Here is a 144179-nt window from a genome sequence, read left to right as displayed (position 1 = left end):
ATTGAGAATATTTTGTTATTGACCAAATACTTATTTTCCACCATAATTTGCAAATAAATTCATAAAAAAATCCTACAATGTGATTTTCAGGATTTTTTTTTCTCATTTTGTCTGTCATAGTTGACGTGTACCTATGATAAATTACAGGCCTCTCATCTTTTTAAGTGGGAGTACTTGCACAATTGGTGGCTGACTAAATACATTTTTTCCCCACTGTAAATGTTTTAAACTTATATGGTAGCTAGCTGTTTTATATTGTAACTAGCTGTTGTGTACTGTTGTATATGGTAACTAGCTGTTTTGTACTGTTGTATATGGTAACTAGCTGTTTTGTACTGTTTTATATGGTAACTAGCTGTTTTAAACTGTTTTGTATGGTAACTAGCTGTTTTAAACTGTTTTGGGGAAGTTGCCAGGAGAGGTTCTCTTTTATCCATCTAGGTTTTGTTTCCCTCTGAGGGAAAATGCAGTGGTTCTTTTATTTTGGTGTGTCTGGGAATTAAGCTATAACATGTAATGTGTAATTACAACTGCCAGGCTTACTTACCTGCCTTTTTTTAATTCACTCACGCCTATACTTGCGTATTGTAATTGGTTTATCTTGATCTGATTACATTTTATATCCCAGCCCACCTGGGGAAAGGTGAGCTTCATTGAACCGCAAGTTTCCACATGGGTGGAGACACTATATGGAGCTGATGAGTGCCTCCCGAGTGGCGCAGTGGTCTAAGGCTCTGCATCGCTGTGCCACTAGAGATCCTGGTTCGAATCCAGGCTCTGTTGTAGCCGGCCGCGACCGGGAGACCCACGGGACGGCGCACAATTGGCCCACAATTGGCCCAGTACCGTCCAGGGTAGGGGAGGGAATGGCCGGCAGGGATGTAGCTCAGTTGGTAGAGCATGGCGTTTGCAACGCCAGGGTTGCGGGTTCGATTCCCACGGGGGGCCAGTATGAAAAATAAAAAAAGTATGTATGCACTCACTAACTGTAAGTCGCTCTGGATAAGAGCGTCTGCTAAATGACTTAAATGTAAAATGTAATGATTATATATACACTGAGTGTACAAAACATTAGGAACACCTTCCTAATATTGAGTTTCACGCTCTTTTGCCCTCAGAACAGCCTCAATTCGTTGGCATGGACTCTACAAGGTGTTAAAAGCGTTCCACAGGGATGGTGGCCCATGTTGACTCCAATGCCTCCCACAGTTGTCAAGTTGGCTTGATGTGGATCTCTACTCCAAGTATCTCGTTCCATCTCGTCCAACAGATGCACAATTGGATTGAGATCTGGTGACTGGGCAGGCCACTGCAGTAAGCTGAATTCACTGTCATGTTTGTGGAACCATTCCTGGACAATCCTAGCCTTGTGCCGTGGTGCATTATCCTGCTGAAAAAATCAATTTGCAGATGGATATGCTACTGCCATGAAGGGATGCACCAGATTGGCAACGGTGTTCAGATAGCCTGTGGCATTCAAATGTTGCTCCATTTTATCAAGGGGCCCAATGTGTGCCATTAAAACACACCCCACACCACAATCCTGCAATGTCGACACGCGGATGGATGCATTTACTCGTGGTTTTCTCCATACCCTAGTCCTCCTTTCAGCGTGAAACAGCAGGAACCAGGATTCATCAGACCAGGCATTGTTTTTCCAATTCTCCGGTGTCCAGTGTTTTCGTTCCTTGGCCCACTGCAACCGCAGTTTCTTGTTTTTTGCTGAAAGAACGTGTGCATTCTTTTATGGGTCTTTGGGCACCAATGTTGTACTGGACTGTCAGTTGACTAACTGTAGCCCGTCTGTTGCTCTGCACAATTCGTGTCAACCTCTTTTCCTCTTTCATCAATGTCCCATTTTCGACCACTGGCCTGCCGCTGGCTGGATGTCCTTTGGGTGGTGGGCCATTCTTGATACACACGGGAAACTGTTGAGCATGAAAACACAGCAGCGTTGCAGTTCTTGACACTCAAACCGGTGCGCCTGGCACCTACTAGCATACCTCGTTCAAAGGCACTTCAATCTTTTGTCTTTCCCATTCACCCTCTGAATGGCACACATACACAATCCATGTCTCAATTGTCTCAAGGCTTAAAAATCCTTCTTTAACCTGTCTCCTCCCCTTCATCTGGATTTCACCTGGATTCACCTGGTCAGTCTTTCATGGAAAGAGCAATGTTTTGTACACTCAGTGTGTGTGTGTGTGTGTATATTTATATATACACACTGAGTACACACAACATTAAGAACTCTTTCCATGGCACAGACTGACCAGGTGAATCCAGGTGAAAGCTATGATCCCTTATTGATGTCACTTGTTAAATCCACAATCCGGGATTCATCCTTGAAGAGCACACTGTTCCAGCATGCCATTGGCCATCGAAGGTGAGCATTTGCCCACTGCAAACTGCAGTCAGGTCAAGACCCTGGTGATGACGACGAGCACACAGATGAGCTTCCCTGACACTGTTTCTTACAGTTTGTGCAGAAATTCTTCGTTTGTGCAAACCCACAGTTTCATCAGCTGTCCAGTTGGCTGGTCTCAGACGATCCCGCAGGTGAAGAAGCCAGATGTGGAGGTCCTGGGCTGGCGTGGTTACACGTGGTCTGCGGTTGTGAGGCCGGTTGGACGTACTGCCAAATTCTCTCAAAGGACATTGGAGGTGGCTTATGGTAGAGAATTTAACATTGAATTCTCTGGCGACAGCTCTGGTGAACATTCCTGCAGTCAGCATTCCAATTGCATGTGTTTGTATTTATTAGGGGATCCCCATTAGCTGCTACCAAGGCTACTCTTCCTGGGGTCCAAACGTATATTAAAGCACTTACATTACATATAAAACACAATATAAAACAGTACATCATATGACATTATTACACCACTACCTATCTACAATTCAAAATGTTTAATACCACCATACAACAATATAACAATGTGTGCGTATGCATGTGTCTATACCCTTGTGTGTGTGTGTGTGTCTGTCTGTCTCTTCACAGTCCTAGTTGTTCCATAAGGTGTATTTTCTACCCGTTTTTTAAAAATTTGATTCTACTGCTTGCATCAGTTACCTGATGTGGAATAGAGTTCCATGTAGTCATGGCTCTATGTAGTACTGTGCGCCTCCCATAGTCTGTTCTGGACTTGTGGACTGTGAAGAGACCTCTGGTGGCATGTCTTGTGGGGTATGCATGGGTGTCCAAGCTGTGTGCCAGTATTCCAAATAGACAGCTCGGTACATTCAGCTTGTCAACACCTCTTACAAAAACAAGCAGTGATGAAGTCAATCTCTCTTCCACTCTGAGCCAGGAGAGACTGACATGCATGTCATTGATGTTAGCTCTTTGTGTACTTTTAAGGGCCAGCCGTGCTGCCCTGTTCTGAGCCAACTGCAATTTTCCCAAGTCCCTCTTTGTGGTACTTGACCACACTACTGAACAGTAGTCTAGGTGCGACAAAACTAGGGCCTGTAGGACCTGCCTTGTTGATAGTGTTGTTAAGAAGGCAGAGCAGTACTTAATTATGGACATACTTCTCCCCATCGTAGCTACTGTTGTATCAATATGCTTTGACCATGACAGTCTACAATCCAGGGTTACTCCAAGCAGTTTAGTCAACTCAACTTGCTAAATTTCCACATTATTCATTACGAGATGTGGTTGAGGTTTAGGGTTTAGTGAATGATTTGACCCAAATACAATGCTTTTAGTTTTGGAAATATTTAGGACTAACTTATTCTGAAATTAACTGCAACTCTTTAAGTGTTCCAGTTATTTCAGTTGCTGTAGTAGCTGACGTGTATAGTGTTGAGTCATCTGCATACATAAACACTGGCTTTACTCAGAGCCAGTGGCATGTCATTAGTAAAGATTGAAAAAAGCAAGGGGCCTAGACCGCTGCCCTGGGGAATTCCTGATTCTACCTGGATTATGTTTGAGAGGCTTCCATTAAAGAACACCCTCTGTGTTCTGTTAGACAAGTATCTCTTTATCCACAATATAGCAGGGGGTGTAAAGCCATAACACATACGTTTTTCCAGCTGCAGACATTTTACATTTACATTTTAGTAATTTAGCAGACGCTCTTATCCAGAGCGACTTACAGTTAGTGAGTGCATACATTGTCATACTGGCCCCCCGTGGGAATCGAATCGAACCCACAACCCTATGATCGATAATGTCAAAAGCTGCACTGAAGTCTAACAAAGCAGCCCCCACAATCTTTTTATCATCAATTTCTCTCAGCCAATCATCAGGCATTTGTGTAAGTGCTTGTTGAATGTCCTTCTCTGTAAGCATGCTGAAAGTTTGGTCAATTTGTTTACAGTAAAATAGCATTGTATCTGGTCAAACACAATTTTTTCAAATAGTTTACTAAGGTTTGGTAACAGGCTAATTGGTTGGCTATTTGAGCCAGTAAAGGGGGCTTTACTATTCTTAGGTAGTGGAATGACTTGCTTCCTTCCAAGCCTGGGGGCACACACATTCTAGTAGGCTTAAATTGAAAATATGGCAAATAGGAGTGCCAATATCGATTTGGGTGGATCCCGTCCTCCTTATAAAACGTGTTTTGTTTCCAAAGGGTATCGAAAATTTTAACAAAAGTTACACCCATTGAGCTGCAATAATCACGTAGCCAGTTGTGAAGAGCAAGAATCCTGCTAAAGCGTTCAATGCCATGATTCAGAGAGGGCACTGGGCCAGATATGATAGTTTTTTTGTTAGTGTCTAGCAGAGAGTCAATCGGCTCTTTAAAATCCAGTTTCAACTGTTCAGAGCTGCCCTTCATAATGTCATTAAAACCCATATGGACTATGATAGAATCGATTTCCATGTCCTGACGTAGTACATTTGGGAGCAGCTTAGTAATGTCATTTACTCGAGCTCCGGGATAGGACATTGTTTTTGCACCAGGAACGGTCACATTTCTTACCATGGAGCTGCCCAAAATCACGGTTGGCGAGAAGGACGTGGAAATCCGCCCACTCCCACACTTCACAGGATGCAGGCCTGACAGATGGAGAAGCCCCGCTCGATCCAGAGCAGAGACGGAAGATTGACGACTTCGAAATCGTAGTAGTAGGCACTGCGGACGCAGACACCCCCAACGATGAAGGTGCAGGAAGATCAGGCTCCAGGACGGCGAAACTATTCGTTGTTTGTATCCACTCTGGGCCTCTCGTTGGGAGTGTGTGACAAAACTGCACATTTTAGAGTGGGCTTTTGTTGTCCCCAGCACAAGCCACACCTGTCAGTCAGGTGGATGGATTATCTTGGCAAAGGAAACGTGCTCACGAACAGTGATGTAAAAGAATGTGTGCACAACATTAGAAATACGCTTTTTGTGGTATGGAACATTTCTGGGATCTTTTATTTCAGTTAATGAAACATTAGACCAACACTTTACATGTTGCGTTTTATATTTTTGTTCTGAATGTGTATGTGTACACACACCACACACACACACACACACACCCATGAAGAGGATCACGGCGTGAAATGCTGGAAACTGTCTGGCTCATCCTCCATGTTCCCAGTTCTATCAGCACTAACAGCTGCTAAAGGATAGAGGCGGCCGCGGCTCACAACTGTGCTCCTATTAAGCTTTTGCTGAAAAGATGATTGCGTTTAACGAATTAGATTTTTTTCACAAAGACGTTTTGTTATAGCGGAACAGAATTAAGCTAATGCCTTGCCATGACCAAAAAAAAAATGGTAATTATCATAATAACAACATTCTTGTGTTTGTGGGGAAATTACAGAAACAATGAAATCACATGACGATCCAAAAGGCTACAGAAAAAGAGAACTGAAGGCAAAATGACTTGCATTTTACAATGGTATTCATACCACAATTAGAATTTGTACTCCAGTCAACGTTGCGTTCTTCATGAGCCATTGTCATGGTCACGAAATGTCATGAAATTATTGCCCTGTCCCGTGTTGAGTTCTGTGGAAAACTCTAGGGGGCTTTCACACCAAATTGGTTTTGGAGCGGTTTTTCCGAACTCTGGTGTGTCAGTTCGGTTTGTTTGGACTGGTGTGAAGTGTGAACACTACTCACGTGGTTTGCTAAAAAATGGGGGTCTCGGTCAGATTCAATTTGTACCAATTCGTACCGCGGTGTGGTTTGCTGCATGTGAGAAAGTAGTCGGACCAAACAAAGGAAAATAAACAGAATCTCGCAGTATTATTGGTTGTTTGACAGCAGCACATCTGATGCAGATCAGGCGGGACGGGGGCTGTACCGGGGATATAGGCTATTGAATATAGGCTGGTCACGTAGCAGTTCGAGCGGCTATTGTGCTGTTTCCTCCCACAAGTTATGCTTCTTGATAATCATAGATGGATTTAACATGAGCAATTTTTGTTTGTTTGGCATTTGGCAATGTGAAAGCAACCGGACCAAATGGAGAAAAAAAATATACATTGTAACAAATAATCAAAACCTGATTCGAACTTTAGCTCAGAACTATGTGTGAAAACGACCTTTGTGTGCGTTGAGGACTGGCATGTGAGATGAGGTCAGAGCACATTTGTGGAGCAGCCAGCCAGTTCAGTGTTGGGGATGAGCCTGAGACCGAACCTTGGAGTGGCTCTATCAGTATCAGAATCACCTTTATTCCTAAAGGACAGTTTCACAACTTGACTTGGTGAGGTGGTGCTGCTAGCAATAGAGAAAATATACAGACAGAATATAGAGGAATTTACACAATCTACGTACAAACTGTATATACAATAATTTTGTCGCAAATCACGAGCTGCCTCACTAGACACCACAAATGCATAGCTAAGTACATTAGCATGGATGGATTTTCAGGACGATATGCTCCTTGGCAGTTACACACAGCAGTGAAATCCTTTCTCCAGTTCCTGCCGTTCTTAAGTGCATTTATTTCATCTGGTTTAGGATGATCTCTTTTGCAAAGATCGTGTGAGCAAGAGACAAAGCGAGGGAGGAAAATTAAATGAGTAGCCTATTGAATTATGATTCCTTCCACCTTCTTTCCTTCCACAAACGTGATTGCATTTCTGTGCATGCATATTGGATAGGCTTTTCATGTCTGGAATTGTCATGCAGATCGTATTATCTTGCCGTGTTTGTCAATATGCCTTTCTCTCTCTCCTCCACAGCTGTCCTAAACTACATGCTTTCTTGGTGGTAATAGTGAGCCCACATGTTTTTCCGTATGTGCTGAATGATTTAGGTTACCTCATAGAACTGAGTAGTCCTCTATAGAACTGAGTAGTCCTCTATAGAATCCTCTATAGAACTGAGTAGGCCTCTATAGAATCCTCTATAGAACTGAGTAGGCCTCTATAGAACTGAGTAGTCCTCTATAGAATCCTCTATAGAACTGAGTAGGCCTCTATAGAATCCTCTATAGAACTGAGTAGGCCTCTATAGAATCCTCTATAGAACTGAGTAGGCCTCTATAGAATCCTCTATAGAACTGAGTAGGCCTCTATAGAATCCTCTATAGAACTGAGTAGGCCTCTATAGAATCCTCTATAGAAGTGAGTAGGCCTCTATAGAATCCTCTATAGAACTGAGTAGGCCTCTATAGAATCCTCTATAGAACTGAGTAGGCCTCTATAGAATCCTCTATAGAACTGAGTAGGCCTCTATAGAATCCTCTATAGAACTGAGTAGGCCTCTATAGAACTGAGTAGTTTGTGTCTGACTATTGTTCTAATCTGCTCCCCATATGTCCCATTCAGAGAGAACAAACCCTCAGTCTAGTGTATCTGGAAATGAAATGCTCAACATTATCGAAAAGGGATTTTCTTTCTCCCTGGGTTGTCGTGGGAAGAATGTGGAGGAGTAACCACTCATTTCTGTACTGTTAACTAGTCAATTCTTCTGACAGTGGGTTGCGTTCAGGGTCAGTGTTTTGGATTGCTGTTTATTTGCCAACTACATTTTGAAAAATCTGATAGCTGTAATCGGCAGCCTATATTTGTAGGGAAAGAGAGAATTTGGGATCGTATATCAAATATCATTTTTTTCATAGATTTATACTCCTCATATCCTGAAACCAAGGACAAAACAATCAGACTACTTGACCGACCGTTAGCAGAGCTGTTGACAGATAGCATCAGCTGTGAGCTCTGACATGACTGTCCTAGAGTGGTTTTGTTATTGTTGGCCGTGTGAGCCTGTCCCCTTCTCTCACCTACAAGGGGTTACGCCAACCCAGAATAAAGGGGTCCTAGGCTTGAACAGCTGAAACAACCCTCCGCATGCCACTCAAAGCTACCTGTATCCCCCTCTCTCTCTCCCCATGGAATTATACATATATATTTTTTAATCTGCTCTGTGCTCACTGTCCGGGCTGACATGATGTGCAATTGAAAGTTGTCACCGTGGGAGGCATGCTGGCTGGCTGTCAGGCAGATGAGACCTTGTGGTCTCAGGAAACTGCCAGGGAGTGACTGGACATTGACATGGGGAGAATCGCAATTGCATTTCTTTGATTCCCCTCTCCTCATCACCACCTCAGAACCTATTGGATGAGAAGATCAGTGGTCCCTCCCCTTTTGACCTTCTCATCCAATGGGTTTTGGGAAGGTGAGGAGAGAGAACGTGAGGAATCAAGGAAATGCAATTGAGATTCTCCCAAAGACATGTCCCCTAACTGACCTTCTCCCATAGACATAGACTTGCTGTCCCCTGACTGACTTTCTCCCTGGTACAACAGTGCTCATTGGCAAAATCACTTCTGTTATTCCAACCAGGACTGGGGTTATGAAGTGATGGATGTTATCAATGTGGCTTTTTAGTAGTTCCAATTAGGAAACATTGAGATTAGAACCCCATATGGATTTCCTACATGGGCTTCTATCATAACAGGGAAATGGCACATTCAAAATCAGTTTTACAGATTGGGGTTTTTGGTAACCAGTTAGATGTAAGACCCTGTATTGCCCAGTAATCATATACCACAAGCGTAACACCGTGTGTGTTGGTAGCGTTATGTAAAAGAGCTCCAGAGTTGTTCTTGCTCCCATGCCAGACGATGGAAGAGGAGCAGAGCAGCACAGAGAGCAAGCGAGAGAGATTACCTCCCCCCCCCCCCCCCCCCTCCCCAGTGGGCAGGAGCTGTGCGCTCCTCAGTAACCCTGGTCAACACCCAACTGGTTGGAGTTGGAGTGCTTTTTGAACAGTCCTCAAGTCAGATAATCTATATTTATCAAGATGAATAAGTAAGATTTTATGTTTCGTTTTATAGTTCCGCTTTCGTTCTCACTACTGCGCTAGTATGCACATTCCACAGGAGATAGGCTTAGGTAGTGAGTTGACCCAATTGTAATCTGATGACTGCTGGAAGTGCTCTTTTTAAAGTATTAACCTTTCCTTTATCTTAGGGGTTTACATAGTTAAACATAAGTCTTGTTGCTGTAATGTTGATTCACAGTTGGCTGTACTGTGTGAATATTGACAATCACTTTAAAATATCACAGTGCAATCAAATGTGTAATTCAATGGTATTGAATGTAGATTTAACAGTTTTAGTAAGTATTTTCATGAAAGTGACATTGTTCAATCTGATACAAGCTATGCCATGTCGTCTGAACCCCCATTAGCATGACTGGTGGTGTGTAGGCTAACCCCTCCAGCTTCATAATGATCTGCAATGGAGCTTTACTCTTAAACAAATGTTGCTCTGTATGCTCTAGACTCTTGTAATATAATATGCCAATTAGCAGACGATTTTATCCAAAGCAACATACAGTAATGCGTGCATACAGTTTTTCCGTATGGGTGGTCCCAGAAATCGAACCCACTATCCTGGCTTTGCAAGCTCCAAACTCTACCCACTGAGCTACAGAGGACCTCTTCTCATGCATACATTTCATTAATACATGTATTTTCCTTGGGTGTTTTGCTAGGAGTGCCTGACTGTGGTGTGTCCGTGAGGAACATTAGTCCATATCACCAAATACACCAGGGTCCTCTGACATGACCTGAAGCCTGTTCATATCTGATGCTCTTCCAGAAGAGAAAGTACCACCGCACTGTGGCTGGAGACTTTTTAAGGAAGAAACCCCTACACACCCCCCACTGTTTGGAAAAGGGTAAGAACTTGTCTTTTCATCCTGACTAGCGTCTTGTTCAGGGGATGTAGTTAGGCTACATCAAGCTCCCTCATGCTCCAGAAACAGGAGTGGGGTTACATCCTGCCCCATTCTGGCTCGGACAAGGCTTACTGTCATCCTGGAGGAGCATTCAGCACTGAAACAGGAGTGGGGTTACATCCTGCCCCATTCTGGCTCGGACAAGGCTTACTGTCATCCTGGGGGGGCAGGTCTCCTGGAGGAGCATTCAGCACTGAAACAGGAGTGGGGTTACATCCTGCCCCATTCTGGCTCGGACAAGGCTTACTGTCATCCTGGGGGGGCAGGTCTCCTGGAGGAGCATTCAGCACTGAAACAGGGCGGCAGGTAGCTTAGTGGGTAAGAGCGTTGTGCCAGTAACCGAAAGGTCGCTGGTTCTAATCCCCGAGCCGACTAGGTGAAAAATCTGTCGATGTGCCCTTGAGCAAGGCACTTAACCCTAATTGCTCCTGTAAGTCGCTCTGGATAAGAGCGTCTGCTAAATGACAAAAAAAAAAAAACAGGAGGCACAGAGAGAACACTAGGCCTCCCTCCCATAATTAGACAAAGCACCCAGTGCTTAAGTGAGAGGTGGAAGTGCCTGTACCCATCACTTGCCATTTGGGCTGGGGTTGTGCACCAGTGGTATGCTAGTCGTAGCTTGTTCAGCAGGCATTCTAACCTTGGGGGCTTGAGATCTTGGTAAGTTCACACACAAGATCCCCTGTAAAAACTTGGGTTCGCAGTTCACACTGATATTGGATCATATCAAATGCAGGAAGTACAATATTGGGTTTCCAGCACAAATTGAATATTGACTTTGGCAAAATGAGAAACTAAAATAGAGTAGTAGGAGGAACTTGCCCATTTGGGCCGTTGCCCCGGTACTTGATCTGTCTAGCTGCTCAAGATGGATTTGCTTTGAGTTTATTAGTTCTCAAAGATATGTTATTTGTGAACAAATACAAAGTTATAGTACTTTTTGTACTACACCACAGGTCAGATCTTTGACTATTCATGTGCACTGCATTACTGAAAGAAATTGCATTTGGCTCATAGGCATTTTGTGTATTTCAACAACTTTACATTTTCTTCACCTTCTGTATGTTAGGGAAGAAGTGGAGGAGGATGAATTATGAACTTTCATGAATAATTGAAAGCATTTCGCAGAATTTAATAATGAATGTGAGAGAAAGGCATCTCCTAGAGCCAGTTACTGTGCTGGGACTAACTCACAACACCACCTAGTCCAGCAAGGCTGCTTCAGCCTGGAGAATGATTAGCCAGTCAGGGCAGATAGAACTTTGTCAAATTATGCGTATTTAAGACCTCATGAGACATCGTTTTACGTCAGATGGCTTTACTCCTATGCAACGCTCGTCCCTCAACCGATCTGTCTTTTAGGACGTGGAACTCAAATTAAATATTTGAATACTCCCGAGTATCTACCATTCAACAATGAAAACACAATTCCTAATGTTTTATATCACTGCGCTCTCGTATGACTCTCCATGAAATAGGCAGAATAACTAGCTAAATGATTACAATTGTGACTGATTTAATAGTTTGCCATTGTGAAAAAAATAAAAAACAAAGCGGTGGCTTTCTCTTGCATAAATTATGTGCAAGGACGTCAGTCTGCAGTGACTTCAACTTGATCATCTGCTTAGTTTACTGTATTAACGTTAGTTAACGTTAGCTAGCTACACTGAACAAAAATATAAATGCAACATGCAACAATTTCAAAGATTTTACTGAGTTACAGTTCATATAAGGAAATCAGTCAATTGAAATGAATTCATTATGTCCTAATCTATGGATTTCACATGACTGGGAATACAGATATGCATCTGTCACAGATACCTTAAAAAAATATGTAGGGGCATGGATCAGAAAAGCAGTCAGTATCTAGTGTGACCACCATTTGCTTCATGCAGCGCGACACATCTCCTTCGGATAGAGTTGATCAGGCTGTTTGTTGTGGCCTGTGGAATGTTGTCCCACTCCTCTTCAATGGCTGTGCAAAATTGCTGGATATGGGCGGGAACTGAAACACGCTGTCGTACATGTCGATCCAGAGCATCCCAAACATGCTCAACTGGTGACATGTCTGGTAAGTATGCAGGCCATGGAAGAACTGGGACATTTTCAGCTTCCAGGAATTGTGTACAGATCCTTGCAACATGGGGCCGTGCATTATCATGCTGAAACATGAGGTGATGGCGGCGGATAAATGGCACGACAATGGTCCTCAAGATCTCGTCACGGTATCTCTGTGCATTCAAATTGCCATAGATAAAAATGAAATTGTGTTTGTTGTCCGTAGCTTATACCTGCCCATACCATAACCCCACCACCAACATGGGGCACTCTGTTCACAACGTGACATCAGCAAACCGCTCGCCCACACGACGCCATACACGCTGTCTGCTATCTGCCCGGTACTGTTGAAACTGGGATTCATCCATGAAGAGCACACTTCTCCAGTGTGCTAGTGGCCATCGAAGGTGAGCATTTGCCCACTGAAGTCAGTTACAACGCTGAACTGCAGTCAGGTCAAGACCCTGGTGAGGACGACAAGCACGCAGATGAGCATCCCTGAGACTGTTTCTGAAAGTTTGTGCAATTCCACAGTTTCATCAGCTGTCCAGGTGGCTGGTCTCAGATGATCCCGCAGGTGAAGAAGCCAGATGTGGAGGTCGTGGGCTGCGGTTGTGAGGCCGGTTGGACGTACTGCCAAATTCTCTAAAACCACGTTTGAGGTGGCTTATGGTAGAGAAATTCTCTGGCAACAGCTCTGGTGGACATTCCTGCATGCCAATTGCACGCTCCCTCAACTTGAGACATCTGTGGCATTGTGTTTTGGACAAAACTGCACATTTTAGTGGCCTTTTTATTGTCTCCAACAGAAGTTGCACCTGTGTAATGATCCTGCTGTTTAATCAACTTCTTGATATGCCACACCTGTCAGGTGGATGGATTATCTTAGCAAATGATAAATTGTCACTAACAGGGATGTAAACATTATTTCACAAAATTTGAGAGAAATAAGCTTTTTGTGTGTAAGGAACATTTCTGGGATCTTTTATTTCAGCTCATTAAACATTTTTACATTTTAGTCATTTAGCAGACGCTCTTATCCAGAGCGACTTAGTGCATACATAATTTTTGTAGGTGCATATGTAGGGGCATGGATTTAATTTTTTTATACTGGCTCCCCGTGGGAATCGAACCCACAACCCTGGCGTTGCAAGCGCCATGCTCTACCAACTGAGCTACACGGGGCCCATGGGACCAACACTTTACATGTTGACTGTCTTTTTTTTCATTATAGTTTACTGACATACTGTAAAACTTCAAATAAACAGCTGTTTGAAAAAAACACTGGGTCTAAATTAATTGTTTGAGGTTACCATGAATTACCATAAATTGTTTACAAGGTTTAATTCAGTAATGACTCGAAAAAATGATGGCTTCCATCAGTTTTTATCGGCAGTAAGAAACTGCTAGCCATTGGCTGCTAACAGCTGAGAACTGCTAGCTAACTGGCAAGCACAAAAACAGTCGTCAAATTTGGGAGTACAGAACCCTAGAAATTGTCCGATCTCCCTCTAGTGACGAAAGTAAAAACTGACAAATGCACTGTCAAGAGGACAATTTTTTTTATATATTTTTTTTTGTAACACCATACTAAGACAAATGTGACACTGTGTGTAAATGATAACACATTAGTGCAGGAAATGATTTTTTAAAATTATAATGCTGAACGTGAACGCTGGAATTAAACAATTAAATGAGCAAAGCTGTGTGCATTAAGGGTATAGACGCCTGGCTCAAATAGAAGCCCGTCTCTAATAAGCCCCTGTTAAGTGATTTTTAAGCAAATAAACACTCTGGCTATTAATGTAACTTTTACTGGACAGTTGAAGTCGGAAGTTTACATAAACTTAGGTTGGAGTCATTAAAACTAATTTTTCAACCACTCCACAAATTTCTTGTAAACAAACTATAGTTTTGGCAAGTCGGTTAGGACATCTACTTTGTGCATGACGCAAGTAATTTTTCCAACAATTGTTTACAGACAGATTATTTCACTTATAATTCACTGTATCACAATTCCAGTGGGTCAGAAGTTTACATACACTAAGTTGACTGTGCCTTTAAACAGCTTGGAAAATTCTAGAAAATGATGTCATGGCTTTAGAAGCTTGTGATAGGCTAATTGACATAATTTGAGTCAATTGGAGGTGTACATGTGGATGTATTTCAAGGCCTACCTTCAAACTCAGTGCCTCTGCTTGACATCATGGGAAAATCAAAAGAAATCAGCCAAGACCTCAGAACAAAATTGTAGATATCCACAAGTCTGGTTCATCCTTGGGAGCAATTTCCAAACGCCTGAAGGTACCACGTTCATCTGTACAAACAATAGTACGCAAGTATAAACACCATGGGACCACGCAGCTGTCATACCACTCAGGAAGGAGACACGTTCTGTCTCCTAGAAATTAAAGTACTTTGGTGCGAAAAGTGCAAATCAATCCCAGAACAACAGCAAAGGACCTTGTGAAGATGCTGGAGGAAACGGGTACAAAAGGATCCATATCCAAGGTAAAACATGTCCTATATCGACATAACCTGAAAGGCCGCTAAGCAAGGAAGAAGCCACTGCTCCAAAACCGCGATTAAAAAAGCCAGACTACGGTTTGCAACTGCACATGGTTGTACTTTTTGCAAAAATGTCCTCTGGTCTGATGAAACAAAAATAGAACTGTTTGGCCATAATGACCATCGTTATGTTTGGAGGAAAAAGGGGGTGCTTGCAAGCCGAAGAACACCATCCCAACCGTGAAGCACGAGGGTGGCAGCATCATGCTGTGGGGGTGCTTTACTGCAGGAGGGACTGGTGCACTTCACAAAATAGATGGCATCATGAGGAAGGAAAACTATGTGGATATATTGAAGCAACATCTCAAGACATCAGTCAGGAAGTTAAAGCTTGGTCGCAAATGGGTCTTCCAAATGGACAATGACCCCAAGCAATGACCCCTGCTCGGTCTGCCCTCAGAAAGAAAAATCACTCCCGGTCCAGACGAGGTCAGAGCAGGGCACCTGACGTCTGTCTGTCTGGCCGTGGCTTGGGCGCCTAGCCTCTCTCCCTGTCCCTGACTCAGTACCTGTGGCTCTCAAGGGCCTCGTTCCAAACCGCCAGCTCAGAGCTTTTACAACCCTCAGAGGGGACTTTAAAACACAAATGCTCATGCAGGAGAAAAGATGCAGAGGACGTCCACTAAACTGATGGGACCCAGGTGGCACTAAACTGCAGAGGCCAGTGTGATAGTTCATAGTGACAGGCCAGTCAGAAGGTTGGCATTTGCATGAAGAAAGGGTTGATAGAGCTGAGTAGACAGTCAGTGCTCAAGTGGGTTTTACTTGCCTTTGGCTTTACCCCTGAAAATGGGCCTCCGCTCACACAGACTACATAAAAGTTTTAAGTTATAGTGGGGGCACAGCATGGTAACCAACAGTGTTGCTATGTTCATGTGTCATATAGAATCATTAAACTGTCTTACACACTCAATCTGCCGTAGCTCATCAGGATGTTATGGGAAATGGGCATGCAGCACTCACTTATCATCGCTCTGCTTAATACTGGATGGAGCCGTGTCAGTTGAAGTAGTAGGCCTGAATCACAGCCACACAGCTTTGACACACAATTACAGAGGAGGACGTTAATAGGCTCTCAAGATATTAGTGTCTTTGACACTGGACCCAATGACACTTGGCAAGGTTTTTTTGAGGGATCAGTGGGGAGGCGAACGATCCACAAAACCCAACACTTTTAAGCGGGTTATTCTGAGCGTCGGCAGCGCAGCAGTCTGCTGTGGCGTTCTTTCCATCCATGCTCCCTGGACAGACAGCGAGCTGGCAGATGGTCTGTGTGTGTGTGTGAACGTTGCTCTACTGTGCCCTCTACCCCTCCCCAGCTGGCCAGCCTTGCTATGTCTTCCCTGTCCTCCTTTGTTTGCCCTGATTGATGTTGTGAGCTGATCTAGTTCTTCTGCTGCAGCACCTGGTTCAATAGGACAGCATGTCGTCCCCACCAGCCGTCTCTACATTTGACTGGAATGTGTTCCGGAAGAGCGGTTGCTTTGCTGACCCAGACATCAGAACTGGTCTGACTGTGTCTCTTGTTAATGAGAGAACAGCAGAGCTCCCAAGTGGACAGTGGTTGAAGCCTGGTGATGAAAGGTCAGGCTACCTATCGGGACCAGATGAAGGAATGGGAGAGAATGGGCGAATGGCCCACTATCTGAGTGAGATGTTACTGCTGATTTTAGCTGCTTGATCCTGGAATGTAATCTCTCAAACACACAGATTATCATACTGTACTAACTCTTTGGGTTCCATCTCTGCTCCCTGAGCATTAAGGCAGTCTTCACAACATGAATATTTTACTGTACGATCAGAGCCAAATTCTGACGCGTGGGAGGTTGGTTCCGTATCCATAGGAAAATGAAAAAAGCAGGAACATAAGACTTTGAACTTCGATGGTTATGCTGGGAAAGTGGGAGGGAGAGTGTGAATGTTTCCACCCCCCCCCCCCCCCCCCCCACACACGGCACTGCTCAAACAAGACCCCATCGCAACTTTCTTCAGCTGCAGTTCAACTCAATTATCTGAATGGCTGAGTCGCCTGTACCCTTTTCATAATGGCTTGTTTTGTTTAGGAATTCTCGGGCATACTGACAATTACAATGGCACATTAAACCACCCCTGCCTCACCTGTCTCCCTCAGCACCAAGCCAAATGAAATACTAAGGGTGACTCTTTTATTTACTCTTTCACTCTCCTCACTCCTTCTCCCTTTATATTTCTCCTTTTCCCTTTATATTTCTCCTTTTCCCTTTATATTTCTCCTTTTCCCTTTCTATCTCTGTCTCCTTTTCCCTTTCTATCTCTCCTCTCTCCTTTTCCCTTTATCTCTCCTCTCTCCTTTTCCCTTTCTATCTCTCCTCACTCCTTCTCCCTTTATATTTCTCCTTTTCCCTTTATATTTCTCCTTTTCCCTTTCTATCTCTCCTCTCTCCTTTTCCCTTTCTATCTCTCCTCTCTCCTTTTCCCTTTCTATCTCTCCTCAATCCTTTTCCCTTTCTATCTCTCCTCAATCCTTTTCCATTTCTATCTCTCCTCAATCCTTTTCCCTTTCTATCTCTCCTCACTCCTTTTCCCTTTCTATCTCTCCTCACTCCTTTTTCCTTCCTATCTCTCCTTCTCCTTTCCCCTGTCTCATGCTCCCTCTGTACTCCATGCCAAACCTCATGCCAGTCTTCTATTCTCTAAATGCGTTTTTATTTATTTTTGGGAACTACTATGCTGCTGCAGGTTGTATTTAATAGAACTGTTATTCTGTTTACAGAATGATGTGTGATTATGGTAGTTATGTAAGGATATTTTATCTGGTAATCCTGCTTTAGTCACATATGCTCAAATTGGTGTCTCGAGCTGTCTGAACTGGACAATTGCCTATTTTCCTGTTCCCGTTTTATTTTTTTTATATATTTTTTCAATGTTATAGTTCTTTCAGGGTAAAAAGAGCAGTCGTGTTATTTGTCTGGTTTTCTTATATTCCTGTAATGCCAACTGATTGTGTTGTCGTGAGAACGTTGTTCGCGTTCATTGACTTATAAAAATAGGAATGTTCATTTAATCAGGGCCATGTATCAAGGGATAAAGACTTATTTTCCTCCATTTTGTTAAATGGCTTCTTCTATGCGTTTTGCCTCCATCTTCATGTGTTTTTTAATAACACATGGGTTGTTTAGGATTTAAAGCTCACGGCAGAGTTTTTTTCCTTTCCTTTTCAACTCAGGCTCCCAGGACACTGGAGCACTCTGGAGCTAAGGGGATGTGGAAGGAGCACTGAAAGGGGACTGAGTGGTGGAAAAAACAGTATTTCTCTGTTCTGAGGAAATCCATGGTCCTCTTCCACTTAATCACCTTCTCCCCGCGGTGTGCTCCAGTAAGCTCCCTCTGAACATGCCTCATCCTCCAGCGTGTTATTGCAGCCTCCTCCCAACCAGACAGCACTCCCCGTGCGTTTTGAGTCCATTTACCCACCCCTCGTCTCCTCTGTTCCCCAACTGTGACACCATTGGAGCAGGGAAGTGTAATGGCCTAAATTGGATGTACTTCAGGGTGAGACGACACCATTTAAGTGAGGGATGCTGCTGCCATGATGCCAGTCCTGCTCCCTTCTCCAGTCCTCACGCCTTGTCGTCTTAACCTCCAAGCTCTGGGCAGTGGTATAACTTTGTATCACTGTGTAACTCTATAGTGAGGCAACACTGAAGACTCTAATCGCTGGGAATATTCAACTCCACAGATAATATTATGTACGGAATGCCCTCTCCCACTCTCTCCCTTTATATCCTGTGGATTGCAATGGGAGCTGACGTTTTTATTTTCATCAGAATGTAGTCAACGTACGTAGTTGGAAATGCCTTTTATATCTTATCACGGTGGACACAGAATAGACGGAGAGGAAATTGACATTAGTAGTATTCAGTATAACAGCACAGTGCTCGCTTCTAGGTGTCTACAAGTAGCTCTCTGAAACATCCATTCACTGTGTGCCTACTGACAAAGAAAGGTTTGCACATTCTGAATTACTGATGAGATAATCATTGTATTCTTCAAGGTCAAAATATAAATATATAGCTATTGAGTTTAATCTGATCTAAGTGTAAGCCAATCTCAGTCATGACGATAAGGGACCCAGCAAGGCTATTGGCTGTTTGCTGTTTGCTCAGGGTATGAGAGGAATTATAGAGAGGAAGCGTGAAGGTGGGGCAGTCTCCCTGCGTTGTGATTGGAGGAGCCAAAAGTGAGTGTCATTGATCTAGATGTTTTGAGATGCGCGCTGCAGCCCGAGGTCATCCTTAGTGTTTCAGAACTGAATTGACGATTTCTAGAAAACGAGCGGTCATAAATCTCACTGCGCTCTCTCTCTTTCTGGGAAAGGGCTGGCATTAATCAACACGTTTCCGAGACCTTCAATCCTGAAATCGACTTTTGAATGCAGCCCTATTTTTTCCTCCTCTGTTCTTATTCGCGCTCCGTTAAAGTGAGAGCGTAGTTCTTTTATCCTCGGTTTGCTACAAAACAGTCTAGACTTGTAGCCGTTTTACTGAGCCAAAAGTCATAGCCAGCAGTGTAAAGATTATAGGCCTAATGGATCGTTTTTAAGGAACCCCTCTACCCCATGAGGCTTTGCCAGAGAGGGTTGTATGTGAAAACAGAGTTATGGGAGAGACGACCCCCTCACCACAGCCTTAAGAATGTATGGTATCTGGGATTTAATGGATATCATAAAGGGTTTGTGGAGCAGCCCATGCCAGTGGTTCCAGCATTTACTCCATTTCTATATCAATCAAATTCAATCAATCAAATATATTTATATAGCCCTTTTTACAGCAGATGTCACAAAGTGCTTATACAGAAACCAGCCTAAAATCCCAAAGATCAAGCAATGAAGATGTAGCAGCAGGGTGGCTAGGAAAAACTCCCTAGAAAGGCAGAAACCTAGAGAGGAACCAGGCTCTGAGGGGTGGCCAGTCTTCTGGCTGTGCCGGGTGGGTATTATAACAGTACATGGCGATTTAAGACTAGATAATTCTTCAAGATGTTCAAACGGTCATAGATGACCAGCAGGGTCAAATAATAATCACAGTGGAAAGCAGGTAGATATTCTATCTGTTAGCTGGTGATAATGGAATCATTTCTTAAGTCTGTGTTTGTTAAACCGATGCCACAGATTGGACAATTCTGAGAACCCCTCAACTCTTCCTAATTCCTCTGTTGCTGTGCTTGTCAGCACAAATTGGTTTTCCACTGTTTCAAATGTACGGTCGCTGTTGGCAAGACTCAATGTGCCACTTTTTTGGGGGGTGGCGGGGTGTGTGTGTGTGATGGTATGCTCAGTGGACTGAGGTTTCCAGGAGGCCAAGCTACCATGTATTTGTTAGCTCCATACAACGGTAGTATAATAGTTGTCGGTTTCCCCCAGCTGCACTACTTTGTAAACGTACAGTATATACACATCAATGAAGGTGTAACAAAAAAGGTTTCTCCTGGAAAGATCAATGGCTGCGAGAGCTCCTGCCGTTTTTAATTGGTAGTGCTCGAGTCGTGATGAATCTCTGGGAAGGCCAAGCCTATTGGTTTCCTTTACCATCCACTAGAGTAAACTCTGCCTCCCCCCACGCTTGGACCATGACAGGCTGATGTATCTCTCTCGGCTTGCTTTAGCGTTTCCCCCTCTCTCCTAAACCTTTCCCAACTCCTCCTCCTCACCATGGGTTTAGGATACTATACCCTTCTATACTACACACGCTCCTCTTTCCATTCACTGCCTGTTTATTTTCTACAGCTAGATATAGAAGCTGACAACACTAGTGCTGCTGTTTTCCTCACCTGGCCCCTCGATAGAGGCGCACACCCCCTCTTTTCATTTTAAGATGGAATGATTATGAATCTCCTGCCGCGGGTTAAGGAATGCACACATTCTTCTAGAATGAATTGAGTGTCATCTTGGAACTTTTTTAAATTTTTATTCAGTTGTCGTTTTTCATGGTGGTTGTAACAAGGTTACCATTATAAGGTGCTGTCTGTTCCCCCACCTCTCCCAAATGAAGATTAATGAGGAAGTGTGTGTGTGTCTGTACGGGTGCCAGCAGGGACCAAAATAGATTTAGTAAATTGGCTCTCCGCTGAACGTTAGAGGGGGTGAACAGTAGGATACACAACATGTTCTCCATAATTTTCACCTTGTAGTCTTACAATGGACACACATCCAAGCCACACACATCCAAGCTAGTATGGATTAATTTATGATCCAGTAAGGGCATTTTTGAACTCTCAAAGGACTGTATGCATTCCTAGTCCTCTACAGAAATCTGTTCCTTATCGCTGAACTCCGACAGAGGGTGGGTTCTCACGCTGGAAAGCCTGTTATGAGGAAATGAAAGCTCAATTACAGAATTAATAAAAAATGAAAAGCTGAAATGTCTTGAGTCAATAAGTATTCAACCCCTTTTATGGCAACATTTGTTTAACAAGTGACATAAGTTGCATGGAGTCAATCTGTGTGCAATAATAGTGTTTAACATTATTTTTTTAATGACTACCTCTGTACCCCACACATACAATTATCTGTAAGGGCCCTCAGTAGAGCAGTGAATTTCAAACACAGATTCAACCACAAAGACCAGGGAGGTTTTCCAATGCCTCGCAAAGAGGGGCACCTATTGGTAGAAAAAAAAATCCCTTTGAGCATGAAGTTATTAATTACACTTTGGATGTTGTATCAATAAACCCAGTCACTACAAAGATATAGGCGTCCTAACTCAGTTTCCGGAGAGGAAGGAAACCGCTCAAGGATTTCACAATGAGACTTTAAAACAGTTACAGGGTGTAATGGCTGTGATTGGAGAAAACTGAGGATGAATCAACAGCATTGTAGTTACTCCACAATACTAACCTAAATGACTGAGTGAAAAGGAAGCATGTACAGAATAAAAATATTCCAAAACAGAAAATGTGGCAAAGCAATTAACTTTTTGTCCTGAATACAAAGTGTTATGTTTGAGGCAAATGCAACACATTACTGAGTACCACTCTTCATATTTTCAAGCATGGTGGTGGCTGCATCATGTTATGGATATGCTTGTCATTGGCAAGGACTAGGGAGCTTTTTTTTGGATAAAAATAAAAAGAATAGTTCTAAGCACATGCAAAATACTAGAAGAAAATCTGGTTGTTTTCCAACGGACACTGGGAGACAAATTCACCCTTCAGCAGGACAATAACCTAAACACAAGGCCAAATATACACTGGAGTTGCTTACCGAAACAACATTGAATGTTCCTGAGTGGCCTAGTTAGTTTTGACTTAAATCGGCTTGAAAATCTATGGCAATACTTAAAAATGGCTGTCTAGCTATAATCAACAACCAATTTGACAGAGCTAAATATATATATATATATATATATATATATACACAGTGGGGGAAAAAAGTATTTAGTCAGCCACCAATTGTGCAAGTTCTCCCACTTAAAAAGATGAGAGAGGCCTGTAATTTTCATCATAGGTACACGTCAACTATGACAGACAAAATGAGGATTTTTTTCCCCAGAAAATCACATTGTAGGATTTTTTATGAATTTATTTGCAGATTATGGTGGAAAATAAGTATTTGGTCAATAACAAAAGTTTCTCAATACTTTGTTATATACCCTTTGTTGGCAATGACACAGGTCAAACGTTTTCTGTAAGTCTTCACAAGGTTTTCACACACTGTTGCTGGTATTTTGGCCCATTCCTCCATGCAGATCTCCTCTAGAGCTGTGACGTTTTGGGGCTGTCGCTGGGCAACACGGACTTTCAACTCCCTCCAAAGATTTTCTATGGGGTTGAGATCTGGAGACTGGCTAGGCCACTCCAGGACCTTGAAATGCTTCTTACGAAGCCACTCCTTCGTTGCCCGGGCGGTGTGTTTGGGATCATTGTCATGCTGAAAGACCCAGCCACGTTTCATCTTCAATGCCCTTGCTAATGGAAGGAGGTTTTCACTCAAAATCTCACGATACATGGCCCCATTCATTCTTTCCTTTACACGGATCAGTCGTCCTGGTCCCTTTGCAGAAAAAAAGCCTCAAAGCATGATGTTTCCACCCCCATGCTTCACAGTAGGTATGGTGTTCTTTGGATGCAACTCAGCATTCTTTGTCCTCCAAACACGACGAGTTGAGTTTTTACCAAAAAGTTATATTTTGGTTTCATCTGACCATATGACATTCTCCCAATCCTCCTCTGGATCATCCAAATGCACTCTAGCAAACTTCAGACGGGCCTGGACATGTACTGGCTTAAGCAGGGGGACACGTCTTGCACTACAGGATTTGAGTCCCTGGCGGCGTAGTGTGTTACTGATGGTAGACTTTGTTACTTTGGTCCCAGCTCTCTGCAGGTCATTCACTAGGTCCCTTGTGATCATTTTGACCCCACGGGGTGAGATCTTGCGTGGAGCCCCAGATCGAGGGAGATTATCAGTGGTCTTCCATTTCATAATAATTGCTCCCACAGTTGATTTCTTCAAACCAAGCTGCTTACCTATTGCAGATTCAGTCTTCCCAGCCTGGTGCAGGTCTACAATTTTGTTTCTGGTGTCCTTTGACAGCTCTTTGGTCTTGGCCATAGTGGAGTTTGGAGTGTGACTGTTTTGAGGTTGTGGACAGGTGTCTTTTATACTGATAATAAGTTCAAACAGGTGCCATTAATACAGGTAACGAGTGGAGGACAGAGGAGCCTCTTAAAGAAGAAGTTACAGGTCTGTGAGAGCCAGAAATCTTGCTTGTTTGTAGGTGACCAAATACTTATTTTCCACCATAATTTGCAAATAAATTCATAAAAAATCCTACAATGTGATTTTCTGGATTTTTTTTCCTCAATTTGTCTGTCATAGTTGACGTGTACCTATGATGAAAATTACAGGCCTCTCTCATCTTTTTAAGTGGGAGAACTTGCACAATTGGTGGCTGACTAAATACTTTTTCCCCCCACTATATATATATATATATACTGCTCAAAAAAATTAAGGGAACACTTAAACAACACAATGTAACTCCAAGTCAATCACACTTCTGTGAAATCAAACTGTCCACTTAGGAAGCAACACTGACAATAAATTTCACATGCTGTTGTGCAAATGGAATAGACAACAGGTGGAAATTATAGGCAATTAGCAAGACACCCCCAATAAAGGACTGGTTTTACAGGTGGTGATTACAGACCACTTCTCAGTTCCTATGCTTCCTGGCTGATGTTTTGGTCACTTTTGAATGCTGCCGGTGCTTTCACTCTAGTGGTAGCATGAGACGGAGTCTACAACCCACACAAGGGGCTCAGGTAGTGCAGCTCATCCAGGATGGCACATCAATGCGAGCTGTGGCAAGAAGGTTTGCTGTGTCTGTCAGCGTAGTGTCCAGAGCATGGAGGCGCTACCAGAAGACAGGCCAGTACATCAGGAGACGTGGAGGAGGCCGTAGGAGGGCAACAACCCAGCAGCAGGACTGCTACCTCCGCCTTTGTGCAAGGAGGAGCAGGAGGAGCACTGCCAGAGCCCTGCAAAATGACCTCCAGCAGGCCACAAATGTGCATGTGTCTGCTCAAACGGTCAGAAACAGACTCCATGAGGGTGGTATGAGGGCCCGACGTCCACAGGTGGGGGTTGTGCTTACAGCCCAGCACCGTGCAGGACGTTTGGCATTTGCCAGAGAACACCAAGATTGGCAAATTCGCCACTGGCACCCTGTGCTCTTCACAGATGAAAGCAGGTTCACACTGAGCACATGTGACAGACGTGACAGTCTGGAGACGCCGTGGAGAACGTTCTGCTGCCTGCAACATCCTCCAGCATGACCGGTTTGGCGGTGGGTCAGTCATGGTGTGGGGTGGCATTTCTTTGGGGGGCCGCACAGCCCTCCATGTGCTCGCCAGAGGTAGCCTGACTGCCATTAGGTACCGAGATGAGATCCTCAGACCCCTTGTGAGACCATATGCTGGTGCGGTTGGCCCTGGGTTCCTCCTAATGCAAGACAATGCTAGACCTCATGTGGCTGGAGTGTGTCAGCAGTTCCTGCAAGAGGAAGGCATTGATGCTATGGACTGGCCCGCCCGTTCCCCAGACCTGAATCCAATTGAGCACATCTGGGACATCATGTCTCGCTCCATCCACCAACGCCACGTTGCACCACAGACTGTCCAGGAGTTGGCGGATGCTTTAGTCCAGGTCTTGGAGGAGATCCCTCAGGAGACCATCAGGAGCATGCCCAGGCATTGTAGGGAGGTCATACAGGCACGTGGAGGCCACACACACTACTGAGCCTCATTTTGACTTTTTAAGGACATTACATCAAAGTTGGATCAGCCTGTAGTGTGGTTTTCCACTTTAATTTTGAGGGTGACTCCAAATCCAGACCTCCATGGGTTGATACATTTGATTTCCATTGATTTTGTTGTCAGCACATTCAACTATGTAAAGAAAAAAGTATTTAATAAGATTATTTCATTAATTCAGATCTAGGATGTGTTCTTTCAGTGTTCCCTTTATTTTTTTGAGCAGTGTGTGTGTGTATATATATATATATATGATCATAATATTGCATATATTGTACAATCCAGTTGTGCAAAGCTCTTAGACTAACCCAGAAAGACTCACAGCTGTAATCCCTGCCAAAGGTGGTTCTACAAAGTATTGACTCAGGGGTGTGAATACTTATGTAAATTAGATTTCTGTATTTCGTTTTCAAAGTTACCAAAAATGTTTTGACTTAGTCATTCTGGGATATTGGGTTTAGATGGGTGAGAATGGAAGCGGAATGAATTCTTTCTGAAGGTACTGTAAGACATGCCTCATAATATGAAATAGAACATTCAGGTTTCAAACAATTTAAGTATGTTTTCAAAATGCATATTGCCTCCAGCTCACATTGTAAAGTGGTGGGTGACGCGCTGATAGCAGGTTGCCTTCACGTTTATGGTGAATGGGAGTCGCACTTCAATTACCAGTTGAGAAAATGTTTTTAAAACTATTTAATCGTGCACCAAAACTGTTTTAAACACGCAATTGTGTATAGAATTGCTGCACAATGAATGGGCTCGTTTTACTCAAGCAGCAACCAGCTGACATCCCGCTCAAAATAGGCTCTGTATGTTGTGCGCGTGTGATAGTTGTTTTGGAAAAATAAGATACATGATGACTAATGAAAATACACACAGGCCAATTTAATTCCACTAAATTATGCAAATTAACCTTGGCGTTCAAATGTATTTACACCGACTGGTATTTCCGTCAATGAATAAAAAGCATTATTTTGCGATGGGATTTTTATTTATCTGCTTTTCATTATTTTATTTTGTATTTATCGTCTTTTCATTGTTTAATTTTTTGCCAAAAGCCGAAAATTGCCGGCTAATAGAAAGCATGTAACTGAGGTAGTGGGTCCTTTCACGAAGAAACATGATTAACTGAGGTAGTGGGCTAATGAACAGGGGGAGGTTTTGAGTTTCTTAACAGGGTTTAGGTAGACATCATTATGTCTCACACAATGGACAACGGACAGATCTGCACACCCGCCCGTGCAATCCAGTTAGTCTCAATCATGTTAGCCCTAATCTAATCACCGGCCATGGAACAGATAACTCCCCTTGGTTTATTTAAACAAAACAAATGCGAAGGAAAGACATGTACGCATGTGCAGCTGGTTCCAATCAAAAGAGCTGGACGTAAAGCTGTGGTGGGATCAGGGTAAGTTTACTTTTGTCTGTCTGTGTGTGTGTGTGTGTGTGTGTATATATCTTCCTCTGGGGGCACTACCTGGCATCACTCAGCTAGTGCTGATTGGCTTGTCAGATGGAAGCTGTGTAATGAATTGTTGTGCGTTATACTCCAGACAGGTCAAGGGCACAGCAATGTCTAGGATGTCATCACAATACCAGGGATTATTTATTAACCATGTAAAGACCTTGTATCACTACATACAGCATAGTACAGTCTTGTGTCATTACGTTAACAATTGCAGGTAGGCTTTGTGCCCTGCCAACCTCTCTGAAAATATTATTTTAGGTGCGACTTGCCACAATTCCAACGACTGTAGCCTACATCTCACTCAAATTCAGAGGCGGTCATAGCAAAAAAGCAGCAGTGTCCTCTGTAATAAAGGGGACATTTGTGTGTTTTCCCAGCCTGCATCTATCTTTGGGTACTGTCTGTCATTAATTAAAGCAGCTATAAATATCCGTGCCTATGCCATTTTGTGCAGCATAATTAAAGGAAAGATTCACCTATTTGGAATGTTATGCAGTGCCTTCGGAAAGTATTCAGACCCCTTCACTTTTTCCACATTTTGTTACGTTACAGCCTTATTCTAAAATGGATTAAATAAAAAATGTTCCTCTATCTACACACACTACCCCATAATGACAAAGCGAAAACAGGTTTTTAGAAATTTTTGCAATGTATTACAAACAAAATAAAAAATACCTTATTTACATAAGTATTCAGACCCTTTGCTATGAGACTCGAAATTGAGCTCAGGTGCATCCTGTTTCCATTGATCATCCTTGATGTTTCTATAACTTGATTTGGAGTCCACCTATGGTAAATTCAATTGATTGGACCTGATTTGGAAAGGCACACACCTGTCTATATAAGGTCCCACAGTTGACAGTGCATGTCAGAGCAAAAACCAAGCGATGAGGTCGAAGGAATTGTCCATAGAGTTCCGAGACAGGATTGTGTTGAGGCACAGATCTGGGGAAAGGCACCAAAAAATTCTGCTGCATTGAAGGTCCCCAAGAACACAGTGACCTCCATCATTCTTAAGTGGAAGAAGTTTGGAACCACCAAGACTCTTCCTAGAACTGGCCGCCTGGCCAAACTGAGCAATCGGGGGAGAAGGGCCTTGTTCAGGGAGGTGACCAAGAACCCAGTGGTTACTCTGACAGAGCTCCAGTGTTCCTTTGTGGAGATAGGAGAACCTTCCAGAAAGACAACCATCTCTGCAGCACTCCACCAATCAGGCCTTTATGGTAGAGTGGCCAGACGGAAGCCACTCCTCAGTAAAAGGCACATGATAGCCCGCTTGGAGTTTGCCAAAAGGCACCTAAAGGACTCTCAGACCATGAGAAACAAGATTCTCTGGTCTGATAAAACCAAGATTGAACTCTTTGGCCTGAATGCCAAGCGTCACGTCTGGAGGAAACCTGGCACCATCCCTACGGTGAAGCATGGTGGTGGCAGCATCATGCTGTGGGGAGGTTTTTCAGCGGCAGGGACTGGGAGACTAGTCAGCATCGAGGGGAAAGGTGAACGGAGCAAAGTACAGAGAGATCCTTAATGAAAACCTGCTCCAGAGCGCTCAGGACCTCAGACTGGGTGAAGGTTCACCTTCCAGATTTCCACAATGATTTTAACATGTTGCTACTACCATAACGACAAAATTAAACATTTGTTTACAAAAAATATTGTTCTCACATATTAGTGTTATTTAACACTGGTAATTGTAGGAATTAGTGGTTTTGGGTGGATTTTTCATGTAAGAGGAGAGGGACGAAGGTGCTCCCAGCATCTGGGCTTGGTGCGGAATGGCTGCCCCGTTCATACGCACTAGTAATTACACACCACTTCCAAATATCCCCAGTAACGTGATATGCATCCTTCTCCAACATCCAAGGGTACTCTGACAGGAATCACAGACTGAAGTTAGACCTAACACTTCCTGATTTATTTTATTTTACTTTACATAAAAAAAGGATGTAATACAGATCGCCTCCCCAGATTCTGACGAAGGTTAGTGAAATATACATCCTGCCTATGGTAAACAGAAGTGAGCAATGTAGATTTGTATCTCTGTCTGAGACAAATAAACAAGTCTTCTTCCAATCCTTTCTCTCGCCCCTGGATTTATGGGAGTAGCTCTGTCGTTGTGTTCTCCAGAATGAATTTAGCCAGTTAAAAAAGTGGACACAGGACGGCAAAATTGCAGTTCCCTAAGTAATTGCCTCGGTCTCTGCTTTCAGGGGAATACTTGTGAGAGGGATGGAGATTAGGGTCAGCATGTTTTACCTGCGGATGAGGGAAGTGGCATTGTCTGGCTAGAGAAGACCTGGGTAAATTGATTTAGACTAGACTAACAAATCGGTCTCCAAATAAAACAGCGAGGGTCCTCCTGTTGAATTTCGAAATCCCGATGTTGCCCTCGAGCCAAAATGATTGCCCACTCCGGACTAGTGCCACTTTGTCACTTTAAATCAGCAAAACAAGGAAAATGTAAACCCATTTAGGACCAATTTATGGTCTTGTAAGGTTCTGACAGGATGAGCTGAAGGTGAGGAAAAAGGAGTGCTAATGCTTGCTGTTCTCTGCTATGACTTTGCCTTTAATTGAAGTGACAGACAGTAAAGTACCTTTCTCAAGTTCACATCGACAAATCTTTCACCTTGTTGGTTCGTGTATTCGAACAAGCAACCTTTCAGTTACTGGCCCAACGCTTTAACCACTAGGCTACCTGCCGCCAGGTGTAGTGGTTGAGATAAGGAGTGTGTTGAATGGACGTCACATCAATAGTCCTCTTCTTAGCGTGACTGGAGATCTGAGAGCTTTAGTGGCAGGCTCCGTTCTATCCGCTGGAGCTGATTTTAGCCTTCTACCTTGGTTTCTGCATAGTGATTTATTGGAGTGTGACTGCATGATGCAATCACATTACTACACCCATCGCTAGCCACAACAGCAGTTGTTGGGAGTGGTCTCTCTGTCTCTTAGGGCTGCACAATTAATCGAATTCTCATCGAAATCGCAATATTGACATGTGCAATATCCATATCGCAAGAGATCAATATCGCTTGCAATATTTTTGAAATGCCACAGAGCTGTGTGTAATGTCTGTTTACATAGTTTACTCTGTCTTCTCTCTGTTTGTCTTCTCTGTTTGTCATCTCTCTGTCATCTCTCTGTTTGTCATCTCTCTGTTTGTCATCTCTCTCTCCCTCTAGTCTTGTGGCTGCTTCAATGCTGTCAACAGATTGTTCCAAACAAGAAAGATGCTGCTTTCCTCTTTGCTTCTTAATATAATCATTCTCTTTCTATGATTTCAACAGTTCACCCAAGTGTTTTAATGTACAGGGAACCGCCAAAGTAAAGGAAACACCAACATAAAGTGTCTTAATAGGGCGTTGGGCCACCATGAGCCAGAACAGCTTCAACGCGCCTTGGCATAGATTCTACAAGTGTCTGGAACTCTATTGGAGGGATGTGACACCATTCTTCCACAATAAATTCCATCATTTCTTGTTTTGTTGATGGTGGTGGAAAACGCTGTCTCATGGGAGATTCTGGCGCGGTGCCTAAGTGTTCAGTTGGGTTGAGATCTGGTGACTGAGATGGCCATGGCATATGGTTTACATGGTTTTCATGCTCATCAAACCATTCAGTGACATCTCGTGTCCTGTGGATGGGGGCATTGTCATTCTATGGGGGCATAGCCATTGTAGCAAAAATTAGTGGCTAAAATAATGGCCTGCCCAGCATTTTATACATGACCCTAAGCATGACGGGATGTTAATTGCTTAATTAACTCAGGAACCACACCAGTATCCCTCATTTACTCAAGTGTTTCCTTTGTTTTGACAGTTACCTGTATATTATATCGAAAGTTTATGTTTTGCTGGTATCGGGCGGCCCACGGTCTCTCTACCTACAGTGGGGAGAACAAGTATTTGATACACTGCCGATTTTGCAGGTTTTCCTACTTACAAAGCATGTAGAGGTCTGTAATTTTTATCATAGGTACAATTCAACTGTGAGAGACGTGAAAGATTTTTGTTTTAGATTCCGTCTCTCACAGTTGAAGTGTACCTATGATAAAAATTACAGACCTCTACATGCTTTGTAAGTAGGAAAACCTACAAAATCCCCACTGTATCAGGCCATCTGTGGGCGCAAAATGTAATGTACAGTAATCACAGATGGATTGAGTGAAACCCAATTAAAGTATGCATTTTATGACAGCTAAGTGGTTGTTGGACGCTACTGGAAGTCTGACCAGAACTTTGCAATTATGGAGAGACTGTGGTTTCAGTTTGCTGGCCTTTTCATGTTTCATATCTGTGCTGCTTCAGAAGAGCATTGGAAGTAAACTACATTGCAGCGTGCAGTGGTGTATCATATTGGATTTAGACCCACAGCTTCCCTCAGTCTTTATCTCTGAAAACACAGACTTTTCCCCTGTCCCCTGCCCTCCTTCCCTTTAATTTCAAGAGACAAACACCTCCAAACGGGCAGTAATCCCCTTACCCTCATGCCGGAGTCAGTCCATGGGGGGGATTATGTCAGGGGTACAGCTCATGGGGTTAGCGCCGTCCCAGTGAAACAGGAGATTAGCACGCGGACAAAAACGCACATTAGATAAGCAGCGTGGTGGGCTCGCAGCTCACCCCAAACACTGGTCATGCTGTGTGTGGGTGCGTGGGTGGGTGGGGGGTGGGTGGACGGACCCGCTCTCGCCAAGTAAGTACTCTCTAGGGGCTGGCAGAGGGACTGGAGTGACAGAGCAGGTGTGGTTGTGATGGTACCGTTTGGGCTGGCGCAGAGGGCTGGCTAGTGGACTGTGTGCGTTCATCACCAGACGTAAGCAACTGTGTGTGTGTGTGTGTGTGTGAGAGCTCAGACGGAGCTGAGTGTGTGTGTGTATGTGTGTGTATATATATATATATATATATATATATATATATATATATATATATATATATATATATATATAACACACACACACACAGAGGCTGCTGGAGGACCCTGGAGGTACAGAGACAGCCATGGGAGGATGGATCTCTTCACAGGATGGACACTTCACAAGGTACTGTGGCTGATGCTTTCCTGCAGACTGGCTCCATCGACAAGAAAAGTGATTGTATGGTTTTATAGGATAGGCTCTTGTGTTTTGTAGGCGGAGGCTATATTGACATTACATTTACATTTTAGTCATTTAGCAGACGCTCTTATCCAGAGCGACTTACAGGAGCAATTAGGGTTAAGTGCCTTGCTCAAGGGCACATTAACGTCATTTAGCAGACGCTCTTAGCCAGAGCGACTCACAAATTGGTGCGTTCACCCTATAGCCAGTGGGATAACCACTTTACAATTGGGGGGGGGGGGGGGTAGAAGGATTCCTTTATCCTATCCCAGGTATTCCTTAAAGAGGTGGGGTTTCAAATGTCTCCGGAAGGTGGTGAGTGACTCCGCTGTCCTGGCGTCGTGAGGGAGCTTGTTCCACCATTGGGGTGCCAGAGCAGCGAACAGTTTTGACTGGGCTGAGCGGGAACTATGCTTCCGCAGAGGAAGGGGAGCCAGCAGGCCAGAGGTGGATGAGCGCAATGCCCTCGTTTGGGTGTAGGGACTGATCAGAGCCTGAAGGTACAGAGGTGCCGTTCCCCTCACTGCTCCATAGGCAAGCACCATGGTCTTGTAGCGGATGCGAGCTTCAACTGGAAGCCAGTGGAGTGTGCGGAGGAGGGGGGTGACGTGAGAGAACTTGGGAAGGTTGAACACCAGACGGGCTGCGGCATTCTGGATGAGTTGTAGGGGTTTAATGGCACAGGCAGGGAGGCCAGCCAACAGCGAGTTGCAGTAGTCCAGACGGGAGATGACAAGTGCCTGGATTAGGACCTGTGCCGCTTCCTGTGTAAGGCAGGGTCGTACTCTCCGAATGTTGTAGAGCATGAACCTGCAGGAGCGGGTCACCGCCTTGATGTTGGCGGAGAACGACAGGGTGTTGTCCAGGGTCACGCCTAGGCTCTTCGCACTCTGGGAGGAGGACACAGCGGAGTTGTCAACCGTGATGGCGAGATCATGGAACGGGCAGTCCTTCCCCGGGAGGAAGAGCAGCTCCGTCTTGCCAGGGTTCAGCTTGAGGTGGTGATCCGTCATCCATACTGATATGTCTGCCAGACATGCAGAGATGCGATTCGCCACCTGGTTATCAGAAGGGGGAAAGGAGAAGATTAGTTGTGTATCGTCAGCGTAGCAATGATAGGAGAGACCATGTGAGGATATGACAGAGCCAAGTGACTTGGTGTATAGGGAGAAAAGGAGAGGGCCTAGAACTGAGCCTTGGGGGACACCAGTGGTGAGAGCACGTGGTGCGGAGACAGCTTCTCGCCACGCCACTTGGTAGGAGCGACCGGTCAGGTAGGACGCAATCCAGGAGTGAGCCGCGCCGGAGATGCCCAGCTCGGAGAGGGTGGAGAGGAGGATCTGATGGTTCACAGTATCAAAGGCAGCAGACAGGTCTAGAAGGACAAGAGCAGAGGAGAGAGAGTTAGCTTTAGCAGTGCGGAGAGTCTCCGTGACACAGAGAAGAGCAGTCTCAGTTGAATGACCAGTCCTGAAACCTGATTGGTTTGGATCAAGAAGGTCATTCTGAGAGAGATAGCAAGAGAGTTGGCTAAAGACGGCACACTCAATAGTTTTGGAAAGAAATGAAAGAAGGGATACTGGGTCACATTGATGTCTTGGACAGATTCATTTGGTTTACTGAAAATGGTTTCCGTATCCATCGATGCAGCAGTCCATGTTGGACACCAAGTTGTGGTCACTGCTCTGTATGTCTGTACATTCATCTGCCACTTGTTTGCGCATTTGGAACAGTCTAGATAAACAGGATTAGAGATTTAGGATTACACTTCCCTGACCCTCCCCAGATTGTGCTGGTTTAGCCCCTTCCGATTGCTAATGCTTTGTATTAACTTTGTATCAACCATCCCAGTGCCCCCTTGGTATGCTGTGCAATTAATCCCGTGTGGTTCAATTGGTAGAGCATGACGCTTGCAACGCCAGGGTTGTGGGTTCGATTCCCATGGGGGAAAAAGTATGAAAATGTATGCGCTCACTTCTGTAAGTCGCTCTGGATAAGAGCGTCTGCTAAATAACTAAAATAATAAAACCTGGTGGCCTGAAAAATGCCTCTGATATGATTCTCTCTCACAGCATTTAAATATATATTGGTTGTATATTCAGTGGTCTTGCTTGTTGGTTTTGAAAATTGCTTCTCCATGTACCATTTCATGGTACCCCTTAGTACAGCCTTAATCTGTGCATTAAAATAACAAATTGCAGTTTTAGCAAGCAAGAATTATGACTGTATTAAACTAATGGCAGTGAACTGAACAGCATTTGGGTTCTGACTGACCCTTTTATTGCCTACTGAGAAGAGAGAAGAGGACAACGGTGTTAGAAGTATGGATTTCATCTTATTTTCATTTTATTTTTCGGTCTTACCATAGTAAAGTTGACACACCTCTAGTGTTTGTGGTGCTCTACATTCATGGTATATTACATTTCACAGACAAATGCTCCTGTGTGATGGATCTCAGGCTCCTCAGTCACACAGATTCAGAGGCTGTCACAAAGTAGTAACCTTAAACAGTTTTTTACTTCTCAGTCTCATGTTACATCCGCCTCTGATTGCATTTCTCTGAACGATCTCCGTCAGAAGTTTTGTAGTGTCTGTTTTCACGGATGGCAGTTGCCAGCTCTCCAACAGTAATTCAAATTCAAACGTAGAAGGGGAACTTGGTGGTGCTGTCTGATAGGACGCAGTTTGACTTCTGCTTTCTGAAAAAGCCTGTGGTTGTACTTTTCCTTAGAAAAGGTGACTGAAACAGTTGAACCAACCAAAGCTTGTTTTTTTCATGAATGTTGTTTGTCCTCCCCTTATTTACTTAACAGAGAGGCTACTGCTTTTGGGTTAGTGTTGTCTTTCATATGTACAGTAATGATACTGTCCCACAGACAGCAATATTTATGTCCTTCATGTTTGTGTTGGCAGAAACAGATTTCTTGCCCATGTGGAGGATTCTCTTAGTCAAATCTCTCCCTCTGTGATAGACACTTTTCTCCGTGTATATCAATGATGTCGCTCTTGCTGCTGGTGACTCTCAGATCCACCTCTACGCAGACGACACCATTTTGTATACATCTGGCCCTTCATTGGACACTGTGTTAACAAACCTCCAAACGAGCTTCAATGCCATACAACAATCCTTCAGTAGCCTCCAACTGCTCTTAAACACTAGTAAAACTAAATGCATGCTTTTCAATCGAACGCTGCTGGCACCCGCCCACCCGACTAGAATCACCACTCTCGATGGGTCTGACCTAGAGTATGTGGACAACTACAAATACCTAGGTGTCTGGTTAGACTGTAAACGCAACTTCCAGACTCACATAAAGAATCTCCAATCCAAAGTTAAATCTAGAATCGGCTTCCTATTTCGCAACAAAGCCTCCTTCACTCATGCTGCCAAACATGCCCTCGTAAAACTGACTATCCTACCGATCCTTGACTTCGGCGATGTCATTTACAAAATAGCCTCCAACACTCTACTCAGCAAATTGGATGTAGTCTATCACAGTGCCATCCGTTTTGTCTCCAAAGCCCCATACACTACCCACCACTGTGACCTGTACGCTCTTGTTGGCTGGTCCTCACTACATGTTCGTCGTCAAACCCACTGGCTCCAGGCCATCTATAAATCACTGCTAGGCAAATCCCCGCCTTATCTTAGCTCATTGGTCACCATAGCAGCACCCACCCGTAGTCTGCGCTCCAGCAGGTATATCTCACTGGTCATTCCCAAAGCCAACACCTCCTTTGGCCGCCATTCCTTCCAGTTCTCTGCTGCCAATGACTGGAACGAATTGCAAAAATCTCTGAAGCTGGAGACTCTTATCTCCCTCAATAACTTTAAGCATCAGTTGTCAGAGCACCTTACCGATCACTGCACCTGTACACAGCCCATCTGAAATTAGCCCACCCAACTACCTCATCCCTATATTGTTATTTATTTTGCTCTTTTGCACCCCAGTATCTCTATTTGCACATAATCTCTTGCACATCTAGCATTCCAGTGTTAATACTATTGTAATTATTCTGCACTATAGCCTATTTACTGCCTTGCCTCCATAACTTGCTACATTTGCACACACTGTATATATATTTTCTGTTGTATTTCTGACTTTATGTTTTTTTACCCCATATGTAACTCTGTGTTTTTTTTGTTTTTTTGTTATTGCACTACTATGCTTTATCTTGGCCAGGTCGCAGTTGTAAATGAGAACCTGTTCTCAACTGGCTTACCTGGTTAAATAAAGGTGAAATAAAATAAAAATAAATAAAATACAGTGCATTTGGAAAGTATTCAGACCCCTTGACTTTTTCCACATTTTGTTACGTTACAGCATTATTCTAAAATTGATTAAATTGTTTTCCCCCTCATCAATCTACACGCAATACCCCATAATGACAAAGCGAAAACAGGTTTTTAGAAATGTTTGCTAATTTATAAATAAAAATGTAAACTAGCCTATGTTATCCAGTTAGCATGGTTCCCTTTTATAATGGCTATTATCACCTGGGTTGTGATCAGCTTTTGCCTCCTATCTAATGCTAATTAAACTAATCAACCTGTAAACCTAAACTGTAGTCTATATACCCATACCCCAGACAGTCCAACGCTATGGTGATTCAGAAACATTTACGACTTCTAGTGAAATGAGACAGACCTCAGTGATAGTAGTTAGTCTGAAGACTCCCACCAGTTGGTTAATGCGCAGTAACTATCCCAGTACCTTAGATACAGAGGCTGGCTAATTGAACATAATCAGTGTCTAGCAGATGCATTTCAGAAAGTACAAGCGTACCATAATGAGCATATTTCTCGCTCTACACCAACTCTCCAGTTTAAAGATGGCTTGATTGCATGTAGGGCCTACTGCAATAAGGCAACATATGAACTGCTGGAACAGGAAACAACTTCGGTGTCCTCCACATCTGGTCTTTAAAGAGGTATTTCATATTGTGTCTGTCTTCCTCTGAGCTTTAACACAAAATGCTGCTCCTCCATCTTACTGCCAACAGACCCCATGAGCCAAACACTCCTCTGCTTCCATTGACTAGCTCCACCCTGACTTCTTTTTAGGTATACAGTGGAGACCAGTAGAGGCGGGAAGGGAAGGCCATGAAAACCTGCATTAGTCTCAGTCTGCTAACCTCTCATGCCTGAGCAAGGACCAGATTCTCAGGCAGTCATCATCTGCTCCAAACAATGTCTGCCTGGAATTGTCTTGTAGCCCAAGCCCCTGGCGTATGTATGTAGTTCTGTCCTTGAGCTGTTCTTGTCTATTAATGTTCTGTATTATGTCATGTTTCATGTTTTGTGTGGACCCCAGGAAGAGTAGCTGCTGCTTTTACAACAGCTAATGTGGGGATCCTAATAAAATACCAAATACCCACGGTGCTCATTGCAAGAAGTGTTACTGGGACTATGCTCAGTGGCTCATTAATATTCCCAGTTGTTGAGGCACTCCTTTTTTTTCAGTAGCCAATCTCCTCTGTCCAAAAGTGCTTTGAAAAGACAAGGCAAGAAAGAAAAAGGTTTGAGAAGTGACCGAGATGAATAGGAACGAGAGAAGCTTTGAAGATTTACTTGACATTCTAGCCTCTTCTCTTGTCTCTATTCTCCAATAAAATCCCACTGATTGGTTGAATTGGATGACCAGTAATTCCAGCACATTAAGTGCTTTGTCCATCATGTATTACAGTCTGATAACACGTTTGATTAGGTGCAGCGGCATTACAATTTTAACCGCTTTAATAAGGGTAGTTGATGGGATTCCTCCCATACCTGGGGCTACGATGACATGATATAATTAAAATAGGCCTATATTAAAATATGATTTCTTGTCCACATTTTGATAGCCACATTTAAGACTACATTCCTTGTTTGTTGAACATGAATCGACTAGGTCATGCTTAATGGTTAAGCTTGTAGCTAATGTGTTGTAAGGGCTTTTCCCTGCACTGTACTGTATGTTGCTGGGTCAGGGGAGGGCTAGGAGCATATTGCTGTCTCTAGGTAGGAACACTTGATGCATTAAGTACAGAGCCTTCAGAAAGTATTCATACCCCTTGACTTATACCACATTTTGTTGTTAGAGCCTGAATTCAAAATGGATTAAATTGATTGTCATTATGGGTTAGAAATGTTTGCTAATTTATTGAAAGTGAAATACAGATATCTCATTTACATAAGTATCCACACCCCTGAGTCAATACTTTGTAGAAACACTTTTTTCCGGCTATTACAGCTTTGAGTCGTCTTCGGTATGTCTGTATCAGCTTTGCACATCTGGATTTGGGGATTTTCTTCCTTGCAGATATTCTCAATCTCTTGGATTGAGAGCGGCGGTGAACAGCAATCTTCAAGTCTTTCCAGACTTTCAATGAGATTCAAGTCTGGGCTTTGGCTGGGCCACTCAAAGACTTTCACATTCTTGTTCTGAAGCCATTCCAGTGTTGATTTAGCTGTGTCTTTGGGGTCATTGTCCTGTTGGAACATAAGTCTTTGCCCCAGCCTAAGGTCGTTTGCACTATGAAGCAGGCTCTCATCAAGGATTTGCCTGTATTTGACATTCATTGTTCCCTCTTTCCTTACCAGTCTCCCAGTCCCTGCCGCTGAAAAGCATCTCCATAGCATGATGCTTCCATCACCATGCTTCACGGTAGGGATGGTGTTAAACTGGTGATGAGCTGTGCCTGGTTTTCTCCAGACATAGTGCTTTGCATTTAGGCCAAAGAGTTACATTTTTGTCTCATCAGACTGCAGAATCTTTTGCCTTTATGATCTGTATTTCACATGCCTTTTTGAAAACTCCTGGTGTGCTATCAAGTGCCTTTTTCTCAGGAGTGGCTTCCATCTGGCCACTCTCCCATAAAGCCCAGATTGGTGAAGTGCTGTAAAGACAGTTTTCTTTCTGGCAGGTTCTCCCATCTCAGCCAAGGAACTCTGTAGTTCTGTCAGAGTGGTCATTGGGTTCTTGGTCACCCCCCTGACCAAGGTCATTCTTGCCCGGTTGCTCAGTTTGGTCGGACGGCCAGCTCTATGCAGAGTCTGGGTAGTTTAATATTTTTTCAATTTCCCAATGATGGAGACCGCAGTGCTCTTGGAAACTTTCAACAATCTAGATTGTTTTATACCCTTCCCCAGATATATGCCTCATCACAATTCTATTTCAGAGGTCTACGGGCACTTCCTTGGTATAGTTTCTGCTCTGACATGCACTGTCAACTGTGGGACCTTAAATAGACAGGTGTGTTTCTTTCTAAATCACGTCCAAGCAATTGAATTGGCCACAGGTGGACTCCAATCAAGTTGTAGTGAAATCTCAAGGATGCTCAAAGGAAATTGGATGCATATGAGCTCAATTTGGAGTGTCATAGCAAAGGGGTTTGAATACTTATGTAAATTAAATATCTGTATTTCATTTTCAATACATTTGCTAACATTTCTAAAAACATGTTTTTGCTTTGTCATTATGGGGTATTGTGTGTAGATGGACCATGTTAAATTCAGGCTTTAACAACAAAATGTGGAATAAGTCAAGGAGTATGAATACTTTCTGAAGCCACTGTATGTGATGCCCTGAGAGAAATGACCTTGTGTGTTTGTTCCCAGATGCCCACAGCTCCTTTTCACACGTCTGTCAGAACCCCCTGACTGCGACAAAATAGTGGGACTGTCTGGCATGGGAGTTGGTGATGTATTCTTAAATGTCAAGGTCCTCAATTTTCCACTTTTTTTTCAGTCCTGGACTGCTATTTCTTCTTATTTTATTTTTTACCACCTCCCGCATGTTTGGTGTGTCATTGCAGAAGCTTTCGAAAGTTGTGACACAAAAGCAATTTGTTAGCTTAAATAGGATAAAGTAATCCTTCTACCCCCCCCCCCCCAAAAAAAAATTGTAAAGTGGTTATCCCACTGGCTATAGGGTGAACGCACCAATTTGTGAGTCGCTCTGGATAAGAGCGTCTGCTAAATGACGTAAATGTGCCCTTGAGCAAGGCACCTAACCCTAATTGCTCCTGTAAGTCGCTCTGGATAAGAGCGTCTGCTAAATGACTAAAATGTAATAATGTAAATGAAGTGAGCGGTGTGTTGGTGACCCAGAAAGCCAATCTCTACTGGAACTCATTAATGTTGCTCAGGATGTTTTTACTAAAATGTTCATTTCTTGAAGTTGGGATCGACTTTCTGCAGATACACACAAGAATCAAATGCCAGCCAGGAAGACAACTTTTCTCCCCCCCCCCCCCTTCCTGTTTTTGTCTGGTACGTTGAACAAAAAAAAAACTCCTCAAAGCCTTTGGCACTGTTGTCTTGTAAGACTATGTGCTGTCATCTCAGCCTGGTATTCAGTTCCTCAGATGAGACACATGATGTCAGGGAAAAGCTGGGTTTATTGATCTGGAGGAACGGTGAATATGATCTGTTCTTTTGCCTGCTATGAGGCCCTTCCGACTCGTCCTCATCTCTACTGTCATAGACGAGCAAGACACAGATATTCTGGCGTTTATACTTTATAAGTATTTTCAAGTTATCTTTATTGTCCCAATTGGGAAATGTGTTGTGCTGTCAGGGTTCAACAATAAAACCATTAAAAACGGTGACAACCATACAACAGATAATGAGATTGGTTACAGTCTTAAAATCAATAAAAAGGAGCGGTCATTGTGCAAAAGTGCAGCAGTAGACATTATTTCATTTAATGTGAAGATTCAGAAAGTGTATGGCCTGTGGGATAAAATAGTTCTTGCATCTGTTGCTCTTGAGTTTGGGAAGTCTAAAACGACCTGAGGGGAGGAGCTCAAAATCGTCAAGAAGGGGGTGGTCATGATAGCCTAGGATACGGTTAGCTCTCCTCACCACTTGCTTCCTGAATGTCTCTGAGAGCTGTGCCTGTTGTACCCAGATGAGCTTGCGTTGGCCACCTTTACCACCTGGTCTTGCCTGTTTTTGTTGCCTACGTTAAACCAGGCCACCGTCAAAAACATCATCACAGATTTAATAGAACTCCTGTTTTACCTAGCTAACCGTCTGTGAAACCTTATATAGCCCAGACCTGTCCTATAGACAGTAGAATCATACTGTCTATGACCCAGCAGCTTTAGTGCTCCATGTTTATTGGGTGTTTCCCCTCTTTCACTTGACAAATGCATTGCCATTTGAATTATACTGGGTTTTCATAATCCTTTACACATGTAAAAGGGTGGGCTAAATACCCTGTGGAGGAATAGCGGAGCCCCAGTCCCTCTAATCCTGGCCCAGATGACATGGTGACAGGTCTTCACCTCCCTCTCACGGCCGCAATGGGTTCTAAGTGACGGGTATTGTGGTTGGAGCTTAGACTCTGGGTGTGGGGACTGGGGAGGGGGAAGGGAGTGGGGTTAAGGACTCTAATGCCTCTGGCTTTCTTGCTTCCTAAAGCTAGCCCCCCCCCCCCCCCCGCCCGCCTCAAAAATTCCTGATGGGGATATTGGATCACGCTAAGGGTTCACACACCAGTGGCGTTTGCTTGCTGAGAATACTTAGCAACTCTGAATGTAATTTGCAAACCAAGTGCGCACCGATTTTACATGTAGAAATACATGGAAAAACGTCAACAGCCAGACGTCTACAGCGGGTGGTCCCTAAAACCCAGCGCGCTGGACTATCGTCAGACGAACGCTTGGTCCACATTCAGTGCGACGTGTGCAAGCCTTAACGGACTAGAACATGAACAGCTGTGTCTCACCAAAGGGAGGGCGACTTTCACATGCTCTGCTTCCAACACCCATTTGAAGTGATAAAATGGCCCCCCTCCTCTCCATTCCCTTGCCTGGGTTTTCATCTTTATAAATGTACTTTTGTGATGTTGCTTTGCTTTGGTATTCATGTGTTTTTTTGTTTTGTTCTGCTTTCTCTTTACACATATGCCCTCCCACCGTCCGTATATTAATGGATCTGTGGTGCCTGACTGGATCCCACCCCAGGCACGCTGGATCTTGTCACCCTGTTGCTTCAGCCCTTTCCTACGGTTGAACAAGCTCTTGTTTTTAAGCTTCATCCTCTGAAATGTGGTGCTTTGTAGAAGAAGAAAAAAACCAAGGTGCAGCCATTCTAACCAGCAGCAGCACTCCTCTAGAGCTCCATGGTTTATTCTGGGTGAACGGCGGTAAAGATGTTTTAGTGTATTCAAAATGGATGTCATTATTAAACCACATTAGAAACCAATTAATCAAAGTTGAAATCAGGAAATGCTGAACAGTCCTGTTCTAATCTACAGTGCATTTGCATAAGTATTCAGACCCTTTACTAAGTACTTTGTTGAAGCACTTTTGATAGCGATTACAGCCTTGAGTCGTCTTGGGTATGACACTCACAAGCTTGGCACACCTGTATTTGGAGAGTTTCTCCCATTCTTCCCTGCAGATCCTCTCAAGCTCTGTCAGGTTGGATGGGGAGCGTTGCTGCACAGCTATTTTCAGGTCTCTCCAGAGATGTTTGATTGGGTTCAAGTCCGGGCTCTGGCTGGGCCACTCAAGCACATTCAGAGACTTATCCCGAAGCCACTCCTGCGTTGTCTTGGCTGTGTGCTTAGGGTCGTTGTCCTGTTGGAAGGTGACCCTTCGCCCCAGTCTGAGGTCCTGAGCGCTCTGGAGCAGGTTTTCATCAAGGATCTCTCTCTGTACTTTGCTCCGTTCACCTTTCCCTCGATCCTGACTAGTCTCTCAGGTGCCTTTTGGCAAACTCCAAGCGGAGTCTGGCCACTCTACTATAAAGGCCTGATTGGTGGAGTGCTGCAGAGATGGTTCTTCTGGAAGGTTCTCCCATCTCCACAAAGGACGTCTGGAGCTCTGTCAGTGACCATCAGGTTCTTGGTCACCTCCCTGACCAAGGCCCTTCTCCCCCGATTGCTCAGTTTGGCCGGGCAGCCAGCTCTAGGAAGAGTCTTGGTGGTTCCAAACTTCTTCCATTTAAGAATGATGGAGGCCACTGTGTTCTTGGGGACCTTCAATGCTGCAGAAATGTTTTTGTACCCTTCCCCAGATCTGTGCCTCGACACAATCCTGTCTCGGAGCTCTACGGACAATTCCTTCGACCTCATGGCTTTGTTTTTGCTCTGACATGCACTGTCAACTGCGGGACCTTGTATAGACAGGTGTGTGCCTTTCCAAATCATGTCCAATCATTTACATTTTTACATTTTTAGTCATTTAGCAGACGCTCTTATCCAGAGCGACTTACAATCAATTGAAGTTAACACAGGTGGACTCCAATCAAGTTGTAGAAACATCTCAAGGATGACCAATGAGAACAGGATGCACCTGAGCTCAGTTTCGAGTCTCATAGCAAAGGGTCTGAATACTTATGTAAATAAGGTATTTCTGTTTTATTTTTTATAAAAAAATGTAAAGAAAAAATCTAAACCTGTTTTCGCTTTGTCATTATGGGATATTGTGTGTAGATTGCTGAGTATTTAAAAAACATTTTTTAAATCCATTTTAGAATAAGGCTGGAACGTAACAAAGTGTGGAAAAATTCAATGGGTCTGAACTTTCCGAAGGCACTGTATGTGTATATCTGGAACACTGAACAGACCTGTTCTAATCTCCTGTGTATATCTGGAACACTGAACAGTCATTTTCTTATCTCTGTGTATATCTGGAACACTGAACAGTCCTGTTCTTATCTCTGTGTATATCTGGAACACTGAACAGTCCTGTTCTTATCTCTGTGTATATCTGGAACACTGAACAGTCCTGTTCTAATCTCTGTGTATACAGTGCCTTCAGAAAGTTTTCTTACCCTTTGATTTTGTTGTTGTTTCAGCCAGAATTCACCCATCTACACACAATACCCCATAATGACAGTGAACATGTTTTTAGAAATGTTAGCAAATGTATTGAAAATGTAATACAGAAATCTAATTTATATATGGTACCAAATCAAAATGTTATATTTGAGATTCTTCAAATAGCCACCCTTTGCCTTGATGACAGCTTTGCACACTCTTGGCATTCTCTCAACCAGCTTCACCTGGAATGCTTTTCCAACAGTCTTGAAGGAGTTCCCACATATGCTGAGCACTTGTTGGCTGCTTTTCCTTCACTCTGCGGTCCGACTCATCCCTAACCATCTCAATCTTCCCAGCTCTGCAGATTTTGCTGCGAAGAGACAGAATCATTAGATCATTTGTTTTGGTACTGTCCATGTGTAGCTTGTTTTTGGACACAGGTCCAGGAATGGCTAAAGGATTGCAATATTTACCTGGAGCTAACCCTGCAGATAGCATTACTGTGTGATCTGAAAAGTAATAGTCAATCGATCAATAATATAATACTTTTAGCAAAAATGTTTATTTTCAATTTACAATCTGTAGAAACAATGAGAATAGAAATGTTCAGAACTTTTGTAAAACAACAGTACAGTTGAAAAATATATGGCAAATAGAAATGGTGTTGAGATAGATGGGTGGTGTTGAATGGAGTTGAAGGATGGGACTAATAACAACTAACAACAACTAATAACAACAAGATAACTTATAATGTAAGCATACTGTGTCCATAATAAGTATATAGGTTATAGGTTGAGAGCTTTTGTGAAAGAGCACAGTTAGAAAGATATGGCATATAGAAGCAAACCGGATGGACATCATGAAAATGAGGTTGAGGGTAGAGGAAGTTCAGGAGTAAAATCAAACAAATTGAATTATTGTCAAATTGACTGTGTCCATAAAATGTATATAGTATATATACGCTGGAAGTAGAGGCCTAAGCATTGTTGTTCACTAGTTTACTCCAAAAGGTAATGTATATGCGTGTGTGTGTGTATATATGTGTGATATCTGTATATGTGTGTGTGTGTGTGTGTGTGTGTGTGTGTATATATATAATTTTTATATATATATATATATATATATATATATGTATATGTGTGTGTATTTGTGAGAAAATAAAAACATATGGGGGATTGGAAGTGATGCAGACAATTACATTGATGGAAGTTGCAATCTATCTGCAATATTAAAGCTGATCTACCCCCTAAAAAAAAAAAAAAAAAAAATATATATATATATATATATATATATATATGTTCTTCTTATTGATGTCCTTTAGTAGTGGTTTCTTTGCAGCAATTCGACCATGAAGGCCTGATTCACGCAGTCTCCTCTGAACAGTTGATGTTGAGATGTGTCTGTTACTTGAACTCTGTGAAGCATTTATTTGGGCTGCAATCTGAGGCTGGTAACTAATGAACTTATCCACTGCAGCAGAGCTAACTCTGGGTCTTCCTTTCCTGTGGCGGTCCTCATGAGAGCCAGTTTCATCATAGTGCTTGATGGTTTTTACGACTGCACTTGAAGAAACTTTCAAAGTTCTTGAAATTTTCCGGATTGACTGACCTTCATGTCTTAAAGTAATGATGGACTGTTGTTTCTCTTTGCTTATTTGAGCTGTTCTTGACATAATATGGACTTGGTCTTTTACCAAATAGGGCTATCTTCTGTGTACCCCCCCTACCTTGTCACAACACAACTGATTGGCTCAAATGCATTAAGAAGGAAAGAAATTCCACATATTAACTTTTAACAAGGCACACCTGTTAATTGAAATGCATTCCAGGTGACTACCTCATGAAACTGGTTGAGAGAATGCCAAGAGTGTGCAAAGCTGTCATCAAGGCAAAGGGTGGCTACTTTGACGAATCTCAAATATTACATATATTTTGATTTGTTTAACACTTTTTGATTAATAGCTATGTGTTATTTTATAGTTTTGATGTCTTCACTATTATTCTACAATTTCGAAAATAGTAAAAAATAAAGAAAAACCCTTGAATGAGTAGGTGTTCTAAAACTTTTGACCGGTAGTGTAAGTAAGACATTTAAGCGTGTTAACCCTCGCAAGGCTGCCGGCCCAGACGGCATCCCTAGTCGCGTCATCAGAGCTTGCACAGACCAGCTGGCTGGAGTGTTTACGGACATATTCAAACTCTCCCTATCCCAGTCTGCTGTCCCCACTTGCTTCAAGATGTCCACCATCGTTCCTGTACCCAAGAAAGCAAAGGTAACTGAACTAAATGACTATTGCCCCGTAGCAGTCACTTCTGTCATCATGAAGTGCTTTGAGGCTAGTTAAGGATAATTTCACCTCCACCTTACCACACACCCTAGCCCCACTTCAATTTGCATACCGCCCTAATAGATCCACAGATACACTGCCCTATCCCATCTGGACAAGAGGAATACCTATGTAAGAATGCTGTTCATTGACTACAGCTCAGCCTTCAACACCATAGTACCTTCCAAGCTCAAATAGCTCGGGGCCCTGGGTCTGAACCCCACCCTGTGCAACTGGGTCCTGGACTTCCTGGTGGGCCGCTCCCAGGTGGTGAAGGTAAGAAACAACATCTCCACTACGCTGATCCTCAACACAGGGGCCCCACAAGGGTGCACGCACGCCTCCAACTCAATCATCAACTTTGCAAACGACACAACAGTAGTAGGCCTGATTCCCAACAATGACAAGACCGTTTACAGGGAGGAGGTGAGGGGCCCTGGCGGAGTGGTGCCAGAAAAATAACCTCTCCCTCAACGTCAACAAAACGAAGGAGCTGATTTTGGACTTCAGGACATAGCAGATGGATCACGCCCCCATCCACATCGACAGGGCCGCAATGGAAAAGGTGAAAAGCTTCAAGTTCCTCGGCGTACACATCACTGACCGTGTGGTGAAGATGGCACAACAGCGCCTCTTCAACCTCAGGAGGCTTAAGAAATTGGGCTTGGCCCCTAAGACCCTCACAAACTTTTACAGATGCACCGTTGAGAGCATCCTGTCGGGCTGTATCACCGCCTGGTACCTCAACTGCACCGCCCGTAACTGCAGGGCTCTCCAGAGGGTGGTGCGGTCTGCTGATGAAACAAAAATAGAACTGTTTGGCCATAATGACCATCGTTATGTTTGGAGGAAAAGGGGGAAGGCTTAAAAGCCGAAGAACACCATTCCAACCGTGAAGCACGGGGGTGGCAGTATCATGCTGTGGGGGTGCTTTGCTGCAGGAGGGACTGGTGCACTTCACAAAATAGATGTTATCATGAGGAAGGAAAATGATGTGGATATATTGAAGCAACATCTCAAGACATCAGTCAGGAAGTTGACCCCAAGCATACTTCAAAAGTTGTGGCAAAATGGCTTAAGGACAACAAAGTCAAGGTATTGGAGTGGCCATCACAAAGCCCTGACCTCAATCCTATAGAACATTTGTGGGCAGAACTGAAAAGGCATGTGCGAGCAAGGAGGCCTACAAACTTGACTCATTTACACCAGCTCTGTCAGGAGGAATGGGCCAAAATTCACCCAACTTATTGTGGGAAGCTTGTGGAAGGCTACCTGAAACGTTTGACCCAAGTAAAACAATTTAAAGGCAATGCTACCAATATCTAATTGAGTGTATGTAAACTTCTGACCCACTGGGAATGTGATGAAATAAATAAAAGCTGAAATAAATAATTCTCTCTACTATTATTCTGACATTTCACATTCTTAAAATAAAGTGGTGATCCTAACTGACCTAAGACAGGGAATTTTTTGTAGGATTATATGTCAGGAATTGTGAAAAACTGAGTTTAAATGTATTTGGCTAAGGTGTATGTAAACTTCCGACTTCAACTGTACACTATTCTATCCTACAGATATACTTAATATTCTATCCACATACTGAACATAATGTCATACATCCCGTCACATACAGTGCATTGGGAAAGTATTCAGACCTCTTGACTTTTTCCCAAAACATTTTTACGTTACAGCCTTATTCTAAAATGGATTAAATTGTTTCTCCCCCCATCAATCTACACACAATACCCCATAATGACAAAGCAAAAACTGGTTTTCAGAAACAAAAAACCCCCCTCCAGAAATATCACATTACATAAGTATTCAGACCCTTTACTCAGTACTTTGTTGAAATGTAAGTCGCTCTGGATAAGAGCGTCTGCTAAATGACTAAAAAATAACAAATAAAATAAATAAGCAGCGATTACAGCTTCGAGTCTTCTTGGGTATGGCGCTACAAGCTTGGCACACCTGTATCTGGGTAGAGTCTCCCATTCTTCTCTGCAGATCATTTCCTGTTCTAATCTATGTGTGTATCTGGAACACTGAACAGTCCTGTTCTGATCTCGCTGTGTATATCTGGAACAATGAACAGTCCTGTTCTGATCTCGCTGTGTATATCTGGAACAATGAACAGTCCTGTTCTGATCTCGCTGTGTGTGTATATCTGGAACAATGAACAGTCCTGTTCTAATCTCTGTGTATTTGTCTTTGTCCTCCAGGTCTCCAGGATAATGTTTTGGGGATGACCTACTGGAAGAGCAGCACCTTGCTGGAACACCCGTGTGACCCCAGAGAACCATCTTCCGTCACCACCTTTTGTCTCTCTGCAGAGAGCCCCAGGACTTCGAGCAGGAGGGGGGTGGGGGGGTGGGGAGGGCAGGGGGGCTGGTGGATGGGGTGAAGGCACACATCCATGTCTGCCAGAGAGCCACCCACCCACACTGATGGTGTCCCCTGCCTATGTTGCTCCCACCACCCCTCGGCAATGGTGACATGAGTATGTGATGTGGAGGAGCCTGTTGTATTTTTAAAGAAGAATCTCTGCCACCTCTTAAACTACCGTTACATTCTGATTGTTTTCGCCGTGCACTCTGGCACTGAGTCTGCGTGGGATGATGTTGCTGCCGTCATGCGGTCGCCTCCGGCGGCTCTTCCGTCAGTCTCACTCCTTCAGTCTCCAGACCAGCCTGCTGCTCCTCTTCCTCTTCTGTATGGTGAGCGTCCTGGTTTCCGCCTACTTCCTCTACGGAGTCAAGCGGGAGCTGGAGCCGGCGGCGGGGGGGGGCATGGGAAGGCCGGAGGAGGGCACTGCCGACTGGGACGACCCCCGGGCCGCCACGCCCCCCACCTCCTCCCGGGCGCTTCCTCCACGCACAGCCAGGCCCTCAGACGTGTTGCGCACCGACCCTGTGGTGCTGGTGTTTGTTGAGAGCCTGTACTCCCAGCTGGGACAGGACGTTGTGGCCATCCTGGAGTCTGGACGCTTCCTCTACCGAACCGAGATGGCCCCGGGGAAGGGGGACATGCCCACCCTGACAGACAAGGACCGAGGCCGTTTCACGCTGGTCATCTACGAGAACATCCTGAAATACGTCAACCTGGACGCTTGGAACAGAGACCTGCTGGACAAGTACTGTGTGGAGTATGGAGTGGGCATCATAGGCTTCTTTAAGGTTAGTATGAAGTGGGTACTCTAGACTTCTTTTTAAGATGAGAGCCAGTCACTGATTGCAACCCAGGCTGGTAAGGTTGGTGTACATTGCTTATCACTCTTAAGTATCTTTAATCAGCTGTGTAAACCCCTGTAGCTCAGTTGGTAGAGCATGGCGCTTGCAACGCCAGAGTTGTGGATTCGTTTCCCACGGGGGGCCAGTATGAAAATGTATGCACTCACTAACTGTAAGTCGCTCTGGATAAGAGCTAAATGACTAAAATGTAAATGTAAAATGTAAACAAACAATAGGTCCTAAGAAACGGTAGTAAAATAAAGATGCCTGTGAAGCTATAGAAATTATACAACTAGATTGGTTTGTCTAAGCACATAGTCAAATGACTAGAAAAACCTTCATTTTTTTCCTAATGTGAACAGCCCTGAAGCCGAGGGGGAATTCTGTGGTTTGCGATAAAAGCTTCTGATTGAAATATGCGCTCGTTAATTTTAAATGACTTCATTTTAAATGACACCATCAAGGCGGGCAGGTTCCGCCTTGATGGTGTCGTCTAACCTGGAAGTCTACCTCCAAGATCAGCGAGTACAGTATAATACAATACACACACACACACACACACACACACACACACACACACACACACACACACACAGAGGCTTATCAACAGAGTCTGTGCCTGTGGTTGTTTGCCATGCTGTGGTTGGCTACTACCCTGCCGTTCCTTAAGTACGGTGGTCCTTTCATGGCTCATTGCTCAGCTGATAATGGCCCCACTGGAACATGGCTCAGCAAATTCGGCAGGAGTGGGAGTGGGATTTAGCTGCTTGGCTGCTACAGTACCTTCAGCCTGATTCTCCATGGTCGGGACTGAAGTGAACACCCACCTGTTAGAACCACTACACTGGGACCAAATGGCCTCGCCCAGCCTGGTCCCAGAGCACTCGAGCAGGGCAGTTATAACTACAGAGTAGATCCCAGAGCACTAGAACAGGGCTGTAATAACTACAGGGTAGATCCCAGAGCACTAGAACAGGGCTGTTATAACTACAGGGTAGATCCCAGAGCACTGGAACAGGGCTGTAATAACTACAGGGTAGATCCCAGAGCACTGGAACAGGGCTGTAATAACTACAGGGTAGATCCCAGAGCACTGGAACAGGGCTGTAATAACTACAGGGTAGATCCCAGAGCACTGGAACAGGGCTGTAATAACTACAGGGTAGATCCCAGAGCACTAGAACAGGGCTGTAATAACTACAGGGTAGATCCCAGAGCACTGGAACAGGGCTGTAATAACTACAGGGTAGATCCCAGAGCACTAGAACAGGGCTGTTATAACTACAGGGTAGATCCCAGAGCACTAGAACAGGGTAATTACACTGAGGCAGGGGATAGGGGCTGCTTTAAGCCACTCTCATCCTCCCATTAGTCATTGAGCTTAATCCCATATCCATGTTGTTGCTGTATAATTGGAATAGATCCTCCCCTCCTAAACTAGCACTAGAGTCAGTATCCTCATTCACCCAGGGTTAGGCTATATCAAGAACTGCCCCTTTTCCTGCTGTTTTGTGGCCATTTGGTCAATCACCTCCTTAGTATCCCTGAGCTAGTAGCCATGTTGCCATGACACACCAAGGTATAATAGGTGTTAACCACCCTGGTCCCTAGATCTATCTGACTGAGAGGTATACCTACTAGCTATAGGTGATAACCATCCTAGTCCCTATATCTATCTGACTGAGAGGTATACCTACTAGCTATAGGTGAAAACCACCCTGGTCCCTATATCTATCTGACTGAGAGGTATACCTACTAGCTATAGGTGATAACCACCCTGGTCCCTATATCTATCTGACTGAGAGGTATACCTACTAGCTATAGGTGATAACCACCCTGGTCCCTATATCTATCTGACTGAGAGGTATACCTACTAGCTATAGGTGATAACCACCCTGGTCCCTATATCTATCTGACAGAGAGGTATACCTACTAGCTATAGGCCAATATTGCTTGTGATGTTGAATTCCTTAAGTCAATATCCAGACGGATAGATGCATAGTAAGTCCTATTCTCTAAAGTCCGATATTGCCAGTGGGTCTGAGCACCAAGTAGCATCTGCTAAACCACTGAATGATGGTTTGCTTGTTTGGTTTGCATGGGAGTCTGACAGGGTCAGGATGACTCGCTGTCTGGGGCTGCTGTGACTGTGATTGATTGTTGAGAATCGCCAAATGCTGTTAATCACCAATCAATACAGCAGTTATGGGTCCACATCATCGGCATCCGGGGACCAGCTGTTGTTGGGGGTTAACTGCCTTGCCGTCTTGGGCATTCGAACCAGCAACCTTTCGGCGCTTAACCGCTAGGCTGCCTGCACACAAACACAGAGATTTACACACATACCACGACCCATGCATAGCCACACTTATGGGAATTACAGAGCCTTTACCTCTTTGGTAATGAATCTCTGAATCAGTGTCTATTGTGTGTTGGAGAATTGGAAGTAACATTGGCAGTTTTATATAATCATCTCAAGGATAAAGTGTGCGAATGTTTTCAGCAGGAAACTAACTGTAAACTGAAATGCAGCTGACTTGACCTAGCTCCATCTCTCCCCTGTCCTCTCTCCCAGGCCAATGAGAACAGCCTACTCAGTGCCCAGTTGAAGGGCTTCCCTCTCTTCCTCCATTCCAACCTGGGCCTGAAGGACTGCAGCGTCAACCCCAAGTCCCCCCTGCTCCTCATCACTAAGGCCCGGGAGGTGGAGCGAGGCCCCCTACCCGGAGACGACTGGACCGTCTTCCAGTCCAACCACTCCACCTACGAGCCTGTTCTCCTAGCGAGGACCCGGGTGCCTGACCTGGGCCTGTCCGGTGCGGGGACAGGGATGGGCAGCAGCCCCCTCCATGCCTCTGTGGTCCAGGACCTTGGGCTCCACGACGGCATCCAGCGGGTGCTCTTCGGCAACAACCTCAACTTCTGGCTGCACAAGCTTGTGTTTGTTGACGCTGTGTCCTTCCTTACTGGCAAGAGGCTGTCTCTGTCTCTAGATCGCTACCTGCTGGTGGACATCGATGACATCTTCGTGGGCAAGGAGGGCACCCGCATGAAGGTCTCAGATGTCAAGGTAAGCATCCGCAGTGGATTGGGAAAGGTCTTTGTAAGGGGGGTTAGTGTGTGTAATCGCTCATTATCTGTTGCATCGCAATCTGCCCTATTCTATTGCTGGTGCATACATACTTCCCAGAGAGCCATACTGTGTAATGGTGAGTAACAGTGAGTCGTGCAGGTGTCAGTGCCAGAGCTGACTGTGATGGAAGGAGATGGAGAGTGAGACAGCCAGGTGACATTACTATGTAGGACTGAGCCCATGCCAGAGCTGTGCAGATGTGACGGTGACACAGGGGCACAGGTGCAGTCACCAACATGTCTGTCCCCAGGGGGGCCTGACTTGAGGACATGGGGACACAGCTGGCCTGACTGTCATGGCAGTCTCACCCTGCCTTTGTCACTGTCTATCCTGTCACAGACAGAGAGAGAGAAGGATGGAGGGGGAGAGGAAGGATTAGAGTGCAGCGGAGTGGAACAGAATATATTTTCCTGTATTTCCATCCAATGCCTCTTTTGAAAGTAGAATAAGACTCTGTGTTACTGGATTCCCACCACATAGCCTCCTCAGCTCAGACAAACACTTATTACAAACTAAAGGTCAGGAGCCGTCCTCCAGCGTTCTTCCACATCGTTCTCTTTCTCCCTCCAACCCAGAGGACGGTCTTTTTCCATACAGCAGTAGGGTATGAAGCTCAGCTTAACCACTATCTTCTCCAGCTTTGCTTTGTGTGATGAGTCGCTGTTCAAAGGGCGTCCGCAGACTCGCCTGCAGCATGAATATTTGATACAGCGTCTTCTTCTTCTTCTTGTTCTTGTTCTTGGCGAGGGAGTGACGTTCAGTGAAGGGGGGGAATGAAACATAAACCCAATCAATGCGCTCTTATTGAGTTGTCTTGTATGTCGGCGGGCCGCAACAGTGTTAAATATGAATCAGGCGCTGATGGAGCTGTGGCATGGGGGGAGGGGGGAGGGGGGCGCGAGAGATAGACTAAACCTAAAAACAAATAGACCCAGATGCAACGTGAATATGGACAGGGTAATGAAGCATAGAGGGATGAGGACGGTTTGTCAGAGGGGGAGAGAGTGCACTTTTATGTCTATGCAGGAGGGAAATGTGTGGCCTGAATACTACTGCTAACTAAGGTGCTTCTTAGAGTAAATGAAGCACATTTCAGACATGGAATGCAACGCAATGTGCTTCACAGGAAAAAACTAATAAACAATGAAAATAAAAGCTGAAATATTTACTACGAAAGTAAAGGAAAGGAATGAAAATAAAGGAACGACTACAAAGCACTTTCTACACAGGGACACTCCAAGTCAATCTTAAATGAATCATTGTTTATTAACAGTTAACTGGAGAGGTTCCAACAAACTTTTTTAGGCCAAAATACCAGCAACCGTGTGTGAAAACCTTGTGAAGACTTACAGAAAACATTTGACCTGTGTCATTGCCAACAAAGGGTATATAACAAAGTATTGAGAAACTTTTGTTATTGACCAAATACTTATTTTCCACCATAATTTGCAAATAAATTCATAAAAAATCCTACAATGTGATTTTCTGGAGAAAAAAATTCTCAATTTGTCTGTCATAGTTGACGTGTACCAATGATGAAAATTACAGGCCTCTCTCATCTTTTTAAGTGGGAGAACTTGCACAATATGTGGCTGACTAAATACTTTTTTCCCCCACTATATATATATATATATATATATATATATATATATATATATATATATATATATATATATATATATATATATACATACATACAGTGGGGAAAAAAAGTATTTAGTCAGCCACCAATTGTGCAAGTTCTCCCACTTAAAAAGATGAGAGAGGCCTGTAATTTTCATCATAGGTACACGTCAACTATGACAGACAAATTGAGATTTTTTTTTCCAGAAAATCACATTGTAGGATTTTTAATGAATTTATTTGCAAATTATGGTGGAAAATAAGTATTTGGTCACCTACAAACAAGCAAGATTTCTGGCTCTCACAGACCTGTAACTTCTTCTTTAAGAGGCTCCTCTGTCCTCCACTCGTTACCTGTATTAATGGCACCTGTTTGAACTTGTTATCCGTATAAAATACACCTGTCCACAACCTCAAACAGTCACACTCCAAACTCCACTATGGCCAAGACCAAAGAGCTGTCAAAGGACACCAGAAACAAAATTGTAGACCTGCACCAGGCTGGGAAGACTGAATCTGCAATAGGTAAGCAGCTTGGTTTGAAGAAATCAACTGTGGGAGCAATTATTAGGAAATGGAAGACATACAAGACCACTGATAATCTCCCTCGATCTGGGGCTCCACGCAAGATCTCACCCCGTGGGGTCAAAATGATCACAAGAATGGTGAGCAAAAATCCCAGAACCACATGGGGGGACCTAGTGAATGACCTGCAGAGAGCTGGGACCAAAGTAACAAAGCCTACCATAAGTAACACACTACGCCGCCAGGGACTCAAATCCTGCAGTCCCCCTGCTTAAGCCAGTACATGTCCAGGCCCGTCTGAAGTTTGCTAGAGTGCCTTTGGATTATCCAGAAGAGGATTGGGAGAATGTCATATGGTCAGATGAAACCAAAATAGAACTTTTTGGTAAAAACTCAACTCGTCGTGTTTGGAGGACAAAGAATGCTGAGTTGCATCCAAAGAACACCATACCTACTGTGAAGCATGGGGGTGGAAACATCATGCTTTGGGGCTGTTTTTCTGCAAAGGGACCAGGACGACTGATCCGTGTAAAGGAAAGAATGAATGGGGCCATGTATCGTGAGATTTTGAGTGAAAACCTCCTTCCATCAGCAAGGGCATTGAAGATGAAACGTGGCTGGGTCTTTCAGCATGACAATGATCCCAAACACACCGCCCGGGCAACGAAGGAGTGGCTTCGTAAGAAGCATTTCAAGGTCCTGGAGTGGCCTAGCCAGTCTCCAGATCTCAACCCCATAGAAAATCTTTGGAGGGAGTTGAAAGTCTGTGTTGCCCAGCAACAGCCCCAAAACATCACTGCTCTAGAGGAGATCTGCATGGAGGAATGGGCCAAAATACCAGCAACAGTGTGTGAAAACCTTGTGAAGACTTACAGAAAACGTTTGACCTGTGTCATTGCCAACAAAGGGTATATAACAAAGTATTGAGAAACTTTTGTTATTGACCAAATACTTATTTTCCACCATAATTTGCAAATAAATTCATTAAAAATCCTACAATGTGATTTTCTTGATTTTTTTTCCTCATTTTGTCTGTCATAGTTGACGTGTACCTATGATGAAAATTACAGGCCTCTCTCATCTTTTTAAGTGGGAGAACTTGCACAATTGGTGGCTGACTAAATACTTTTTTTCCCCACTGTATATATATATATATATATATATATATACAGTTGAAGTCAGAAGTTTACATACACTTAGGTTGGAGTCATTAAAACTAGTTTTTCAACCACTCCACAAATTTCTTGTTAACAAACTATCGTTTTGGCAAGTCGGTTAGGACATCTACTTTGTGCATGACACAAGTAATTTATCCAACAATTGTTTACAGACAGATTATTTCACTTATAATTCACTGTATCACAATTCCAGTGGGTCAGAAGTTTACATACACTAAGTTGACTGTGTCTTTAAACAGCTTGGAAAATTCCAGAAAATGATGTCATGGCTTTAGAAGCTTCTGATAGGCTAATTGACATCATTTGAGTCAATTGGAGGTGTACCTGTGGCTGTATTTCAAGGCCTACCTTCAAACTCAGTGCCTCTTTGCTTGACATCATGGGAAAATCAAAAGAAATCAGCCAAGACCTCAGAAAATAAATTGTAGACCTCCACAAGTCTGGTTCATCCTTGGGAGCAATTTCCAAATGCCTGAAGGTACCACGTTCATCTGTACAAACAATAGTAGGCAAGTATAAACACCATGGGACCAAGCAGCCGTCATACCGCTCAGGAAGGAGACGCGTTCTGTCTCCTAGAGATGAACGTACTTTGGTGCGAAAAGTGCAAATCAATCCCAGAACAACAGCAAAGGACCTTGTGAAGATGCTGGAGGAAACAGGTACAAAAGTATCTATATCCACAGTAAAACGAGTCCTATATCGAAATAACCTGAAAGGCCGCTCAGCGAGAAAGAAGCCACTGCTCCAAAACCGCCATAAAAAAGCCGGACTACGGTTTTCAACTGCACATGGGGACAAAGGGGCGGCACACAAAAGCGTCGTCGGGGTTTGGCCGGTGTAGGCCGTCATTGTAAATAAAAATGTGTTCTTAAATGACTTGCCTAGTTAAATAAAGGTACAATATTTTTTAATTTTAAAGATCGTACTTTTTGTATAAATGTCCTCTGTTCTGATGAAACAAAAATAGAACTGTTTGGCCATAATGACCATCGCTATGTTTGGAGGAAAAAGGGGGTGCTTGCAAGCCGAAGAACATCATCCCAACCGTGAAGCACGGGGGCGGCAGCATCATGCTGTGGGGGTGTTTGCTGCAGGAGGGGCTGCTGCACTTCATAAAATAGATGGCATCATGAGGAAGGAAACGTATGTGGATATATTGAAGCAACATCTCAAGACATCAGTCAGGAAGTTAAAGCTTGGTCTCAAACGGGTCTTCCAAATGGACAATGACCCCAAGCATACTTCCAAAGTTGTGGCAAAGTGGCTTAAGGACAACAAAGTCAAGGTATTGGAGTGGCCATCACAAAGCCCTGACCTCAATCCTATAGAAAATCTGTGGGCAGAACTGAAAAAGCGTGTGCGAGCAAGGAGGCCTACAAACCTGACTTAGTTACACCAACTCTGTCAGGAGGAATGGGCCAAAATTCACCCAACTTATTGTGGGAAGCTTGTGGAAGGCTACCTGAAACGTTTCACCCAAGTAAAACAATTTAAAGGCAATGCTACCAAATAGTAATTGAGTGTATGTAGCTTCTGACCCACTGGGAATGTGATGAAAGAAATAAAAGCTGAAATAACTAATTCTCTCTACTATTATTCTGACATTTCACATTCTTAAAATAAAGTGGTGATCCTAACTGACCTAAGACAGGGAATTTTTAGTAGGATTAAATGTCAGGAATTGTGAAAAACTGAGTTTAAATGTATTTGGCTAAGGTGTATGTAAACTTCCGACTTCAACTGCATATATATATTTTTTAAATTATAAATTAGCCAACATTTCTAAAAACCTGTTTTTGCTTTGTCGTTATTGTGTGTAGATTGATGAGGGGGGGGGGGGGGGGGGGGGGGGGGGGGGGGGGGGGGGGGGGGGGGGGGACAATTTAATCAATTTTAGAATAAGGCTGTAACGTAACAACATGTGGAAGAAGTCAAGGGGTCTGAATACTTTCTGAAGGCACTGTATATGTATTTAACAGCCTCTCCCTTCTTCTGTTCAGGCCCTACTGGAGACCCAGAATGACCTGCGAACCTCTGTCCCCAACTTCACCTTCAACCTGGGTTTCTCTGGGAAGTTCTTCCATACTGGTGGGTGGACTGGAACAAACCCACTGCATGACTATAACACCCAGGGGGATCAAATACAATGTCTCGTGACCAACAATCTGAGTCCAGATAATAATAATAATAATAATATGCCATTTAGCAGACGCTTTTATCCAAAGCGACTTAGTCATGTGCGCATAAATTTTTACGTATGGGTGGTCCCGGGGATCGAACCCACTACCCTGGCGTTACAAGCGCCGTGCTCTACCACTTGAGCTACACAGGACCACAGATAATACTCTTGGTCATCAGTAATCTCTTGTGGACAGACTACATAAACATCTGACCAAATTACGCGTGATTTTAGTTCTGGGTTAACTGAGATTAGATCATCAGTTACTTCACCAAGAAAATGCATCGATCAAATGTCCAAATCAATTATTGCATGAATATAATTAACTTGCTTTAGATTTTCCCAGCACATATATCTATAGGTTTTCAACACCACCACACACCTATGCCCATGCCATGTGTAGACGAGGCTCAACCCCATCCATGTCTCTATTTTCCAGGTACGGATGAGGAGGACCTGGGGGACGACCTGCTCCTCTCCTATGGGAAGGTGTTCTGGTGGTTCCCCCACATGTGGAGTCACATGCAGCCCCACCTCTTCCACAACCAATCAGTGCTGGCTGAACAGATGCTCCTCAACAGGAGGTTTGCACAGGTAGGTTGGGGGGGTCCTGCTCTACACTGACTAGGGGTCAGGTCCTGCTGGTACTAGTAGCTGGGTGGTTGTAAAAAAAATTGTACATTCCTGTTTGAATGTTAGAATTATGGTTGATTTAAAAAAAGAAACATTATAAAAATATATGTTGGTGAAGTGAAATGAAAAATAACTTGTTTCAAAAAATTCTAAAAAAAAAAATAACGGAAAAGTGGTGCGTGCATATGTATTCACCCCCTTTGCTATGAAACACCTAAATAAGATCTGGTGCAACCAATTACCTTCATAAATCACGTAGTTAGTTAAATAAAGGCCATCTGTGTGCAATCTAAGTGTCACATGATCTCAGTGTATATATACACCTGTTCTGAAAGGCCCCACGAGTCTGCAACACCACTAAGCAAGGGGTACCACCAAGCAAGCGGCACCATGAAGACCAAGGAGCTCTCCAAACAGGTCAGGGACAAAGTTGTGGAGAACTACAGATCGGGGTTGAACATCCCACGGAGCACCATTAAATCCATTATTAAAAAATTGAAAGAATATGGCACCACAACAAACCTGCCAAGAGAGGGCCACCCACCAAAACTCACGGACCAGGCAAGGAGGGCATTAATCAGAGAGGCAACAAAGAGACCAAAGATAACCCTGAAGGAGCTGCAAAGCTCCACAGCGGAGATTGGAGTATCTGTCCATAGGACCACTTTAAGCCGTACACTCTACAGAACTGGGCTTTACGGAAGAGTGGCCAGAAAAAAGCCATTGCTTAAAGAAAAGAATAGGCAAACACGTTTGGTGTTCGCTAAAAGGCATGTGGGAGACTCCCCAAACATATGGAAGAAGGTACTCTGGTCAGATGAGACTAAAATTGAGCTTTTTGGCCATCAAGGAAAACGCTATGTCTGGCGCAAACCCAACACCTCTTATCACCCCGAGAACACCATCCCCACAGTGAAGCATGGAGCATGGTGGTGGCAGCATGCTGTGGGGATGTTTTTCATCGGCAGTGACTGGGAAACTGGTCAGAATTGAAGGAATGATGGATGGCACTAAATACATGGAAATTCTTGAGGGAAACCTGTTTCAGTCTTCCAGAGATTTGAGACTGGGACGGAGGTTCACCTTCCAGCAGGACAATGACCCTAAGCATACTGCTAAAGCATACTGCTAAAGAAACATTTAAATGTCTTGGAATGGCCTAGTCAAATCCCAGACCTCAATCCAATTGAGAATCTGTGGTATGACTGTACACCAGCGGAACCCATCCAACTTGAAGGAGCTGGAGCAGTTTTGCCTTGAAGAATGGGCAAGAATCTCAGTGGCTTGATGTGCCAAGCTTATAGAGACACCCCAAGAGACTTGCAACTGTAATTGCTGCAAAAGGTGGCTCTACAAAGTATTGTCTTTGGGGGGGGTGAATAGTTATGCACGCTCAAGTTTTCCGTTTTTTTGTTTGTTTCACAATAACAAATATTTTGCATCTTCAAAGTGGTAGGCATGTTGTTTAAATCAAATCATACAAACCCCCCAAAAATCAATTTTAATTCCAGGTTGTAAAGCAACAAAATAGGAAAAATGCCAAGGGGGGTGAATACTTAAGCAAGCCACTGTATGTATGTGTGTGTGTGTGTGTGTGTGTGTGTGTGTGTGTGTGTGTGTATATATATATATATATATATATATATATATACACACACACACACAGTACCAGTCAAAGGTTTGGACACACCTACTCATTCCAGGGTTTTTCTTTATTTTTACTATTTTCTACATTGTAGAATAATAGTGAAGACATCAAAACTATGAAAACCACATGGAGTCATGTAGTAACCAAACAAGTGTTAAACAAATCAAAATATATTTTATATTTGAGATTCTTCAAAGTAGCCACCCTTTGCCTTGATGGCAGCTCTGCACACTCTTGGCAGTCTCTCAACCAGCTTCATGAGGAATGCTTTTCCAACAGTCTTGAAGGAGTTTCCACATATGCTGAGCACTTGTTGGCTGCTTTTCCTTCACTCTGCGGTCCAACTCATCCCAAACCATCTCAATTGGGTTGAGGTCGGGTGATTGTGGAGGCCAGGTCATCTGATGCAGCACTCCATCACTCTCCTTGGTCAAATAGCCCTTACACAGCCTGGATGTGTTTTTTGGGTCGTTGTCCTGTTGAAAAACAAATGATAGTCACACTAAGCGCAAACCAGATGGGATGGTGTATCGCTGCAGAATGCTGTGATAGTCATGCTGGTTAAGTGTGCCTTGAATTCTAAATAAATCACCAACAGTGTCACCATCAAACCTCCATGCTTCACGGTAGGAACCACACATGCGGAGATCATTCGTTCATCTCCTCTGCGTCTCACAAAGACACAGCGGTTGGAACCAAAAATCTCAAATATGGACTCATCAGACCAAAGGACAGATTTCCACCGGTCTAATGTCCATTGCTCGTGTTTCTTGGCCCAAGCAAGTCTCTTCTTCTTATTGGTGTCCTTTAGTAGTGGTTTCTTTGCAGAAATTTCACACAGTCTCTTATGATCAGTTGATGTTGAGATGTGTCTATTACTTGAACTCTGTGAAGCATTTATTTGGGCTCCAATCTGAGGTGCAGTTAACTCTAATGAACTTATCCTCTGCAGCAGAGGTAACTCTGGGTCTTCCTTTCCTGTGGCGGTCCTCATGAGAGCCAGTTTAATCGTAGCGCTTGATGGTTTTTGCAACTGCACTTGAAGAAACTTTAAAAGTTCTTAAAGTTTTCTGGATTGACTGACCTTCATGTCTTAAAGTAATGATGGACTGTCGTTTCTCTTTGCTTATTTGAGCTGTTCTTGCCATAATAGGGCTATCTTCTGTATAACCCCCCCCCCCCCCCCCCCCCCCCCTCATGAAGAGTGTGCACAAAGGGTGGCTACTTTGAAGAATCTCAAATCTTACTACATGATTCCATGTGTGTTATTTCATAATTTTGATGTCTTCACTATTATTCTACAATGTAGAAAATAGTAAAAATAAAGAAAAACCCTGGAATGAGCAGGTGTGTCCAAACTTTTGACTGGTGCTGTATATATTAATAGCAAGGGTGATTTAAATCCTAACAATGTGTTGAATCCACTGGTTGTCTCCCCCCCCAGGAGCATGGCATCCCCACCAACATGGGCTACGCGGTGGCTCCCCACCACTCTGGGGTGTACCCCGTCCACGTCCAGCTGTACGACGCCTGGAAGAAGGTGTGGGGCATCAAGGTGACCAGCACGGAGGAGTACCCCCACCTCAAACCTGCCCGCTTCAGACGAGGCTTCTACCACAGTGGCATCAGTGTAAGGAATCACCCTGATCACCCCCTATCCTCACACACACACACACTAGGTTCTACTGTACGTATAAATGAGCAATTCTTGAAACTAAATCTTAGTTGATATTTTCAGTCCTGGTTTTGTGCTCAATAATTTAAGTAGAAGTATTCAATTAGGCTGTTTGATGTATTTACTCTGGTTAGAGTGTAAACATATACGTTTTTAACACCTTTGGCTTCTGGGAAGTGCTTGGTGTTACAATCCTTGTGTGTGCCTTTGAATGGACAAATCTTTTGTTTTTTGGTGTGCTTTTAACATGTTAGTTTATCTCTTGGGAACAACGCGCTGAGTAGAGTGAAGGAAATCATCAGTAGTGCTGAAGTAGCCGTGCTGCCGTGCCCTGATGGTGTGGTCTTTTCACTGCCCCTCTCAGCCAGTGTCTTTCGCTCTCTATCCTCCCCCCCCCCACCCTCCAGGGAATAAAGCAAGCTGACAGACCGATGGAGTAGTGTGAATGATCATTATGGAAATTGCTATGTTTAGCACTCTAAACAAGACAATCTCACCGCCGATGACAACCCTGGCAAAATCGACAAAGACAACTGCTGGCTTGTGATGTGAGGAGGAGAACATTCACATTTTGAGACGAATGTTAATCAGTCTGTCAATGCTGATTTATGTACAGTATCTTTACCAAGTGTAATTTTAAGTCTGTTTGCTTGGCCTGGACATAAACAACAGCTTGCCTGGACGTAAACAACAGCTTGCCTCTGTAAGAAATGTATGCTAAAATGTCTCGTACGTTTTAGAGCTTAAAGACATTTATATTTTATTCATGTACAAACTATGTTGTGATTTTGCCCCATAATCCTGGTTGAATGCTCCTTTTCTAGACCCAACAGTTTTCAGTTATGTATTTATTTTCTGGTGGAGGAGTGTGATATTGTCACTGAGATGTTAATTCCGATCTCAACACGTCCCTGTGAAATATTCACTGGGAACAGAGACTCTCTTGGGGGTTTTTCTCTCTTCTTCCACTCCCTCTTTTCCCCTTAATCAGCAGTCTGTGACGCCCGTTAGCCATGACCCGCTCGGGGGTTTAAAAAGCGGAGAGAGAAAAGCCTGGGAGCTTCAGTCTGTATCCAGCCTTCCCTTACCTTCTCTTCCTAAGCATCTCAGTACTTAGCTGGTATTTCTACCCCCAGCCCTAGCTAGCTAACATCACAGCCTGATGGATACACCGTGTAGCTAGCTAACATCACAGCCTGATGGATACACCGTGTAGCTAGCTAACATCACAGCCTGATGGATACACCGTGTAGCTAGCTAACATCACAGCCTGATGGATACACCGTGTAGCTAGCTAACATCACAGCCTGATGGATACACCGTGTAGCTAGCTAACATCACAGCCTGATATACAGTAAAGTAAAGTATTATAAAGAGATTACAGCCTCGGGTCTTCTTGGGTATGACGCTACAAGCTTGGCACACCTGTATTTGGGGAGTTTCTCCCATTCTTCTCTGCCGATCCTCTCAAGCTCTGTCAGGTCGGAAGGGGAGTGTCGCTGCACAGCTATTTTCAGGTCTCTCCAGAGATGTTCGATCGGGTTCAAGTCCGGGCTCTGGCTGGGCCACTCAAGGACATTCAGAGACTTGTCCCGAAGCCACTCCTGCGTTGTCTTGGCTGTGTACTTAGGGTCGTTGTCCTGTTGGAAGGTAAACCTTTGCCCCAGTGTGAGGTCCTGAGCGCTCTGGAGCAGGTTTTCATCAATGATCTCTCTTTACTTTGCTCCGTTCATCTTTCCCTCGATCCTGACTAGTCTCCCAGTCCCTGAAAAACTCCCACTCCCAGTCCCTGAAAAACATCCCCGCAACATGCTGCTGCCACCACCATGCTTCACCGTAGGGATGGTGCCAGTTTTTCTCCAGATGTGACGATTGGCATTCAGGCCAAAGAGTTCAATCTTGGTTTCATCAGACCAGAGAATCTTGTTTCTCATGGTCTGAGAGTCCTTTAGGTGCCTTTTGGCAAACTCGAAGCGGGCTGTCATGTGCCTTTTACTCAGGAGTGATGTCCTTCTGGCCACTCTACCATAAAGGACTGATTGGTGGAGTGCTGCAGAGATGGTTGTCCTTCTGGAAGGTTCTCCCATCTCATTTTTAACATTTTTAGATATTAGTCATTTAGCAGACACTCTTATCCAGAGCGACTTACAAGAGCAATTAGGGTTAAGTGCCTTGCTTAAGGGCACATCGACAGATTTTTTACCTAGTCGGCTCGGAGGGGAGGTGACCAAGAACCCGATGGTCACTCTGACAGAGCTCCAGACTTCCTCTGTGGAGGGGGCGGCTCGGGGATTAGAACCAGCAACCTTTCGGTTACTGGCACAACGCTCTTACCCACTAAGCTACCTGCCGCCCCCTCCACAGAGGAAGTCTGGAGCTCTGTCAGAGTGACCATCGGGTTCTTGGTCACCTCCCTGCCAAGGCCCTTCTCCCCCGATTTCTCCATTTGGGCGAGCGGCCGGCCAGCTTTAGGAAGAGTCTTGGTGGTTCCAAACTTCTTCCATTTAAGAATGATGGAGGCCACTGTCTTCTTGGGGACCTTCAATGATGCAGAAATGTTTTTGTACCATTCCCCAGATCTCAACACAATCCTTTCTTGGAGCTCTACAGACAATTCCTTCAACCTCATGTCTTGGTTTTTGCTCTGACATGCACTGTCAACTGTGGGACCTTATATAGACAGGTGTGTGCCTTTCCAAATCATGTCCAATCAATTTAATTTACCACAGGTGGACTGCAAGTTTTAGAAACATCTCAAGGATGAATTTCGAGTCTCAAAGCAAAGGGTCTGAATACTTATGTAAATAAGGTATTTCTGGTTGTTATTTTTAATACGTTTGCAAACATTTCTACAAACCTGTTTTTGCTTTGTCATTATGGGGTATTCTGTGTAAATTGATGTGGAAAAACATTTATTTAATCCATTTTAGAATAAGGCTGTAACGTAACAAAATGTGGAAAAAGTCAAGGGGTCTGAATATTTTCCAAAGGCACTGTAAGCTAAACAGACAGTGTGATGTTTTCCAGGTCTTTCTGCTCCTGTGATTGTGTGCTCAGATGCAAATCGATTGTGTGTTGTTGTATTGTGTTTCAACTATGTTAGGACAGAGGCTTTATGTTTGGCTCGAGCAATGGGTTCGCTGACAGACTAAAGAGAGTTGTGTCACATTTTATTCTCCACAGTGTGATCTCTAGTTTACTGGGATAATTATATTTAATCGCCTGAGCTGTCAGTGAAGTGGAAACAGCGCATCGGAATAAAGAGTGTTCATCATAGAGTGTCACCGAGCATTTATGACCGAGTGACCGTGTTTGGACGTTTGTGTATTTGATGAGTTGTTTACTGGGAATCAGCAGGGTGTGGTTATATTAGTACACTCCCCACTGTGCAGATGTGTTGATATGTAATATGAATTGTGTTATGTACTGTAGGTGCTGCCCAGGCAGACGTGTGGCCTGTTTACTCACACCATCTTCTACAACGAGTATCCTGGAGGACCCAAGGAGCTGGACAAACTCATTAACGGAGGGGAGCTCTTCCTCACGGTGCTCCTCAACCCGGTGAGACCTGACACATCTCCAGGACTAGCATCAGGAGAGGAATGCTATATGGTTGCTTTAACCTTTTTTCCCCCCCTGAAATTAATTTTTTGCAACAGTTGTTGGAAGTGACATTTCAGACAGTGCATTGCATTGTGTTTTTTCTCTGAACATTTTTCTGTGTTCATTCCTTTCTCACAGATCAGCATCTTCATGACCCACCTGTCCAACTACGGGAACGACCGTCTGGGTCTGTACACCTTTAAGAACCTGGTGAAGTTCCTCCAGAGGTGGACCAACCTGCGGCTGCAGACCCTGGCGCCTGTGCAGCTGGCTCAGCGCTACTTCCAGATCTTCCCAGAGGAGAGGGACCCCATCTGGCAGGTGCATGCGTGTGTGTGTGTGTGAGAGGCCATGGGAGCTGTGGGTCACTGGGTGTGTGGAACTCAGGGACTATCATAAACCATTGGGTGTGTGGAACTCGGGGACTATCATAAACCATTGGGTGTGTGGAACTCGGGGACTATCATGAACTCAGGGACTATCATAAACCATTGGGTGTGTGGAACTCGGGGACTATCATGAACTCAGGGACTATCATAAACCATTGGGTGTGTGGAACTCGGGGACTATCATGAACTCGGGGACTATCATAAACCATTGGGTGTGTGGAACTCGGGGACTATCATAAACCATTGGGTGTGTGGAACTCGGGGACTATCATGAACTCAGGGACTATCATAAACCATTGGGTGTGTGGAACTCGGGGACTATCATGAACTCGGGGACTATCATAAACCATTGGGTGTGTGGAACTCAGGGACTATCATAAACCATTGGGTGTGTGGAACTCGGGGACTATCATAAACCATTGGGTGTGTGGAACTCGGGGACTATCATAAACCATTGGGTGTGTGGAACTCGGGGACTATCATAAACCATTGGGTGTGTGGAACTCGGGGACTATCATAAACCATTGGGTGTGTGGAACTCGGGGACTATCATAAACCATTGGGTGTGTGGAACTCGGGGACTATCATAAACCATTGGGTGTGTGGAACTCGGGGACTATCATAAACCATTGGGTGTGTGGAACTCGGGGACTATCATAAACCATTGGGTGTGTGGAACTCGGGGACTATCATAAACCATTGGGTGTGTGGAACTCGGGGACTATCATAAACCATTGGGTGTGTGGAACTCGGGGACTAATATAACTGTGGTCCTCTGTAGCTCAATTGGTAGAGCATGGCGCTTGTAACGCCAGGATAGTGGGTTCGATCCCCGGGACTACCCATACGTAAAAATGTATGCACACAAGACTGTAAGTCGCTTTGGATAAAAGTGTCTGCTAAATGGCATATTATTATTATTATTAGAAACCATTGGGTGTGTGGAACTCGGGGACTATCATAAACCAGGCTGTCATTTTAGAGAAGGCTAGACGGGAGCTAGAGACTTTGCATTTTGACTCCATTTCTTCCTACAGTGCAAGTCCTTTTGACTCAGACTCCATTGCTTCCCACAGTGCAAGTCTTATTTGGGTAACAGCTATGAGAGGCTGGCTCTTTGAACTGTGGTTTTGTGGTGCTTCTGCTGCCACTCTAACACTGTTTCCCATCAACACAGAAAGAAGACCGGTTTCTTTCCCTAAGACGTCCAACTGCCATCTTGGCAGTTCCTCACACTGTCAATATTGAGTTGTCACAGAGTGTATGAGTTAATATAGAGTTGTCACAGAGTGTAGAAGTTAATATGGAGTTGTCACAGAGTGGATAAGTTAATGTGTGCCAGCCGGCTCCCTTTGATGATCAGAGTAAACTGGTGCCTGCCTGGTCCAGAGGTCTCATCATCACAGCACTGTGTTATATGTATTGGGATTAGTATGATCGCTTGGTCGCCTCATTACCCATGAGGCAGATGGCAGTGGGGAGGGAAGGAGACAGATTGATTTAGGGCAGTTGGCAGATGCTGGACTTGCAGGGCTGCTCTGAACACTCTTCCACATGGTGACACTGAAGGCTTTTACCACTCAGGAAGAGCAATGGGCAGCCTGCCTGATGCTGATTACGGGTTCTTTCCTTAGTCCCTTCTTGTACAAGCATAACTGAGCAAGGGGTGAATTAGAAACCAAATGTTTGAGTCTGCTCCCCCAAAGCTCTGTTAGACTAGACTGGTTGGGTTAATTTGAGCTGAATTAAAAGCACCCCTCCCCTTGGCACATTGTTGGTCCCACAGGGTGGATACGGTTGCCTGTAACCGTTGTGCCACATGTTAGTACACTGGCCTCACTGCCCCCACAGGCCTCACTGCCCCCCACAGGCCTCACTGCTTTACCACAGTAACAAGTCCCCTGGCCAAGTCAGTGGTAGACTTTAATTACAAACAGACTGCCGCTAGATATGATACTGAAGTGTGTTGTGTGGAAGGGAGAGAATAATGCTATATATTCTGAACTGGTGGGGCAAGTCGTACCTATGGCAGCTCATCCTGAGGCATACGTTCCTTCCATGTTTACTGAACGGAACTTCCAGGTGAACTAATTCTGCCCACCATGTCCCTACAGGACCCCTGTGAGGACAAAAGGCACAAAGACATCTGGTCCAAAGAGAAGACATGCGACCGATTCCCTAAGCTACTCATCATTGGACCACAGAAGACAGGTGAGCCGTAAACAAATATCATATTGTACAAAAAAACTAACATTTCATAAACAAGATTACCTCAGTTCAGTGATGCAACTACACTCACAGCAATGGCAAGTTTGAACCTAGCGACAGAGACATGACCTGAGCTCATCCCAGGTGCTAGGGCAGTGGTATTCAAAGTTGGAGGAACTGCAGTGGGGTCGGCAAAATTCAAAATAAAACAAATGTAACGTGGGGGGGGGGGGGGATAAAAATTAAGTGTATTCAAACTGTATATTGTATGTGAAAATATACAGTACAAATGTTTTTGAGAAGGCTAATTTGAAAAATAAAATGTTATTGAGTAAATGTATTTCTTTGTTTCTTTTCATTTTGATAAGAGATGAAAATGTATTAAATTTAAGGTTTAATACATTTAAGGTGTTGATGTAAAAATGTACCAATTTTAAGATTGTGTCATATTTTGGGTGTGGTCGTGAGAAATTCTTGTGAAAAAATTGGGTGTCTAGAAATTCTGCCGAAAAAAAAGGGTGTCCCCCCTACTGAAAAATGTTGAACACCACTGTGCTAGGGGGTTATAGATACTGTATGTCTGTGTCCCAAATGGTACCCTATTCCCTTTATAGTGTACTACTTTTCCTAAATAGGGAATAGTGTCCCATTTGGGACGCAACTTATGCCCCAGTTAAGGCGTCAGCATGCTTCGGTTCGGCAAGCGCCTAGCCTACTCCCTTAGAAGACCTACGCTTAAAAAAAACGAGAAAAAAAGTGTCAATAGTACTTTTTGTCCATCTAGAGATGCCTTAGCCAGTATACACTTCCTCCAAATAGTCAGAAATAATCTGTCATAAATTGACGTTTTTTGCAGAGTCGCGCAATTCTATATCTAACTAAGATGTTTGGTGCCGTGTTTCTCAAGTGAAAAAAACGTGCATGAAAATGAGCCGTCTCTTGTTGAATGACAACAAACACTTCATTGAAGAATCCCTACTGTTGACCAATCACAGACAAAGGGGCGTAGACTTCGGCTACCAACTTTGGCTTGCCTCGAGAATAAATGTTGTGTGCACGAACAGCTGGGGAAAAAAACCTTGCCAAAATCTAAATGAACGAAAACGTCACAAAATGTTGTTATAATATATGCACAAACTGTTCCGAACTGCCCCGGCTCTCTCGGACACGGACACCAGGGTGTGGCTCACAGTACTAGATCCACTGCACCAGGAGGAGAAGTTATTCTCTGCCTGGCATGGAGCAGCCTTGAACCTCTGTTTATTGACAGCCTGGAGAGAAGGGATGGGTTATTGGCAGCTGAGCAGCCATTTACAGAGTGTCACACACTTTATTTCATTTATAGGTTCACCGTAGGCAGGCAGGCAGTCAGTCACTGGCTTTTATTGTAACCTTGACTGCTCCCAAGTAAATGGGAATTCCAGGTTTACTGCGTAGCCTAATTAAACTTCTTGAATAGGTCTTAAGGGAGTGATAGCCCTCCTTCTGAGAGTGCTGTAAAATGGCCCTGTTAATCGTTTCAATAAAAATGGATTAGGGGGTTGGGGCTGAGAGTAAATTTACACACTTCCACATTTTAATGACCTAATTGCACCAACATTCACTATAGTCACGTCAGCCATCTTGTCTGTCAACTAGTGACAGACAAGATTTTGGCGGGTCATGGAGGCCGATGGCCAATAGTTTAGGCTGATATTCAATATCATAAAATTTGACATTTTTTATGACAAATTTCCCAATTTTTGTATCAATTTTAAAATGAAACAATGCATTGACTTTTGTTTTTATCAATCTAACTACGTAACACATTGGTGGTAATGTTATTTGAATGGTAAATCTCTTGATAAACTAAGTCAATTAAGATGGCATAGCCTACTCACAATACAGGTGAATGCATATTCAATAGGAGTGTGTGTATATATTGAGTTGAGCTTGTTTTGGCTGATCAGTGGAGTCTATGGTGCAACAGATGACAAATATCTGATTGCCTTCAATTTGGGACTTACACTACATGGCCAAAAGTATATGCTCGTCGAACATCACATTCCAAAATCATGGCCATTAATATGGAGTTGGTCCCCCCTTTGCTGCTATAACAGCCTCCACTCTTCTGGGAAGGCTTTCCACTAGATGTTGGAACATTGCTGCGGGGACTTGCTTCCATTCAGCCACAAGCATTAGTGAGGTCTGGCATGGATGTTGTGCGATTAGGCCTGGCTCGCAGCCAGCGTTCAAATTCATCCCAAAGGTGTTCGATGGGATTGAGGTCAGGGCTCTGTACAGGCCAGTCAAGTTAAAAATGTCAAATAGACATTTCTTGATTTTACATTTTAGTCATTTAGCAGACGCTCTTATCCAGAGCGACTTACAGTTAGTGAATACATATTTTTTTATACTGGCCCCCCGTGGGAATCAAACCCACAACCCTGGCATTGCAAACGCCATGCTCTATCAACTGAGCTACATCCCTGCCAGCCATTCCCTCCCCTACCCTGGACGACGCTGGGCCAATTGTGCGCCGCCCATGAGTCTCCCGGTCGCGACAGAGCCTGGATTCGAACCAGGATCTCTAGTGGCACAGTTAGCACTGCGATGCAGTGCCTTAGACCACTGCGCCACTCAGGAGTTATCTCCATATGCCAGTGTGTGCCATTACCCAGAGCATCAAGCATACATGTCCTATTATTTTACCATGACAGTGAGTATTTAGATCAGGACATTATTGGTAAGGAATTGAATGAAGCACAGAATAACAGACAAAGGACAGATACCCATATGAAAAGAAGACTGAATTGGCTTTGAAAAAACACATCATTTACCAAAAACATTATGGATGTGATGGATTCCTTCATGAAACCATGCATTTCCAAGAGAATAAAGTGAGTGCTGTGCTGTCTCTCAGTAGGAGTTTGCTGCTTCAGGCTTTTAGGGGTTGGCTGAGCTGGTGGTCTGGTCCTGCTGGTCAATGGACTGGTACGCATCTCAGTTTTGTGTTACACTGGGGACGCCTGCAAAGTTGACATTGTAATCTCCTCCGCGCTCTCTGTACATTTGGTAGATGAAGAAGCAGGAGACAGGTTTGAGTAGCAGGCCCAGGATGGCCATGCCCGCACTGAAGTGGAATGTGTCCCGGTTCCTCTCAGATAGACCCTCAATGAGCGGGTAGTTGATCCCAAAATGGATAATGTCTGTCAGTATCGTCACTGCAATCCCAATCAGAAACATAAGTACAGCATCAATGGAGTCCCTCTGAGCGATGGCCCACACGCCCACAGCCAGGACACTGATATGAAACTTTTAAGTTGCATGTATTTGAAAATATTGGTCAGTCCAAAATTGCTTTATAATTCTGTCACGGAAATAAATGTATTTCCTGTTACCAAGTAATTTACAGTTTCTATGCCTTTAGTTTTCCATGTGGACCAATTTATCTGTGAATTCTGAAAAGCTATCCAAGGATTGTTCCATAGGGTTGTGTTTTTAGGGAGTGAAATTGGTTCTTGTAGAATCCGTTTCATTTACTTCCATGTAGTTATAGTGTTCTTAACTATGAAGTTAATGTTCTCAGCTTCATCTTTAGACATGTGAAAAGATTCTGGGGATGAGAATTTGCATCTTCAATATGTACCAATTGTTCTGCTTTAGTGCATTTAACTACACTGAGTGTACAAAACATTATGACACAGACTGACCAGGTGAATCCAGGTGAAGGCTATGATCCCTTATTGATGTCACTTGTTAAATCTACTTCAATCAGTGTAGATGAAGGGGAGGAGACAGGTTAGAGAAGGATTTTAAAGCCTTGAAACAATTGAGACATGGATTGTGTGTGTGTGCCATTCAGAGGGTGAATGGGCAAGACAAAAGATTGAAGTGCCTTTCAACGGGGTATGGGTAGTAGGGGCTAGGCGCACCGGTTGGGTCATGAACTGCAACGTTGCAGAGTTTTTCAAGCTCAACCGTTTCTTGTGTGTAGCAAGAATGGTCCACCACCCAAAGGACATTCAGCCAACTTGACACAACTGTGGGAAGCATTGGAGTCAACATGGGCCAGCATCCCTGTGGAATGCTTTCAACACCTTGTAGCATCCATGCCCTGACAAATTGAGTCTGTTCTGAGGGCAAAGGGGGGGAGGAGGGAGTGACTCAAGGTGTTCTTAATATTTTGGTTACTCCGTGTATGTCGCAAGTAAAAGCCCTGGTTGGCGAGTTGAAACAATTCCTAGTCTGGAAGGTTAAAACCACCCTCTGGAAGATTTGTATTCTATCAGTTTTATTTGCCCATATAAAGTCTGTTATGACCGAGTATACTTTCTTAAAACAATGTCTTCGGTGGGGTAGTTGGTATTACTGAGAAATAAATAAGTAACATTTGGAGCCATGCCATTTTGAAAAGGTTTATTCTACTTGTAAGATTTATGGGAAAATTGTTGTATTTAATTAGATCTGCTTTCATATTGTTGATAATGGGATTATGTTATCTTTATAAACTTGTTATTTGTTGTTACTTATTAAGCATCCTAAGTATTTTATATTTGTTGTGGTCCACTTAAAGAATTGCTGTAGATCATGAGTTATTATTTGTCCTATTGCCATTATTTTGTTTTTTTCCATGTTCATTTTATATCCTGAGATTATAGGGCATTCTGAAAATATTTTTAGCAAGGCGGGCATTGGGTTTTCAATATTGATCAGGTATATCAGGAGATCATTTGCAAATAAGTTTAGTTTATATTCATGTTTACCAATATTTAGGCATTTTAAAATCATCTAATCCGACTATCAACTGTCAATTTACGGAAATCATCTAATCCGACTATCAACTGTCAATTTACGGATATGATTGTGGCTGGTCAGATCAGCACACCAGTAAATAGCTAACGTTACACCGCAAGTCAGATGGCTCGTAGCCGAAAATGGTGCATGTTCAAAATGATGACTAGCTAACGTTAGCTAGCTACATGGGCTATTAGCTCTTATCTGATATCTTAGCATCATGTTTATCTAGCCAGCTAGCTAGCATAGTAGCTAATATAGCTAGCTAGCTAGCTAACACCAACAGATGAAAGGGTTAGTTATCCTTATATTTGCTAACGGGTCACATAGCTATCTGCATAGCTAACTAGCTTATTGCATGCACGTCGACACAAGCCTTATTATTAGTGAATTAAACTAAACTAATATTTACAACAGGAGTTAAATTTTGGTCTCTGTGTCAATTCAACCGTTTCTCAATACTACACCTTTCTGTTGGAGAATGAGCTGACTTTCTGCTTGCTGGGCATTGTACAGTGCTCGTGGCTCAGGCGGTGAGTGGGGGCTGGCATAGCAGCAGTTTTGATACGTGGACGGTGTATCGGCAAAGCAGTTAGAGAAGGGCCGATAGGCGATAGACTAGAAAAGGCCAATAACGGCCCAATATATCAGCTCGGCCGATCAACGGTCGTTCTCGGTCAACTTTACATCCACCACCCCTCTTTAACTGTCACTTCATCTCTAACTTAGTTGAGTGTTTTGGTCTTTATTGCTATTTAAAGCTTTGGCACATTTGACAAAGGAGCATATAATTTGAGATCGGTAATAAATTGCTGTTCTAATTACCCAGAAATATGCACGTTTAGCATTTACATCAAATTGTATATTTATATTAAATCTATATTTGCATCACCTAATAGTAGCTATCTACATTTTGATATTAGTATGAGCAATACTAATGAAGACGTGTGTTCTCTGTGCAGGCACCACAGCCCTGTATCTGTTCCTGGGGATGCATCCTGATCTGACCAGTAACTACCCCAGCAAGGAGACCTTTGAGGAGATCCAATTCTTCAATGGCCACAACTACCACAGAGGCATCGACTGGTATGTGATTCCCCTTGTCCTACCCTAACATATTCATCGCCACCAGTCAGTTGGGCACTAATTCCTCTTCTCCAACACGTTTACAACATTCCTGGTTGTATTTTGGGGGCAGCATGAATGAATGGAGACACATTGCTCCTGTAAACCACCTTGCATTTTCATAGTATATTAAACCAACTGAGTTGCCCAGTTTTAAAACATATTCCAGTTAGTATTATTGGCTTTAGGGGAACATTTCATCCTTCAAAAGGAGAGGCTTTAGTTCAACCCCCTCTGAGCTCAATCATTGATTAACAGAAAGCAGACAATTTGGATTTATGAATCAGACATGAATGTGTGTGGTGGGCTCAGTTGTGGAAGATCTTTCTTGTCTGCCAAGTCTGTGTGTCTCTTACACCTGCTCAGCTAGTGACTGGTTTATGCTGGTGCAATCATATGTTTTATCCATTAAATTGCATAGTTATTGATGAAAAATGAAAGTAGTTTTGTGTTTAGGTAGGACTAGGCTGTTACGGTGACCGTATTACCGCCACACCGGCGGTCACGAGTCATGACAGCAGTCAAATTCCACATGACCGTTTAGTCACGGTAATTAGGCTTCTCCAAGCTCTGATGCTGCTGATGGTCATTAGTAGTCTACCAAACTTGCTAACTGCCTGGTACTCAGCACTCTATTGTCCCTCTAATCACTCTGACATCAATGCAAATGTTATCGAAAATCTAATCAAACACTTCATGAGAGCCCATAAACTCATGTTGCGCAACATTTCTATAGGCTATGCAATTGTGTGAGAAAACAGAGTGATGGCCTCTACTAAAAAGAGGAGGATCCCATCAGCTTACTATAAGCTAGGCCTACTATACAGTGCATTGGGAATGTATTCAGACCCCTTGACTTTTTCCACATTTTGTTACGTTACAGCCTTATTCTAAAATGGATTAAATATGACAGCCCGCTTTGAGTTTGCCAAAAGGCACCTAAAGGACTCTCAGACCATGAGAAACAAGATTCTCTGGTCTGATGAAACCAAGATTGAACTCTTTGGCCTGAATGCCAAGCGTCACATCTGGAGGAAACCTGCCACCATCCCTACGGTGAAGCATGATGGTGGCAGCATCATTCTATGGGGATGTCTTTCAGCGGCAGGGACTGGGAGACTAGTCAGGATCAGAGCATATGAGCGGAGTGGAGCGAGCGTGGAGCGTGAGCGGACGGATTTTGAACAGAGCGCAGAGCGGCATTTTTAAAAGGACGGAGCGTCGCCCTATGTCCCGCTCCAATTTCGCTCGCTCACACCACGAGTCTAAAGCATGCTCAACCTTACCCAGAATCCCCCCCCCCCCCCCCCCCCCCAAGAAACCATGATAAATCAGTACTTTACTTTGTCAAATTTACATCTGAGATGCCCCATTCACATGCTTCAGCTGGCGATCAAAAACGCTGTTAACGAGCACAACAACGTTAATAGGCTGTTAGTGAAAGTCGGGCACCTGGTGAAAAGTGTACGCAAGAGCACAGAGGAAACCGACCAATTAGGTGTCCGCCCCACAAATGCCTGCGCCATTCGATGGAGCAGCCAGCTGCTGATGATTCAGTTGTTCATCCGGTTGTTCCAAAAAGACCCGTTATGGCAAAACAAACTCAAGTCTAATGTTGCTAACATCACCCTGAATCAAGTACGCCAGCTGACGCACCTTGTCAGTGTGCTGACACCACTAGCAGACCTCACAGACAAAATGCAGAAGGAGCTGGGGAACCTGGGGATGATCCTCCCTGCTGTCACAGAAATCAAATCCCTGCTCACCGATTACACTCACTCTGCACTTCCAATGGGCATCGCTGCTTTTGCAGAAACATTGGCAAACAACGTGTCAATTCGCTATGGAATATACTATACTGATTAACATCTCATTTTAGCGTCAGTGTCCCCGTTTCAAGACAGAATGGATAATCCGAGATGAGTCTGTATGCAACAAATTCGGGGAGATAAAGTAAGGCTGTGGTTTAAGCTAAAAGTGAAATATATGCAGATTTTGTTCCTTTTTTGGAGCGAGCGGGGGGCGATTTGAGTGGAGCGCGATGCAAACTGCGTTGAGCGCTGAGCGATAATGAGCGGACTGGCCTGATGTGGCTTTGAGCGGGTGGAGCGGAGGGGTGAACAGCTCCGTGAGCGAGGAGCTGAGATTCTCACCGCTCCACTCCGCTCATATGCTCTGGTCAGGATCGAGGGAAAGATGAACGGAGCAAAGTACAGAGAGATCATTGATGAAAACCTGCTCCATAGCGCTCAGGACCTCAGACTTGGAAGGTGAACCTTCGCCCCACAAGACAACGACCCTAAGCACACAGCCAAGAGAATGCAGGAGTGGCTTCGGGACAAGTCTCTCCCTGACAGTCTGTAATACCTACATGTTTCAAGCAGACCACCATAGTCCCTGTGCCCAAGAAAGCGAAGGTAACCTGCCTAAATGACTACCGCCCCGTAGCACTCACGTCGGTAGCCATGAAGTGCTTTGAAACGCTGGTCATGGCTCACATCAACACCATCATCCCGGAAACCCTAGACCCACTCCAATTCGCATACCGCCCCAACAGATCCACAGATGACGCAATCTCAATCACACTCCACACTGCCCTTTCCCACTAGGACAAAAGGAACACCTATGTGAGAATGCTGTTAATTTACTGCAGCTCAGCGTTCAACACCATAGTGCCCACAAAGCTCATCACTAAGCTAAGGACCCTGAGACTAAAGACCTCCCTCTGCAACTGGATCCTGGTCTTCCTGACGGGCCGCCCCCAGGTGGTAAGGGTAGGCAACAACACATTTGCTACGCTGATCCTCAACACCGGGGCCCCTCGGGTGCGTGCTTAGTCCCCTCCTGTACTCCCTGTTCACCCACGACTGCGTGTCCAAGCACTACTCCAACACCATCATTTAAGTTTGCTGACGACACAATAGTGGTAGGCAACGATGAGACAGCCTATAGGGAGGAGGTCAGAGACCTGGCAGTGTGGTGCCAGGACAACAACTTCTCCCTCAATGTGAGCAAGACAAAGGAGCTGATTTGTGGACTACAGGAAAGGGAGGGCTGAACAGGCCCCATTAACATCAACGAGGCTGTAGTCGAGCGGGTCGAGAGTTTCAAGTTCCTTGGTGTCCACATCACCAACAAACTATAATGGTCCAAACACACCAAGACAGTCGTGAAGAGGGCACGACAACACCTTTTCCCCCTCAGGAGACTGAAAAGATTTGGCATGGGTCACCAGATCCTCAAAAAGTTCTACAGCTGCACCATCGAGGGCATCCTGACCGGTTACATCACCGCCTGGTATGACAACTGCTTGGCATCCGACCGTAAGGCGCTACAGGGTAGTGCGTACGGCCCAGTACATCACTGGGGCCAAGCTTCCTGCCATCCAGGACCTATATACTAGACAGTGTCAGAGGAAGGACCAAAAAATTGTCAGACTCCAGTCACCCAAGTCATAAACTGTTCTGTCTGCTACCGCATGGCAAGCGGAACCGGAGCGCCAAGTCTAGATCCAAAAGGCTCCTTAACAGCTTCTACCCCCAAGCCATAAGACTGCTGAACAATTAATCAAATGGTCACCCAGGCTATTTACATAGCTGTTTATTATATATGCATAGTCACTTTACCCCTGCCTACATGTACAAATTACCTCGACTAACCTGTACCCCCGCACATTGACTCGGAACCGGTACCCCCTGTATATAGCCTTGTTATTGTTATTTTGTGTTAGTTTTATTTTATTTTTTACTCTAGTTTATTTAGTAAATATTTTCTTAACTCTATTTCTTGAACTGCATTGTTGGTGAAGGGTTTGTAACTAAGCATTTAAGTATTTGGCGCATGTGACAAATACAATTTGATTTGATTTGAATGTCCTTGAGTGGCCCAGCCAGAGCCCGGACAAGAAACCAATCGAACATCTCTGGAGAGACCTGAAAATAGCTGTGCAGCGATGCTCCCCATTCAATCTGACAGAGCTTGAGGGGATCTGCAGAGAATAATGGGAGAAACTCCCCAAATACAGGTGTGCCAAGCTTGTAGCGTCATACCCAAGAGGACTCGAGGCTGTAATCGCTGCCAAAGGTGCTTCAACAAAGTACTGAGTAAAGGGTCTGAATACTTATGTAAATGTGATATGTAATTTTTAATACATTTGCAAAAATGTCTAAACTTGTTTTTACTTTGTCATTATGGGGTATTGTGTGTAGATTGAGGAAAAAATACAATTTTATCCATTTTAGAATAAGGCTGTAACATAAGAAAATGTGGAAAAATTCAAGTGGTCTGAATACTTTCCGAATGCACTGTATTTATTTCTCAACTTTCCTAATATTAAGCACATTGCTTCTCTTTACAACAGGAGTATGGCTTACCTGGCTGGCATGAAAATGAACCACGGGAAAACTTTTTTTTTTCCGCTGCCCCTGTTTGGAGATAAGTGCATGATAATAGTCCATTCTAAATCGAAACAAATTTCACACACGTATTATTTAGTATACAAGATTAAATCAAGAATAGTGTGATGGGTGACAATATTAGTCACTTGTGAATGATGCCCAGCTTAAGGAAAGAAACAGTGCATGCTTTTTCCCCCAGACTTTTTCAAATCATAGTCTCACACCTCATGTAGCCTAGCCCATAGGCCTATATGTTTTGATAAGGTTTGTATCACAACTAAAGTTACATAAATAACTCAAAATTAAGCATATAGGATGACCTGTTTCTTTGTTAACCGCTCAACACAGAATAGCTGCATGTGCGCACTCCCTCAAATCGTTTGGCGAAAATAGCCATTCTATTTTATTCAGCTGTGTTCAATTGTATTCTTCATACTATAAAATAATGCCACACAATTTTAAGCAAATCTTGTCTGCTAAATTAACTAGTGTAGCCCACAGCCATGTGGCATAGCCAGATCAGGACCTACCATAAGGACAACTCAGAGTATGCTATTCTGTTCTTCTGAAATAGACTACATTTTCTTCATATCATGTTTCTTTAGACCTGTCTAAAATAAATAATGGATTTATTGTGATGGGGTAGGCTATATTACATTGATTTATTCGACTTTTTCAAATGTACAGTACCAGTCAAAAGTTTGGACACACATTTTTTACATTTACATTTTAGTCATTTAGCAGACGCTCTTATCCAGAGCGACTTACAGTTAGTGAGTGCATACATTATTTTTATTTATTTTTATACTGGCCCCCCGTGGGAAATGAACCCACAACCCTGGCGTTGCAAGCGCCATGCTCTACCAACTGAGCTACACGGGACACACCTACTCATTCCAGGGTTTTTCTTTATTTTTACTATTTTCTACATTGTAGAATAAGAGTGAAGACATCAAAACTATGAAATAACACATATGGAATCATGTAGTAACCAAAAAAGTGTTAATCAAATCAAAATATATTTGAGATTTGAGATTTTTCAAAAAGCTACCCTTTGCCTTGATGACAGCTTTGCACACTTTTGGCATTCTCTCAACCAACTTGACCTGGCATGCTTTTCCAACAGTCTTGAAGGAGTTCCCACATATGCTGAGCACTTGTTGGCTGCTTTTCCTTCACTCTGCGGACCGACTCATCCCAAACCATCTCAATTTGGTTGAGGTCAGAGGATTGTGGAGGCAAGGTCATCTGATGCAGCACTCCATCACTCTCCTTCTTGGTGAAGTAGCCCTTACACAGCCTGGAGGTGTGTTGGGTCATTGTCCTGTTGAAAAACAAATGATAGTCCCACTAAGCCCAAACCAGATGGGATGGCGTATCGCTGCAGAATGCTGTGGTAGCCATGCTGGTTAAGTGTGCCTTGAGTTCTAAATAAATCACAGACAGTGTCACCAGCAAAGCACCTCCACACCATCACACCTCCTCCATGCTTCATGGTAGGAACCACACATGCGAAGATCATCCGTTCATCTCCTCTGCGTCTCACAAAGACACACCGGTTGGAACCAAAAATCTCAAATTTGGACTCATCAGACCAAAGGACAGATTTCCACCGGTCTAATGTCCATTGCTCGTGTTTCTTGGCCCAAGCAAGTCTCTTCTTCTTATTGGTGTCCTTTAGTAGTGGTTTCTTTGCAGTAATTCGACCATGAAGGCCTTATTCACAGTCTCCTCTGAACAGTTGATGTTGAGATGTGTCTGTTACTTGAACTCTGTGAAGCATTTATTTGGGCTGCAAGTTCTGAGGCTGGTAACTAATGAACGTATCCTCTGCAGCAGAGGTAACTCTGGATCTTCCATTCCTGTGGCAGTCCTCATGAGAGCCAGTTTCATCAAACCGCTGGATGGTTTTTGCAACTGCACTTGAAGACATTTTCAAAGTTATTGAAATGTTCCGTATTGACTGACCTTCATGTCTTAAAGTAATGATGGACTGTTGTTTTTCTTTGCTTATTTGAGCTGTTCTTGCCATAATATGGACTTGGTCTTTTACCAAATAGGGCTATCTTCTGTAGGTGTGTTGGGTAGTCACCACAACTGATTGGCTCAAACGCGTAAAGAAGGAAAGAAATTCCCCAAATTAACTTTTAATAAGGCACACCTCTTAATTGAAATGCATTTCAGGTGACTACCTCATGAAGCTGATTGAGAGAATGCCAAGAGTGTGCATAGCTGTCAAGGCAAAGGGTGGTTATTTGAAGAATCTCAAATATAAAATATATTTTGATTTGTTTAACACTTTTTTGGTTACTACATGATTCCATGTGTTATTTCATAGTTTTGATGTCTTCACTATTATTCTACAATGTAAAAATAAAGAAAAACCCTGGAATGAGTAGGTGTGTCCAAACTTTTAAATGGTAGTGTAGATGTTCCAAAAGTCTGCATCAGTGGTTTGTAGGCTATGCATCGAAGCCAGGAGATGCTAATTGTTTATGTTAATTAACGGACAATTACCATGAGACCGGCAGTTATTTCCTTGACAATCACCGGCTGACAAATTTTCATGACCGCCACAGCCCTCGGTAGGACATTGGTATTTGTGATGTATTCATAGACTTAGATAGACAGCTCTCATGCCCCAAATACTTTTTTAACATGGACAGCGCCATTGGGGACTTTCACCCTTTTGAAGTAGTCAACTGTGTGGGACTTCCTATGAGTTAAGGAAGGATCACATAATTCCGTCCAGGTCATCAGAAGAGATCAGTCGATTAATTATACTCCTGAGCAAACATTCCATTAACTGCATGTGGCAGTAAATCACTAACCTTGGCTTTTAGCTGTTAAGACAACACACTCCTGGTGGCAGTATGTGCACCCTTTCATAGAAGTAGTAGATGAACTTGACCCCTACCCCGTTCAAAGGCACTTAAATCTTTTGTCTTGCCCATTCATCCTCTGAATGGCACACATACGCAATCCTTGTCTCAATTGTCTCAAGGCTTAAAAATCCTTCTTTAACCCATCTCCTCCCCTTCATCTACACTGATTGAAGTGGATTTAACATGTGACATCAATAAGGGATCGTAGCTTTCACCTGGATTCACCTGGTCAGTCTGCGTCCTAATGTTTTGTACACTCGGTGTATGTATCGAGTCCAGTGGCCTTGTTTAAACCCCTGTCTGTGTGTCTGTCTGTCTCTGTCTGTGTGTCATGATTGACAGGTACATGGAGTACTTTCCCCTACCCTCCAACACAAGCTCAGACTTTTACTATGAGAAGAGTGCCAACTACTTTGACTCAGAGGTGGCTGCACGGCGGGCAGCTGCCCTCCTGCCCAAGGCCAAAATAATCACCATCCTCATCAACCCTGCAGACAGGGCCTACTCATGGTACCAGGTGAGCCTCCTTCCCTCCGAGTAAAACCTCTTCCCACTGTTCCATTTCCAACACCAGACTATATTATAGGGATAGCAATTGGGTGAAATGCTGTGGGTGGCTTGAGGGTAGCATCACTCCTTTTCCAGGTCAGATGTACTGCTGATTTCCCTTGAGCTTGGAAATAAAGTAGCGAATAACCTGGTGCAGAAGTAGGTGATGTACCGGTTTGTACAAGTGAGAAATTAGTTGGAATGCCCTTTGCAAGGACACAGAGCTCTGGATTAAACTGACAAGGTGGACTTATTGTGATGTCATATCTGTCTGCTCTGCCCCCAGCACCAACGTGCACATGACGACTCAGTCGCCCTGAAGTATACTTTCCATGATGTCATCACTGCTGGCCGCGACGCCCCCATCAAGCTGCGGGTGCTCCAGAACCGCTGTCTGGTGCCGGGCTTGTACGCCACCCATCTGGACCGCTGGCTTAGCCACTACCACCTCAGCCAGGTCGGTTTGTCCATCTGGGTCCCATGCTCATGTGTGTTTGCAGATTGTTCATAAGCATGTGGTTAAATGTGAACAAACATTGATTTATTCAGTCTGTGTCTATATGTACATGGTTATTAGTACAGTGGGTGTATAAGTTGTTGTTGGTATTTGAATTTGAGACCGCTCAGCTAGTCTATCTGACATACTGTTGTTTTGTAAATGTTGTTCCTCAGATCCTGGTTCTGGATGGTCAAGTGCTGAGGACGGAGCCTGCTGCAGTGATGGACAAGATCCAGAAGTTCCTTGAGCTGACAAACACACTGAACTACCACAAGATTCTAGCGTGAGTGTCTTATTAGGCATTGAAAACATTATATACCCCTGGCTTTGCTAGAGCCAACATCACTATTGTAGAAAACTCATGGCAAATGAAGGTTTTTGTTTCGGCCTGGTAAAGTTGTCAGTTGGACTACTGTCATCACCGCTATCGATGGCAAGCAAATCAAACTATATTTGCATATAGCCATCTAGTTTATCCCCTGAAAGTTAGCTTGTTAACTAGCCATATTGATGTGGTCTGTTATTAGCTAGCTAGCCAATTTGATGTGGTCCATCAATCAATCAATGTAGCCTATCTTGTCTGTCAGCAGCAATCATGATTGAAGTCTAGGCCTACATTGGTTGGAGAAAAAAGCACGTTAGGTCTACTTACCACTATACAGTTGAAGTCGGAAGTTTACATACACCTTAGCCAAATACATTTAAACTCAGTTTTTCACAATTCCTGACATTTAATCCTAGTAAAAATCCCTGTCTTAGGTCAGTTAGGATCACCACTTTATTTTAAGAATGTGAAATGTCAGAATAATAGTAGAGTGATGTATTTCAGCTTTTATTTCTTTCATCACATTCCCAGTGGGTCAGAAGTTTACATACACTCAATTAGTATTTGGTAGCATTGCCTTTAAATTGTTTAACTTGGGTCAAACGTTTTGGGTAGCCTTCCACAAGCTTCCCACAATAAGTTGGGTGAATTTTGGCCCATTCCTCCTGACAGAGCTGGTGTAACTGAGTCAGGTTTGTAGGCCTCCTTGCTCGCACACGCTTTTTCAGTTCTGCCCACATATTTTCTATAGGATTGAGGTCAGGGCTTTGTGATGGCCACTCCAATACCTTGACTTTGTTGTCCTGAAGCCATTTTGCCACAACTTTGGAAGTATTCTTGGGGTCATTGTCCATTTAGAAGACCCATTTGCGACCAAGCTTTAACCTCCTGACTGATGTCTTGAGATGTTGCTTCAATATATCCACATAATTGTCCTTCCTCATGATGCCATCCATTTTGTGAAGTGCACCAGTCCCTCCTGCAGCAAAGCACCCCCACAGCATGATGCTGCCACCCCTGTGCTTCACGGTTGGGATGGTGTTCTTCGGCTTGCAAGTCACCCCCTTTTTCCTCCAAAAATAACGATGGTCATTATGGCCAAACAGTTCTATTTTTGTTTCATCAGGCCAGAGGACATTTCTCCAAAAAGTACAATCTTTGTCCCCATGTGCAGTTGCAAACCGTAGTCTGGTTTTTTTATGGCGGTTTTGGAGCAGTGGTTTCTTCCTTGTTGAGCGGCCTTTCAGGTTATGTCGATATAGGACTCATTTTACTGTGGATTTAGATACTTTTGTACCTGTTTCTTCCAGCATCTTCACAAGGTCCTTTGCTGCTGTTCTGGGATTGATTTGCACTTTTCGCACCAAAGTACGTTAATCTCTAGGAGACAGAACGCGTCTCCTTCCTGAGCGGTATGACGGCTGCGTGGTCCCAAGGTGTTTATACTTGCGTACTATTGTTTGTACAGATAAACGTGGTACCTTCAGGCGTTTGGAAATTGCTCCCAAGGATGAACCAGACTTGTGGAGGTCAACAATTTATTTTCTGAGGTCTTGGCTGATTTCTTTTGATTTTCCCATGATGTCAAGCAAAGAGGCACTGAGTTTGAAGGTAGGCCATGAATACATCCACAGGTACACCTCCAATTGACTCAAATGATGTCAATTAGACTATCAGAAGCTTCTAAAGCCATGACATCATTTTCTGGAATTCTCCAAGCTCTTTAAAAGCACAGTCAACTTAGTGTATGTAAACTTCTGACCCACTGGAATTGGGATACAGTGAAATATAAGTGAAATAATCTGTCTGTAAACAATTGTTGGAAAAATTACTTGTGTCATGCACAAAGTAGATGTCCTAACCGACTTGCCAAAACTATAGTTTGTTAACAAGACATTTGTGGAGTGGTTGAAAAACTAGTTTTAATGACTCCAAGTGTTTGTAAACTTCCGACTTCAACTGTATGTTTAGCCAACTGTACAAAGTTTCTACCGGTAGCTTGCAAAGTAAATATTATCAGCTAACAGTACATTGGCAAATGCCCCCGTTCTACTGCTTGAGCCCACAAAGGATGGGAAATTAAGCTAAACCACTCATACTTGTCAGGTATAGTTCACTTTTATTCTATATCACTCAAATATCCAATTAATGGTGGCCAATACTGAGAGATTTCAAGGCTACCCTCACAAATCTGAAATTACATAAATGATATATTTATTTTTACTGATCATGAAAAGCATGCAGTTCCTTGCTGTATAACTCTGATAATGTGTGCAATTGTTTGGCGTTGAATAATCAGAAATTAGTAGTTCTGACTATGGTCTTCAAGAGGTGATGATATAACCAAATAATTAATATTCATTTAACAATCCCGGCACGCCGTTATTAATGGTTTTAGTGGAGCTGGGGATCTCCTTGCCCCCCAACAGGCAAATCGAACGCTCTGCACCTTATTGTGACGTTTGATTGATAATGACCTAGTAGTCTATTAACTATACTGAACAAAAATGTAAAGTGTTGGTCCCATGTTTCATGAGCTGAAATAAAAGATCCCTGATATTTTCCATACACACAAAAAGCGTATTTCTCTAAAATGTTGTGCACAAATTTGGTTACATCCCTGTTAATAAGCATTTCTCCTTTGCCAAGATAATCCATCTACCTGACAGGTGTGACATATCAAGGAGCTGATTAAACAGCATGATCATTACACAGGTGCACCTTGTGCTGGGGACAATAAAAGGCCACTCTAAAATGTGCACTTTTGTCACACAGCACAATGCCACAGATGTCTCAAGTTTTGAGGGAGTGTGCAATTGGCATGCTGACTGCAGGAATGTCCACCAGAGCTGTTGCCAGATAATTGAATGGTAATTTCTCTACCATAAACTGCCTCCAATGTCGTTTTAGAGAATTTGGCAGTACTTGCAACTGGCCTCACAACCGCAGACCACGTGTAACCACGGCAGCCCAGGACCTCCACATCCGGCTACTTCACCTGTGGGATCATCTGAGACCAGCCACCCAGACAGCTGATGAAACTGTGGGTTTGCGCAAACTGTCAGAAACCGTCTCAGGGAAGCTCATCTGCGTGCTCGCCAGAGTCTTGACCTGACTGCAGTTCGACGTCGTAACCGACTTTAGTGGGCAAATGCTCACCTTCGATGGCCACTGGCACGCTGGAGAAGTGTGCTCTTCACAGATGAATCCTGGTTTCAACAGTACCGGGCAGACAGCGTGTATGATGTTGTGTGGGCGAACGGTTTGCTGATGTCAACGTTGTGAACAGAGTGCCCCATGTTGGTGGGGTTATGGTATGGGCAGGTATAAGCTACGGACAACGAACACAATTGCATTTTATTTATACAATTTGAATGCACAGAGATACTGTGACGAGATCCTGAGGCCCATTGTCTTGCCATTCATCCGCCGCCATCACCTCATTTTTCAGCATGACAATGCACGGCCCCATGTTGCAAGGATCTGTACACAATTCCTGGAAGTTGAAAATGTCCCAGTTCTTCCATGGCCTGCATACTCACCAGACATGTCACCCATTGAGCATGTTTGGGCTGCTCTGGATAGTCGTGTACGACTGCGTGTTCCAGTTCCCGCCAATATCCAGCAACTTCGCACTGCCATTGAAGCGGAATGGGACATTCCACAGGCCACAATCAACAGCCTGATCAACTCTGTGAAGGAGCTGTCGTGCTGCATGAGGCAAATGGTGGTCACACCAGATACTGACTGGTCTTCTGATCCACGCCCCTAAAATCTTTTTAAGGTATCTGTGACCAACAGATGCATATCTGTATTCCCAGTCATGTGAAATCCTTAGATTAGGGTCCAATGAATTTATTTCAATTGACTGATTTCCTTTTATATGAACTGTAACTCAGTAAAATCTTTGAAATTGTTGCATTTATATTTTTTGTTCAATGTAATTTACTGCATACCGCATGGCCAAAACTCCATCCCACCAAAACAGGCTGAAATTTCTGGTCGTTTTTTTCAACCAGCTCTTACACTAAAAGGTCATTATCGTCATTTTCCAACCTCTGTGTGGAAGTGTATATATAAACACAGGAAAATCAAGTTTTTGACTGCACTGGGCCTTTAAAGCAGGGATGGGCAACTTTGATGGGGGCCACAAAAAAATCTGAACTCATGAGGGGCTGCGGTTGCTCGTGGGTCTGTGTACCCACATCCATCTCCCGCCACATTGTGAGCAAAAACAAATGAGTGGCCCCTCTTGACAACGGAGAGTATGTTTTTGCCATGGGGTGTAGAGAAAATGTTGCAATTTTAGAACTCATTTCATGCAATTCTACTCATTTTGCCATGGGGCAGAGAGGAAAATGGGCTGTTTTACAGCTGATTTCCTACAATTCTAAACATTTTGACATAGGGTGGAGAGAAAGGTTTGCAGTTTTTACTATGATGTCTGAGTGAGACTAACTAACAAAATCAATTTGGGCCCAACAGCAGGTAATTTTACCATTTTAGTTTAGATAGTTTAGCGGCCAGCTAACTTAGCAATCAAAAAATGTTTTGCTGATATGGGCTAATTGACTGACTATCAGTGACTGACATAAGAGAAAAACTGTTGATGCTCAACCAAATTTCGAAATTGCACCTTGTGTATTCTACTCTTCTAACTTGCAACAGTAAGTTGAGACGCCGTCTGAGTTGCTTAAAACATTTAAATTAAATAAAAAATGTTGGGGAAATTCATCCGAAAGCCTTCAAAATGGTGCGGGCCTCCAGTTGCCAATCCCTCCTTTAAAGCATTGAGCTGGCCAACACCACCGTGATTGTGAAGGAACCTATCTTTTCAGTCGGAGCGGAGGTGCCTGGTTTGTGAACAGCTTTGATGTGATTTTCAGAATGCGCTCTTCTGGAGGGATTACCATCACTTTGACATCACCATGCCAACCTATACCCTTTCTTCTGCCTCCCCCTGTTCACCAGCCCCCCTATCTATATCTGTTTCTGCCTCTTGATGCTTGACCACATAATTACCCAGCCAAACTGCAGTGAACAGCCACATCCTCCTGTGGACAATGGATATGGTTTGTCCCGCGTCTCTTCTGTAAACACCAAGAGCTGCAAACATCCGTTCAGGATGTTCCCTTTTGATTAGGTCGATGAGAATTCATTTTCAACATTTTGACTGGCCCACCTCCATTGTATGGTTCTTCTGTGTTCCTCTGTCACCAGGTTTGATCCCAAAAAAGGGTTCTGGTGCCAGTTGTTAGACGGAGGGAAGACCAAATGTCTGGGCAAGAGTAAAGGACGGAGATACCCCGACATGGACACGGATGTAAGTTATTATGGAACATGTACACAAACATAACAAAAACAACCGTCTGCCTTTCCCTCAACTTAAAAACATACAATTATTCAACATAAAAATGTCACCTTGACAAGCAAGTATTTTTTTATATAGTTGAATTATCTCTCCTAGAGTAGATTTTATAGAATAAAAATATTTCTTTCCTATACAGTCAGTGGTGCTTTATGGTCTCATTGCCTGCCTGTCTGTGACAGCCTCCGCTCAACTTGTCTCAAGCCTCCGCTCAACTTGTCTCAGGCTGGGCATGGAAAGCCACCGGATCTGTCAGTGTCTAATGAGCAGCCATAGAGAGGAGAGGGGTGTTGAGGGGGACAGGGTGGGCACTGAGCTCAGGTCCTTGAAGTTACCTTGACTGCGTTGGCACAGACACCTCGGGGGTAATTAGCTGGGATGACAGGGCTCATGAGACACACAGAGCAGAGCTGCAGTGCCCGCTGCCTGAGTTACTCAGTAGTCTGGACAAAAACTCTCTCTGAAAACTAAGTTAACTAAAGGTCATTAAATGTGATGTTGTTCCATGGGCATAAGAGTTAGATACACATCATAACATTGAAGATTGTCATATAATTTCGATACCAAAAATAGCTGCAAGCAGCCATATACATTTACCTTTTAGTTATTTAGCAGACACTCTTATCCAGAGCGATTTACAGGAGCAATTGGGGTTAAGTGTCTTGCTCAAGGGCACATCGACAGATTTTTCACCTAGTCGGCTCGGGGATTCGAACCAGCGACCTTTCGGTTACTGGCCCAACTCTCTTAACTGCTAGGCTACCTGCCGCCCCATATATAGGGGTTCAAGCTTTGGCCGCCCAGCGCCACCATCAGGAGAAATTGGACACATCACCCTTGGATCAGCTTCTTCTGTACTTACCACATTTGCCAAATATCAGAACTCAAAATCAAACATCCCGCAGTATGCTTTTGATGGATTTTGTACCGTTTTAATGTTGACTACTTTAAACGTCTTCTACTCCAGAACCGCTTGACCGATCGGCACCAACTTTGGTATGTAGCATCTATAAACCCATGTCTTTAAATATTTTCCAACACTCTAGTTCAAACAACATAAGCCAATGAGCTTGCATTCATGTTTTTTCCTGTCCAACAGCACCCTCATGAGGCCAAACTGAACCATACTCTACAGGTTAGCTAGACTCGCGTCCCTGAGCATGTGTGCCAAATTCCATGACGGAGTCAAACAGATCATGAGATATGAATATGTGCCCGTTATAGCGTCAGCATGTGGTGGATCTAATTGTTATTGCGTATGTTTAGTCTTGAACAGTGTTTGGAACATGTGTATAACGTTTTGTTTCAATACGAATAACCGTGTCTGATTTTATATGCATTTATGTGCCCGGTCACGCCCACTTAAATGTTTATTGGTCAGTAGCAGCCATGTTGTTTATGATGCTAGTCTGTAAAAACATGCGTTGTGAGACCTTGGTCCATATATGCCATGTATCAAGTTTCGTGCAGATCGTTCATTCGGTGCCAGAGGAGTAGCTTTAAAAAAGATATATACAAAATGGCGGAAAATCCATCATGGCAGACCTTAAGGGTCCTTGAGGCAAATTTGTTCCTTGTGAGGAGAGGAACCTATGTACTGAATTTCAGGACTAGGTCAAACGGGGTGAGGGGCGTGAGCTTTCAAAGTTAGCATTTTCAATCACTTGTTATAGCGTCCCCAATTGCCATTGCATGAGATGTGTGGCCCTTGACCCTTTACCATCATGCAAGGTTGCAACCTCCTAGGCCCGACCATCTCACAGGAATTTGAATTTTTTCACCAAATCGGCAGAAAAAGGAAAGTAATCAACAGCAACCAGTACAGTAGGGTTTCACCCAGCTTCGCTGATTAACCCCTAACTAAATGGGCAACTGCTGTATCTAGGGTGGGAGCTACAAACTATGTATGTTTATTAAAAAATGTATTGTAGCTATATGACCCTATATTTGACACACACTCTCTCTCTCTCTCTCTCTCTCTCTCTCTCTCTCTCTCTCTCTCTCTCTCTCTCTCTCTCTCTCTCTCTCTCTCTCTCTCTCTCTCTCTCTCTCTCTCTCTCTCTCTCTCTCTCTCTCTCTCTCTCTCTCTCTCTCTCTCTCTCTGTTGTCCTGTGGCAGTCTCGCTCCTTCCTTAGGGAGCATTACAGGGAGCAAAACATAGAGCTGTCCAAGCTGCTCTATAAGATGGGCCAGCCTCTACCCAGCTGGCTCAGGGAGGAGCTGCTCCACACCAGGTAGCCTCAGCATGGCCGGGGACACAAGGACAGAGACGCCACCCCAACCTGACCCCCCCCACAGAGGGGGACGCACGTGCTCGCCCCTCGGCTCCAGCCATTCACCGCCACGCAGGCTGACCAGGAGCTGAGGAAGCAGGAGAGACACAGACCCCACCCCCCATGCCAAATCAACCCAGCGGCTCCCAGTGGCCCCCATGTTCCCTAGCTTGGGGTGTGGGCCCTCAGGAGGGAAAAGAGGCAGGGGTGAAGGAGAGACAAGAACTGAGTTTAGGATTGTTCTACTTCTTTCTCAGAGAGAATGACCAAGTGCCCGTCACGGGCACATGGACACAGCAACACTGGGGCAAAGAGAGAAGAGGGAGGGATCGAAGAGATGCATCATTCCCTCAAAGGGGACCGATGTTCTTGTTCCGTCACTGACGTGTGCACTCTCTCACACAGACAGACAGACACAGAGGGAAGGAGGAAGATGTCATTTCTCTGTGCCTGTCATGAAAAATACATTAGCCAATAATGGATATTCAAGTGCCAGAGTGGAATGTTCATTTGAAAGTATTTCTGAATTTATATTTTCATAATTAACACTCATATATTACTGGATGTCTGTATTTGTTTCCGAGTTATGGTTACACAACACAACTGTCGAGTCTTGTATGTTCCTTTTAACTGTTCCATGTTTTTAATCTGTGTTCATCTGAAACCTAACTGGAGCCCATGTATTGCTACCACAGACCACACTGACCCTTGACCTTTATCAAGTAAAATTACCTTTGGCTGTCTGAGACCTTCAATTGAATCAATCCACAGTGGATTAAAAAAGTGAAATATATACTGATACTTCCAAACGAGACAAGCTGGGCTTGCCTTGGTCAGTGGAATGTTCCCGCTTGTCCTTGGTTGTAACTGCCTTAATAATGAAACCCATTCCTAAATACAGCTGACCCCACCGTGTCTGTAGACTGCAAACTGAACATAAATGTGACATGAGAAATGTAGCTGCGTGTTTAAAGCCCATAAGGTGGACACTGCAATTTATCACTCTGAGGAGACAAGCATCATCATCATCATCATCCGACGTGTTACTGCACCGAGCAGATCTCTGTTTCCACTAGTGATGGTAGAGGAGCATGATGTTGACTCTTTAAAAATGGATTTAACATTCATTTTGACAGCTGGTCAGTGTTATAATCCACATAATAATTCACATTTCCTGTTGCTGCGGGATTATTTTCCTGCTGTAGCAAACAGGCTCAAATTAAGATCCTACGTCTGTAAGTTTGCAGTAATGCGCCTCTTATATTTGCACTTCTCATTCTTATCAAATGCCTTATCAATTTAAGACTAAATTATGTCTTGTATAATTGATTAAAAACATTAAAGCACTACATTTTTATTTAACCTTTATTTTGACAGGGAGTTGATGCTGAGACTAGGGTCTATTTTCCAGGGGGCCCCTGCATAGCACCACAATACACATCAAAATACAATATATACATTAAACGACATTAATTTACACATTAAAATACACGTTATTATACACAACAGTACATGAAAAGCAAACATAATCATAAACAGACACGTTCTTCAGTAAAAAGGTCCCCTAATAACCGTCTGAAAGGCCCTAGAGGCACCAATTCTTCAGATGTTAAAGTGTATTGTAGATCATTCCACACGTAAGGTGGAACAAAACTAAAGGCAGGTCTACCCAACTCAGTGGAGATCGAAGGGATCTACAGAGTTGTCCATCCCTGAGCCTGAGTCCGGTAGCCCGTACATCGATAGGTTTAACGATGAGGTAAGGACTCCTGGTCTTTCCCAACTTAGCTCAACTCAAGCTAAATCCCCCCCCTACGCATTTGTTCACCTGATTTCTTCCTCCTATTGTTCCTGTAAAACTGGGCCATGTGGGAGAGCAGAATAGAAGGATATCTGTTGATTTACTCCACTGGGGAAGTATACTGGTTCCCTTAGTCCTAATGTCCTAGTTTACAGTTACAGACAACGTCACAGTCTCCCCTTTCACCTAGAATGACTTTGCCACATGCTAAATCCAACACAGGATGTTGAGGGTCGTCGGTCAACATGTCTCTAGCTCGCCAGCATTTAGCTGCAGTGGTGAAGTTGATTTAGTATTTAGTATGCCCTTTGACAGTTGGTAGTGTAAGTGGCCGCCTGTAAGAAGTGGTCCTTATCTGTCCCTGTAGGACGGCTCTTAGAGGTTCACACTGTGTCCCGTCATCCTCATGGTTTTATTTATCACCACAGCTTGTGGTCCTAGCTCATTTCAAAGTGTCCAATCAGGAGAGTTTTAGTGTGTTCTGTAAAGACTGAAATTTGGATTTTGAAGCTGCAAAATCTAACATTCTGAGGAGCTGGTGTTTTTCTATACAGGACACACAGGACTTTCTTTTCTCCTGTTATTAGTCAAGGTTAGAGGAATGTGAACTCGCATTGTTTTATCTCTATTAGTTGCTATACAGATCTAAAGAATCTAAACATATCTGGGGGCTTAATTAAATGTTATTGTATTTCAGTTCCAGTATGCCAATGCTCTCCTAGAAGCACAATATTTATTTCTCAGCACTAGCTGTTAGAAGAAGGTTCTGGTACAACTTTCCTGTTAAGGAGAACAGTCCTTGTTTGTGTGAGGGATTTTGCAGGGCTCCATTTTGTATTTTGTATTACTTGGACTCTTGTAAAGAAGTGTGGATTTACGGGTCCATTCTAGATTAATTGTATTTAAGGTACTGAATCATGCACCTTGTGTGGTGACACACGGATGCACAAATGCTGCTCTCATTTCAATTTGCTCGAGGAGCTGTTATATATTCACGTTTCCTTTTTTGTCTTGAGCTATTTTACAACTTCCTGTGTCTTGAGCCATTTTACAATGCAATATGTGGTACAAGTGTTCTGGTTCAGAGTATCAGGGAGGGTGTTGTGTTGTTCCAGCCTATACCTGACAGTCAGGAGATGAGCCCAGTGTGTCCCCATGTCTGTGGGCTGATCCTTCTCTACCCCACTCACTCAGCAAAAGTCCCAGTATTGTACTTTCAAAGATTCTGTATGATGTTGGACATTTAATGAGTAGTTAATTCATGGTTAATGTTGGACATTAATGAGTAGTAATCGTTAATTAACTATAAGGAAATAATCATCATCTGGACTGTACAATCAACCAATTGTTGTTAATATTTTTTTATTGTTGGTAGCTAATATTTTTGTGATTTTTTTTTTTTATTTACAAATAAAGAAACCACTGTCTTTTTAACTTGTTGTGCATCTTCATTTTCTATGTAGTTGATGATGATCTCTTGGAGCAAAGTAAAGTAAGCTATTGGCCAGGAGAGGGAGCATGTGGCTCATAGACTGTAAATTGGTTTCTTAGCTGCCAAATGACAGTAAATCCAACCTGTATCCCTATCAGCTGTCCTTCACAGCACTGCAAGCACAAACCTCAGCAATCTGTCCCTACTAAGCGCAATATTAACACATTTCAGATCATAGTTGGCAGATTCAACATACATTATATATACAAGGGTATGTGGCCACCCCTTCAAATCAGTGGATTCGGCTATTTCAGCCACACCCGTTGCTGACTGGTGAATAAAATCGAGCAATCTCCAAATTCTAACATAGACAAACATTGGTAGTAGAAATGGCCTTACTGAAGAGCTCAGTAACTTGATAACGTGGCACTGTCATATGATGCCACCTTTCCAACAAGCCAGTTTGTCAAATGTCTGCCCTGCTAGAGCTGCCCCGGTCAATTAAGTGCTGTTATTGTGAAGTGGAAATGTCTAGGAGCGACATCGGCTCAGCCGTGAAGTGGTAGGCCACACAAGCCCACAGAACGGGACCGCCGGGTGCTGAAGCGCGTAGTGCGTAAAAATTGTCTGTCCTCGGTTGCAACACTCATTACCGAGTTCCTAACTGCCTTTGGAAACAACGTCAGCACAATAACTGTTTGTCGGGAGCTTCATGAAATGGGTTTCCATGGCCGAGCAGCCGCACACAAGCCTAAGATCACCATGAGCAATGCCAAGCATCAGTTGGAGTGTAACGCTCGCCGCCTTTGAAATCTGGAGCAGTGGAAACGCGTTCTCTTGAATGATGAATCACGCTTCACCATCTGGCAGTCCGACGGACAAATCTGGGTTTGGCAGATGCCAGGAGAACGCTACCTGCCCCAATGCATAGTGCCAGCTGTAAGGTTTGGAGAAGGAGAAATAATGGTCTGTGGCTGTTTTTCATGGTTCGGGCTAGGCCCCTTAGTTCCAGTGAAGGGAAATCTTAACACTACAGCATACAATGACCTTCTAGACAATTCTGTGCTTCCAACTTTGTGGCAACAGTTTGGGAAAGGCCCTTTCCTGTTTCAGCATGACAATGCCCCCGTGCACAAAGCGAGGTCCATACAGAAAGGGTTTGTCTATCGGTGTGGAAGAACTTGACTGGCCTGCACAGAGCCCTGACCTCAACCCCATCGAACACCTTTGGGATGAATTAGAACGCCGACTGCGGGCCTAATTGCCCAACATCAGTGTCCGACCTCACTACTGCTCTTGTGGCTGAATGGAAGCAAGTCCGAGCAGGTGTCCACATACTTTTGTTCATGTAGTGTAACATTCCTTCATTATTCCCTCAGGTCAATGATAGATTTCACCAATCGATTTTAAACTCAACCTTTTGATACAATATCATCTGATTTAACACTTGCACTTTGGTTGCACTGCACACCACCCCCATGTCAATGTACAGATTGAGAGGGTTAAATGGGCATCTTAGCCAATGTGTAATTTACATCAATTAAATTACAGTGGTCCTAATTTCAGCAAGCCCGAAGAGATAGGCCTATATAAGAAAATGATATTACCAGATTGTAGGAAGTGGTGCCAAACAAGTCATATTTCTGGATAAAGTCTTTACAGATACAAAAACTGACATTTAGATGGATGAAAATATGTGCTAAAATGAAGTGACGCATCTTGCATGGGTGATTTAACTTGATCCATTCCTATTACATAAACAGTATCCATGTTGGTGGATGTCTGAGTAATCTAGTGCATGTCCAGAGTACAGCTCAATCTCCTGTTGACACTAAATTGATGCTTGACTGAGCAGAGCCCTGTGCTACTACCACTGACATCCATCATCCCAGAGTGCACCTTGGCCAACATTGGGCTTTCAATCATCCTGGCATTCAGAATGAGCTGAAACATTAACTGCACACACTGATAATTTACTTCAGGGTTTCACCGCCAACTGGCTGGGTATTTCATAGAAGGTGACACTTTCTGTCACAGAATCCCGATGCTTATGAGGACTGTGCTCTCTCGTTCTCTGTGGCCAACGTAAGACATTTAAGCATGTTAACCCTCGCAAGGATGCCGGCCCAGACGGCATCCCAAGCCGTGTCCTCAGCGCATGTGCAGACCAGCTGGCTGGAGTGTTTACGGGAATATAAATCTCTCTATATCCCAGTCTGTTGTCACCACTTGCTTCAAGATGTCAACCATTGTTACTTTACCCAAGAAAGCAAAGGTAACAGAACTAAATGACTATTACCCCGTAGCACCCACTTCTGTCATCATGAAGTGCTTTGAGAGGCTAGTTAAGAACAATATCACGTCCACCGACACCCTAGATCCACTACAATTCACATATCGGCCCAACAGATCAATGGACAATGCAATCGCCATTGCACTGCACACTGCCCTAACCCACCTGGACAAGAGAAATACCTACTGTATGTAAGAATGCTGTTCATCGACTACAGCTCAGCCTTCAACACTATAGTGCCCTCCAAGCTCATCACTAAGCTCAGGGCCCTCTGTCTGAACCTCTCCCTGTGCAACTGGATCCTGGACTTCCTGACGGGCCGACCCCAAGTGGTGCAGGTAGGCAACAACACCTCCACCACGCTGATCAACAGAGGAGGTTGGTGGCACCTTAATTGGGGAGGACGGGCTCGTGGTAATGGCTGGAGCGGAATAGGTAGAATGGTGTAAAATACCCCAAACACATGGTTTCCATGTGTTTGATGCCATTCCATTTGCTCCGTTCCAGCCATTATTATGAGCCGTCCTCCCCTCAGCAGCCTCCACTGGTGCTCAGCTCCCTCCTGTACTCCCTGTTCACCCATGACTGCGTGGCCACGCACGTTTCCAACTAAATCATCAAGTTTGCTGACAACACAACAGTGGTAGGCCTGATTACCAACAACAATGAGACAGCATACAGGGAAGCGGTTAGAGCCATGGCAGAGTGGTGCCAGGAAAATAACCTCTGCCTCAATGTCAACAAAATGAAGTAGCTGATTGTGGACTACAGGAGACAACAGAGAGAGCACGCCCCCATCCTCATCGATGGGGTTGCAGTGGAGAGGGTCAAAAGCTTAAAATTCCTTGGCGTGCACTTCACTGACAACCGGAAATGGTCCCTTCACACAAACTGCGTGGTAAAGAAGGTGCAACAGCGCCTCTTCAACCTCAGGAGGCTGCAGAAATTTGTCTTGGCCCCCAAGACCCTCACAAACTTCTACAGATGCACCATTGAAACCAGGTTGGGTACCCAGAATCATTGAAAACTGGTCACTTTAATAATATATACATACTGTTTTACCCACTTTATATTTGTATTTACTGTATTCTAGTCATGGCCCATCCGATATAGCTATTGCTGTACACACCTTTTCTATTCATATGCTGGCCTTACTGTCTTTACACACTATTATATGTATTTATATTCCGGTCTCTGACATTGCTCGTTCTGATATTTCTTAATTTTTCTGGATTATGTGTGTATTTTTTATTTATTTTTTGCTAGGTATTACTGCACTGTTGGAGCTAGAAACACAACCATTTTGTTGCACCTGCAATAACATCTGCAAATCTTTGTATGCGACCAATAAACTTTGATGTGATTCTTAGATGGTAGCCTCTTGGGTGATTCAACTCAGCCATAGAGATAGATAGAGGACTCTACTGCCCAAATTCCTGTTTTAGCATGGGCAGCGCCATTGAGGACTTTCACCTTTTTGAGGTAGTCAACTGGGTGGGATTTGCTATGGGTTATGGAAGGACCACATAACTCCATCCAGGTCACCAGGATGGATCAACCAATGGATTATACTCGTGAGGAAACATTCCATAAGTGCAGGTGGCAGTAAAACACCGACCTTGGTTTTATACCTGTTCAGTGGTTCCCAACTCCAGTCCTCAAGAACCCCCAACAGCACACATTTTTTTGTAGCCCCGAACAAAAAACACCTGGTTCAGCTCATTGAGGGCCTGATGATTAGTTGACTAGTTGAATCAGGTGTGCTTGTTGGGAGCAGATGTACTTGTAACAGATGTGATTGCGGCTATAAATCATTTCTAAAGATATAATGTGACTCGGCCCTTTTGAATAAGTTAGTCAATGAAAATGAAATGTCTCTAAAGACGAAAAAGGCAATGGGTCATCATTATTATCCACAAAAACAGTAAACCCTTTGAAAAACATGCGCGCTTTGATCCAGAATCTTCTAAATACATTGCAGGAATAAGTAAGGTAAGGAATACATGAATTAGGTGTGAGATCTAACATGTTTATTATTTTCCATAAACAAATATGTAGGTCCAATACCTGGACTCTTCTTTAATGTAGTGAAACAAATTGTATAATTTGGCATAGTATATGACAGGACGAAATAGCATAAATTATATATATATATTTTTTTTTTGGGGGGGGGGGGGGGGGGTTGAAATAGCAGAATTTCACAAATTGAAAATTATGTGTAAATGATGCTGTGTACCTGTAAAAAAAAAAAAAGGCCGGCCCTTTCCAACCTGATTGCGTGCTGTGCACATACAAACCGCTTGGAGGCAGTAAAGAGCGAGATCCACTTCCGGGGGAAAAAAAGATTGAACTTTGAACCCGGTTGCGAAAGTTCTTTCCTTTCCTGTTTCGGCTTTACTAGAGACACACACAGGTAAATTATCGCAGAATTGTTATCCAAATGAATCCTCATTCCCTTAAAGTATATATTGGCCCTTGTCTTTGTAATCGATAAACTAAACGTTTATAGCTAAGGAAAATGTGCGATTTGTTCGAAAATAGGTCTTGAAGTTTGTGGATTATACTACTTTAGTGTAGGCTGGAAAAAGCGATTTTCATCATCGCAAGGCCTGAGAATGTCGCTTGCTGGAGCACATTGAGTGGTATTCATGTAGAACTAGTTATTACAACCATATTGTCCACAATGTCTTCACCCGTGTGCATCTTTGCTGCTGGGAAGTGTTATCTATGCCTTTTAATTGTACCGGAGTGTCATGTGGAGTGTAGCTTGCTCATGCCAACTGTAACCTTAGCTAGTTAGTTAATGTAACTAGCTTGCTGTCGCCGTGGTTGTACCGTGCTAGCCAGGTAGACTATGGGGCTACTGTAGTTTTTAGTCTTTATATTGTTGTGACAAGCACACATGGGTTCGTATGGAAATATTGTCGTTTTATACATTCTGGTGGCTAACGTTAAGGCCACTCCACTGGCGTGTGTTGCCATGTGATGCTTGTAAATAACGTTAACTAGTAGTTACTGGTCAGTTAAGGTAATGGTTGACATTTTGCCAAGTGTTCTCATTGTGCACATAACTAGTGAGTGACACTTCAAATACAGCAATTCAAAAGCATCTTGTGGTGAAGTTATTTATCCATCCCCTACCAGGAGTCAGGATGTAGCCAGGTCGCTAGATATGGAAACGTTACTCTCTCCACCTGCCAGGCCTCAATCCGGGATCTTGCTTGGATGCTAATTCCAGGATTGGTAACTGATGCTTAAACTAAATGCTGACAAACGTGCTTTCCTTTGCAGCTATGGCACCTCGCAAGGGTAAGGAAAAGAAGGAAGAACAGGTCATCGCCCTGGGACCTCAGGTTGCCGAAGGCGAGAATGTCTTTGGAGTCTGCCACATCTTTGCATCCTTCAATGACACCTTCGTTCATGTCACTGACCTCTCCGGCAAGTAAGTACTGAAGGCATTAGAACGGTGCATGCTCGGCTTTGGAAAATATTAAATCTGTCTAGTGACCGAATACATTTTCAATCAACCTGCATGTTTCTTACAGCAATCGATGTCCATCACATTATTGTCTGTGCAGTGTTGTTCAGCTTTGGTTTGAAACGCTTTGCCCTAAACATGTCCCTGCACCTTCCAGGGAAACTATCTGCCGTGTGACTGGTGGTATGAAGGTGAAGGCCGACAGAGACGAGTCCTCCCCCTACGCCGCCATGTTGGCCGCACAGGATGTGGCACAGAGGTGCAAGGAGTTGGGAATCACTGCCCTGCACATCAAGCTGAGGGCCACTGGCGGCAACAGGTAATGAATCCCTCCCTCTGTTCACTGAAGCGCTTGTTGCTCCGTCAGACCTCGTCTTTTGTACATCCTTGTTGCACAGTGCTTGATGCAGCTAAATCGTTTTGGTAGGGCACATTGTGTCCTTTTGACGACTACTCTTGTTACCGCTGTAAATGGACAGATGAATTTAGAAGCGCAGTCTCTATTTTGCTTAGTCTTCTGAGTTGTGCAACTGGATTTGTCAATAGTTGGCTATGCATTAGATTTGTCTTTTGTGCAACAGTGTGAACGTTTGCATTTCAGAACCAAGACCCCTGGACCAGGAGCACAGTCTGCTCTCCGTGCCCTGGCTCGTTCTGGCATGAAAATCGGACGCATCGGTAAGCTTTAGCTCAGCCGCCCTGTCAGGAGAATCTGTTCTAAATTAGATCATTTATTTGATATACCAATGTTTCTCAACCCTCTCCTTGTACCAATGGATTGTCCCGTCCACATGTTAGTTATAGCCCCTGCACTGACGGACGTGGCTGAGTCAACTAATCTAGGAGAGGGTTGGGAAACACTACCGTGTGTCTGCATATTTCATGCATCAAGGGTGAAATGTACTGGTTGTATGATGTTTTCCAGAGGATATAGATGTTTCAGTTGGGGAAATGCTTTTTCTACTGGTCTTTGAATACTACATGTGAAACAATTCAACTATTCTAGTGGCCTGTTTTGTTGGAGTCTCTTGAACAAGGTTGTGTAATTTACATGCATGCACTCGCATGCTTATGTCACAACCATGTCATTTGTACAACTTTTAGTCATATAGCAGACGCTCTTATTCAGCGTTACTTGAAGTTAGCGAGTCGCTCTGTATAAGAGCGACTCATGTCGGCCAAGTGTATGCGTCTGTTCAATGCCCTTCAGACAATATTCATTAAACATTTAAAAATGAGGATGTCAATGAATCAGGGATTCGATGTACAAGTCTGTTATGCATATGAAGACCCATGCTCTCTTTCTCCTTGCAGAGGATGTCACCCCTATTCCATCAGACAGCACCCGCAGAAAGGGAGGTCGTCGTGGGCGTCGTCTGTAAATGTGCTTTGAGTTTTTCACTCAATAAAAGGTTAATTCCAAACGCTGCTTTTGTCTGGTTCTTCAGTGTGTTTTCTATTTGTTGCAAGTCTTTCTAGGAAGAAAAATATATATTTATTTATTTCCACACTGAGGATGGAATAATATTGTGGAAATTAGGGTCATGCCCTTTTAGTGTACAAGCTTTTCTGAAAAGTGCCTGAAATTTCAGCCTGTTTTGGTGGGATGGGGTTTTGGCCTGCCTGGGGACATCACCAGGCGATACATCGGTTAATAGACCAAAGAGTTCCAAACCTCAGCCACTAATGGTTCGTTTTCAGTTTTCCACTCTGACAGTCTTAGCGAGATTCTTGCTTGAGAAATTGCTCTTTGCTAAGAGACATTTTTTTGGACAATTTTTATTGAATAATCACAAGGTACTTAGGTACCCAGAAATGATTTGATGGTGAAATAAAATCTTGCTGAGCCACTGCATTGTTTTGCCAAAGCTTTGCTTTATTCCAGTTCATCCATACTGCCGGAAGTCGATTTGTTGGACCATTCAAAACGTGCTTCAATACCCCAATCCAAGCCTTTTAAATTAACAAACTTCCCATTTTATAGATAATTATTTACATAAGAACAAAATGTAATTTACATTTTAGTCATTTAGCAGACGCTCTTGTCCAGAGCGACTTATAGTTAAGAGTGCATAAATTTTTCATACTGGCCCCCCGTGGGAATCGCACCCACAACCCTGGCGTTGCAAGCGCCATGCTCTACCAACTGAGCTACCGGAGGCCTGTAGCCTGTAATATTACTCTAGTGACAAACATTTCTGGTTGTACTACATACTCTTAATCCGTCTGGGAGAACCAGGATGTCTATCAGGAAAGGGGGATAACCTAGTCAACGGAATGCATTCAACCAAAATGTGTCTACAGCATTTAACCCAACCCCTTAATCGACGTCCGCGCCAAGGGCAGAAAGGCAGATTTTTCTTCCTTGTTGGCTTGGGGATTTTAACCAGTGACCTATCAGTTACTGGCCCAATGCTCTTAACCGGGTTTCCCAAACTCAGTCCTGGGGCCCCCCCTGGGTGCATGTTTCGGTTTTTGCCCTAGCACTACACAGCTGATTCAAATAACCAACTCATCAAGCTTTGATTATTTGCATCAAATCACGTTTTATTTGTCACATGCGCCGAATACAACAGGTGTAGACCTTACAGTGAAATGCTTACTTACAAGCCCTTAACCAACAATGCAGTTTTAAGAAAGAATACAAAAAAAATGAAATAAAAGTAACAAATAATTAAAGAGCAGCAGTTAAATAACAATAGCAAGGCTATATACAGGGGTACCGAGAATGGGGAGTGCTAGGGCAGAAACCCTGCGCTAGGCTACCTGCCGCCCTTGAGTTTACACAGGCAGCCCAATTTATGATGATCTTTTTCATGTTTCTCTGCCCAGGCATTGCTGACGCATGCCAGATCTTACAACGCCTGGATAGGTATTTAACGTACCGGCTAACTATACTGAACAAAAATATAAACGCAACATGTAAAGTGTTGGTCCCATGTTTAATGAGTTGAAGTAAAATATCCCCGAAATGTTCCATACGCACAAAAAGCGTATTTCTCTAAAATGTTGTGCACAAATTCGTTTACATCCCTGTTAGTGAGAATTTCTCCTTTGCCAATATAATCCATCCACCTGACAGGTGTGGCATATCAAACAGCATGGTCATTACACAGGTGCACCTTGTGCTGGGGACAAAAGGCCACTCTTAAATGTGCAGTTTTGTCACATAGCACAATGCCACAGATGTCAAGTTTTTAGCGAGCGTGCAATTGGCATTGCTAATTGAAGGAATGTCCATCAGAGCTGTTGCCAGAGAATTTAATGTTCATTTCTCAACCATAAGCCACCTCCGTTTTAGAGAATTTGGCAGTACGTCCAACCGGCCTCACAACCGCAGACGACGTGTAACCATGCCAGCCCAGGACCTTCACATCCGGCTTCTTCACCTGCGGAATCGTCTGAGGCCAGCCACCCAGACAGCTGATGAAACTGGAGTATTTATGTCTGTAATAAGCCCTTTTGTGGTGAAAAACTCATTCTGATTGGTTGGGCCTTGCTCCCCAGCCAGGGTGGGGATGGCATAGGCCCACCCATGGCTGCGCCCCTGCCCAGTCATAAAATCCATAGATTAGGGCCTAATGAATGTATTTCAATTGACTGATTTCCTTATATGAACTATTTGTAGCATGTTGTGTTTATATTTTTGTTCACTATACATGTTACAGCAATCTGTCACGTCGAATATGTGGTACGCAACCATTAGTTGATGCATGCAATGTCTGAGCAGGGGAACGCGATCTTTGTAACTGCTTTGTAGCTAACTCGATTGGGTTATTATCCTTCATTGGCCATCTTTTTGACCTTTCGTCCAATGTACTAATCATTGGTTCCAAATAATTAAGCGTGGTGCATATTTTCAAGTAAATTACTAGAAATTATTATCTTTGGGAGATTTCTAAGTGTGACACTACTAGGGGAATACCACTGTCAGACAGGTAAATGCCTATCATATTTTTTCTGACAAGTTATCCTAATTAGAGTAGAGTCTATTATCCCTGAGGTGCAATTCATTTTGCAGCACAAAGTAAAAACAATGGACACATTAACAACAAATACAGCAATATGTACACAAGAAATATACCCCTAAACCAGACAAGAATAGTAAATCCATACCTAATCGGTACACATTGAGGGATTGTAATTTACTCAAATGTTAGGTCCCATAAACACAAAACCTACTTCACTTTTCTCTAGTTAAGGAGCTGGTTTCCCAGACACAGATTTATCCTTAAAAAGCATACTCAATGGAGAATCTCAATTTAAATAGTTTTTAGTCCAGGATTAATCTGTCTGGGAAACCTGCCCTAGAAATTCCAACTAACCATTTGATCTATTGAACAAATCCATTGTTTTCGGTTAATCACAGATTGTCCATTATATTGACCAGATACTTAAGTGGCCACTCTGACAATGAAAATAAATGTTTTAAAAATGGAAGGCATTCGGGAGGCAAAATCAGATTGGATCGTTCTAGAGAAGGTAAATACGCGTGTGAACAACATAACTAATAGTGTTTTTCTCAAAATTGCCGTGATGTCACGTCTCCTACTCATAGCAGTACACTCATGACAACCTTAGCATTAAGAAACTTATATTCGATCAAATAAGACACACGTAACAAATAAGTAGTTATTTTTTTTGTTAACCAAATTCGACAGTCTTATTGACCTCCATGCAAAAACTACTTGCTTGGTGAGCGAATAAATCGAAGAAAAAAAAGGCCTCCTACTGGAGAAGAGAGGTTCTGGTCACAGTTATCCCTCGCGTCGCTTCTTCCTCTGGGTTAGTGGCTGCAGACACCTAAATTATTGTATTTCCCCTTTGTGTTCAAGAAAATATGCCACCAACAACTGATGATGCTGATCAAGTCAGCCAATCAGAAATACTTTAATGAAACCAAACATGTCCAACCTGAACTTCCCTTATGAATCAGGGACTTTCCTTGAATTTGACCAATCTCAATTTCCCTTCTCCTCGGACAGATTATAAACTGTGTCTTGTTTTGGGTGAGCCATTTCAAATTGAAAACCAATTTAAAAGGTTGTAACAGAGAGACTGCCGCAGGATGTCTGAGCCACAGAGAGAGCGCCTCATCACAGCTCCCAGCGAGCAGACTGCAATTAATGTAGGAACTACATCAGGGTAAGGAATATTACATACTTTTTCTCTTGTCAATGTTTTTATTATAATTGTATAACATTTACAGGGTCATTTCAAATGGGCCATTTTGTTTATTTTATTCTTCCCGGGGGAAAGGAAACAATGATCAAACTGACAAAAAGTACTTTTTATTAGCCAGACTAAGCATTATCATCACCACAACGCTGGCTAAACGCCCATCTAGATATAAATAATTTTTTAGCAGTATTAGTTTTAATCTGTGATTACATAAATGTTGTCTATATATATGCTGATAGATTTTAGCATCGTTTTAATGTGATTTAGAATCTAGATTAATTCCTGAAATTTAAAATGGGTGTCTGCCCAGCAACCCCTGACGTCATTTTTGTTGTGAAAACAATTTACCATCATAAACAAGGCATGATTTAGTACGGTCTAGTAATTGATTAAAATCTTCTTCTTTTTTTGCCACGTACACATTTATATTGTTTACTGTAATAGCGGAGTTATACGAAAAGTCCCATACATCAGCCTTATAACAAAGCAATAAAGCATCCATCATATTCTCCATTTTATATTATGTCTCCTTCACAGAGGGTCCAACAAAAGGGCCTTCAAGATAGCTGGTTTCACCCTCCTGGCCTGCCTGCTCATTGCTGGTCAGGCTCTGACTGCCTACTTCATCCTGGGCCAGAAAAACGACATTAAAGACCTGCAGGAACAGAGCAAATCCCTGAAGAAGGAGCTGGGTCATGGGCACGCTGGTGAGACTATGCTCCCCTCAGGACCTGGTCCTGTAATGTTCTAGTGTTAGCTAATGGCTATCACAGCTACACCCTTTATTTGAGGCCTTTTTAACAGGAAATGAGTGAACTAACACTCCACAAGATACTGCATTTTATTGTAGGCTAAACTTTGTAAATCTATAAGAAAGTTTCTCACTTTCTGTCTACAGCTGCTGTCCCCATGGAGCTGCATGTGCCGATGAACACCATGCAGTTGCTGACCGATGAGTCTGCTGATGAGGTCAGTCTTCAGCTATGGAAATTACGTGTTTAAACCATGATTAGCGTGCTTAACAGTCTCTTGAATATACCTTTATTCTCAGTTCTGTCTTTCTACTTCCCTTTCCAGGGGACATCTACCCAGGGGCCAAAGGAAGGTATGAAATGTTATTCATTGACATTTCAACTGTCATGCCAGTAAACCCCCCTTTCAAAGCTCCCCCAGCCCCCTCTTTCTCTCACTTCCTCTCTCATCATATAACATGTAGACACCTTTCATCCACACAGGACCAGGCTCTGCCACCCAGTGTGAGCTGGAGTCAGCAGGGTTGAAACCAGAGGGGCTTGAATCCTTCCGACCCCAGTGTGATGAGGGCGGCAACTACCTGCCCCAGCAGTGCTTGGACGCCAAACGCCTCTGCTGGTGTGTGGATGCCAGTGGGAAGCAGCTCTCTGGCACCCTAACCAATGGACCAGCTAGGTGCGGCGCCACATCTGGTAAGATCCTGTTTGAAGTTGAAAATAGATATATATATTTTTTTTTATTATACTCAGATGTTGGGTCCCATAAACACAAGACCCACTTCACTCTTCTCTACTTTAGGGACTGGTTACCCAGACAAAGATGAAGCCTTATCCTTAAAAAGCATGCTCAATAGAGAATTTCCATTGGAATAGTTTTTTTTAAAAATCCAGGTGTAATCTTAATCTGTGTCTAGAAAATTGGCCCTAGAAGTTTCAACTAACCATTTGATCTCTTGAACAAGTGTATTATTTTTAGTTGCAGCAGAGACAAGTTATTTTAGTTCCCCTTTTTGTTCAAGAAAATCTTTCACTAACAACTGATGACGCTGATCAAGTCAGCCAATCATAAATACTGAAATGAAACCAAACAATTCCAACCTTAACTTCCCTTATGAATCAGGGACTTTCCTTGGACCTGACCTGACCAGTCTCAGTTTCCCTTTCTTTGGGCTAGATAGATAGATATTCATGGATTTTTGTGAATTAATCCATGGTGATGAATGCTCTTAGATTATGAAGTATTCATACTAGGGCTGTCAGGGTTAATCCGTTAACTCAAATTAACTTTTTGTAATGTTATGGCACAATTTGTTTTAAATGCGATAATTCGCATTGTCTGAAAGCGTTTAAAATACACTGAAAACATCCTAAATACATAATCTATTCAGCAAAAAACAACAGTGCGATGTCAAAACTAGTTCACATTGAGGTTAGAGAAAGTGCTTGATCAATTTACCTGATTTTGCGTACCATTACTTGGAACAAAATCAATATTCTTGTAATGCTTTTTGTATAAAAATATCTTAAATTACAGTTCAATTTAAGCAAATTATGAATTTGCGATTAATCACAGCAAATCCTGCGATTAACTTGATTACATTTTGTAATAGTTTGACAGCCCTAATTCATACCCATTTTTACTACCTTTTGCAGCACTCAATCATGTGATGGCCATACATGACGTGATGCAGAGTGGTAAGTATCCTGTGGCAGGGACTCTTCCACTAAAATAGGAAGAAATTCATTGTTGACTTTTCTTCAAAACATGCCTTGTTTGTTTCTTCTGACTACATGTGTATGCTGTAAGGAACTATCTGGCTATTCTGTTGGTAATGTACATTTCTCTTTATTTACAGATGAGTAAAAACCATTGAGCTGTGAGGACCAGTAAAACTGTCCCATTACACATCATATCTACATTTAAGCACTTCCATTCGGAATACCCTGATTCTGTGGAAATGTTAAATAATCCAGCACAGGGATTTGGAAACTAACAAGTTCTCTTTTGTTGTATTTTCTCTATGGGTCTATTTAATTAACCTATGATATTTTATATAATAAGGCCAGGTGTACTAACTGCTGCTCACTGCTAACCATTTTTAAAAAACTGAGATTAGGCCAACCAAGATGTGTAACTGTCATTCTAGCTAATAAAATAAAGTCAAAATAAATGCCACTGAAATGAAACACTTTATTTAAAGGGCTGCCATATAATTGAAGTTTCATACCATTTCAAGTGTACAAACCAAAGCAAAAGAAAATGCACCACTCCATTTTGTCACTACAAGAACAGACTAACATACATCACCTGACATAGCAAACGTCATGTATGGGGAAAAAAAGGAAAACCAATTATAAATGCTCTGGTATTGGTGACTTCTCATTTCACTGTTCCTGACAGTTTTTTAGATTGCATGTTAATGTTGAGAACATTAATAACAGTGACGCATCTCATTCCATTAGGCTCTCCAACATCTGTCAGTCTGGTGATAATGGCAGTGGTTTTCAAACCTCTCCTCGGGGATCCCGAGAAGTTTCTAAATGTAGCCCTGAAATAACTCACCTGATTCTGATTCACCGATTCAATGGCTTGATGATTAGTTGAACCAGGTGTGGAATATTTAAAATACATGGAATGGCTGGGGGTCCCAGAAGCGAGGTTTGAAAAACCCCTGAGCTAGGAGACTACAACCCACTCTCTAAGGACAATATCATTCATCTAATAGTGCATGGCTCAAGATTGGGCCTAGTAAACAAGTATTGTGGTAAATCTGAAACTTCTCCCATGTAGTACGTCCTGGCTGAGAAGGCAGTACTGGACATTAATATAATTGCAATGCCTGATCCAGATGTCCAGGGTTATATCAGTTGGTATACGGATTTACTTTGCTAAATCACAGGAACCCCTGCCAGGACCATCTGACCAACATGGATGCAAACTGCAGGTTGATAGTTCCCCTGTAGAGGTCCCTGTGTACCATTATATAGACTGCATTGTGATGTACTCAGTGTACAGAACTATCAAGCAGACACTAAAGACTGGTATACTAGGAGCAGGTCAATATGGGTTTACAGTGACCTAAAAGTCAGAACATAGGCAGAGAACTTGCTAGGGACAGATTAGTAGATATTGACATAATATTCTCATAGTCATGTTTACTACAGTATGTTATAAATATCATTTGGGTATAATAACAAGGTTAGATGGTTGATCTACAAGCAAGACTAAATAGAAAGCTGTCCTGAGGAAAATAAAATCTCCCCCCTACAAAGAACCCATTGCATAAAAGGAACAATGTTATCTTTCCAGTTAATATACAAAATATAAGCCCCTCCATGAGTATTGCACACATTGAAAGAGATGATTGTAAAGATGTGATGCATAATTCAAGCAACCATGTTGGTTTTTCCTACATTTCTCCTCACAAACACACATATAATTTTTCTGAGTTCAGTACCATTTTGCAATCTAAAATTGAAGGCTTTGGAGTGGGGTAGTTCAATTGATATTTTTGAAGGGGCAAGGGGGTGGTTTATTGGTTCAGTGATCCATCTTCTCCCCCAGAACCAGGGCTGCTATTTGCCGGGTCCTTTTAGAGAGTTGAAAAAGTCTTTCAGGGTTTGCTCAATGTTGGGCACGCCAAAGTTTTGAGCTGCAAAGACGCCTGTGCAAGTCCCAAGGATCACGCCCAAAACCGCGGAGGATCGCAGCCTAGACACGATATACCCTGCCAAGAAGCCCTTAAGGAAAGGAGAGGCCAGCACACTGCCACCCTGGAACAACAAAACGTCACCCTCACGTTTGAAACACACAACAAACAGGTATGGGGTTGTTCTTCTGAGGCCCATCTGACCGTTTGACAAGATGAATGGAAAACGTGTACTCCATCTGCACATAAACAGACCTGATCTATAACAACTACAGAAAAGTGAGGGTTTGTATGAGGTCATGTTTGCGTGAGCCTGAGGCCTGCATGTGTGTGTCAGACATCCGACTGCTCACCTGTGGGATCCCAGCCTGTACTTCCTTCTCCACACGCCGCTGAATGTCCTCTAGCTGGTCCTTAAGCTCTGCCAGGTCCTTCAGCTGTCTCAAGGGGTCCTGTTGTAGTACACGTCAAAGGTAAATTATCAACAGCAAGCAAAGCATGATACATATCAAACATGATTTTAGTTAATATATGAATCTTCTATAAATATGTGTGGTTGGTCATATCCTGAGTGCCTACTGATAACTGAAAAAAATCTATAATGACAATATTAAGAGACAGAATAAAGCAGAATCAAGTAATTCTTTGGTACAAAATGTGTGCCCCAAAACAAGAAAACAGGGCCAGCCCGCCCGCCCATTAGGCAGGATTAGGCGGCCGCCTTTGGCGGCAGATCGACGAGGGCGGCTTTTTCTGTGCTAAACTGACCAAGACTCACATCATTCTGCCGAGAAACAATGACAATGTCTGTCAACCAGTGGCATATGGGCTTTTATCAGGCTGTGATAAGCAGTGCCCACTTCGTCAAAGTCAAGGGCGCAAAATATTTCACTTGTCTATTCCCAGCCCGCCTCTCCAGGGTGCCATTGGAGAGACGCATCGCTGCGGCGCTCCACCAACGTTCCGTCAAAGAAATCATCAAACATAAATCATGTAGCAGATACAGCCTATGGTAGAAAGAGTATGGTGTGTTCTGTAGCCTACAGGCTAGAGATAAAATGTATGATAATGTAATGAGATGGAGACTTTTTACATCATGCAGGTTTCTCAGATCAAATAGCCTAACCTAAATGGCGCCCAATCAAATAAACAAACGCACTGTTAAACAACATATCCTAAAAACGGGCCAGGTCAAAGTAAAATGGACAATATGGAATGAACATTCAGGATTCTCACAACTGCTGTCCAGGAGTTTCACCCCGTGGGCTAAATTGTCATGGTTTAAAGTTGGTATCCGTATATTTTTGATAAGCTGATCATAGCAAAAAAATGTAAATATTTCTGCATTTCGGCTGTGTAAACACATTGACTCTTTTTGCAAATAGGCTCAGCATAACTCCTGATAAAGTTGGGAGCTGATATTCAGAGCTTAAATAGCCAAATTGATTAGTCACAGGAATCAGGACTAATAAAGCCAATGCAACTGCCTGTTATACAAACGGTAGGCCTAACACATGGATAGATGGGCATTCATAAAATTCCATTGGGGCTCCAAGTGGCGCAGCGGTCTAAGGCACTGCATCACAGTGCTAGAGGCGTCATTACAGACCCCGGTTCGTGATCGAGAGTTACACATGGCAGCGCACAATTGGCCCAGCGTCGTCTGGGTTAAGCAGTTTTTTTGGGCTAATCGCGCTGTAGCGACTCCTTGTTGCGGGTGAATGTGTTTCCTGCGGCGGGTGTTAAGAAGCGCGGTTTGACGGGTTATGTTTCTGGAGGATGCATGACTCGACCTTTGCCTCCCGAGCCCGTTGGGGAGTTGCAGCGATGAGACAAGATCGAAATTGGGGATAAATTGCAGGCTGGCATGGTATGCTACACCCCAGTAAGCACGGACCAATGCAAACGTCTTTTTTTTGTGCAGTCCGGACCAGCCTTGACGTCTGTTTGGTTCAGGTTTTATTTGGTCTGGCTCAGCCTTGATTTGGCCCAAACATAGACCTCTATGTTTGATTCAGTTTTGGTGTGGTCCTGACCGGCCTTGATTTCAACATCCATGAACATTGATTTTTGGTCCGATCCAGACCAAATCTGAACCAATCATAGACGTCGGTCTGGACCAACCTTGATTTGGCCCAAACATAAACGTCACAGATGGTTGGTAGCACCTCAACTGGGGAGGACCGGCTCATGGTAATGGCTGGAGCTGAATCAGGGGAATGGTATCCCTCCCCTCAGCAGCCTCCTGTGATGGATGTCCATGTTTGGTTCAGATTTGATCCAAACATATACATATATAAATTACGTATTTTCGCCTTTCATTCAGAACCTAAATTTAACCTAACTTCAACGTCTGGAAAATACGAATTTTCAACGTCCTTTTGCTTACTGGGACTATTCTAGTTTTGGTCGCCCCTCGGCAATGCGTGTTAATGTAGTTAACGTTACTGTTTTACTTTCTTGATGGACTATTGATTACTCTAGACTAGGGTACACAGCACAGTTTGACAGCTCATGGAAATTATACAGGCAGTAAATATGGCTTATGAGTAGAGTATCGTGTTTCTATTCTACATTCTTACAGACATCATACCCAGCATAATAACGGCAGCAGTCGCCTAATGGACCAGTAAGTCAGGTTGCTGATACGAATGTAATGTTTAGTTAGCTAGCTAGCTAGCTAGCAAGCTAGCGTGACAGCTCCTCCGCAAAAACATAACGTTAGCAAAATAACGGTCATGGTATCTACACTGAACAGACCTGAAGGTAACTAACGTTAATAAACAAGTGCTACAACTGCGAATAAAAGCCCAGATTTTAACTCCCCAATTTACGGCACTAACCTTGTCGTCCGCCATGTCTTCAAATCAATGCTCCTTCAGTCTGTGCCACAGACTTATGACTGGACTCGATTTTCTTTCCTGCTCGAAGGCATTTTGTTATTGATTTTATTTTTATTTAACCTTTATTTTATCAGAGAGTCATACTGAGTCCAAGGTCTATTTTACAAATGAGCCCTGAATTACAGAAATTACCAAATGCAAGCAGAAAGAAGACGAGGACATAAAAAACAAACACATTCATCAAGGTCCTCAATAAGCTTTCTGAATTGCCATGCTAAGAGGCACTAAAACATCCCATCAGAATGCCGTGATTCTGGAAGACGTGTGACTGAAATCAGTGCCGAATGTTTTTACTCTGCTTACTTGCTACATCGGTGTTGCATTATTGTCACGATGTGTCAATGTTTTAGATCTAGCTATCTTTATGACATTGAGGCCATTGCATGTGCACAGGTAACAGGACATGCCCGGCATGTTTTATTATTAGTACAAATCAACTAATTTGAAACCATTAATAATTTTCGGAGTTGGACAGACTTTTTTGAAACGAGGGCAAATTTGTATTTGCCTGGCTACGCAACTCCTTGCTCCGGCCAAACGCAAAGCCACGTTCACTGACGTTAGTTTCGTGTTATCAATGAAGTATGTAGCCAACCAGAGATATAAGAGAAAGGAGGAGATAGTAATCCCATTGTGCAATGAATGGGGAAACGTATAACGCCACACCTAGCAGACTGTTGACCAATCGCGTTCAAGTTGTCATGCTGCGTCAAGCGGTTGCTAAGCCAATCGTCACCCAATCCATTCTCAAATGCAGCGTTCAAAACAACTGGGAGCTCGGAAATCTCCGACTTCTGACATCAGGGCTTTCAAGACAACTAGGAACTGGGAAAAAAACGAGCTCCAACTGGGAAAAATATTTTCAACAGTCATCCAACTCAGGAACTCTGGCCTCTTTCTAGAGCTCAGACTTTCTGACCTGAAGATCACTGACGTCCTTATTTGACCTCATATTTTTCAGAGTTCTCAGTTGTCTTGAAAGCACCGAAAGTCAGGGCATTGGTGCTTTCAAGATAAATGGATTGATGATCTTCAGGTCAGAAAGTCGGAGCTCTAGAAAGATAACTGAGTTTCCGACATGGAATTCCGAGTTGAATGACCATTCAAAAAGATTTCTCAGTCGGAGCTCGTTTTTTTTCAAGTTCCCAGTTGTCTTGAAAGCATTTACATTTTAGTCATTTAGCAGACGCTCTTATCCAGAGCAACTTACATGAGCAATTAGGGTTAAGTGCCTTGCTCAAGGGCACAGACAGATTTTTCACCTAGTCGGGTCGGGGATTAGAACCAGCGACCTTTCGGTTACTGGCACAACGCTCGTAACCACTAAGCTACCTGCCGCCCCTGAAGTCGGAAGTCTGAGATTTCCGAGTTCCCAGTTGTTTTGAACACAGCATATGAGTCTAGAAACCTCCTCGAAATAATGTGTAATGGCACGATTCCAAAGCTATACGATATTACAGAGAACAAGGTGATTATCTCACATCTCTGAAAAGATTTGTAATGTTGTACTTCTTGTTCACAAAATAGAGCCCCACAGTGGAGGTGTCATAGTACCCATAAAACATAGCGGTCAAAGGTCTGTGTTTCGTGTAGGCTTACCCCTGCCATGATGTTTCGATAACCATGTAAATCTCTCTTGGACAAGGTGACTTTTATCAATATATTCATCTCTATTTACTTGTCAGATTCGAAAATGCTAATTAGCATCAAAGTAGACATCATGCAAAACTACAAATCTCGCAAGCTCCTGCACGTCATCGCTAGCTGACACCTTTGCTAACAGGAATTGTGTCAATTTCACAGAATTGTCAATTTTAAAAAATCTAACCAATTCATTCATTACAACATTTAGCTAACATTAGATAGTTAATCCAGAGATTCTTACCTTTGCCTCGATTTATCAGTCTCCTCCAGATCCTCATGGCATTTGTAGTTCTATATGATAGCCACATTAGCAACTAATTAGCATTTCATTTGTTGGCGGTAAATAAAGGGAAATATATTGATAAAAGTTACCTTGTCCTAAAGAGATTTACAAGGTTATCAAAATGTCACGTCAGGGTAAATTACACGAAACACAGCCCTTATTTTAAGTGTTTCTAAAATCCCCTATGGGAAAAAAGAATGGTGGAAAAACGATTGGAACCATTTCGCTGTCTGATCCCTAGGTTTTATGGGTATTATGACTCATACTGTGGTGCTCTATTCATGCTAATGTTGGGTTTTTGAGCTAGCACCCAATAGACTCCAATTCACTCCTTGAAGGAGTGCTCTTCTTGTCCCAGAATCGCCCATTGACGACGCATGGGCAAGTACACAATGGCGTTAATGCAATTCCAATGGAGTTTCCCATCTCCTCAAAAGTATCTCTGAGCGAACATAGAGCAGAGGAATAATTCAGTTTTGTCGTCAGGCAAACTTTGTATCACCTGCATAGAATGACCGCGCAGCGCGCGCTCTCTCCTCATCATGTGCCATCAAGGGGTTCATGCTACGCGCGAGCTGGGAGGTGGTTGTCACGGCAACCCAAGTGGAGGTGAGAAAAGGATGACGCAAGCTGGCTGGACGATGACGGATAGTGTGACCCTTCAAGAGGTGGATGCTGATTAAGGTGGACCATAGAAATAATGTAGAATGGAACTATAGACCATGTGGTGCCAATGGCAGTCATAAATGTTTTTCACTTTCCATATAATCATGCTCAGTACAATTTATGCTAGGCTATATGCAGCTAGGGAGTTTAAAATAAATGTAATTCATCCATTCATCAGATTCTACTGGCCAGACTGACATATACAATCTCTCTGCCTTACATTGCCCTGCTGAGCCAACCTAGAACATGGCCCGTAATTTTTGCTCTGTTGATTTGTGGAGACTGGGATACTGATCACTTTACTGCCAGATTAATAGCCATCAGTTTAATTACACTAAAACATTACATCTAGGGAAAATAGATGGGTTTAGAAAAGCTGCAGCAATTGCTGTCAAGGGAGGCTGTTTATAGAACACCCTTTCTCCCAATGCCTTAGCATAGAGATGCAACCATTAGGAAAGTGAAGATTTACAGTAGCCATTCCTGTATTCTGTAAAAATTAAATGTTGCTGGCATTGCTATCAAAAAGCACTCTCAATGTTGTCCTCTCAAATATTTATTTTTCCAGTAGACCATGACAGATGCGGGTTCTTTGTGTGGGAGAGATTTATGTCACTAATCTTCATGAGACATCCCATTTACACAGAGAGGTGTGTGTATCCCATCTCAAATTGAATTAAATCCTATTAGAGCTCCCTCGCTACAGACACTAGATATAGGCTACACCAGTCGCATGAACTGTTTGAGAAAGTGTGTTTGTTTTGGTTTCTGTATTATTTCCATTTTATTGGCCTCCATGTTCCGGTAGTAATGTATTTATTCTATATTCTAGAAAAGTATGATTTTGTGTCTGTTTGCTGGTCTGCACTTCGCCCTTATCCTTAAAGTACCTTTTCTTTGCCTCCTGCCCAGCCATCCTTAAGGCACAGAGAGAGAGAGAAGGAAGGGGTGGGGGGAAAGAGGAGGGGGAGTGGCAGAAGCTGCAGGCACCACTGAGCACAATACACAGAGAGAGAGAGAGAGAGAGAGAGAGAGGGGGGAGAGAGTGACACAGACAGATATAGAGAGTGGAGTGAAGATTTTAATCCTCTTGGCATATGAGTGTGTCCCTGGCCGCTTGGAATGTATTGCAGCTAACCCAGGGGCCAGGACGGAAGGAACACCTCTCACCATGCTGGGGAAGGATTACATGCTCGCCATCATCATAGTCAATTATGACGGTGAGTAGGCCACACACACACACTTAAACACACAATGTCCTGGACTCCTCCAGACTTTTTTCTCTCATCCCTCGTTCCTCAGAGGAAGAGGAGGAGAAGAGGAGACACCCGGTCAAGGAGGAGTGAGCTCATTAAGGCCAGCCAGGCATTCTGTCCCACAAACACTGAAGAGTGATTCTTGGCAATACATGGACAGTTTGAAGGTTTATGAAGATTGAGTTAGATGATTGTGAGTTTGTTGAGAGTTCAGGTAGTGAACTATAGTGCCTCTGTTAGACATTGAACATGTGGATCTGTGAATGTTTTGTATTTAGCTTTGTATTAATGTTAAAAATGGTGATGGTGGGGATTTCACTAGCAGTGAGGCATCTTATATGTATCAGTGATGTATGTTGCTTCTGAGAAGTTTCATATATCACAGTATTACTAGCTGGTCTTGCTCACAACATTATTGGATAATTTCTCCCTCTAGAGTCCCTCTCTCTAGACAATTTACAGTTTCCCCTTGCAATACCAAACGTCTGTCTAGTGAGTCCAGTTTGCAATGTGGTCCTTGAGGGCCTACATGAATTCACTGGATGGTTGGTTAAAATTCTGTGCACCCGTTTGTTTGCCGCTGATCTTCATGTAATTCTTAGATTTTGTGGTATTAAAATATATCATGCCATCAATATCATGCCATCATTTTGAAATGGAGAATGTGTTTGTAAGATTGTTTAGGTGAGTTTAGTCTAATTTTCTGTTCAACTGAGTGTTCCTCACCCTCCCCACACACAGTAAAATAAAAACCAGCCCAGAGATGTTATTTATAGGACAGGATGTGTTGTTCACCTGGGTGACGGTGTGGGTTGCCATGTGACTTGGTGTTGTCTTGGTAACTGTTGCCCTCCTGGTGTAAGGAGCGGCTGTCAGTTTGTATATTATGGAGAGTATTGGATAGGACAGTAGCCAGTAGAGGCACAGTGTTTTGTTGTAAGCACAAAGGACAGTGGAGTCAATGGAGAGTCAATAATGAGTTTGATGACTAAAACGTTGATATTACAATTAATGATTTATTCTACATTATGTTATTGTAGTAATGATGAAGTAAATATCAAATCCAATACATATTGGTGAGCAACAGCATTGTTAATATCCTCTTAATAGGCTATAGAAGGCTTGTCCCTCTGTTGTTTAACCTTGTTTGCTATGAACATTTCCCTCATTCATAAGAAAAAACACCACATGTTTCCCAAACAAAGCATCTGTCTTAACTGGGTATGTCATTGCTCCCAAAATAACTCTCCTCGAAAGAGGGGGCAGGAGAGAGGGAGAGTGGGGAGCGAGCGAGAGGGCGTCATCCTTATGCTGGGCACGATAAACAGGGTCACTCAGTGTCAATACTGGTACAGTTTGTTGGAAAATAGGCTCTGCAATAGTAGCCTAATGTTAGTGTAGTATACATATTGTTCTGGGCAAGGGTTTTGGTGATGGATTATTTGACTGGTAAATCCAATGTAAAAACCTGGTATATTGTTGAGTCAAGGATATACATTTTATATGATGGAGAGTTCGGGTGTGGATTCGTATATGAGTGTGTGTGACTGTGTGTTGGAGAGGGTTAGGGTGGGGAATGGAGTCCTCATAGAACCCTGTGGAACATAAAACTGGTCCCATATCTGTACAGTTTGTGCTTTAACCAACTTCATCTGACTTTCGTTGTCATGCCATGTATGGGTTGGGTTGGCACATAGGCTACAGATCAACATCCAGCCTAGTGGCGCGTGGCATGGCTGGCAGGGAAGCTATAGCCATCATGATCCCTGATTCAGAGCTGAATCCCAGATTGATGTTGATGTTGTGGCCCTTAATCCCTCTGGCAGATAGAGCCCAGCTCTGACCTTGCACAGACGCACCGCTGGTATTACTCTTTCTCTCTCTCTCTCTTCTCCAGATGTACCTCCTTCTCCTCCAGATGTACTCTCTCTCTCTCTCTCTCTCTCTCGCTCTCTCTCTCTCTCTCTCTCTCTCTCTCTCTCTCTCTCTCTCTCTCTCTCTCTCTCTCTCTCTCTCTCTCTCTCTCTCTCTCTCTCTCTCTCTCTCTCTCTCTCAATTAATTCAATTTCAATTTAACGGCTTTATTGGCATGGGAAACGTATGTTAACATTGCCAAAGCAAGTGAAATAGATCATAAACAAAAGTGAAATAAACAATAAAATATTAACAGTAAACATTACACTCAGAAGTTCCAAAAGAATAAAGACATTTCAAATGTCATATTATGTCTATATACAGTGTTATAATGATGTGCAAATAGTTAAAGTACAACAAGGTTGTATTTACAATGGTGTTTGTTCTTCACTGGTTGCCCTTTTCTTGTGGCAACAGGTCACAAATCTTGCTGCTGTGATTGCACACTGTGGTATTTCACCCAATAGATATGGGAGTTTATCAAAATTGGATTTGTTTTCTAATTCTTTGTGGGTCTGTGTAATCTGAGGGAAATATGTGTCTCTAATATGGTCATACATTTGGCAGGAGGTTAGGAAGTGCAGCTCAGTTTCCACCTCGTTTTGTGGGCAGTGTGCACATAGCCTGTCTTCTCTTGAGAGCCAGGTCGGCCTTCGGTGGCCTTTCTCAATAGCAAGGCTATGCTCACTGAGTCTGTACATAGTCAAAGATTTCCTTTATTTTGAGTCAGTCACAGTGGTCAGGTATTCTGCCATTGTGTACTCTCTGTTTAGGGCCAAATTGCATTCTAGTTTGCTCTGTTTTTTTTTGTAAATTCTTTCCAAAGTGTCAAGTAATTATCTTTTTGTTTTCTCATGATTTGGTTGGGTCTAATTGTGTTGCTGTCCTGGGGCTCTGTGGGGTCTGTTTGTGTTTGTGACCAGAGCCCCAGTACCAGCTTGCTTATCACTCTGTAGGTGATGGCTACAGTATGTTATGGAAGGTTTGGGAATCGCTTCCTTGTAGGTGGTTGTAGAATTGAACGGCTCTTTTCTGGATTTAGATAATTAGCGAGTATCGGCCTAAATCTGCTCTGCATGCATTATTTGGTGTTTTACGTTGTACACAGAGGATATTTTTGCAGAATTCTGCATAAAGAGTCTCAATTTGGTGTTTGTCTCATTTTGTGAATTCTTGGTTGGTGAGCGGACCGCAGACTTCACAACCATGAAGGGAAATGGGTTCTATAACTGATTCAAGTATTTTTAGCCAGATCCTGATTGGTATGTCGAATGTTATATTCGTTTTGATGGCATAGAAGGCCTTTCTTGCCTCGTCTCTCAGATCATTCATAGCTTTGTGGAAGTTACTTGTGGCGCTGATTTTTAGGCAGGGGTATGTGTCGTTTTCTGTATACTCTAGGGCAACGGTGTCTAGATGGAATTTGTGTTCGTGGTCCTGGCAACTGGACCTTTTTTGGAACACCATTATTTTTGGTGGACTAGCTCGTTTCTGCGGGTCACGGGAATAACAGTCACATTCATCCGCATGCATCGATCTAATGCACATGTACAGCGCACACAACAATATCACGTGAAATCTCTCTTCCCCGGTTAGCTCATTGGATCAGCTGGTTTAGAGCAGTAGTTGCTATAGGGACTGATCGCGCATTGCAGACTCACTCTATGGGAGTCATCAATAATTCACTAACATTGTCTCTCTGTCTCTGTCTCTGTCTCTGTCTCTGTCTCTCTCTCTCTCTCTCTCTCTCTCTCTCTCTCTCTCTCTCTCTCTCTCTCTCTCTCTCTCTCTCTCTCTCTCTCTCTCTCTCTCTCTCTGTCTCTCTGTCTCTCTTTCTCTCTAATATACAGTAACTAGTTCAAAATAGCATGATAAGGGCTTTACTTTAAAGATCAACATTTTAAATGACCAACAGCAGAATTAATTATTACTCCTCTGTATCATTAGTGTTGAGAGAATACGCCAATACTTCATGGGCTTCATGGACTCCACTATTCAATAGAAAGCTCTCTGAGTAAGAAAAACCATTACAGATCCATGCGAAACAGTAAACAAGGGTCATTTTGTGTACTGTGTCAACATCGAAAAAGGTTTAATCAATACTACTCACTTACCATGGGAATTAAATGCACAGCACATTGAATCTGTTATTGGAAATAATTTTACAGTGGAGACTGGTTCAGGGCAGGGTACTGGACGGAGGCCGGCTAGTGGTGACTGTTAAACAGTCTGATGGCCTGGAGATAGAAGCTGTTTCTCAGCCCTTGGAACAGAGTCTCCCGTAGAGATGGAGCCATTGGAACAGAGTCTCTCATAGTCTCCTATATGAACAGAGTCTCCCATAGAGATGGAGCCATTGGAACAGTCTCTCATAGTCTCCTATATGAACAGAGTCTCCCATAGAGATGGAGCCATTGGAACAGTCTCTCATAGTCTCCTATATGAACAGAGTCTCCCATATAGATGGAGCCATTGGAACAGAGTCTCTCATAGTCTCCTATATGAACAGAGTCTCCCATAGAGATGGAGCCATTGGAACAGTCATAGTCAACTATATGAACAGAGTCTCCCATAGAGATGGAGCCATTGGAACAGTCTCTCATAGTCTCCTATATGAACATAGTCTCCCATAGAGATGAAGCCATTGGAACAGTCTCTCATAGTCTCCTATAGACCCCAAAAGGGCAGGACATTCACTCTGTACAGTAGGAAGTCAGAGAGGTACGATGATGCTATCTAGGAGAGGATTGGTGCCACTATCTTGGTGAATGAAGTCAGTTGCATGGAAGACGATGATTCACTATGTTTTGGATTTCATATTGAGGTAATATGAGGATTATCCATAATCAGCCCTGGTGTCAGGTTATATAATACCAAATACCTTGACTTAAGCTACGAACTCAGCGTAGCAGTAAGCAGTGTAGCAGTAAGAACCCAGTGTAGCAGTAAGAACTCAGTGTAGCAGTGAGAACCCAGTGTAGCAGTAAGAACTCAGCGTAGCAGTAAGAACTCAGCGTAGCAGTTAGAACTCAGCGTAGCAGTAGGAACCCAGCGTAGCAGTAAGAGCCCAGTGTAGCAGTAAGAACCCAGTGTAGCAGTAAGAACTCAGTGTAGCAGTAAGAACTCAGCGTAGCAGTAAGAACTCAGCGTAGCAGTAAGAACTCAGCGTAGCAGTAAGAACTCAGTGTAGCAGTAAGCAGTGTAGCAGTAGGAAAATACTGTGTAGCAGTAAGATCTCAGTGTAGCAGTAAGCAGTGTAGCAGTAGGAACCCAGTGTAGCAGTAAGAACCCAGTGTAGCAGTAAGAACCCAGTGTAGCAGTAAGCAGTGTAGCAGTAAGATCCCAGTGTAGCAGTAAGAACCCAGTGTAGCAGTAGGAACCCAGTGTAGCAGTAGGAACCCAGTGTAGCAGTAAGAACCCAGTGTAGCAGTAAGATCCCAGTGTAGCAGTAAGAACTCAGTGTAGCAGTAAGAACCCAGTGTAGCAGTAAGAACTCAGTGTAGCAGTAAGAACTCAGTGTAGCAGTAAGAACTCAGTGTAGCAGTAAGAACCCAGTGTAGCAGTAAGAACCCAGTGTAGCAGTAAGAACCCAGTGTAGCAGTAAGAACTCAGTGTAGCAGTAAGCAGTGTAGCAGTAAGAACCCAGTGTAGCAGTAAGAACTCAGTGTAGCAGTAAGAACCCAGTGTAGCAGTAAGAACTCAGTGTAGCAGTAAGAACCCAGTGTAGCAGTAAGAACTCAGTGTAGCAGTAAGAACTCAGCGTAGCAGTAAGAACTCAGTGTAGCAGTAAGAACCCAGTGTAGCAGTAAGAACTCAGTGTAGCAGTAAGAACTCAGTGTAGCAGTAAGCATTGTAGCAGTAAGAACCCAGTGTAGCAGTAAGAACCCAGTGTAGCAGTAAGAACCCAGTGTAGCAGTAAGAACTCAGTGTAGCAGTAAGAACTCAGTGTAGCAGTAAGCAGTGTAGCAGTAATAACCCAGTGTAGCTGTAAGAACTCAGTGTAGCAGTAAGAACCCAATGTAGCAGTAAGAACTCAGTGTAGCAGTAAGAACCCAGTGTAGCAGTAAGAACTCAGTGTAGCAGTAAGAACTCAGCGTAGCAGTAAGAACCCAGTGTAGCAGTAAGAACTCAGTGTAGCATTAAGAACTCTGTGTAGCAGTAAGTACCCACTGTAGCAGTAAGAACCCAGTGTGGCAGTAATAACCCAGTGTAGCAGTAAGAACCCAGTGTAAAAGTAATAACCCAGTGTAGCAGTAAGAACTCAGTGTAGCAGTAAGCAGTGTAGCAGTAAGAACCCAGCGTAGCAGTAAGAACCAAAGCGTAGCAGTAAGAACCCAGTGTAGCAGTAGCACCCAGTGTAGCAGTAAGAACTCAGTGTAGCAGTAAGAACCCAGTGTAGCAGTAAGAACTCAGTGTAGCAGTAAGAACTCAGCGTAGCAGTAAGAACCCAGTGTAGCAGAAAGAACTCAGTGTAGCAGTAAGAACTCAGTGTAGCAGTAAGTACCCACTGTAGCAGTAAGAACCCAGTGTAGCAGTAAGAACCCAGTGTAGCAGTAAGAACCCAGTGTAGCAGTAAGAACCCAGTGTAGCAGTAAGAACTCAGTGTAGCAGTAAGCAGTGTAGCAGTAAGAACCCAGCGTAGCAGTAAGAACCAAGCGTAGCAGTAAGAACCCAGTGTAGCAGTAGAACCCAGTGTAGCAGTAAGAACCCAGTGTAGCAGTAAGAACCCAGTGTAGCAGTAAGAACTCAGTGTAGCAGTAAGCAGTGTAGCAGTAAGAACCCAGCGTAGCAGTAAGAACCCAGTGTAGCAGTAGAACCCAGTGTAGCAGTAAGAACCCAGTGTAGCAGTAAGAACTCAGTGTATTAGTAGGAACCCAGTGTAGCAGTAAGAACCCAGTGTAGCAGTAAGAACCCAGTGTAGCAGTAACAACTCAGTGTAGCAGTAACAACTCAATGTAGCAGTAAGCAGTTTAGCAGTGAGAACCCAGCGTTGCAGTAAGACCCCAGTGTAGCAGTAAGAACACAGTGTAGCAGTAATACCTCAGTGTAGCAGTAAGAACTCAGTGTAGCAGTAAGCATTGTAGCAGTAAGAACCCAGTGTAGCAGTAAGCAGTGTAGCAGTAAGAGCCTAGTGTAGCAGTAAGAACCCAGAGTAGCAGTAAGAACCCAGTGTAGCAGTAAGAACCCAGTGTAGCAGTAAGAACCCAGCGTAGCAGTAAGAACCCAGCGTAGCAGTAAGATCCCAGTGTAGCAGTAGGAACCCAGTGTAGCAGTAAGTACCCAGCATAGCAGTAAGAACCCAGCGTAGCAGTAAGAACCCAGCATAGCAGTAAGAACCCAGCGTAGCAGAAAGAACCCAGTGTAGTAGTAGAACCCAGTGTAGCAGTAAGAACTCTGTGTAGCAGTAAGAACTCAGTGTAGCAGTAGGAACCCAGTGTAGCAGTAAGAACCCAGTGTAGCAGTAAGATCCCAGTGTAGCAGTAACAACTCAGTGTAGCAGTAACATCTCAATGTAGCAGTAAGCAGTGTAGCAGTAAGAACCCAGCGTAGCAGTAAGAACCCAGTGTAGCAGTAAGAACCCAGTGTAGCAGTAAGAACCCAGTGTAGCAGTAAGAACCCAGTGTAGCAGTAAGAACTCAGTGTAGCAGTAAGAACTTAGTGTAGCAGTAAGAACTGAGTGTAGCAGTAAGCAGTGTAGCAGTAAGAACCCAGAGTAGCAGTAAGAACCCAGTGTAGCAGTAAGAACCCAGTGTAGCAGTAAGAACTCAGTGTAGCAGTAAGAACTAAGTGTAGCAGTAAGAACTCAGTGTAGCAGTAAGCAGTGTAGCAGTAAGATCCCAGTGTAGCAGTAAGAACTCAGTGTAGCAGTAAGAACTCAGTTTAGCAGTAAGAACCCAGTGTAGCAGTATGAACTCAGCGTAGCAGTAAGAACCCAGTGTAGCAGTAAGCAGTGTAGCAGTAAGAACCCAGTGTAGCAGTAAGAACTCAGTGTAACAGTAAGAACCCAGTGTAGCAGTAAGAACCCAGTGTAGCAGTAAGCAGTGTAGCAGTAAGAACCCAGTGGAGCAGTAAGAACTAAGTGTAGCAGTAAGAACTCAGTGTAGCAGTAAGCAGTGTAGCAGTAAGAACCCAGTGTAGCAGTAAGAACTCAGTGTAGCAGTAAGAACCCAGTGTAGCAGTAGGAACCCAGTGTAGCAGTAAGAACCCAGTGTAGCAGTAAGAACCCAGTGTAGCAGTAAGAACTTAGTGTAGCAGTAAGAACCCAGTGTAGCAGTACGAATACAGTGTAGCAGTAGTAACCCAGTGTAGCAGTAAGCAGTGTAGCAGTAAGAACCCAGTGTAGCAGTAAGAACTCAGTGTAGCAGTAAGCAGTGTAGCAGAATGAACCCAGTGTAGCAGTAAGAACTCAGTGTAGCAGTAAGAACCCAGTGTAGCAGTAAGAACTCATTGTAGCAGTAAGAATTCAGTGTAGCAGTAAGAACCCAGTGTAGCAGTAAGAACCCAGTGTAGCAGTAAGAACCCAGTGTAGCAGTAAGAACTCAGTGTAGCAGTAAGAACTCAGTGTAGCAGTAAGAACCCAGTGTAGCAGTAAGAACTCAGTGTAGCAGTAAGAACTCAGCGTAGCAGTAACAAATCAGCGTAGAAGTAAGAACTCAGCGTAGCAGTAAGAACCCAGTGTAGCAGTAAGAACTCAGTGTAGCAGTAAGAACTCAGCGTAGCAGTAACAACTCAGTGTAGCAGTAAGCAGTGTAGCAGTAATAACCCAGTGTAGCAGTAAGCAGTGTAGCAGTAAGAACCCAGTGTAGCAGTAAGAACCAGAGTAGCAGTAAGAACCCAGCGTAGCAGTAAGAACCCAGTGTAGCAGTAAGAACCCAGTGTAGCAGTAAGGACCCAGCGTAGCAGTAAGAACCCAGCGTAGCAGTAAGTACCCAGTGTAGCAGTAACAACTCAGTGTAGCAGTAACAACTCAATGTAGCAGTAAGCAGTTTAGCAGTAAGAACCCAGTGTTGCAGTAAGAACCCAGTGTAGCAGTAAGAACTCAGTGTAGCAGTAAGAACTCAGTGTAGCAGTAAGCAGTGTAGCAGTAAGAACCTAGCGTAGCAGTAAGAACCAAGCGTAGCAGTAAGAACCCAGTGTAGCAGTAACAACTCAGTGTAGCAGTAACAACTCAATGTAGCAGTAAGCAGTTTAGCAGTAAGAACCCAGCGTTGCAGTAAGAACCCAGTGTAGCAGTAAGAACCCAGTGTAGCAGTAAGAACTCAGTGTAGCAGTAAGAACTCATTGTAGCAGTAAGAACTCAGTGTAGCAGTAAGAACCCAGTGTAGCAGTAAGAACCCAGTGTAGCAGTAAGAACCCAGTGTAGCAGTAAGAACTCAGTGTAGCAGTAAGAACTCAGTGTAGCAGTAAGAACCCAGTGTAGCAGTAAGAACTCAGTGTAGCAGTAAGAACTCAGCGTAGCAGTAACAACTCAGCGTAGCAGTAAGAACTCAGCGTAGCAGTAAGAACCCAGTGTAGCAGTAAGAACTCAGTGTAGCAGTAAGAACTCAGCGTAGCAGTAACAACTCAGTGTAGCAGTAAGCAGTGTAGCAGTAATAACCCAGTGTAGCAGTAAGCAGTGTAGCAGTAAGAACCCAGTGTAGCAGTAAGAACCAGAGTAGCAGTAAGATCCCAGTGTAGCAGTAAGAACCCAGTGTAGCAGTAAGAACCCAGTGTAGCAGTAAGAACCCAGCGTAGCAGTAAGAACCCAGCGTAGCAGTAAGTACCCACTGTAGCAGTAAGAACCCAGTGTAGCGGTAAGAACCCAGTGTAGCAGTAAGAACCCAGTGTAGCAGTAAGAACTCAGTGTAGCAGTAAGCAGTGTAGCAGTAAGAACCCAGCGTAGCAGTAAGAACCAAGCGTAGCAGTAAGAACCCAGTGTATCAGTAACAACTCAGTGTAGCAGTAACAACTCAATGTAGCAGTAAGCAGTTTACCAGTAAGAACCCAGCGTTGCAGTAAGAACCCAGTGTAGCAGTAAGAACTCAGTGTAGCAGTAAGAACTCAGTGTAGCAGTAAGCAGTGTAGCAGTAAGAACCCAGCGTAGCAGTAAGAACCAAGCGTAGCAGTAAGAACCCAGTGTAGCAGTAACAACTCAGTGTAGCAGTAAAAACTCAATGTAGCAGTAAGCAGTTTAGCAGTAAGAACCCAGCGTTGCAGTAAGAACCCAGTGTAGCAGTAAGAACCCAGTGTAGCAGTAAGAACTCAGTGTAGCAGTAAGAACTCAGCGTAGCAGTAAGAACCCAGTGTAGCAGAAAGAACTCAGTGTAGCAGTAAGAACTCAGTGTAGCAGTAAGTACCCACTGTAGCAGTAAGAACCCAGTGTAGCAGTAAGAACCCAGTGTAGCAGTAAGAACCCAGTGTAGCAGTAAGAACCCAGTGTAGCAGTAAGAACTCAGTGTAGCAGTAAGCAGTGTAGCAGTAAGAACCCAGCGTAGCAGTAACAACTCAGTGTAGTAGTAAGCAGTGTAGCAGTAAGAACCCAGTGTAGCAGTAAGAACACAGTGTAGTAGTAAGAACTCAGCGTAGCAGTAACAACTCAGTGTAGCAGTAAGAACCCATTGTAGCAGTAAGAACTCAGTGTAGCAGTAAGAACTCAGCGTAGCAGTAACAACTCAGTGTAGTAGTAAGCAGTGTAGCAGTAAGAACCCAGTGTAGCAGTAAGCAGTGTAGCAGTAAGAACCCAGTGTAGCAGTAAGAACCCAGAGTAGCAGTAAGAACCCAGTGTAGCAGTAAGAACCCAGTGTAGCAGTAAGAACCCAGCGTAGCAGTAAGAACCCAGTATAGCAGTAGGAACCCAGTGTAGCAGTAGGAACCCAGTGTAGCAGTAAGTACCCAGTGTAGCAGTAAGAACCCAGTGTAGCAGTAAGAACCAAGTGTAGCAGTAAGAACTCAGTGTAGCAGTAAGAACTCAGTGTAGTAGTAAGCAGTGTAGCAGTAAGAACCCAGTGTAGCAGTAAGAACTCAGTGTAGCAGTAAGAACCCAGTGTAGCAGTAAGAACCCAGAGTAGCAGTAAGAACCCAGTGTAGCAGTAAGAACTCAGTGTAGCAGTAAGAACTCAGCGTAGCAGTAACAACTAAGTGTAGTAGTAAGCAGTAAGAACTCAGCGTAGCAGTAACAACTCAGTGTAGTAGTAAGCAGTGTAGCAGTAAAAACCCAGTGTAGCAGTAAGCAGTGTAGCAGTAAGAACCCAGTGTAGCAGTAAGAACCCAGAGTAGCAGTAAGAACCCAGTGTAGCAGTAAGAACCCAGTGTAGCAGTAAGAACCCAGTGTAGCAGTAAGAACCCAGTGTAGCAGTAAGAACCCAGCGTAGCAGTAAGAACCCAGTGTAGCAGTAGGAACCCAGTGTAGCAGTAAGTACCCAGTGTAGCAGTAAGAACCCAGTGTAGCAGTAAGAACCCAGTGTAGCAGTAATAACCCAGTGTAGCAGTAAGAACCCAGTGTAGCAGTAAGAACTCAGTGTAGCAGTAAGAAGTGTAGCAGTAAGAACCCAGCGTAGCAGTAAGAACCCAGTGTAGCGGTAAGAACCCAGCGTAGCAGTAAGATCCCAGTTTAGCAGTAGGAACCCAGTGTAGCAGTAAGTACCCAGCATAGCAGTAAGAACCCAGCGTAGCAGTAATAACCCAGTGTAGCAGTAAGAACCCAGCGTAGCAGTAAGAACCCAGTGTAGCAGTAGAACCCAGTGTAGCAATAAGAACCCAGTGTAACAGTAAGAACTCAGTGTAGCAGTAGGAACCCAGCGTAGCAGTAAGAACCCAGTGTAGCAGTAAGAACCCAGTTTAGCAGTAACAACTCAGTGTAGCAGTAACAACTCAATGTAGCAGTAAGCAGTGTAGCAGTAAGAACCCAGCGTAGCAGTAAGGACCCAGTGTAGCAGTAAGAACTCAGTGTAGCAGTAAGAACTCAGTGTAGCAGTAAGAACCCAGTGTAGCAGTAAGAACTAAGTGTAGCAGTAAGAACTCAGTGTAGCAGTAAGCAGTGTAGCAGTAAGAACCCAGTGTAGCAGTAAGAACTCAGTGTAGCAGTAAGAACTCAGTGTAGCAGTGAGAACCCAGTGTAGCAGTAAGAACTCCGTGTAGCAGTAAGAACCCAGCGTAGCAGTAAGAACCCAGTGTAGCAGTAGGAACCCAGTGTAGCAGTAGGAACCCAGTGTAGCAGTAAGTACCCAGTGTAGCAGTAATAACTCAGCGTAGCAGTAAGCAGTGTAGCAGTAAGAACCCAGTGTAGCAGTAAGAACCCAGTGTAGCAGTAAGTACCAAGTGTATCAGTAAGGGAGCTGTCTCCCACCTGTGCATCTGGGATTAGGACTAGGCTACATCACACAGACTCAGGATTAGGACTAGGTTACATCACACAGACTCAGGATTAGGACTAGGCTACATCACACAGACTCAGGATTAGGACTAGGCTACATCACACAGACTCAGGATTAGGGCTAGGTTACATCACACAGACTCAGGATTAGGGTTGGGCTATATCACACAGAGTCAGGATTAGGACTAGGTTACATCACACAGAGTCAGGATTAGGGTTGGGCTATATCACACAGAGTCAGGATTAGGACTAGGTTACATCACACAGAGTCAGGATTAGGACTAGGTTACATCACACAGACTCAGGATTAGGACTAGGTTACATCACACAGACTCAGGATTAGGACTAGGTTACATCACACAGACTCAGGATTAGGACTAGGTTACATCACACAGACCCAGGATTAGGACTAGGTTACATCACACAGACTCAGGATTAGTACTAGGCTACATACTTACTTACTTACTTACTTTATTGTCCCCATGGGGAAATTTTGTTGCAGTGTCATGTACACATTTAAAGTGGCGTTAAATACAAAACAAGATTGACAATACAACTTTCAATAACAGTCACGCACCAATAAAAGTAAGAAATAAAACATTTAAAACATTTAAAACAAAGACTAGCCTGCTGGCCTTACGGGGTCAATGGGAACATTTGCCCGAGCTATTTAAGAGGGATATCACACCTGGCACAAATGATTGTCTCGTTCTATTTTTCCTGCTGAGGGGTGCCCTATACCTACGCCCAGAGGGGAGTAATTCAAAGTCCAGGTACAGGGGGTGACTTGGGTCTAAAATGATTTTGTGAGCCTTACGGAGGGCCCTGACCTTAAAGATCTCATCCAGGCCTGTCTGTTTGACTCCAAGTACCTTACTTGCTGTGGTAATAATCCTTCTCAACATGTTTCTCTGACTGACAGTGGCATTGCCAAACCAACAAACAATACAAAAAGTTAAAATACTCTCAATAAAGGATTTGTAAAACAGAGTCAATATAGTACAGTCTATATTAAAAGAACCCAACTTTTTTAGAAAGTACAGTCTCTGTTGGCTCTTTTTGTAGATCTGGTCTGTACATTTACTCCACTGAAGCTTACTGTCCAAAAAGACACCCAGATATTTATATTCCTCTACAATCTCTATATTCTGGCCTCTGATAGATGTTGCAGAGGTAGGTGTTGTACGCTTCCTGAAGTCTATGCACATCTCTTTGGTCTTGTTAGTATTGAGGACCAAGTGTGATTCCTCACACCACTCTACAAAGTCATCTAGGACCGGGCCATGATGTTCCTCGTCATCATGCAACAGGCTGATCAAGGCAGTGTCATCAGCGAACTTAACGAGGTGTCTGTCAGTATGGGAACTAGTACAACTATTAGTGTACAAGATGTACAGAAGTGGGGACAAAACACATCCCTGAGGAGAGCCTGTGTTGGTATTGCGTATATCCGACACATGGGGACCTATTTTGACTCGCTGTGAGCGTTGGCTCAGGAAGTCCAACAGCCACAAAACCAGCCCCCCATCTAAGGAAAAGTCCCGAATGAGTCTCTGTGCCAGAATGTAAGGCTGGATTGTGTTGAAGGCAGAAGAAAAGTCAACAAACAGAACCCTGACATGAGATTTTGCACCTTCTAGATGTCTATAGACCATGTTAAGGAGGGTAAGAATGGCATCATCAACTCCTCTGCTGGTCTGATAGGCAAACTGAAATGGGTCGAGGAGCTTCTGGGTGACACTGAGAATATGACTTTTCACAATTTTCTCAAGGCATTTCATAACTAAGGATGTCAAAGCGACAGGGCGATAGTCATTCAGCACAGAGGGATTTGATACTTTAGGAATTGGTATAATTATTGATTTTTTCCACAATACTGGAAGGTGTTGCTGGTTGAGTGAAGATTGGAAAATGTCTGTAAAAACACCAGCCAGTTGTTCAGCACAGTGCTTTAACACATGCCCACTTATTTTGTCTGGGCCTGGGCTTTTGTATGTGTTACATCCCCTGAACAACTTTAGAACATCAGACTGTTGAACAACAACTCTCTCAAACATTTGTAATGATGCTTTCATTTGTTTTACCTCCGACACGAAGTTGTCTGATTCAAATCTTGAGAAGAAAACATTCAGTTCATTAGCCATGTTCTGGCCCTCATATCCCCCAAGGTCAGCACTGGTTTTTCCCCTGCCTATATGGGGGGCACTAGCCATGGATTTAATCCCTTGCCAGGCCACCCTTGCGTTTCCTGAGGAGAGGGTCCTCTCCACCCTTTGCTTGTATGCCTCCTTGTCCACCAGTATCTGTCTTTTTATCTCACGTTGTACATCTCTTAAAGCCTGTCTATCACCCCCAGCATAAACTGCCTTCTTCCTATCAAGTAGTGATTTTAGATGTTTTGATACCCAAGGCTTGTTGTTAGGGAAGATTTTACAGGTCTTAGTAGGCACAACTGACTCAACACAGAAGTTTACATAGTCTGAAATAACCTCTGTGAGTTCATCCAGATCAGAACTGCTGTCCTCAAATACCTCCCACATTGTACAGTCAAAACACCCCTGGAGACAAGTGATACTGTTGTCATTCCAGATCTGGACAGTTTTAACTGTGGGTTTCTCCCTCTCCAGGAGGCGACAGTAAATTGGCCTGAGGTAGACCACATTGTGGTCTGATGTCCCCAGAGGAGGTCTGGTGGTGGCAGAGAACGCCTTTGGTATTGTCCCATAGCACAAATCAAGAGTCCTATTTTTCCTAGTGTGACATTTCACATACTGATGGTATGTGCGCAAGACTTTGTGCAAGGTACAGTTGTTAAAATCCCCTAAAATAAATGTGGGTGCGTCGGGGGAGATGGATTCCAGTTTCTGTGACAGATTATAAATAATCTCTGATGCCTTTGTTATATTAGCTTTTGGTTGAATGTACACAACGGTAACAAACAATTGGGGGAACTCACGGGGCAGATAGTAAGGTCGCAGTGACACAGAAAGCAGTTCAATGTCGGGGGTACAGAGTCGCTCTCTTACCAGGATCGATTTACACCACTGGTCCCTGACAAGCAGGCAGACGCCCCCGCCGTGAAGTTTCCCTGTGACTGTCAGATCGCGGTCCGCTCTGACCAGGGTGAAGCCGGCCGGCTCCACTTCTCTGTCCGGGACTCTGTCATCCAGCCAAGTCTCAGTAAATGCCAGCAAACAGGCCTCCCGATATTCGTGTTGGAAGCGCAGATTCGCTGACAACTCATCCGCTTTCCCCCTCAGTGACTGGGCATTAATCAGCAAGGTGGTGGGTAAGGGAAGTTTGTTCTTAATTTTTTTAAGTCCTTGTCTGATTCCCCCGCGTTTTCCACGTTTGCATTTGGGTTTGTAATCCACTCGCAGACAATCAGGTATTAGATGGGCCATTGGGATATCCATCGCGTTCGTATTTGAGTTGCATTGTAGTAAAAACTCCCTGCTGTATTGGATTCCGCTGCCAGCAGCGTTTTCATTATTTAGTCCGTTCGTAGCGGGTATGTACACGATCAACAAGATCAGTCCAACACCCCACCACTGGAAATCCATGGTTGGCAGAATGTTTGTAAACTAAGTGTACAAATTAAAAACATAAAATCACACAGACTCAGAGCCATTGTTCTGATCTCAAGCAGCAGAATTAGGAGTCAAGGCTCTACTCTACTCTGGTATGACCAGTGACAGCCTCAGCCATTGTAATATACAGTAATGGTTGGTGACAAGTATACTTAGTAGGCCCATTGGACTGAAATGTACAATAATGTTTTAAAGCAGAAAATATCCATTCCTTTAGAACTGTCATGCATTACTGTGGCTCACTGATGCTAGTTCTTAGAATCCCTCCCTGTATGATTCATTGGTTAAAAAAAAATGGGAGAAGGCAGGCTACATTAGGAGAACTCTGTGGGAGAAGGCAGGCTAAGGTGGGTGGGATAAATCTGTGGGAGAAGGCAGGCTAAGGTGGGGGAACTCTGCCAAATTGTCTCCTCTAGTGGCCATGTTCTCCGGGCTGGGATGAATTGTAATTATGCACACAGCTTTGTCATCCCCCGGAGATGCTGCACTGATTGGCCCATCAATCAGCCTGTCAAATGGGCTGAATAGTGGTGTCATCCAGAGCCTGGCCCAGTCCTTAGCCCCATGCCCAGGAGGCCTGCCTGCCTGCCTTCCTGCCTGCCTGCCTGCCTGCCTGCCCACCTGCCCGCCCGCCCGCCCGCCTGCCCGCCTGCCCGCCTGCCTGCCTGCCTGCCTGCCCACCTGCCTGCCTGCCTGCCTGCTTGCCTATAAACCCCCTTATAAAGCCTGGAGAGTTCTGCCTCCATCTCTCTCTAACACTGCTGTCTCTTATTGATTTTCTCTCCCTGTAACAGGGTTCAGCTGATCTGTTCCTGGGTCTAATCTTCTCATGCTGTCTATCCCAGGGATGCGTGGAGTTGTTTTTCATTGTCAGACACAGGGGTGACCAGGGTTAAACAGCGCGATGAATGGGGATGAGATGTACAAGGCAGAAAATCCAGTGGTGTAAAGTACTTAAGTAAAAAAACTTTTACTCAATTAGTATTTTACTGGCTGACTTTCACTTTTACTAGTCATTTTCTATTAAGGTTATCTTTACTTTTACTCAAGTATGACAATTTGGTACTTTTTCCACCACTGATGAAATCATGTCAAATTAATTTGGGTCAAGCAACAAATGACATACCAGACAAAGAAAAACTGGCAAAGAAAGTCTCTTTGATTTAGACTTTCTTTGATTTACACTCTATTTGATTTAGCCTCTCTTTGATTTAGCCTAAATTTGATTGAGCCTCTCTTTCTCTCTCGTTCCGTGTTAACACAGAGACACTGTGGCATGCTGCTGAGAGAGAGACACCCATGCCCAGGCTACCCTGGTTGCATCCCAAATGACGCCCTATTCCCTATGTAGTGCCTGGTCAAAAGTAGTGCACTACATAGGGAATAGTGTGCCATTTTCTGGTCAAAAGTAGTGCACTACATAGGGAATAGTGTGCCATTCTCTGGTCAAAAGTAGTGCACTACATAGGAAATAGTGTGCCATTCTCTGGTCAAAAGTAGTGCACTACATAGGGAATAGTGTGCCATTCTCTGTTCAAAAGTAGTGCACTACATAGGGAATAGTGTGCCATTCTCTGGTCAAAAGTAGTGCACTACATAGGAAATAGTGTGCCATTCTCTGGTCAAAAGTAGTGCACTACATAGGGAATAGTGTGCCATTCTCTGGTCAAAAGTAGTGCACTACATAGGGAATAGTGTGCCATTCTCTGGTCAAAAGTAGTGCACTACATAGGGAATAGTGTGCCATTCTCTGGTCAAAAGTAGTGCACTACATAGGGAATAGTGTGCCATTCTCTGGTCAAAAGTACTGCACTACATAGGGAATAGTGTGCCACTTGGTACAAAGCCCTCGTGTCACCTCTGACCCACTTCTCGCTTTCTCTTATTCCTCTCTGCACGTTTTACATAATTGACCCCCTGATTTATTTCTTTGCCCTTTCCAAACACAATTCTGTCCCATCGCATATTCAATGTTAGGAGAAAAACAAAGGCGACGAGCCTCAGACACTGGTTTTGCCAGCCAGCCCTGTGTGATGCGGAGGGACTGTTCTGAATTCTACTCTGGTAATTGGTAGATTTAGCATGTGGCCAGATGATCTCACACGCCCAGCTTTGCTCTCCTCTGCCGGTCACGTGTAGCAGGGCCGTGAGAGCAAGGCCAGCCGTGGGGCTTACATAGGCTTTAGATTGGGTGAGGCTAATGCTAGATGCCGATGGGATGCAGCCCCCTGGGTACGATGGACCCCAAAGAGCAGTGTTCATGCTAGAGCCAGCTGCCATTATGAACCTAATGGAATACAGACTGGACTCTACTGTTTCATTTCTCAGGGTTGTTGTCTTTGTCATCCTCATCACATGACACCAAATGCAGTGTAATATTGACCATGAGTACTTCTTCATTAAAGATGACTGACTGTCCCTTCTCATCGTCGTGCTCCCTGCCTGTTCTGTGTTCTTCAGACAACATCTGGGACGACCCGAGCCTTGATCTGGACTCTGACCTGCCGTCAGGGTGGCGCACCATCCGGGACAGCACCGGCACCTACTACTGGCACGTGGCCACTGGCACCACCCAATGGCAGCACCCGTCCTACAGCGCCGAGGAGGACCAGAACTCCATCAATGGCATCGCTGCCTCGGACATCAAGGTTAGGGCTTCAACGTCTAAATAAAGTTCAGTCTCACTGTTTGACTATGGCTGCTTTATACTGAATGTGGTTCCATCAGACAGGAAGGATCACACCTCTAATAATGACCCATGTCCTCTTTTCCAGAGCCTGGAGGCTGGGGGCAGACGTGGATCAAGGGCAAGGCTGACAGAGAGTCCAGTGGCCTCCATAAATGACAGGTACTCCTTGAAAATCCTCTGCAGACCCAAACCAACACTCATTCACCTGTGCAAGCACTGTAGCCTTGTTACTGGCTTAGGCTCTCCATGGTGGAGTAATGACTACTTTTCAGTTGTGTGATGAAGGTTATTCTACAAGGTGAATGGGTTGATGAGGTACATTTCTATCACCTGCAGATCAGCATGCTCAGGGAGCTCTTTGAAATAAACTACATTGATTGATGATGTAATCAAACGAGAGGGATAGTGTGTTTGATGTATTCTCTCTCTCTCTCTTTTAATCTGTTCGATGGCTCATGATGGCTTCGCTTGCCTGGGAATGTGGCAGACCACATATCCCTATGCCTCCCTATGCCTCCTGGAATACTACCCATTATCCCATTCTCTGTGTTCTGATCAGAAGCCTGCCATATTTGTCCCCGGGCTGATAACGTCAGGAATAGATAAGTCCTCTGGGCTGATGGGACATCCATTTAGGCCCTAGTTCTGCACCACACTACGTCATATCATTATTACAGTTCAGCCATTGTACCATGATCTGAATACATACAAGTGAATAGGGAAAATACTGTTCGATGTAGTGCCTGAGGATGAATCTTAACCATCTGTGGCACAAACCAGTGTTCTTAGGTTTCTTTAGCATAGATGGGTTGGCTGACAAGATCACGGAAATGATGCATACGCATCGATGTGGCCGGAAGCCATGCTTTGTTACGATTCTGAACGGTCATATCGCTAGCAACAACGAAAGGAGCTGCCTTGTGGGGAATCGTAGGTGGCTCGTTTCAGCTCGTATATTTTTATTGATACCATGTCTTGTTTTGAGGTGTTTTGACTGATGTCATGTCTACGCTAATATGGCCAAAAAATTGCTAGCTAGCTGTAACGATGTATTTGAGAGACAACAAGTGCTCATAGTGCAAATGTATTTATGTTTTCAATAAACATTGGCAACAATCTAAGCCAACCCCGTCTGTTTTGCCCCATAGTTGCGCACGCGTCGGTTTTGTTGCTAAACAACCAACACGCCTATACAGCAAGGTCAAATGCATCTTACATCACCTTGATGCTTGTTCGTAGGTTCTTTAATATTATATATGGCTACCTTGCCTTTTACCATTTAAGGGTAAAAGCACTTAATAATTCAGTTATCTGGAGTTAATTTATTGTAGCATCCCCTTGAGGGTCCCTGTGTCCTGTGTGACGTTTAGAGGTTATTGAGCCCACCAATAAACACAGTTTCTGCTGCAGTGGTTATGTGTTGACACACGGGAGCTTAACGTTCTGTATGGACAGAGATTGTGGAGAATAGTGAAACTCAGCTCGCTGAGCGTAGCATGAAGAAATGCATAGGTCTTATAATGGACACAATCCTATCCTACTCTGCTTCACCAAAGAGTGTAATGGAAAGGGAGGGAGAGTCTTGGGCCCCTGGTTGCAGGAATAGCAGCCCCTTGTGATCGTCTCCAGTCAGCTGTATCAGGGAGGCTAATGACTAACAACTCCACCTCTGAGTCAGCCAGCGTGAGGTGATCAGAACAGCTCTCTGTTTATTTCTGATCATCCATGACCCACTCAACAGCTGTTTCCCCATCAATGGCAGACAGGCAGGCAGCATTTACTTTCAAAGTCAAACACAAACAAACAGATAAACAAAGAACTAGATTATAACATCGTATAATACACCATACCAAACAGCGTCATACAGGGCAGCAGGGAGGGATGCAGAAAACGCTACAGCGTAATTTGTGCTGTCGTCGTGGTAATCCTTCATGTCATTTGACTGTTCTGCTAATATCCCACAGGGTCTCCTGGCAGGACGATTATTTCTGCACCAACATGGATCCTGACTCCAAGGTAGAGTGGGCTTTGATGTTGTCCAATTCATAGAAATACAGTAGAATCCTTAGAACGGGCCTTCCCATTTGACAAGCCTGTTAGAATCCTTAGAACGGGCCTTCCCATTTGACAAGCCTGTTAGAATCCTTAGAACGGGCCTTCCCATTTGACAAGCCTGTTAGAATCCTTAGAACGGGTCTTCCCATTTGACAAGCCTGTTAGAATCCTTAGAACGGGCCTTCCCATTTGACAAGCCTGTTAGAATCCTTAGAACGGGTCTTCCCATTTGAGACAAGCCTGTTCTATAGATTATATTTATATGGTTCAAATCCCGCTTCTTATGCACACACCAAAACAGCATGTTCTGACCAATAACATCCATACCCAATACCAATTATTTGGGGTGTAAACACTTTTACGGTCCCCCAGAGAATACTAATGTATTTTAGCTGATTTTTAACTCTAACACTATTTTCTGTAATTTATTATTTGAGGGTTAAAAGGGACCACATTTATAATGTTAGCGTTGATCAATATTTGTTGTTTTTTGTCCAGGCTAGGCAGCTCTTAAAGGAATTCATATACCATGTCCACTAAAAAGATTTGAGAGTCATCTCTTAAGTCAGGGAGGAGCAGTATTGATGGACTGTAGATAAATGTATTATATGGATGCATCATGTTGATATACTGTAGATACTGAAAGCACTTAACCCTTTATACTCTGTACATTATTATCTAGTCTGAATCTAGTCTCAGTTTATTCCCTTCTTTCTGTCTCCTTCCCACCTCTACCATCCACTCCTCTCCCTCCTGGGCCTGTTGTTGTGGTGTGGTGTGGTTCTGTTGGTGTGGTGTGGTTCTGTTGGTGTGGTGTGGTTCTGTTGGTGTGGTGTGGTTCTGTTGGTATGGTGTGTCTGTGTTGATATGGTGTGGTGTGGCTGTGTTGGCATGGTGTGGTTGTGTTGGCATGGTATGGTGTGGTTCTGTTGGTATGGTGTGGTGTGGTTGTGTTGGCATGGTGTGGTGTGGTTGTGTTGGCATGGTGTGGTGTGGTGTGGTTGTGTTGGCATGGTATGGTATGGTGTGGTTCTGTTGGTATGGTGTGGTGGGGTTGTGTTGGCATGGTGTGGTGGGGTTGTGTTGGCATGGTGTGGTTGTGTTGGCTTGGCATGGTGTGGTGTGGTTGTGTTGGCATGGTACGGTGTGGTTGTGTTTGCATGGTGTGGTGTGGTTGTGTTGGTGTGGTTGTGGTTGTGTTGGCATGGTGTGGTTATGTTGGCATGGTGTGGTGTGGTTGTGTTGGCGTGGTTGTGTTGGCATGGTGTGGTGTGGTTGTGTTGGCATGGTGTGGTGTGGTTGTGTTGGCATGGTGTGGTGTGGCTGTGTTGGCATGGTGTGGTTGTGTTGGCATGGTGTGGTTGTGTTGGCTTGGTGTGGTTGTGTTGGCTTGGCATGGTGTGGTTCTGTTGGTATGGTGTGGTGGGGTTGCGTTGGCATGGTGTGGTTGTGTTGGCATGGTGTGGTTATGTTGCCTTGGCATGGCGTGGTTGTGTTGGCATGGTGTGGTGTGGTTGTGTTGGCATGGTGTGGTGTGGTTGTGTTGGCATGGTGTGGTGTGGTTGTGTTGGCATGGTGTGGTGTGGTTGTGTTGGCGTGGTGTGGTTGTGTTGGCATGGTGTGGTGTGGTTGTGTTGGCGTGGTGTGGTTGTGTTGGCATGGTGTGGTTGGCTTGGTGTGGTTGTGTTGGCATGGCATGGTATGGTTCTGTTGGTATGGTGTGGTGGGGTTGTGTTGGCATGGTGTGGTTGTGTTGGTGTGGTTGTGTTGGTGTGGTTGTGTTGGCATGGTGTGGTTATGTTGGCATGGTGTGGTGTGGCTGTGTTGGCATGGTGTGGTGTGGCTGTGTTGGCATGGTGTGGTGTGGCTGTGTTGGCATGGTGTGGTGTGGTTGTGTTGGTTAGTGTTTTGCGGTGCGCTCCCTGGGCTGGGTGGAGATTCCAGAGGAGGAGCTGACCCCGGGGAAGAGCAGTCTGGCTGTCAATAACTGCATCCAGCAGCTGTCCTGCAGCAAGGCAGAGGGCCACGATGACACACTGGGCGCCTGGGGAGAGGTGAGAGAGGAGACGTGAGCAAGACGGGTGGGTGGGGGGAGAAGTGAGGGTTGAGAGAGTAATGGTGGGGGGGTTAAGAGAGTAATGGTAGGGGGTGAGAGAGTAATGGTGGGGGGATTGAGAGAGTAATGGTGGGGGGGTGAGAGAGAATAATGGTGGGGGGGTAGAGAGTAATGGTGGGGGGGTTGAGAGAGTAATGGTGGGGGGGTGAGAGAGAATAATGGTGGGGGGGTAGAGAGTAATGGTGGGGGGGTTGAGAGAGTAATGGTGGGGGTGAGAGAGAATAATGGTGGGGGGGATTGAGAGAGTAATTGTGGGGGGGTTGAGAGAGTAATGGTGGGGGGGTTGAGAGAGTAATGGTGGGGGGGTGAGAGAGAATAATGGTGGGGGGATTGAGAGAATAATGGTGGGGGGGATTGAGAGAGTAATGGTGGGGGGATTGAGAGAGTAATGGTGGGGGGGATTGAGAGAGTAATGGTGGGGGGGATTGAGAGAGTAATTGTGGGGGGGTTGAGAGAGTAATGGTGGGGGGGTTGAGAGAGTAATGGTGAGGGGTGAGAGAGAATAATGGTGGGGGATTGAGAGAGTAATGGTGGGGGGGAATTGAGAGAACAATGGTGGGGGGGATTGAGAGAGTAATGGTGGGGGGTTGAGAGAGAAATGGTAGGGGGGGTTGAGAGAGAATAATGGTGGGGGGGATTGAGAGAGTAATGGTGGGGGGTGAGAGAGTAATGGTGGCGGGGGGTGAGAGAGAATAATGGTGGGGGGATTGAGAGAGTAATGGTGGGGGGTGAGAGAGTAATGGTGGGGGGTTAAGAGAGTAATGTCCTCCCTGTCCTCTCTGTCCTCTCTCCCTGTCCTCTCCCAGGGCCAGGACATGATGATGGTTCTGAAGAAGGATACCCTCAGCCTGATGGACCCAGTGGACCGCAGCCTTCTCCATTGCCAGCCTATCATTAACATCCGCGTGTGGGGCGTGGGCTGCAACAACGGCAGGTGGGCCAACCTGGGGAACGTATGGGCAAATACTCCCCAGTCCTCTCTCCTTCTCTTTTTGTTATGGTCAGTGTTGGTACCTGTAGTTACATGTTGAAATACGGTATAATATGGTGAACTGACCAACTAAGCACAATGCTCTTGGGTTGTTACGTCAGGGAAGACTGTGTTTAAAGTTTTTGTTATTGTTTATACTTGATGACATGGAAATATTACATTGAGTGAAGAAAGTAACTTATTTATAAATGAGTTTTTATGTGGGCTATACAGCCCTGGGTAAGGTTAGTTATTCAGGGTAGCAGACATTTTAGACCTATTGTAATACACTGGGAGTTGAGTGGATCTGAGGGCAGTTATATTTGGCAATGTTCTTGCTGGAGAAAATTCAGGCATTGACCTGTTGGCAGTAGAATAGAATAGCCCTGAGGAAGAAACGTGACAAGGTTCGAGAATAAGAAGGACTGAAACTACAGAAAATAAGTCAGTATAGCGGTACACCATTTTTACTGACAGTAGGCTATGTTATATGATGATCATAGTTATGAAGCAATCCAACAGTTTTGTCTCATAGTTAAGGTAGTTGTAATAATTAACTTTCTTTCTTTTTTTAAATGCCACTCATGAAAACAGAAACAGGTAATCACTCTTTTCTTGGTCAACTCATTTTCTGTTGACATGCCATGTGTGACTTTACCAGCTTGCATCAGGGTCTCAATAAAAAAGCTCAGTGTTCCGGTAGGTTCTGTGTAGGTTCTGTAGTCAAACTGTATATTGTTGCCTCATCAATAATGTAACATGCTTCTGCCGACACATAATGTCCCTGTGAATGTCTACGCTGTTTCTCATGCATGTTCAAAGAAACCCCTGTCCATTTCTTTCCTCGATTTCTATCGAACGTTATTTCTTATGCAGTGTGTGTACCAAGCAGTTCTGTCCTTGTCTCACAACAAATGCCCACCCAGCCTTATCCCAGACTGTTGACTTGCCTTATTCCCAAATGAATACTGCTGATGATTGATCTATAAAGTGAGAATCATAATGGACTCTCTTCCTGAGGAAAATGTTGCTCAAACTGCAGCATTAATTAGAAGCCATAGTGATTGCATTCCTCTGAGAGCTGAGTGGAGGACGCATCAATGTGTAAATTAATGTAACAAGCTTTTCTACAACAGTTGGATGGGCCTTTGTGAAGATAAATGGACAAGGAGAGCTTGCTGGGTCATGTCCAAGTCTCTTTCCTTTCTGCTGTGCCAACCAGGGTCGAACTGCAAGGTCGCATCTGCCACTGTGACAAATACGCTCCATTTACACCTGGCTTTTACTGTATTACACCCGAACAAAATACATGGATTACCTGTCATAAAACAGCTCCCGTTCCACTGTGGATGGAATACAGAATATTGTACACACACACACACACACACACACACACACACACACACACACACACACCCTACTGTTTGTGGGCCCACCGCTGATGCCAAAGAGAAGCTCATCTGTTATTCCCTCTGACTCTAGTGTTTTCCCTCAATATTTGAGTTCCTTTCCCAGGCATCAGCACATTCTGGTGCGCCAGAGCTGTGGCCTACACAACAGCACTGTTGCTCCTGATTGTTTTAAGTGGGGAAACCCACTGAGGATGTCACGGAGACAATAGAGAAAATTACACCTCTAAATGCAACACTCACCAAGCCATTTCCCAAATAGCAACTGCACATTGGACACAGAACAGTTCTTCATTAACTAACTATTTGTCCGAAAGTTTACAGTACAATGTCAGTTGGGTACTTTTGCTCTGATATGTGATTACAGATCATGACTCTTTAGTCCCTTTCTGATACGAGAACTTGGTGACAGAGCAATACATTCCCTGTCCCTGTTGCTTAACGTGCTGAGAACAATGTCTGTCCACATGGATCATTGGTATTTATAGACCTCTGACATCTGACACGGCCTGGCCCTATCAGCTCCTGAGGGACGCTGTCCGAGGTCACATCCTCCCATCTCTTCTGCAATACGAGCCAGAGTAACTGATAGTATCAATGTTAAAATTGTTTGTGCTGTCTGTCTTCAGTGCTCAGTTGCTTAGTAGTCGTTGGATGATTGTGCACTTGATCAAACGAACTGATGATCCTGGCTGGTGCACCATTAGCTTTAGTTCAGTGGGCTAACGCAGTCATGTTGGAGTAGTGCAGAAGATGTGTCACATGTATTCAATATGGCTTTGAATTCCTTCCCATTCTCAGTCATACTAATGTAATTATATTGTTATACATACAGTACCAGATCACCAGGTGAAACAGGAAGTCAACTAACCTCTCCACAATCCAGACATATAGATAAGTGCATGTACTCTGTGCTAATCTTTGCTGTTATGTTCCGTTCCTTTCCAGAGACTTTGCCTTCGTTGCCAGTGACAAAGACACCTGTATGCTGAAGTGCCATGTGTTTCGCTGTAACGCCCCAGCAAAAACCATCGCCACGGCTTTGCATGAAATGTGCTCAAAGGTAACCACAAACTCAAGCATAGGAAGTGGTTTAACACCCCTTTAGCCCACCATAGTAGTTTAGGTTCATTCTAGAGTGAGCCAGTGTGAATGCTGTGTCTGTGTGTGTGTCCAGATCATGGCAGAGAAGACCACTAGAAGCCCATTTATGGCCCGCTCCCTCACCATGGAGAGCATCTCCCCTGAGGACCTGCCACGCCAAGGTACAGTAGCCCACAGAGCCCTTCAGTTACAGTCTGTAGGGGTTTTATAAACTCCATAATATGGTCAATCATATGACTAACTGATTTTTATTTTTTGCTGCAGTGGACTTCCTGGATGCAATGAGGCAGAGGGTGCAGAAGTTTGAGGTGCAGTACATTGGAAACCTGCCCGTCTCCAGGGCGATGGGTACTGTATTCTAATCTCATCTATTATTAAACTGGCAAAATACCATCAAACTTTTCATCTATTGATTTATTAAACTAGATGAAAGAAGAGAGCCAATCTTCCCGTTCCTATAACAACCTTGAGAGTTAACAGGAGAACTCAGGATCTGTAATATCTCATCAACAGATAAAGAGGATTAGACAGCAGCAAGGACTCTCAGGCGTGTTTGAAATTGGGTCTGGATAATTAAGAGACAGAGAACATCGTCTCATTATTATCAGCAAATACGCCGAGTTACGTTGTGATTGTGAAGCTAGCTGCTAGCGCCGGCTAGCTAGCGCTCAGGGTCACTGTGTCAGTTGGCAGTCCCTAGGCGAGGCGCAGTCGCAGTAACACAGCACTCTGTCAGAAAATAGAGTATTCATTACAGGCTCCAAAACGGTAGCATCCATCAAGGTGCCCTGCCTGCCTGCTGTTAGCTGGACCAGCTGACTGACCGACATAGAGCCGGTCCCAGATGGGGTATTATGGTCCACTGAGGTGTTCTTAGTGATGATGACAAGCCATTTGTCCTCATTTGAGATCACACACATGAGCTGATGAGCCCATAGATTAACGATCACTGGAAGTTAGACAAGGAAATCAGTTTGGTACAACGGAAAAGTCCTTGACACTCTGAGCATGTTCTCTCACAACAGAAAAGAGCAGAGAATACCACTAGAAGCCTATCATGGCCCGCCATAGTTTCCCTCGCTTTTGGAGGTCACTGTGGCTGTGTTGTTGCTGAAGCAGCTGTATTAAGGTCCACTATGTGGGATCCTCTGGCAGGTATGGAGGTGCTGAACCGGGCCATAGAGAGCATCATGAACACCTCAGACAGTGACGATTGGGAGCCCATCGTCATCCACATCTCTGACACTGTCCTGTCACTCTGGAAAGGAGAGGTGAGGAGGAGAAGAACTCAGGAAACCTGTAAACACCAGTGGTCAGACCAATCAATGAGATTACAACATTTCTCTGGCTACCTGTTTCTCTCTCTCTCTTTCACTTTTTCTTTTAGACTTTTGTCTCTCTCTCTCTCTCTCTCTCTCTCTCTCTCTCTCTCTCTCTCTCTCTCTCTCTCTCTCTCTCTCTCTCTTTCTTTCTTTCTTACTTTCTTTCTTTCTCTACCTCTATGATTTCTCTTTCAGGATGGAGATGATCCATTTTGGGAATGTCAAGTGCGTTTGCTGACCTTTCTGGGTGTGGGCCATGATACACACACCTTTGCAGTGATAGTGGACGGCGGAACGCAGCGGTTTGAGTGTCATGTTTTCTGGTGTGAGCCAGACGCAGGGATCATCTCTGAGGCTGTGCAGGCTGCGTGCATGGTGAGTGACTTAGTTAGGGGTCACCCTGAAGGATGAAACACAATGATGGAGAACTAACGTGCAAAATGGCTTCTGTAGACACAGAGGTGAAGCTGGCATGATAAATACTTGAATTTATACATGCTATCATGGCTGAATGATTAATATTTTAAAGGGAATTGGCAAAGAATGGTAGAGAATGTCATGGAGTCATGACTCATTTACGGGATCTTTCTAACATGAAAAGGGAAATTATGGTCACTGCTTAACATGGCTCCATTGTGCCCCCTGCAGGTCCAGTACCAGAAGTGCTTGGTGGCCCAGACTCCACCACCCAGGTCCAAAATGTGGCGGGCGGGTTCCAAGGTGAAGCGCGCCAACTCCATGGATGGCTTCACTTTCCCAGCTCCCCGTCACCAAGGACTGTCCCCGCCCAAGGCTGGCTCCTCCACCACCAAAAAGGGCATGCTGGCGTTTTTTGAGACTTTCAGAAATAAACAGTCAGCAGTTTCCACACCATAACAACCAGAGAGGGAGGGAGGGAGGGAGGGAGGGAGAGAGGGAGAGAGGGAGAGAGGGAGAGAGGGAGAGAGGGAGGGAGGGAGGGAGGGAGGGAGGGAGGGAGGGAGGGAGGGAGGGAGGGAGGGAGGGCACATCAGATTTAGGGGACGAATAGAATAAGTAGCTAGAGGGAGGAAAAGACAGATGGAACGACAGACGTATAACCAGCTATTTGAATGTGAAGTTTGAAGGCTAGCTGAGTTTCGATTTTAACAGGCAGGGATGGCCATTATCTGAAAAAAAGAAAAAAAAAACTGGCAGCATTTCTGCTTCTACTGTGTTTCTGTGAGTATATAACATACCTCACCTAGGCTGGTTTGTGGTACAGTTTTAGAAAATAACATGGAGGTGCTGTACTCTCACATTCCATAACTTTCTTGTCAAGGAAGACATTGTTTAAGTCACTAGGATCTAAACTTGTACTTTTATGACAAAATACAAACAAATACACAACAATGACCCCCTGCTTCTAA

General features: G+C 43.8%; 5 protein-coding genes across 7 annotated transcripts; 4 read left to right on the top strand and 1 right to left on the bottom strand.

The window, feature by feature from the left end:
- The first annotated feature begins 48238 nt into the window (after window positions 1–48238).
- Window positions 48239–91281, top strand: LOC311100251 (bifunctional heparan sulfate N-deacetylase/N-sulfotransferase 1-like). Its single transcript, XM_084141094.1, has 14 exons — window positions 48239–48884; window positions 51514–52008; window positions 57401–57488; window positions 58019–58173; window positions 61305–61490; window positions 64968–65096; window positions 65277–65459; window positions 67642–67738; window positions 73474–73597; window positions 81261–81435; window positions 81754–81924; window positions 82140–82249; window positions 87512–87614; window positions 89778–91281. The coding sequence occupies exons 1-14, from the start codon at window positions 48324–48326 to the stop codon at window positions 89895–89897; spliced, it is 2697 nt and encodes an 898-aa protein (XP_083997220.1). The 5' UTR covers window positions 48239–48323; the 3' UTR covers window positions 89898–91281.
- A 6516-nt stretch (window positions 91282–97797) lies between these two features.
- LOC311099552 (small ribosomal subunit protein uS11) lies at window positions 97798–100360 on the top strand. The gene is made up of 5 exons (XM_084140251.1): window positions 97798–97871; window positions 98750–98900; window positions 99094–99255; window positions 99538–99614; window positions 100251–100360. Exons 2-5 carry the CDS (start codon window positions 98752–98754, stop codon window positions 100316–100318), a joined length of 456 nt encoding a protein of 151 aa, XP_083996377.1. The 5' UTR covers window positions 97798–97871; window positions 98750–98751; the 3' UTR covers window positions 100319–100360.
- A 3481-nt stretch (window positions 100361–103841) lies between these two features.
- LOC311099986 (HLA class II histocompatibility antigen gamma chain-like) lies at window positions 103842–107045 on the top strand. Its single transcript, XM_084140710.1, has 7 exons — window positions 103842–104081; window positions 104655–104824; window positions 105016–105086; window positions 105195–105222; window positions 105353–105562; window positions 106523–106564; window positions 106726–107045. The coding sequence occupies exons 1-7, from the start codon at window positions 104005–104007 to the stop codon at window positions 106731–106733; spliced, it is 606 nt and encodes a 201-aa protein (XP_083996836.1). The 5' UTR covers window positions 103842–104004; the 3' UTR covers window positions 106734–107045.
- Window positions 107041–111978, bottom strand: LOC311099987 (SLC35A4 upstream microprotein-like). Of its 3 annotated transcripts, none has more exons than XM_084140712.1 (4): window positions 111555–111978; window positions 111363–111440; window positions 108873–108971; window positions 107041–108643 (listed from the first exon to the last, which is right to left on the bottom strand). In XM_084140712.1, exons 2-4 carry the CDS (start codon window positions 111375–111377, stop codon window positions 108446–108448), a joined length of 312 nt encoding a protein of 103 aa, XP_083996838.1. In that variant the 5' UTR covers window positions 111378–111440; window positions 111555–111978; the 3' UTR covers window positions 107041–108445. The 3 variants fall into 3 exon arrangements, with proteins under 3 accessions (XP_083996838.1, XP_083996839.1, XP_083996837.1); XM_084140713.1 differs by having other exon boundaries at window positions 111726–111978; XM_084140711.1 differs by lacking the exon at window positions 111555–111978 and having other exon boundaries at window positions 111363–111465.
- A 3208-nt stretch (window positions 111979–115186) lies between these two features.
- Window positions 115187–143667, top strand: LOC311099336 (amyloid-beta A4 precursor protein-binding family B member 3-like; the record flags this gene model as incomplete). The annotated part of the gene is made up of 12 exons (XM_084140057.1): window positions 115187–115235; window positions 133587–133774; window positions 133901–133974; window positions 135780–135831; window positions 137775–137924; window positions 138793–138920; window positions 141314–141428; window positions 141543–141630; window positions 141734–141817; window positions 142625–142740; window positions 142987–143166; window positions 143440–143667. The coding sequence occupies 12 exons, from the start codon at window positions 115187–115189 to the stop codon at window positions 143665–143667; spliced, it is 1452 nt and encodes a 483-aa protein (XP_083996183.1).
- Window positions 143668–144179: the final 512 nt, after the last annotated feature.

The sequence above is a fragment of the Coregonus lavaretus genome, assembly GCF_964263955.1.
Source record: "Coregonus lavaretus genome assembly, chromosome: 24".
In the NCBI taxonomy this organism is placed as follows: Eukaryota; Metazoa; Chordata; class Actinopteri; order Salmoniformes; family Salmonidae; genus Coregonus; species Coregonus lavaretus.
This window is presented reverse-complemented; position numbering and strand designations above follow the sequence as displayed.

What these genes read in the sequence shown, in the direction of transcription:
- LOC311099986 (XM_084140710.1), top strand. Translation starts at nt 104,005, where the DNA reads ATGTCTGAGCCACAGAGAGAGCGCCTCATCACAGCTCCCAGCGAGCAG. An exon ending in GCTGGGTCATGGGCACGCTG is followed by an intron (nt 104,825 to 105,015) that starts GTGAGACTATGC and finishes TTCTGTCTACAG; the next exon opens with CTGCTGTCCCCATGGAGCTG. An exon ending in TAGGTGCGGCGCCACATCTG is followed by an intron (nt 105,563 to 106,522) that starts GTAAGATCCTGT and finishes TACCTTTTGCAG; the next exon opens with CACTCAATCATGTGATGGCC.
- LOC311100251 (XM_084141094.1), top strand. Translation starts at nt 48,324, where the DNA reads ATGATGTTGCTGCCGTCATGCGGTCGCCTCCGGCGGCTCTTCCGTCAG. An exon ending in TGGGAAGTTCTTCCATACTG is followed by an intron (nt 57,489 to 58,018) that starts GTGGGTGGACTG and finishes TCTATTTTCCAG; the next exon opens with GTACGGATGAGGAGGACCTG. An exon ending in AGAGGGACCCCATCTGGCAG is followed by an intron (nt 65,460 to 67,641) that starts GTGCATGCGTGT and finishes ATGTCCCTACAG; the next exon opens with GACCCCTGTGAGGACAAAAG.
- LOC311099552 (XM_084140251.1), top strand. Translation starts at nt 98,752, where the DNA reads ATGGCACCTCGCAAGGGTAAGGAAAAGAAGGAAGAACAGGTCATCGCC. An exon ending in GTCACTGACCTCTCCGGCAA is followed by an intron (nt 98,901 to 99,093) that starts GTAAGTACTGAA and finishes TGCACCTTCCAG; the next exon opens with GGAAACTATCTGCCGTGTGA. An exon ending in AGGGCCACTGGCGGCAACAG is followed by an intron (nt 99,256 to 99,537) that starts GTAATGAATCCC and finishes TTTGCATTTCAG; the next exon opens with AACCAAGACCCCTGGACCAG.
- LOC311099987 (XM_084140712.1), bottom strand. An exon ending in TACAGGCTGGGATCCCACAG is followed by an intron (nt 108,644 to 108,872) that starts GTGAGCAGTCGG and finishes TTGTTGTTCCAG; the next exon opens with GGTGGCAGTGTGCTGGCCTC.